Source organism: Osmerus mordax, chromosome 23 (genome assembly GCF_038355195.1).
Source record: "Osmerus mordax isolate fOsmMor3 chromosome 23, fOsmMor3.pri, whole genome shotgun sequence".
NCBI classification, from domain to species: Eukaryota; Metazoa; Chordata; class Actinopteri; order Osmeriformes; family Osmeridae; genus Osmerus; species Osmerus mordax.
Window position 1 is genome coordinate 8,616,790 of NC_090072.1, and position 140,836 is coordinate 8,757,625.

The 140,836-nt window shown below is 43.2% G+C and overlaps 12 protein-coding genes and 1 non-coding gene across 17 annotated transcripts in view; 10 read left to right on the forward strand and 3 right to left on the reverse strand.

Moving 5' to 3' along the window:
- Positions 1-2,062: 2,062 nt before the first annotated feature.
- On the forward strand, positions 2,063-2,136 carry trnar-ucu (transfer RNA arginine (anticodon UCU)). Its single transcript has one exon. It is a non-coding gene; the product is annotated as a tRNA-Arg (tRNA).
- Positions 2,137-3,522: 1,386 nt separating this feature from the next.
- kirrel1a (kirre like nephrin family adhesion molecule 1a) lies at positions 3,523-22,748 on the forward strand. The gene is made up of 15 exons (XM_067261489.1): positions 3,523-3,594; positions 12,598-12,747; positions 13,939-14,088; positions 14,395-14,552; positions 14,890-15,040; positions 15,497-15,602; positions 15,839-15,987; positions 16,174-16,301; positions 16,600-16,726; positions 16,970-17,070; positions 18,109-18,325; positions 18,709-18,816; positions 19,285-19,412; positions 19,811-19,888; positions 20,149-22,748. The coding sequence occupies exons 1-15, from the start codon at positions 3,549-3,551 to the stop codon at positions 20,806-20,808; spliced, it is 2,457 nt and encodes an 818-aa protein (XP_067117590.1). The 5' UTR covers positions 3,523-3,548; the 3' UTR covers positions 20,809-22,748.
- A 927-nt stretch (positions 22,749-23,675) lies between these two features.
- On the forward strand, positions 23,676-30,071 carry ndufs2 (NADH:ubiquinone oxidoreductase core subunit S2). Its single transcript, XM_067261364.1, has 13 exons — positions 23,676-23,792; positions 24,880-24,983; positions 25,176-25,366; positions 25,483-25,603; positions 26,082-26,269; positions 26,609-26,686; positions 26,796-26,881; positions 27,828-27,947; positions 28,520-28,649; positions 28,915-29,010; positions 29,136-29,219; positions 29,713-29,770; positions 29,856-30,071. Exons 1-13 carry the CDS (start codon positions 23,686-23,688, stop codon positions 29,891-29,893), a joined length of 1,401 nt encoding a protein of 466 aa, XP_067117465.1. The 5' UTR covers positions 23,676-23,685; the 3' UTR covers positions 29,894-30,071.
- A 509-nt stretch (positions 30,072-30,580) lies between these two features.
- LOC136967635 (high affinity immunoglobulin epsilon receptor subunit gamma-like) lies at positions 30,581-37,234 on the forward strand. The gene is made up of 5 exons (XM_067261490.1): positions 30,581-30,736; positions 34,874-34,965; positions 35,354-35,386; positions 35,719-35,739; positions 36,075-37,234. Exons 1-5 carry the CDS (start codon positions 30,676-30,678, stop codon positions 36,138-36,140), a joined length of 273 nt encoding a protein of 90 aa, XP_067117591.1. The 5' UTR covers positions 30,581-30,675; the 3' UTR covers positions 36,141-37,234.
- A 260-nt stretch (positions 37,235-37,494) lies between these two features.
- Positions 37,495-49,296, forward strand: nectin4a (nectin cell adhesion molecule 4a). 3 transcript variants are annotated; one of them, XM_067261859.1, is made up of 11 exons: positions 37,495-37,905; positions 41,202-41,399; positions 41,613-41,780; positions 42,001-42,279; positions 42,740-42,857; positions 44,944-45,095; positions 45,347-45,506; positions 45,623-45,704; positions 45,905-46,006; positions 46,647-46,844; positions 47,018-49,296. In XM_067261859.1, the coding sequence occupies exons 1-11, from the start codon at positions 37,806-37,808 to the stop codon at positions 47,423-47,425; spliced, it is 1,965 nt and encodes a 654-aa protein (XP_067117960.1). In that variant the 5' UTR covers positions 37,495-37,805; the 3' UTR covers positions 47,426-49,296. The 3 variants fall into 3 exon arrangements, with proteins under 3 accessions (XP_067117960.1, XP_067117961.1, XP_067117963.1); XM_067261860.1 differs by having other exon boundaries at positions 41,205-41,399; XM_067261862.1 differs by having other exon boundaries at positions 37,497-37,905; positions 45,944-46,006.
- A 3,681-nt stretch (positions 49,297-52,977) lies between these two features.
- On the forward strand, positions 52,978-66,919 carry LOC136967929 (equilibrative nucleoside transporter 2-like). Its single transcript, XM_067261930.1, has 13 exons — positions 52,978-53,105; positions 57,391-57,454; positions 57,776-57,857; positions 58,700-58,845; positions 58,998-59,137; positions 59,308-59,442; positions 59,653-59,750; positions 60,096-60,165; positions 61,146-61,318; positions 61,464-61,566; positions 62,240-62,325; positions 62,690-62,889; positions 63,208-66,919. Exons 2-13 carry the CDS (start codon positions 57,423-57,425, stop codon positions 63,317-63,319), a joined length of 1,377 nt encoding a protein of 458 aa, XP_067118031.1. The 5' UTR covers positions 52,978-53,105; positions 57,391-57,422; the 3' UTR covers positions 63,320-66,919.
- Positions 66,920-67,683: 764 nt separating this feature from the next.
- Positions 67,684-83,215, reverse strand: LOC136967930 (serine/threonine-protein phosphatase PP1-beta catalytic subunit). The gene is made up of 8 exons (XM_067261931.1): positions 83,084-83,215; positions 70,751-70,882; positions 70,289-70,519; positions 69,748-69,852; positions 69,523-69,594; positions 68,802-68,953; positions 68,528-68,662; positions 67,684-68,295 (listed from the first exon to the last, which is right to left on the reverse strand). Exons 1-8 carry the CDS (start codon positions 83,205-83,207, stop codon positions 68,191-68,193), a joined length of 1,056 nt encoding a protein of 351 aa, XP_067118032.1. The 5' UTR covers positions 83,208-83,215; the 3' UTR covers positions 67,684-68,190.
- Positions 83,216-84,675: 1,460 nt separating this feature from the next.
- Positions 84,676-93,972, forward strand: rela (v-rel avian reticuloendotheliosis viral oncogene homolog A). Of its 2 annotated transcripts, XM_067261863.1 has the most exons (12): positions 84,676-84,822; positions 86,151-86,186; positions 86,464-86,600; positions 87,317-87,462; positions 88,495-88,586; positions 88,830-88,964; positions 89,169-89,273; positions 89,866-90,081; positions 90,263-90,340; positions 90,444-90,530; positions 90,617-90,691; positions 91,744-93,972. In XM_067261863.1, exons 1-12 carry the CDS (start codon positions 84,816-84,818, stop codon positions 92,505-92,507), a joined length of 1,878 nt encoding a protein of 625 aa, XP_067117964.1. In that variant the 5' UTR covers positions 84,676-84,815; the 3' UTR covers positions 92,508-93,972. The 2 variants fall into 2 exon arrangements, with proteins under 2 accessions (XP_067117964.1, XP_067117965.1); XM_067261864.1 differs by lacking the exon at positions 86,151-86,186.
- A 12,052-nt stretch (positions 93,973-106,024) lies between these two features.
- Positions 106,025-107,390, reverse strand: LOC136967406 (uncharacterized). Its single transcript, XM_067261166.1, has 2 exons — positions 107,372-107,390; positions 106,025-106,722 (listed from the first exon to the last, which is right to left on the reverse strand). Exons 1-2 carry the CDS (start codon positions 107,388-107,390, stop codon positions 106,025-106,027), a joined length of 717 nt encoding a protein of 238 aa, XP_067117267.1.
- Positions 107,389-108,783, forward strand: LOC136967407 (zinc finger BED domain-containing protein 5). Its single transcript, XM_067261167.1, has one exon. The coding sequence runs from the start codon at positions 107,389-107,391 to the stop codon at positions 108,781-108,783; it is 1,395 nt and encodes a 464-aa protein (XP_067117268.1).
- A 7,801-nt stretch (positions 108,784-116,584) lies between these two features.
- On the reverse strand, positions 116,585-118,044 carry c23h11orf68 (chromosome 23 C11orf68 homolog). Of its 2 annotated transcripts, none has more exons than XM_067261683.1 (2): positions 117,958-118,044; positions 116,585-117,736 (listed from the first exon to the last, which is right to left on the reverse strand). In XM_067261683.1, exon 2 carries the CDS (start codon positions 117,660-117,662, stop codon positions 116,904-116,906), a length of 759 nt encoding a protein of 252 aa, XP_067117784.1. In that variant the 5' UTR covers positions 117,663-117,736; positions 117,958-118,044; the 3' UTR covers positions 116,585-116,903. The 2 variants fall into 2 exon arrangements, with proteins under 2 accessions (XP_067117784.1, XP_067117786.1); XM_067261685.1 differs by having other exon boundaries at positions 117,934-117,989.
- A 250-nt stretch (positions 118,045-118,294) lies between these two features.
- Positions 118,295-122,715, forward strand: drap1 (DR1-associated protein 1 (negative cofactor 2 alpha)). The gene is made up of 7 exons (XM_067261463.1): positions 118,295-118,434; positions 119,164-119,236; positions 119,372-119,465; positions 119,676-119,798; positions 119,923-120,013; positions 120,481-120,566; positions 120,929-122,715. Exons 1-7 carry the CDS (start codon positions 118,393-118,395, stop codon positions 121,104-121,106), a joined length of 687 nt encoding a protein of 228 aa, XP_067117564.1. The 5' UTR covers positions 118,295-118,392; the 3' UTR covers positions 121,107-122,715.
- A 1,469-nt stretch (positions 122,716-124,184) lies between these two features.
- LOC136967528 (mitogen-activated protein kinase kinase kinase 11) overlaps positions 124,185-140,836 on the forward strand; it is a 25,476-nt gene continuing 8,824 nt past the window's right edge. The window contains exons 1-6 of the mRNA XM_067261346.1: positions 124,185-125,961; positions 135,084-135,264; positions 136,680-136,828; positions 138,455-138,630; positions 138,878-139,118; positions 140,385-140,501. Coding sequence (XP_067117447.1) covers positions 125,202-125,961; positions 135,084-135,264; positions 136,680-136,828; positions 138,455-138,630; positions 138,878-139,118; positions 140,385-140,501 — 1,624 coding nt within the window. The 5' untranslated portion in view covers positions 124,185-125,201. The remainder of the gene's footprint in view (positions 125,962-135,083; positions 135,265-136,679; positions 136,829-138,454; positions 138,631-138,877; positions 139,119-140,384; positions 140,502-140,836) is intronic.

Sequence of the window (140,836 nt, forward strand, 5' to 3'; positions counted from 1 at the left end):
ATACTGTATTAATATGGGCATATTCTACTAAACATAATAGAAAAGGATGGACGATATTGTAGAAGCTTATGTTCCCCTACATCAAAAAAAGTTGTCTCATACAGACACTACAGACAAAATAATAACATATATTTCTATAGTTCCCAAAATTATTTGTAGTTTTGCCAGGTCCCCAATATGGAAATAAATCAATAATAATAAATCGGAGCAATTTGCAACTACAGCCACCTATGAGCAGTAAAGCCCCACACCATTTTAAGCTCTGCTCATGTTGTGCCTTTTGTTTATTTTAGTGTGCCATGTTGTGGTCAATCTGCTTCCCTGGGTCGTATATAGGCTATATCATTCTGACCAAACCTCTGTAGCATGTAATTATATTCTATTTTGTGGAAAGCATAAAATAAACAATAGAGTTATTTTCACTGTATGCACAATTTTATCTTTTAACCTTATCAAATAAACAGAAGCATAATTGCAGGGTCAATCCGGTTATTTAATAACAGACATCAGTGCCATACCAGGCAAGATCTCAAATTGTCGACAGAGAATGGTGCTGATGCTGCAGAGATGCTGGTGGTGTGGTCATTGAACTATATACCATCTTTAAAAAATATATATATATGGTTATTTCTTCCTGTCCATGTATCAATAAAAAAATATACTGTAGCATGATAGGTGGTGAAAGGTGAACATGTGCTGTACATGTCTTTCATGTATTAGATTTACTAGGAAGTGGATAACCTCTGTCACAATTAGTTGTTGTATATACCTATTGTTTATCCAGGAAACGATTAAGTTCACTGACTAAGAGCCAATAATAGAGTTGAGTTCCGTGCAGTTGAGAGAGGATGCTGATTTCCTAGTTTGACTTGCCACTTCACCAGGTTTCCCAGGAAATGGGAAGGGCAAGTAAAGTTTTACATTTTAAAGGTTGTATTATTGTTGCCTACTATGTCATGTTGGTTTATGAATTAAATAACTGAAGAAGTCTGCAAATATACAGTATGTAGACAAAGGAACAATCTTAGTAAATTATTGAATAATGTACAAAAAAACTAGATATTTCATTTCTGAGATAACTTCTCATGACTTTTCATCTTATCATGGAACTAACCAACATTTTTAAAAGAGACTTTGGTTACGTTTGTTTAATTGTTGTTTTTTCCTATATATTATTGAAATTCTTATTCATATACATACCTTCCATGGCACTAACCACTTTAATATAGTTTGAACTGTGCAGTACAAGTCATTGGTTACCTGCTGCATTAGGCTATTTGCAGGGATACTTTTTAAAGCAGTTTCTAAATTAATGGAAATATCAACTATCAGGAGATAATGCCATCTGCTGACTGGTAAAGCAATAACACTTTTGAAATATGGTTTTTACAGTCAAATTATTCACATTGTCCAAGTCTATTAATATTAACATATACATATGTACGCTATATCCGATAGGCTAGGGTAGGCTGCTTCAACCTACTGACGTTGGAGGCATCTGATGCAACCACAGTGCAACGCAGTGCGTTTCCATCGATACAGAGCACCTTGCTTATCTGGACCTATTAGGGTCATCGATAACAAAATATTCGGCAAATATTATGGGAATAACAGATTCTATAGCAGGAGGCTTTGTTGCCTTACCTCGAAACAGACTGCCTCGGAAAATATTGTAGCATGGCCTATCCTAAACATGCAGATTCTCATACACTATAGACAATATTTAGGCCTACTTAACAACACAACTTTCTGCGTCCTACTTTCCCCTGAATCATTACTTGTTTTGACAAGTCCCTTAAATTGAAATAATTCATAATAATCAAGATTCATCTACAGCAGCCGATTTGCAACCTATGTGCAGTGAGGGCACCACGACTCCATTTTGGCTCTGACGGAGCGCATTGCGTCCATTGGTCAACGCGCTAACAGCGCCATCTACTGGCGAACTTCTCAGAGCCAAAATGTCGACCAATGATGGTCCTGATGCTGCAGAGATGCAGAAAGCATCGCCACAGAGGAATGTAAGTATCTAAACCGTGTGAGAAATACACCGATTGGCGCAGTCTCTGTGGCGCAATGGAATAGCGCGCTGGACTTCTAATCCAGAGGCTCCGGGTTCGAGTCCCGGCAGAGATGGGCCACTGATGGAGCTGCATGCATTACATGTGGCCTTTTTTAATAAAGCTAATAAAATTAAGGACGTTCTCGTTTTTCTGCATTTTGGCACGTTGAAGTAGACCTACCAACACCTTCATTTCACTACTTTTTTTGCAACAAGGTCATTAAGAACATGTGTGCACATTTACACATGGTTTTGCACATTCAGTTATAATCAACATGTTTCATTCAAATGATGGACGAAAAATATTGAGACGATTTGACACAATCATGTGTATTCAACATGATTGTATCACCAAGTCTGCATAGACATTCGGGTGGAATCTAGAAAAACATTAACGCAGTGGTGGGCTGTTGAGGCCTATTCACATTATCATAAAAAGGAAATTTGTCACAAATAAGCCTATATGTAAATCTCCCAAGCTTGCTGATTAATAGCAATAATATTTTGTAAATAGGACTGTTTACAGACTTTCTGGCTTTAAAACCATAAAACAAATAACAAACTGTAGATAGGCTGTAACATGTCTCAAGCAAGCAAAATATTAACTTAAAAAATGTAAACCTTTAACTTTAATATAAGTCTATGTTTGGTTAAACCGAATTCAGCAAAGAGCTCAACATGAAAACATGAAGCACATAAATTGAGTCTGGACGTTCTAGTCGTTTTAGCAAACGGCTCTTCACGATCACTTGAGGGCGCTCTAAGTCTATCTGAGTAAAGCAGCCTCGTAGTTCATACATGTTGTCTAAAACTTAATGGTGGCGGTGAGATTGAACGATGAATTTTGCTAACATTGCGCATAAGAAATCCTCGGTTATGTTAACCGATAGCTTATTGAACTGATGGTAGGCCTACCTTTAACAACACCTTCAATCGCCTCTGGAAATGACACATTTCTAAAAGATTCGAGGTGAACTCGGATCGGTTCTGTCATTGGCTTAGTAAATCAAAGATCCGATGGTTTGATACTTGTTTTAAATGCACTAACGCTAGGCCTACGCCGTTATAAATAAATTACAATTATTGTCATATTCATCATTCACTCGTGTTGTGCTGTCGCCAGTAAAATGATCATTGTGAGTTTGTCCTGAACCGGAGTAGAGGGAGGAGAGATGGGCCGTGCTCTGTGCTGACGTGAGAGGAGAGAGTGAGAGAGGGAAAGAGAGGGAGGGAGGAATGCGCCGCTAATGAGAAAACGGACAGCAGCAGAGCACGCAAGATCGGACAGCGAAGGAGAGGGGGGAAAACGTGAAATGTCTAAATAGCAAGAAAAAGAAGCAAGGGGAGGTGGTGTGCGACTGAACAACCGTAAACATTCGTTTGGAGGATTATAATAACGTATTACCTGGTGACTCAAATTAAAGCAGGGTTTTTGATGCTGTCCACACGGAAAATTGAGCTAACGGACTAGCTGGTCTGGTAAACCATGCAGAGGTTTCTCCTCCTGAGTTTGGCGTTGAGTTTTCGCTATGGTAAGAGTTCTGTTTTCGTTTTTTAATCGATTGCACACTAATACTGTGTGAAACAAAACGTTTTATACTTGATGAGAGAAAGAAAAGTTAGGCTACTCCAGATTCGCTTCGGTTAGTTGGTGTGTGTGTGGGTGTGTTTGTGCGTGTGTGTATGTGTGCACGCGCGCACATATGTGCGAGCCACAGAGAGATGCTCTCTTTTCTGCGTTGCCTCCCAGGCCAGGAGTTATCATTATGCGCCGCAGTGTGAATGGATCTCCATAGGTGTGGGCTTGTCTGTGTGTGTATGTATGTGTGTGAGTGTGTGCATGTTTGCCATGATCATGGCCTGATTCACACAAGAACCTGTCCGACTAAACGACCTTAGTTATGGCTTGGTGTCTATTTCCGCAAAATTCAAATAGCATATATAGTCTATGGACGTGACTTGAATGACTGTGCTCTCCCGAACGTGATCCATAGGCTACATTCTAATTGGATCGGAATAGGCAAAGGTATATCGTTCGTGCCGTCAATTTGACATTTTGTAATCTTAATAGTGGAGCTTGAGGGATCTCTCTCACACACGCGCACATACAAGCACGCACGCACACACCAAGCTATTAAGGACAGTCTCTTGCCTGCCACGCGCAGCTGCCGCTCCTATGCATGCGTCCTGCTCTGGCGTGTGACACAAAGGTTGGACTAATTACCGTTTTTTTATATATAAAATGGCATGGACGTTAGTTTGAAATACAGACATAAGTGATGTGTCCCATGTGATGCATAGGCTTATTCCATATCTGTACGATGACAGCTGTGATTTTAGGTGTAATGGAGTTGCTAGGAAACAAGTGCTCGGGTAGCCTTGCCAAGAATGTGATTCCTTAAGCTACCTGTTTGATTACAACATCACTGCCTGTTGTGCTCGAGCATGTAGACAAACCTTTTCATTGTCTACTATAGATGTGACAAAAAAAGCGTGTGTGCGCAAACTGGCAAAGGCGCGCGCTTGTACAGTCTACTGTTCAGACCACTCGGCCACTTTATCATAGGTAGGGGGCGTGTTTGAAAGGTATGTAAAGGATGATGTCACCCATGGCTCTTTGTGTTTCTGTCCCTCGTGCACGCCACACGCACAGAGCCACACATAGATGTTTACTTATGTTATAGAAACCATCATCCTCATTGTCACATGGGAATGCTGATGTGTCCACCTTTCTCGCCCATAAAGCTCTAAGTTGGCCCCTAACATTTATTCATTTAACATGACCAATTCAAGATGTTAGATGCTTGATAGACATCTGCAGTGTCCCAATTCACAATCCCCTTTGTGTCTCATATTCATCCTGTCATCCTGAGTACATGTACCCACAGCACATTTCCAAGTACAGTTTAATATAGGACTATCTTCATACTAAGGCACTGCAGTCTACAGATTGTCTTTGGAAATGTAACATCAGTCCATGTAATGAGTAATGTAGCATTCATCTGCTGAATAGTCCATTGCAGAGACCGGCTTCTTGTGAAAAGCATTTTGAGTGGACAGCCTTGCAACAATGCATCTCGGTGTTGCTACTATACCTTAGACCGCCTGAAATGCTGACTCCAACAAAACATTCCATGCAGGTACAGCATTTGTCAGCCAGCCACAATGGACTGACCACATTCTAGACATTATGGCCAAAGACATTTCCCTAGATACATGCCTATTCAATCCTTGAGTCCAGGCCTGCAAATGTAGAATCATTCTTCTGTGAAAATGCTAACTGGTAGTTATATAGTTACTACTCTGTGTTGGTATGAAAATTGCACAAACAAATGCCTTTGTTTACATCTGTGTTCACCCTTTCCTTATCCGTTCGTGTGCTCCTTTCTCCAATCTATTCCAAGAATGTCTTGAATTTCTGCCATATTGTGGCTTGTTGTTTATACATGGAGTAAATAATAATAACTTCCTAATGTTCAACATATTAAAATACAAAAACAACTTACAAAATATTAACTAAATTAATGCCTTCTGTGTAGATAGTACGACAGCCTCCATAACAATTATTCTATGATAATACTTTTAGTATTTATTTAAGTTTTTTTAGTTCGTCTTTGTACTCCAAGTAAACAATATGACGTATTTTAAATAGCAAAATTAATATTATGGATAGGATTGTCATTGGTTTTAGTCAGGCCATACCACTGGAGGTTTACTAAATGTGTCCTTTTACATCCCATCTGACTGAATCTATTGGTCTTGTTTTCAAACTGTGGCTCCATTTTTTTTCCGAGAACCAATTTAGGATGGGGGAGGGGTGACCAAAAAGTTGTTTTGGGTGAAGGGGAGTTGGGGGGGTGGCACTCTTACAAGCAGGTGGGTGAAATGGGGGGGGGGGGGGGGCAGAGATTGAGAGCAACTACAGTTTTTTGAGGAGGGTGGTGGGGGTGGTAGCCGACTCGGGGGTTGGGAGATGAAAAGAATGAGAGCGAAAAAGCGGAGGAGAGAGAGAGGAGGGGTTGTGGTTAGGGGGCCGGGGGAGAGAAAGGGACGATTACTCAAGCCTGACTGGCTCCTCAGTAGGGACAGCAGAGCTGTTCATTCAGACAGAATATGGAAGATGGGGTTCAAAGGCTATATACTCAAATCAGACTGATTTAACCCACATCTAAGACAACCCCGCCAGCTCCAGGGTCCTGTAAGATGCCTTCTGCACATGCCCTGCCTTGGCATACCCTAGTAATTGGTATTAATGGCTGCTGAAAACTCATCTCTGTCTCATCATTTCTCTACATGTCCCTCTGTCTCTCCCACAATTTTTCTCTTCTCCGTGTCCTTATATATTTGTTGTCCTTCTTTCTGCTTGCTACGGTCAATTCCCCTACTCTCTCTCTCTCTCTCTCTCTCTCTCTCTCTCTCTTTCTCACTCTTTGTCCCCATACTGTACTTTTTTCCTCTTTAAATCCAACTTTTCTAGTCTTTTACCCCCTCACCCCCTTTCCATCCTCTCCCTTTTTTCTTTCTCTTGTTCTCTCTTTCTCTTTCTATCTTCATCCCCCTTTGACTTGTCCTCCTCTCATTGTCTCCATTTCTTTAACCCTCCCCTCTCTCTCTCTCTCTTTTCCTCTCTGTCATTCTCTCTCCTTCTCTCTTTCTCCCCCTTTTCTTTCTCCATCTCTAATAAGTTCCAGATGTGGTTCTTGCATTCCTCTAGTCAGTGGAGAGAGAGAGGGAGAGGGGGAGGGGGAGGGGGGGATCAGGAGGGAAAGCACATGAATTAAAACAGGGAGCACATGATGAGGAAGACGAGCCTGTAGACACTACCACACACACATACACACAAAAGCACTAACTGATGAGTTTCACTGCTGTTGGGGCAGGGGCTGATTTCTTTCACCCTCAAGTTTTGGTACATTCCCCCCTCCACTTTTGTCACCCACACCCCTCAGTACACACACACACACACACACGGCTTCCGAGCTGTACCCCCCTCCCCCTGTAGGAATGTGGCTGATGCTGATGATGTCATTTCATTTCTGGCTCTCCGAGTTTCTCTTTGAGAGGGAGAGAGGACAGAGATTTGGGTCTCTTCATCCGTCTCCTTCAACCATAACAACATTACTGTCCGACATCCAACTAATCAGCTTAAAGTTGCTCCCCCACAATGTTAGCCACCTAGTTATTTAGCCTGTAAAAGCAAACTGCAGAAACAGTTAAGAGCAGTCTGTATTTATTTAGTTATCATGGTAAAAACATGCATTAGCTGTTTTACTGAATTACCTCAACATTTTTAGCCACGGCATTTTTTTTTTACTTGCAATAAATTATGTTATTTCACTGTATGCATATGTTGGTGATATAGAGGTTTTGCATGAATATTACATTGACTGGAGGTCAAGGCCATGGTTTATATTGGGCAGTCTGTGACAGATGACATCGCAAGAGGCTACAGTACATACCAATACAATTCGATGGAGTTGAATTAAACTAGACCTTGGAGAATGATTTATGACGACATTTGAAAAATAACAACTTACGCATACCAAATCAGTGTTAACCCAAATGCTGGGTATAGACGCGTTGGTGGGTGAAGCTAAAGACTGGTATGTTTTCATGAGCCTGTTCTCTTAAACCTGTGGCTGAATGATAATTCAGTTCAATAAGGTTTAGTCGGGTCAGCACTCCAAATCAATTAGAGACCACTGTCATGAATTATTGATTTATGTCATGACATTGACTTTGCCAGCTAAAATCAGAAGAAATCAGAGTACAATAAATGTAGAACTGTAGATATTTGTAATATATAACCATTGTTCAGGATTCTGTATTACTGATGTTATTGTTAATCTTGGTCCAGTGGTCCCCCTTGGTTACTCCAGCGTATTCTCTGTGCCCCTTATTCACTTGCTTGTTCTTACAAAGGAGCAATGGATTATTTTGAAGGAAGGGCTTTAGAATCCATTGGCATATTCATGTTCCCATAATGTGGCAGGCGCTTCGACCATGAATTATCATATTACCCAGCTCTGATCCCAGAGGTTGCCATGGCCACTGTGTCTATCATTGTGTCAGTGGTCCTCATTGGCTGTAGCCATGGTAACAATGTATCTAACAGAGGTCCATACAAATAAAGCACTTCAGATGTGCAATACGTGTGTGAGAATAGCCCCAGAGAGTGCCAGAGAAAATGGCCAGACACACAAACACACACACGCGTAGACATTATTTTCCCTCCTTCCCTCCATTACCAAATAAATCTGTTTCTACAGCAGCCATTTTACCAGGGGTCTGCACGGGTAGAGGGAGTGAGAAATAAAAGGCAGGGGGAATAATAAACCTTGGAGAGAGGAATGGAAGAGGAGTAGAGAATATGGATAGAGATTGAGAGAGGGAAGGAGAGAGGGAGGGAGGGAGGACGACGATCATTTCAAAGTATGTTCTGGGCAGACAAAGGAGAGAAAGCATGAGACTGGGGGACCAGGCGACAAAGAGATCCAGAAAGCGAGGGGTCGAGGAATAGTAGTCAGGGGGAGGACACCCAGGTAAGATGACAGAGAAGCAGAAAGCGGGCCGACAATGCAGCAGACAAACAAAGGAGTCTCCCTCGTCCTCTTTCTCTTCATCTTCCCCTGTTTCCTTCGCCACCTCCAGAAGTCACCTTTGTGTTTGAGTGGCATGGTGTCAGCCAGCTCAGCATGTCCCCTCCTTTCACTCCCACCATTCTCTCCCTCCGCCGTATAGCCCGGCATTAGCATGGAGATACTGTTAGGGCCACTCTACTCAAGTCGCCATGATGTACACGGGACACAGGTGGTCTTATTCCCATAGACCGGGATCTATAGATACATACATACATGCTATATATACAGTACATACAGTACATACAGTACATACAGTACATACATACATACATACATACATACATACACACATTATACCCCGATCCATCACACCTCACTTTTCATCTGCCACCCTTTCTCTTTGTTCTCTCTCCCCTCACTTTTTCCTCTGGGCAGTCTATACTGTGAACGTCATCCATGCATTAAGAAGGGACGTCCGGGGACATACAGAATGAATATTAAAGAACAACTTTAGAGGAGGACACAAAGAGAGAGGAGGACACAGTTGGGTGACCGCCGGACAATTAATTGGAGAGGTGGAGGGAGGATTAGATCATGATGGATGTTTTGAAGAGAATGGGTGTACCAAACTCAAGGGAGGATTTCGTCAGACACACACACGCGTGCATACACACATACGGAAAACTTTTTTTTTATTTTTGGGGGGGGGGCAGTTACTTGGACGTCAGCTGTTGCTATGGTGACGCATGTCTATGATCCAAAGGAAGAGCGGGATTGGCCAGTGAGGAAAGAGGGAGAGAAAGGCAGAAGGACTTTGTAAAGAGGGCGATAGAGGAATATATGGAGCAATAGATAGATGAATAACTCGATGTATTGATTAAAAGCGAACAGACATTGCTTTATTGGCCCTTGTTTGTGGCCATGTGACTGATGCCATACATAACATTCACTAATCAATCATCGTCGAGCGCGCTAGGATTCCATGACATCATCTTTTTGTCACGCAATAAGCAAGGAAAACTTTGATTTCCAAGTTACGCAGCTATACATACAATATAGCTGTATATATAAATAATATTAATATATATTAATATATATTAAGGGAACATTTAAAACAAGCCCTTTTTAGTGATGCACTGTAGAATAGCTTTTTAGTTGTTGTTTTTTTGCAATCAATTGTTTTATTACTTTCACGTTTTACCATGTACCTGTACATGTACATGGTTTTACCTGTATGTGGGATACATGGATAATATGTTGTGGTAATGCAGGGCCTTGGCTATCTGGTCCTGTCTGCCTGCATCTCTGTGGCTATGTTGACAGGGATCGGTGTTGCTTTGTGTCTGTGTAGTCAGACTGTGTCACCTTGTCTCCAGAGAGCAGGTTTCCTGTATCTTAACACTAATCCTAGACTGGAAAGCCTCCTCGTTGGACATTCCTATTGACCGTGTGGTTTTGTCTAGAGCCTGATGCACTGTAATCTGTGTCCACAAAACCACCTCTTTGTGTCTATTATATGGTTGGGGTTGGATGTGTGTGTGTGTGTGTGTGTTGACAGCATATGGTGAGCCTAAGTGTTAAGGTTTTGGTGTCATGTGTTTATGTGTGTTTGTGTCTGCGCGTGTGTGGGATGGATCGCTTTGCTCTTGTAACTACATGTTTGTGCGGTCACGGTCACAGTTCTTTGTGACCATAGTCTTTGTACGGTCAGGGTGCTTCAAGTATCTCAATGGTATCTAGGGGATCATTGACTCAGGGAAATCAGGACACTCTAAATTTGTCACTGCAGCATAACCCACATAATGAAAGAATACAAGTACCCTCACTCTCACACACTGTCGCTCCTGTCGTTTCTCTTTCCATCTGCTCTCTATGTATAGCTTTGGATTTCTCTCCTTGTTACTGAATCACACTCATATACACACACATGATGAGTCTTCGGTAAGTTTAAGTTCATATAGAACAGTCTGTATTTTCAAATTCTCCCAACAGAGTCATGTATCAAGGTAGTCCACCTCAGGCGGTTGTGTGTTCTCACCTGGTCCAGATTGTGAAGTAACCCCCCTTCAGCAGTATGCATTTTAGACCCTGTTAATGGTTTCATAGAAGGCAGTGAAGGGAATACCCTGTTCAACACTGTTGAAGGTGGAGGGGAACGATTGGCTTTCCCTGGGGCTATGTTGTTGTTTGTTGTTGGAACATTGTGATACACACAGTGGTTAGAGGAGCTTCAAGGTTTGGAAATAATTTGAGTTAATTGAGAAACATGGAGAATATAGTAGCGTAAAGAGTTTTTGTATATTGCTAGTTTGTACAAATGTATCAAATCCCAATCTAAGCAGAATTTAAATAGGTGTCCCACCGGGTTTGGGTTTTGGGACCATTGCTTTTAATTCTGTTTTGTTACCCGAATGTAGTCCTTTACTACCGCAAAAGCATACATTATATTATTTTTTTTATCTTCAGAATATTTATATTTGACCCTGTTCCAATCGTTATTGCCAGTGAAAGAACCTCTATGCATGACTGAGTTTTTACATGTTATGGGGAATGTCAGACCTCAGCAAATCTCCCCAATTCTATGAAGACTGGGGGAAGAATGCATGCACACATACGTGAACGAGGGAGAAAACGAGAGCGAAAGGAAGGGAGTTTTGGAGAAAGAGAGTGACTCAGGGTCATGGGGGGATGCACAGGCATATGGCAGTTGTTAAGAAAGTGAGAGAGATGGGGACCTTCAGAGGAAGGCTGGAGGGCTTGGAGAGAGCGAGGGTGGAGGAGTTGGTGAGAAAGAGAGAGAGAAGGGGGAGAGAGGGGGAGAGGAGAGAAAGAGAAAGAGAACGGAGCGAAAGGGAGAGAGTGCTGGAGGGCTGATATTTAATGTGATAAATGAGTTGTGACAGTTCGCCTCCAACCCCCTACAACCAGAAACTGGGAGGAAGACCACAGAAATAGAAAGCAGCATGAGTAAAAGACATATACAACATTTTATATGTGTACAGAAGAAATAAGAAGCAAGAGAGAAAGAAAGGGCAAAAGAAAAGGGGAATACAGCGCCAAAGAACAACAAGCAAGGCAGAAATCCGACGGCGATTGTCATTCTTCTATTGTTTAGGTGTCATTTCACGAGGAACAGTTAATTATGATGTGTCATTGCACAGCGTCGTACAAAACCCCCTTTTCTTGTAGGACACTTGGTCGAAACACTTGAGACGCATGCCGTTTTATCTGGAAGAACAGTGGAGACGAATCTTTCCCTCTTTCTGTTTCTCACACACACACTCTTTCTCTCTCTCTCTCTCTCTCTCTCTCTCTCTCTTAACAAGCAGACGGGTAGACAATGACATCCACTGTAGTTGGTGGGGAGGGGAGGCCTGGGAAATGACTCATAGCCAGAATGGAATGAGGGGTAAGAGAGGAAAGGAGAAGGAGAGAAACAAAGATAGAAAGAAGGGAATGAAGAAATAAAGGCATTAGAGAGAGAGAGAAAGTAGGGTGAGACCCCTTGGGTCGCGAGTCTTCGCATCTGATCTCTTTCCGTCTTTCTTCTCTCACTCCTCCTGACTCAGCAGCTCGACTCCTTCAGTCTTCTCTCACCCACTTTTCTCAATCTGTCGTTCTTTTATCCCTTTCTCTTGAACTTACCTCAGTGTATTGTTCAACAGCAGCAGACATGCTATCATGTCCCTGTGGCTTGTCTACTCCGCTGTTGATGGGAAACCATTTTTAATCAATCGAGCCACAAAACACACAGAAATGTTTAGCTTTTGGTATGTGTACAATTACGCCTTGTCTTTTTATTTTTTTACAGTTGTAGCAAACGCTTTCATCCAAAGTGACGTACAAATAGTGTACAAAGAAAGTTTTCTCTCTCTTTATATCCAGCATATATATATATATATTATTTCTATATGTCTCTCCCTAACCCTTGTCTCTCCTTCCTTTCTCCTTTAGTGTGGACGGCGCGGTTCTCTCAGGAGCCAGCGGACCAGTCAGTGGTTAGGGGTCAGAGGGTGATACTGTCCTGTGTGGTCTTTAACTACTCAGGCATCGTGCAGTGGACCAAGGATGGCCTTGCCCTCGGCATAGGAGAAGATCTCCGGGGTGAGACTCCACACCCGTCCGCTGTCTTCCCTCCATCCTTGCTCTTTTCTTCCCTCCTGTTTCTTTTTTTTTCCCCTCAGTTCTTGTTGACGCCCCTCCTTTCCCCCCCCGTTTCTTTCTCTCGCTCTCTCCGCAGACTCCACTCTTTTCTTCCCTTCCTCGTTTGTCTTCCACCTCTCTCTCTCTCTCTCTTTGCCGCTGTTCACACTCAGCCCCTTCTCCTTCTTCATTCGCTCTCCCCCTTTTCCTTCCCTCCTCTGCTCGCTTCACACTCTCTCTGTTCCCCCCTCTCTCTCTCGGCCTCGACTCTCTCTCAACCCCGCTCTCATTCCTCTCTCCCCCTCCTTTTCTTTCTCTGCTGCTCTCTTACCTCGGCCACATCATCTGTCTTCTCACCCTTCCTCTCTCTCTCTCTCTCTCTCTCTCTCTCTCTCTCTCTCTCTCTCTCTCTCTCTCTCCCTCTTTCTCCTCTCTCTCTCTCTCTCTCTCTCTCCCTCTCTCTCTCTCTCTCTCTCCTTCTCTCTCTCCCCCCTCTTCTCCTTTTAATCATATTGTTACTGTAATGGTCCAGTGCTCCAAGCCAAAGCTTTTAAATAGAAACATGTGAATGAACACTGGGTGCCTCACACACGCACACACACATATAGACAGACACACACACGCACACACACACACACAGGCTTCATCTCTGTCTCTCTCCCTCCCCTCCCTCTCTCTGCCTTTCATACGCCTTGGCTCTTTCAACATTTCACATGCAAATACACGCGTAGAAAGCACACATGCAAACAGGCACAAGGACACACAAGGTTACCACAGCCAACACTGACATCTGAAGCCTGAATGGATTTCAGTAACGGTGAAAGGGTTTACTTGAGATATATGTATAGGTGAAGACATGGCATATGCATTAGACCTTCCAGCAACGTTGAAGAGCATTGTCATAACGCTTCCTTTCCCCCATGCCGGGGAAAGAGAACAAACGTGCCCCCTAATGGTGAAAGAGAAATACAGCAGCACAGCTGTGTGTGTGAGGGGGGATGGGGAAGCAATTGAGTGTGTGTCGTTTCGACACAAGTTTATGTACGAGCGTGTGTATGCATGTGTGTGTTCCCATTGCAGCCTCTGCTATTTTCTCTTTGGGTTGTGTGTGTGTGTGTGTGTGTGTGTCTGACTGTCTGGATGTCTCCACAGCTTGGCCTAGGTACCGTGTGATGCGTGTGTCTGACCTGGGTCAGTACAACCTGGAGATCCTCTCTGCTGACCTGTCTGACGACTCCCTCTACGAGTGCCAGGCCCCAGATGCTGCACTGCGCTCCAGAAGGGCCAAACTCACCGTACTCAGTAAGCCTGTGTGTGCGTGCGTGTTTGTGTGTGTGTGTATATTAGCAACCAAACATTGAGAGAGAGAGAGTAACATAGGGAGAGAGAAAGTGCGTACAGCACATTTATGTCCTGCGTTTGTTTGTGCATTGTTCGACAGCATGCTGTGTACATGTGGCCTGCACATGCACTTCTGTCTGCATGGAGTGGGCATTTATGTGCATACCACGTGCACACACGCGTGGAAACGTCGACGTCCATAACGCGTGGTTGCACGCACGCTCGCACGCGTAACTTGTGTGCGTCGGTTTGTTTGCTTTCGTCCAGTCCCCCCAGATGAGCCGGTGATAGATGGGGGTCCGGAGGTCCTGCTCAACGCCGGGGAGTCGTACAACCTGAGCTGTGTATCCCGGGGGGCCAAGCCCCCCTCCATGATCGAGTGGCTGAAGGACGGGCTGCCCGTGGAGGGGGCCGTCAGCAACACTGTGAGCTAGCGACACGCGTACACACACACACACACAGTGGGTGACAGATACAGACACGGACACACGCATAGACCTCAGCACATGTGGCGTACACGCTCGCACGCGCACGCACACACACACACCGATTCGTTAATGTTAATAGTGTCAGAAGCGCTCTTCCTTGTAAATGAACTGACCTTTCTGTTCTCTCTCTCTCTCTCTCTCTCTCTCTGCCCTCCTCTCCTTCTTTGTCTTCCTTCCTCCCTCCCTCCTTTCTCCCTCCTTCCATTCCCCTCCTACCTCTCTCTTCACCCCCCCCCCCCCCCCCCTCGCCTCCACACACACTCCCCTCCCCCAGGAGGTGTTGCCAGACAGGAAGAGGGTAACCACGCGTAGCTTCCTGCCGATCCACCCCATCGACACAGACACAGGGAGGAACTACAGCTGCGTGGCCACCAACCTGGCCGTGCCTACCGGCAAACGCACCACCGTCACCCTCAACGTTCACCGTGAGTAGGGGACAACCAGCGGTCAGGGCTTCAAGGTGGTGAGCGTTACGGTTAAGGTTGGGGTTAGCGTTAGGACTTTTCCAGGGTCACGGTTGGGGTTGTTTGAGGGAATTAGGGCAAGGTGTTTTGGCGTCAGCATTCTTTGTTGATGCTGCAACTAGCAGCTCTATAGCTCTCTGTTGGTTGTTTGGTCCACAAACATTTGATGTGCCTACTTGGTCATAGCTATTACGAATTTGTGCTTTTTGTGGTTGTGAAGTTTTGGTTTTTCACATTTTAGAATGAGGTTCACAATCCAAAAGTTTGGGCCTAGGGACAATTACAAAAGAAGTCTCAAGTATACCTTCAGTTGAGAGCTTGATTTTACCAGATATGGAGCTTATCTCACATTGCTCATAAACTGATACTGTTTCAATGTGAATGACCTTGGGTGACTGTGTGTGTTTTTGTCTTCAGACCCCCCCACAGTGACCCTCTCCATTGAGCCACGCTCAGTCCTGGAAGGGGACAGAGTCACCTTCACCTGCCAGGCCTCCGCTAACCCTCCAATAATGGGCTACAGGTCTGAATAACTCAGTCAAACTATTATTCCTAACCTTGACTAGGTTTATCACTACCAGTCACTGTGTAGCAGTGTATTTTCTTCCATTCAGGATGATTAGAGATAACATGATAAATACGATTTGTTTAATATGGTTGGTGTTCGTTTGCAAATTTCCACCGTAGGTGTGTCAACATATTCAGTAAGGATGTAGTGCTTATTTTTGTCTCAAACTTGCCGTCTTATTTATTTCTCAGCTGGGCGAAGGGGGGTGTCATTCTCCAGGGGGCGAGGGAGAGTGTGTTCACCACCAAGGCCGACCACTCCTTCTTCACAGAGCCGGTCTCCTGTCTGGTGTTCAACGCCGTGGGCAAAACCAACGTCAGCATCCTGGTCGACGTCCACTGTGAGTTGGAAGACAGCTTCAGGCAGTTTTTGTCTCTCTCCTGCGTTCTCTCTTTCTCTCTCTCCCTTTCTCACTCTCTTATATTGCCTGTTTTTTTAAAAGACAATATGCGCTTGTACACAGTGTACACATTCGTGCATGAGCCATATGTACACACTAATGAACCATACCGCTCTCTCTCCCCAGTCGGTCCTATCTTGATAGTTGAACCCAGGCCGGTAACTGTGGACATGGACTCTGATGTCACCCTCAACTGCAAGTGGGCCGGCAACCCTCCCCTCACCCTCACCTGGACTAAGAAGGGCTCCAACATGGTAGGAGTCATATACCTCTGCCCCTGCCACTCTCTGTTTGTTCACGACAAATATTATTTGAATAGCCCTTTTTTATAAGCAACGTCACAAAGGGCTTCGCCATGTGCCCGTAGAACTGCACCTACAGCAACCCTCTCCCCCCCCCCATGTGTCTCCGTATCTCCCTCCTTTTGCATTTCATTGCCTCCTTTCTGCGTCTTTCCTTCTGTTTGACTTTGTCTGTCTCATCCTTTTCTTCTCTATCTAAAACTCTTTCTCTTCCCCCCCCCATCTCTGTCTCTGTCTCTCGCTCTCCTAGGTGCTGAGTAACAACAACCAGTTGTATCTGAAGTCCGTGAGCCAGGCGGATGCGGGCCAGTACGTGTGTAAGGCCATTGTTCCCAGGATAGGAGTGGGAGAGACCGAGGTCACACTCACTGTCAACGGTCAGTAACGTGAAGCGTTATTATCTCAATTATATTACTATTGGTCAGTCGATGTCGTAGAATTTTCTAATGTGTGTTAGTGCCAGTGTTTAATTGTAGATTGCAGGTTCTCACTGTCAGAAAGAGTACAGGAAACGGCATATAACATAAAGGGACAGAGCAGACATGGTTTCAGTCCTGTTCATCCACACAGTGGTTAAGAGTAGTCTTTCTGTCTATTTCATGTTGTCTGTCTCTCTCCAGGCCCTCCTATCATATCCAGTGAGCCAGTCCAATACGCCGTGAGAGGGGAAAGAGGAGAGGTCAAATGCTACATCGCTAGCTCACCACCCCCGGACAAAATAGTGAGTGAGCTCTTCCAAACTTTTTGCGTACACAAACTGTACAACTGAATAAGAACAAAATGGATGTTTCTTTTTTTCTTGCCTTTGTAACTCCTTTTTGGTACAGCTTACTGAAGTATTTAATTTAATACTTGAGGAAACAATTGTAGGTGATCAACTGAGTTGAAATGCTTTGTTACATGCTTACCAATCTTTCACAAATTTTTCATGAATGCTTAACCAGCAGTACTCCAAGTAAAGTGTTGCCACCTGGAACATTACTCATGTCCTCAGTTGAATATACACTTTAGATTTGGTCCTCATACTTCTTCTCTAAGCTGTGACTCACCAAAGATCTTCTGGAATTTTCCAGTGACCCTTCAGATAAACAAACCAAACTCTAATGGCAACACTTAGTTCTAGTGTCCAGAATTTAGTTGACACTGTCTTGCCTTCTGTCAACTGTGGTCCAGATGAACTCAGTGTGTGCATGTTTTGTGTTTGTGTGCGTATGCATGTGTGTGATGTACATTTGTGTGTGTGTGGGGGACAGTACTTGCCTCTGCAGCTCTGTTCAGTGAGCTTGATTCAGCCTGACTCAGCGGACTGGCTCTAATGTGGAGACAGAAAAAGATTTATAAAATATGAAGGGTAGGAAGGGAACAGTTGTCCCGGTAAATGCCACAGCTAGAGTTTCTCTTTTTCGACAGTAAATGGGCATATTACCGGAACATATGGCCTTATGCATTTTTAACAGCCCTTGTACCTCATCCTGAATTATACAGCTGCTTTTAACAGCTTTAAAGTTAGGAATTGTGCGAGATCCTTACCAACTCCCCAAACCCGCACCCCAGAATAGCCATAGCCGCAAATCTGTTGCATGGTGTGTGAGATTCACACTTGGTGGGTTGTGAGCTGGTGTGAGCATAGTATTTTTTGTTAAGGGTAATAGGTTTCTTGACACTGTGTGTGGGGTGTGTCTGAAAGCAAGCCTGAGCCCCCTGTGAGTTTACGTCCAGCAGGCGGTTTGGGTGCATATAACTCCGGCATGTGTCTCAGGTGTGGGCGTGGAAAGAGAACGTGTGGGAGAAGGAGAAGGGGACCCTGCTGGAGAGGTACACCGTGGAGCAGAGCAAGCCTGTCTCCGAGGGCGGCGGCGTCCTCTCCACACTCACCATCAACAACGTCATGGAGTCTGACTTCCTGTCCACCTACAACTGTACCGCCTGGAACGCCTTTGGACCCGGAACGATGATCATCACCCTGGAGGAGACAGGTGTGGCCCAAATTACCCTGACCCCCCCTCTAACCCGACCCTTCCTCCTGACACTATGCACAGCCCTTCTACATTGAACTTGACCTAAATTGTACAGTAAGCTATTTACATATATTTTTCATGAATGTACTATAGATGAAGGATGAGGGTATATATGCATTGAAGAACACACATTAGTCTAATAGGGCAGATAGTTGCACCTATTTTATGGTGCCCATTACCTTTTTGCTATATTATTTGTTTTGTTAACCCTTTATTGCCCCTTCTCTCCGTTTGCCCCTTTTACCTCTCTCTCTCTCACACACACACACACACACACACATCTCACTTTCCTTCTCTCTCTACATATTCGTCTCTCCATGTCTCTGTTGTCTCTCTCTCAGAGGAGGTTCCAGTGGGGGTGATAGCAGGAGGGACAGTGGGCTGCACCATCCTCTTGTTCCTGTGTCTGCTGGTGCTGGTGCTCATCTTCTATCGGCAGCGCAAAGGCAGTGAGTTTGAGCCAACTCATACGGGGCAAAATGGGTCAAATCAGAACTGTAATACGCAGAAGAGGCAGGAGAGAATCTCAAAGGTTGAAGAATTCATCTAGGAGTCATTTAGGAGGTTTTTCTGCAGTTGTAGGAGTTTTCAGGGGTAAAATATAGATTTTAGGAGATCAGTATTATACTCCGTAATCATAAAATGAACGGTGTTACAATAAACTCTGCTGTGATTTGACCAATTTTGCTACATACTGACTAAATATAATAGAAAATAAAACTTCCTTTAATTCACATACACACAGTATGACTAACACCAAGTTACAGTACTCTTACCTTGAAAAGACGCAAGTCTGTGTTCCCCTTAAACCCCCTGGATCATGCCTTGAAAACACGTGCAGGGAACAGATTTGTATCTATAGAAACTCTCTGGGTGTTGTGTTATCTGTATTCAACGGGGTGGAATTTCTCTTCCAGGTCGTCGCGGGGTCACGCTGGGTAAACCTGACATCAAGGTCGAGACAATAAACAAGGAGACCCACAGTCTGGAGGAAGACTCCGCCAGCGTCTCCACGGCGTCACGCATGGTCAAGGCCATGTACTCGGTGAGTCGCCATGGTAACGCACCAGTGGGTTATGTTGTGTACATAGAAAGGGATATATATGAATCTCCGCTGGCTCCGAACGAAAGCATGTTTGTACAACCTCTATAACACCTTCTCTGAGAAACACTGAACGTCAAACCTAACCCAGCTCCGGCTTTTTCTTTTCCTTCACTTCGATTCTAATTGCTCTGACGTTTGAACACTTTTCTGGCGTTTTTCAACTTAAATCCGATCTGTCGCTTTCTTTTTTCTTCCTTTTTTTTTTTTTTTCCCCTTTTCTTCCTCCTCCCCCTCCCACCTTTGCTTTGCACTTCTCTCCCCCCCCACTTTTGTTGTTTTTTTTTCGTTGTTTGACGGTTTAGTTTCTTCCCTCTGTGTCCTTCTCTCCTTCCAATCAGCCTTTTAAAGATGATATAGAGCTTAAACAGGACCTGCGCAGTGAAACGCTGGACACACGCCAGGAGTATGACCTCAAGGTAAGACACACACACCAACATCTTACTTGTCTATTCAATTCAATACAAATTAAAATTCCATCCTCATAGGGGTAGAAATGTGTCTTTACACAGAGGCTCAAACAAACAATACAAAACAAACAATGGTGACCAACAGTAGTATGAGTAGGGACAAAAACACATAACTGTTGTAGGAGAACTATTAAATTGCATTACTGTCCAGCCACACAAACACACACATTCTATCTCACAAGACCTGACGTGTCTTCCTCTCTCTCCAGGACCCTACTAACGGCTACTACAACGTACGTGCCTCAACCCACGACGAGGGCCGACCTGCCTCTCGCTCCATGCACTACTCTGACTACCGGCCGTCCAACGCACCAGGGGGCGCCGCCTCCATCAGCAGCAGTGCCGGAGGCTCAGGGGCCACAGCCAGCGGTGGAGCCCCACCCGGGCCCCTGTCCACCCCCGGCCGGCCAGCCTGTTACGACCCCCGACCCCCGTCTAGACTCTCCCATAACAGCTACGCCCAGTTCAACACCTTCACCAGGGCCGGCCAGAGCCAGCAGCCCCCGCCTAACTCCGCTCCACAGACCCCTGACTTCCCCGGAGACTGCAGCCTATTGGACAGCACTCCGCAGCTGGCCTATGACAACTACGGCTACCCCTCCCACTATCCTTACCGCATGGGCTTCGCCCCGCCCAGCCTGGCTCCTCTGGAGGCCGGCCCGTCCTATGAGATGTACGGGGTGGGACAGGGGGTGGGGCCAGGAGTGGGGGTGGGGCCTGGAGTGGGGGTTGGGGTGGGGCCAGCGGCCCCGTCGGGCTCAGAGACTGGACTGGGGAAATACGGTAGCTCCACCCGCTTCTCCTACACCTCGCAGCATTCTGACTACTCCCACAGCCGACACACGCAGAGAATGCAGACCCACGTGTGAGGTGGACCTACACGTCATCCACACACACGCTTAAATAAAAGAGGGTGAGGTGCATCTTATACACTCTGTGCACACGCACACATTTACACGTTTGCAAGCACACACACATGCATGCATACATGTACACACACACACAGGCTCAGACACATCAACTACCATACACTTGTGCACATGCTCGCGCACAAATACACACAAAAACACACAAAAACATACCCAGGAGACAGGGAGGATGCGAGTACAAAAAAAGGAATCCAGTTTGTGAAAAAAGAGAGAAAGTATTCTGGTGAGACAGGGAAGGGAATTCCTGATAATCTGGAATTCTCTAACTCCCAATGTGTTTCTATCGGAGCTCTGAAAGAGCAGATAGCGAAAGTCACAATCAGGACTACGAAAAAGAGGATTAGGTAAAAACAAGAGATTTGATGTCTCATATCATGAAATGATTAGCATATGCTATGAATTTAGATTATAACGACAAGAGGGAGTGTTTTTTCGACAGTTTATTCCATTTTGTGATAAATGCTCAATATTAAAGCATATCACAGGAAATACTACGGTCAAATTTGGTATACTCTAATCAGTCGGAACCTCAGATGGTGGAGGGTCATTACTGTCCACCATTTTGTTATTTGTTTTTGTTTTATGACGTGACCTTAGAGCACATATATATCCCTGAGTGCCCCACTTCAGTATTTGCCATGGTGCTGGTTAAGTGGGCTCATCGTTTTGCACTGCATTACAGTATTCATGCTTATAGACATCCCTCATCTATATATCTGTATATGTCTCTTTCATTTTGCACACCAGACTAGAGCTTTGTATTCTATTTTTTAACGTTGCAGAATTATTTTTTTCATATTTGTCAAGGAAGTGTGTGGACCAAATGTTCAAACTTGAGAGTCTTAGTGTTTAGGGGGTGGGGGGGGATATTAAAATGCAAAGAAACATTAATGGAACTGAATTTTGACATGAAGGTGCCAACAGGATTCAGTAAAGGTATTTGGGGCGGTATTAAGAAAATCTTTGTGCCAAGTGTCCATGTTGTTCTTTATTTTAGACCTGGTGTCAGAAGCATTTATATGCAGTAGAGATCATGGAGGTCCTTCGAGGAGCAGGTGGTGGGATGGGACGACCAAGGTGTTGGGGCCTTGAGGCAGCTTGGGCAGATGGAGATGAGAGAAGCAGGCCTGGTGACCCCTGCTGATACACAGGGAGAGATGTGGTGTGTGTGTGTGTGTGTGTGTGTGTGTGTGTGTGTGTGTGTGTGTGTGTGTGTGTGGGCGGGCGGGGGGATTTAGAACAGAGGGGCCTTAGGGTAACGTGTCGCTACTCTTCATAATTTTGCCCTCGCACACTATCAGGCGACCGGCCAGAGAAGAATGTGTATGGAGAAGTTCAATTAAGGTTTGTCTTCAGTATTGACATAGTGGTGTGTGATTGTGTATCTGAGAGAAAGAGAGAGAAAGCGTGAGAAAAAGGGTTTGTGTGTGTATATGCTGGCACATCTATTTGTACAGGGTGCTTGTGTAGATGTGTGAGCAGACACGGTTATGTATGTAGAGCATATACATACATACAGTACTCTACCTGCGTGTGTGCGTTACTCTTGTATGCATGTCAGCGTGTACAGTATGTGTGTGCATGTCTGTATGTGTTCACGTGCGCGAGTGTGTTTCAGTATTACAGTATGTCGATATCATTTCTCTCACAATCCTGTTACAATACTTTTATACCTCTGGTAGGACTGTATCCTGTATTATTGTGTCTTTGAATTTAGAAATCCAATGTTAATCTTATTGTACTGTTCTTCGTAGCAGAGAAAACTTTTCAAAAGATGTACAACAAAAGTTATCAAAATTTCATTTTTTTATTTCATTATCTTCAATATTTTTTAAAAATGGTATGTAATTATTTTTCCACAGTATTACAGAAATAAAAAAGCACTGTTTTTTAGAAAAAATATATATATGCATTTTGCGTGTCATGATTTTAGTTGGATTTTGTCGTGTGAGCCTAATCAGAGAGGAATTGGTTCAAAAACACAAACATTACGCCACTAAAAACATGCATTTTAGTTTATACATTGTATTTTTGTAACTGAGTTTTTTTTATGATCTTGAAGGCTTGTACGTTGTAGGCTTGTAGGTTACATGTGCTGCAACTCGTAGGCCTACCTTGACGCAAAGACACGTCCAAGAGCAGGTGGAGTAGCAAACCGATTTCACTTTCCGAAGTCCGATAGGCTAGGATGTTTGTCAGGGCTACATGTTCTGGATCAGGGGGAACAGACGCTCGCCTGGAGGGCGAAAAAAGAACTAAGGAGGTCAAGTACGCTGTGCTTGGAAAGAGCATACATTTAAATCGTAAGACTTTTTATGTTTAATTTAACGGGCTAGAGTAAACAATGGAGGCACACAAACTTCACTAGACTCATGAAGGTTGTATCATGAATGCAGTTTCAGTATGTATCCCAATTCAATTATTCAAAATTAACGAATAGACGCCTAAGATTTAGGTCGAGTGTAGACCCGTGGGTCCACGGGTCTGCACTCCATTCACAAGCCATATACAACAGTGAACTCTAGCGGCTGCTGAGGTGACTGCACACATATGGTCGAAAACCCACAAAGAAGCGAGAACTGGTAAGGAGGTGGATAGGGCTCTATTTTCCTTCTTTAGGGAGACTGGTTTGAGGGTGAGGATTTTGGTGTTTTCTCGTTGTTTACATGGTTTTATTTGATTTATTTGAGATACTGTAGGCCGCCGGCCTCACACTCCCGAACAGTAGGCGGCGGTGATGCAACTCTGGTTGCAATCTACCATAACATCGAAGAAGAAGAAGACCTTACGTCATTGGACAGCTCTAGCCAAGCCAACATGGCGGGCACAATGTTGAGGTCGCTCACTAAACTAGGACGTCCTTCAACAAAATTGATATTAAATAGTAATTTGGTCAGCCCTGGTTGCACCGTCTTGCAGAACAGGTGAGATACTCTTATAACGAAATGGGACAACATGTTTCATCAGTCGTTGACATGGTCTACCCTCGGTTATACAATCTGTTGTCCAGCTCATATAACGAAGCTAGCTTTTTACTAGCAACTAGCACGGCATTAAACTAAAGCGGACCAAACCAGCTAACCTGTCCACCAACATGCTAAACCTAACTAGCGATCGATTTAAGCAAATATATTGAGAAAGTACTGAATATCAGAATTATGTTCCTGACTTGTCTATGTCCTTTCTTTTACATGGAGACATACTATTGTATCTGTTCTATTTTACGTTTTCTATTAGCTAGCTAGCTCTACCTGTATGTAGGATTACGTTACCGGTCATTTAAAAAGTGTTAGGCTACTTATAGCGTAACAATACTTGCTGCGGGGCAATATTTTGACAGCATATGAACCAGAAGCAGATTGCAGTCAGTTGATAAGTGGGACGGTGCTCTTAGGTTTTTTATGATGTATTGCTAGAACACATAGGCTACAAACGTTTGTATTCCAGCCAGGTAGCCAAGCTCGTAGATATTATGTCACTAAGTATACTAGTTAGCTAAAGTGCCCGACATGCAGTGAGTGTGAATGTATACACAACTTGACGCCAGTGCACTTGTCGGACGGGACATCTTGCATTGAGGTCAAAACCACTGTTAGCCTTTCAGCTAGAATATAATGACGTGCCCTTTAACTATGAAAGGAAGACATTTGTATGTGGTCCTGTAGCTAGAAAGCATCTACGGCATCAGTAGCTGTTATCCCTAAACTCTCGGCCATTTTTGGCTATAAAAAGAAACGTTTCAGGAACTCGACGTCCAAACGTCTGTGCTCGTCCCTTTTGTCGAGTAATGAGTGCATCTTATTATAGTAATATCCTTTACATAGTTCTTGGGCCATTTACATTTAGTCATTTTGGGCCAGTTTGTAATGCTGATCTGAAATTGCACCCTTCACCAGTTGTTTAGAAGAAAGCTCTTCCTGCCCTTGTCGTACTGTCCAACTGCTGCCTAGTCTTTCAAGAAACAGAATATTTTATTTTGTAACGTGGGTACTTCCTTGTCTTTTGTTTTAGGCAGAAGCAATGGCAGCCAGATGTAGAGTGGACAGAGCAGTATGCTGGAGCCGTCATGTACCCTTCTGCCATCACCGCAAAATGGACCCCCCCGCCATGGAATGGTATTACCCCATTCTTCCTGTGTAGTAGGCATTTCTGTATTTGGGACTGGTTTGGCAGAGTTAACATTCTTAGCTCAGCTTAACGTAGAATAGATACGTTCTATTCTCCCCATCTTAATGTCAAAATCAGCCAGTCTAATGTTGGGTTATCCACGACTCAGCGTCACTATACACGTCCTGCCTCATCCTTAGACATCGACCCCCCCATGGAGAAGGAGGTGTCCAACCTGACCATCAACTTCGGCCCCCAGCACCCCGCGGCCCACGGCGTGCTGCGTCTGGTGCTGGAGCTCAGTGGGGAGTCTGTGAAGAAGTGTGACCCCCATGTGGGCTTGCTGCACCGCGGCACCGAAAAGCTCATCGAGTACAAGACCTACCTGCAGGTAGGGATGGACTTGTCTGTCTTCAGCGGTTCTACGTAAAAAAAACAACAACAAAAAAAACACCTTTGAATCCCTTCAAACCTTGAAACCTGTGCTTTTGGTGTCGTTGGTTTTAGGCATTGCCGTATTTTGACCGGCTGGACTACGTGTCCATGATGTGTAACGAGCAGGCCTACTCCCTGGCCGTGGAGAAGCTGCTAAACATCCAGGCCCCGCTTCGAGCACAGTGGATCAGAGGTGAGGGTCGCCTCATGAGGCCGTACTGGGAAAGTTGTGCCACTCTAGCAGAAACACCTGTTGTTATAGCTCTAACATGATTTCAACATCAAAGAGCCTAGTCCAGGGGCGCCCTGTCCTGAGCCTAGTCCAGGTGGCTCACCGGACTAATGCGTGCACCATTTTAGGACAAGGCCTCGCGGCAGCCTGGGTTGGAATCCGGCACTTCACTGCATGTCATCCCCTCTCTCTGTCCTCACTTCCTGTTCTCTCCACAAACACACTGTCTCAGTCATAAATAATAATAAACAGGGTACTGCCATAAAAAAAAATATCTTGGAAAAAAATACGAAAAAAGGCTGTTTTTTTGCCAGGATAGAGGAAATGGTTTTACTTTGACCTACTCCTTCCCGGACACTAGAAGGCAGCAGATAGCCACAGTTGATATCGTGACATTTCCTACTGACGCGCTCACTGTCTTTCCCTGCGCGTCGCACAGTTCTGTTCGGGGAACTGACCCGAATCCTGAACCACATCATGGCCATAACCACACACGCACTGGACATCGGAGCCATGACGCCCTTCTTCTGGCTTTTCGAAGAGAGGGAGAAGATGTTTGAGTTCTACGAGCGCGTGTCGGGGGCCAGAATGCACGCAGCCTACGTCAGGCCAGGTGGAGTCCATCAGGTAGGCTGGAGGGACAAGATGCGTATTTACCCAGGGTCTCTTTGGAACTTCTAATCCAGTGGTGCTCAAACCTGGTCCTCAGGGACCCCCTGTCCTGCACGTTTTAGAGGTTTCCCTCTTCCAACACACCCGATTCAAATGAATGAATTCATTATCTAGCTCTGCAGAAGCCTGGTGACGACCTATTCATTTAAGTCAGGTGTGACTAAAACATGCAGGACAGGAGGTCCCTGAGGACCTGTGTTCAATAGGTATTTCAACTGCTAGGCTCATAAGCTCAGTTAGCGAAGCTGCCAAGATGGTGGCCGTCGAGCTAATGGAAATATCTCTGTCACCTAGGACATGCCTCTGGGTTTGATGGACGACATTTACGAGTGGTGCAAGAACTTTTCAATCCGGATCGACGAAGTGGAAGAGGTATTTAGTGCACGCACTCACAGCGTGCGTGCGATACTGTGACTTTGTGTTCGGATGAGAGCTGCGAGAACCTAGATGTGTAACGTTGTCCCATCGGTTTCCTGCGCAGATGCTGACAAACAACCGCATCTGGAAGAACCGTACTGTGGACATCGGGATTGTGACTGCAGAGGAGGCACTCAACTATGGCTTCAGGTAGAGGGGGTGAACCACACACACACCACACACGGTTGGTGTCTCTCTCCCTCTCTCCCACCTCTCTCTCTCTCGCTCTCTCCCGCTCTCTCTCATGCTCTCTATGCTAGCTGTATATATCATTTCACTGGGTCTTGCAGCTGTTTGATTTACTGAAATTATTATGAAATTTTATGTTCTACTAGCCATTTGCCTACTTTAGCAAGTCACTGTATTTCCAAGACCTGAGATGACACAGTAAATAATTCCTCTTTCAATTCCTCTTTCAATAAGCCCCCGTTCCAGTGTTGAGCATTAAATCAGCTGCATGGTCTGTAGAGATCTTGGGACAAAGCCACTTTTTTTAATCTAAAAATGGGCTATACGCCGCTTCGAAATATAAGCTGTACAACCACAAGAAAACTGTAAAATCGGGGTACAAGCCACGGTTTTATTTCTGAAAAATACGGTACTCACACACACTTACTCACACACACTTACTCACTCACTAAAAAAGTGAGTGAGTAAAAGGGAGAGCCGGTTTGGTGGGATAAATACACTAGATGTTGACCTCACACCTCTGATTCCAGAAACCCCCGCGTGCTATCTAAAATGACACACGGGGCGGCGTTAGATTAGCGATTTGTTGATTTGCGGGAAAAAGTCCTTCTCTGTCTATGCAGCTCTCTCGTTTTTTTCCTCTCTGTGTACGTGTAACGAGGGCGATCAGAAGCCATATCTCCCACGGGCGAACACTGTCAGCTAAAAGGGCAGCGTCGTTATGTCAGTGTGTAAGTTGTCGTCTGAAGGTCTCTGGGAGGCTGGCGCTACGACCCAGTCCTTCAACTGCCTGCCAACCCTTTGCTAGGCGACCATGCTCTTGTTTTTTCTCTTTTTATATCTCTGCCACACATCTTGTGTAGCTGGTTTTGAACCCCTCCCCCCCATCTCCCCATCTCTCTTACAGTGGCGTGATGCTGAGGGGTTCTGGTATCAAGTGGGACCTGAGGAAGTCCCAGCCCTACGACAAGTATGACGAAGTGGAGTTTGATGTCCCGATCGGCACCAATGGAGACTGCTACGACAGGTAAGGAGCGCACACACATGTGGCAAGGTTGCCATATACCCCTTTCCTGAACGCCCCCCTTTCCAGTTGTCCTGTTTTTTTGTTGTTGTTTTTTTCACCCCATTTTGATAAAGCTCCTTGGTCAAGGAGGACAACCTTCAGTTATCACAGTGTATGACCTCTCCCTCCCATCCCCTCTTCCACTTTCTCTCTCCCCTGTTCCTCCCTATTTCTTCTCTCTCTCTCGCTCTTTCTCCTCTCTCTCTCTCTTTCCCCTCTCAACCTACTTCCTCTCTCTCTACCTCCCTATTTCCCCTCTCGACCTATTTCCCCCCTCTCTCTCTACCTCCCTATTTCCCCTTTCTCTCTCTATCCCCTTTCTCTCTCTCTCTTTCCCCTTTATCTCTTTCCCCTTTCTCTCTCTCTTTCCCCTCTCTCTTTCCCCTCTCTCTCTCTCTCTCTCTCTCTCTCTTTCCCCTTTCTCTGTCTCTCTCCCCTTTCTCTCTCTCTCTATTTCCCCTTTCTCTCTCTCTCTATTTCCCCTTTCTCTTTCTCTCTTCCCCTTTTCCTCCCCATTTCCCCCTCTCCTCCAGGTACTTATGTCGGGTGGAGGAGATGAGACAGAGCCTGAGGATCATGCTGGAGGCTCTCAACAAGATGCCAGCCGGGGAGATCAAGGTGGACGACGCCAAGGTGGCTCCGCCCAAGAGGTCTGAGATGAAGGTGGGACTGCCAGGGCAAGGAGGCCTCCATTAAAGGAGCAGTTCACCCAATTTCTGTGTTGTAACTAACCTGTCGTTTTCTTTATAAAGTGTTATTGGAGTCTTTGCTGGAACTGTTTTTCCACTTCAAATAAAGTTTAATGTATATACAAATAGTATAAGAACAAATTGTGCAAAAAAAAATATATTATATAGTAAATCTTAAGGTGAATTGTTAATGTATGTCTACAGTGACTAATGTAACATTGTTTGTTTCATCTTTTCAGATGTCCATGGAGTCACTGATCCATCACTTCAAGCTGTACACAGAGGGCTACCAGGTACCGCCAGGGGCCACTTACACAGCTGTGGAAGCCCCCAAGGTGAGACACACACACACCTAAGATATTAAAGCCTATTCTTGAATAGGCTCAGATATTCTTGAAATTATCTAATATTTTTTAGCTGTACACAGTTGATCCAAAATGTGTGTGTATGTGTGTTCCAGGGAGAGTTTGGTGTGTATCTGGTATCAGACGGCTCCAGCCGACCTTACCGCTGCAAGATCAAAGCCCCAGGATTCGCCCACTTGGTATGGCAGTCACTGTGAATTATTCAATGCCCACCATGAATTATTCATGAACTTAAATACCTTTTCCTCAAGGCTACTTTGAGTTCATTAAGAACATTTGACTAAGTTGAATAAGTCCATTGGTAATTTTCACGAAACCTCCTTGTGTTAAAGGTGGAATGTAGTACTCTAATAATTGTTTTTGTAATTATTATTATTTTTAGCACATCACACTCGATATTTACATTACCTCAGTTATTTAGTTTCAATAGTTTCAGTGTAAAGACACTTCTGTCCTCCATCTTAGAACCATTTTGCTAAGAGTCTCACACTAGAATATGATGCACAAATGACCAGTAAGTCTGCTAGCAAATAACCACACTGTGCAGACAATTACACACAATGTTAAGACCTTGCAGCAAAGAATATGTGATGCACAACATAATGCACAACAACATTCCCAGAAAAACACAAAAAGAGAAGCCTCGAAATGAATGCTATTTTTGTTTTCTAGGCTGGTCTAGATAAAATGGCCAAAGGACACATGCTCGCTGATGTTGTGGCCATCATTGGTGAGAAAATGTTCAATCTATCATCACTTTAAAAAAAAAATTGCGGGTCAATGTGGGTTTGACGGTGGTATTTTCATCTTAACAGGCACGCAGGACATTGTGTTTGGAGAAGTCGACCGTTGAAACTTTGAAGAAGTCGGCTCCACAAATGTACATGGTGTCCCCTTCTTACTGTACCTTTCTGTCTCTGTATCAGGCTGTCATCCGCTCACTGCAGCATTAGTGATGCCCTGACAGACAACTCCACTCGTAACCACCGCTGTATAATGACTGATAACCTAATAAATATTTTATGACCGAATCACGACTACCTGGCCTCTGTTTTAGCATTGATGAAGATACTGTGGTATGAAGAGAGGTGAATGAGGGAAATGACGGCCTAGTTGAAAGAGTAGAGTAGTATTTGATTTGATTTGAACAAGCACAAGATAAACTATACAAAAATAACAAGACGCAATATAAATTTAACCGTATCCTTTGGCATGCCTAGTAGGTGTAAAACATGTCAAAGATGTATACCTGTCGCCGTCCATAAAGTGTCTGCAAAGAATGTGCACGTTAAAGTTAACCCCTTTGAAGGTTTTCCAGGAAAGGGACAACATTGTTCAAACAGTTGTCAAACTTAGAATGGCACAACGCGGTATTACGCAACCTCAACCCTTCTGAGTGTTAATCCTTCCTTCAATGCGCTGTGGCAAGAGGGAGTGGTCTGATCTAAGAAAATGGACTCATCTCGACCACAACTTCCCCCCTATGTCTGTGTATCTGTGTATGTGTTCACTTCTGTCATCAGTTTCCCAGCCATCGTACTCCGTCAGCCTCCTGGCTCACTGAGCTGTCAAACGTTTTGGTAAAAAGTTGACAGGTACGGTATTTCAGCAAAGTGATTCACTGCCACTGTATCAATGATGGGGAGAGCCTGGCTTATCTCAGCCTTTCCACTCTGGATGAATTTGGGCAGTGCTGGTGAGTAGACTATGAGCGTATGTTCATGGTTTTGGTTAGAATATGGTTATATTATAATGATTGATTTTTTTTGCAATGATTGGATCTTTGGAGGTAAATGATGTAGATGGTGATCATGAGAATGTTAATGTTTTTGTAGTTGGGTAAGGAATACGAAAGAATGTTCAATAAGTGGTGGGGTTTACGTCACAAACAATTTTAAGGAACTCCAATGCATCAAACTAAATTGTTTGTACTGTAACTACACAAAGTAGTTACTGTCTAATAATTGTCGTTTTTTCCATTTAATAATCTTAACTTCTGTGTTCTCAAATGTTTTGGGCATTTTATCCACATTCTCAGTCAGTGTTCATATAACAGTATTGCTTGTCATGTACCTCCTATTTCTCTTGAAATGGACACTTCCTGTTTCCTGTTCACACTAAACCATTCTCTTTCATAGTCTAGGTAAAGAGACCATATAGTTCAGCATATAGTTTGAAAATCTGCATCCATTGAAAATGTCCAAAATATCAGCATTTTACAGTTTTTCACAACTGCTAAGACACATTTCCTGAAACTTTCACCCAAAACTGCTCAAAATCAAACAACACTTTGAAACAGCCCATCAATAAAATAAACTTTGCAGAGCAGTCTTTAGACACTACATCAAATGTAATTATTTATAGTTGTTATATTTATATAATTATATATTTAATATAATAATATAAGATATAATTATATACAGTTAGGTCCATAAGTATTTGGACATTGACACAATTTTCATCATTTTGGCTCTGTATACCACCACAATGGATTTGAAATGAAACAATCAAGATGTGCTTTAAGTGCAGACTTTCAGCTTTAATTTCAGGGTATTTGCATCCAAATCAGGTGAACGGTGTAGGAATTACAATACATTTTATATGTGGCCCCCCCCTTTTTAAGGGACAAAAAGTAATTGGACAATTGGCTGCTCAGCTGTTCCATGGCCAGGTGTATGTTATTCTCTCATAAAGGGAGTTCGTTATTTCATTGACAAGGAGCAGATAAAAGGTCTAGATTTCATTTCAAGTATGGTATTTGTGTTTGGAATCTGTTGCTGTCAACTCTCAATATGAAGTCCAAAGAGCTGTCACCATCAGTGAAGCAAGCCATCGTTAGGCTGAAAAATCAAAACAAACCTATCAGAGAGATAGCAAAAACATTAGGTGTGGCCAAATCAACTGTTTGGTACATTCTTAAAAAGAAAGAACGCACTGGTGAGCTCAGCAACACCAAAAGACCCGGAAGACCACGGAAAACAACTGTGGTGGATGACAGAAGAATTCTTTCCCTGGTGAAGAAAAACCCCTTCAGAACAGTTGGCCAGATCAAGAACACTCTCCAGGAGGTAGGCGTATCTGTGTCAAAGTCAACAATTAAGAGAAGACTTCACCAGAGTAAATACAGAGGGTTCACCACAAGATGTAAACCATTGGTGAGTCTCAAAAACAGGAAGACCAGATTAGAGTTTGCCAAAAAACATCTAAAAGAGCCTGTACAGTTCTGGAACAACATCCTATGGACAGATGAGACCAAGATCAACTTGTACCAGAATGATGGGAAGAGAAGAGTATGGAGAAGGGAAGGAACTGCTCATGATCCAAAGCATACCACCTCATCAGTGAAGCATGGTGGAGTTAGTGTTATGGCGTGGGCATGTATGGCTGCCAATGGAACTGGTTCCCTTGTATTTATCGATGATGTGACTGCTGACAAAAGCAGTAGGATGAATTCTGAAGTGTTTCGGGCAATATTATCTGCTCGGATTCAGCCAAATGCTTCAGAACTCATAGGACGGCGCTTCACAGTGCAGATGGACAATGACCCGAAGCATACTGCGAAAGCAACCAAAGCGTTTTTTAAGGCAAAGAAGTGGAATGTTTTGCAATGGCCAAGTCAATCACCTGACCTAAATCCAATTGAGCATGCATTTCACTTGCTAAAGACAAAACTGAAGGGAAAATGCCCCAAGGACAAGCAGGAACTGAAGACAGTTGCAGTAATGGCCTGGCAGAGCATCACCAGAGACGAAACCCAGCGTCTGGTGATGTCTATGGGTTCCAGACTTCAGGCTGTCATTGACTGCAAAGGATTTGCAACCAAGTATTAAAAGTGACAATTAGATTTATGATTATGTTAGTTTGTCCAATTATTATTGGTCCCTTAAAAAGGGGGGGGCCACATATAAAATGTGTTGTAATTCCTACACCGTTCACCTGATTTGGATGTAAATACCCTGAAATTAAATCTGAAAGTCTGTACTTAAAGCACATCTTGATTGTTTCATTTCAAATCCATTGTGGTGGTATACAGAGCCAAAATGATCAATTGTGTCCAAATACTTATGGACCTAACTGTAGATAATTAGGTATGTATTTATAATATAAATACATTTAGTACACAGCGTCACGGGCATGTAGTTACAGATTCGTTTTTAGTTTTTTTTTATAGTAAATGCATTTTGCAACAAAAATATTGTTATCACAACTAACAGTGAATTGTAAAGACATTGTACACTGTAAGGACAGTGGTGAAAGTAATACCGTTTTGAATGTCTGTATATTCAGCGTTTGTAGTAAGTCATAAGAACAAAAATAATTGAAAAGCCCATTACAATACACCCAAACATATTGTGCAACTGCAAAATCAAAGTCAAGTGAGAAATCCATTCTGCCTCAGCATCAAGTCTTTGTGCTGGGTCTGGCCAGAGGACTTTGTCCACAGCACAGGCAATATTGTAAATGGGCAACTGAACCTTGCTTCATCTACAAAAAAATATTCATGGAGCATTCTCATGGAATCCAATTCAAACATTATCTATAAATAAAAAAATTATAAGTAGTTTAATAAGTAATACAGAAAGACAGACTTCTGTAGTGGTGTATTTGTATGCCCTCATGATGACATAAACTACAATTTAGTGGAGCTTACAGTAATAGTACAGGCTGTTAGCATTAAATTATACTGTAAGCATTAGAGCTAAAAGTGTACTGTTACAGTACTTAAACATACTGATATCGTAGATCTTTGACCCTTTCGGAGTTGTGCTCAAAGGGTACGTCATGTGTCCTCTCTTCTCTGTATCAACATTGTCAGCCTCAATACCAAGGCAGTCCTTCGAAATGTACACTGTGCTCGACAACTCTTAGTAGTAATAGTGACCACTGTGTTGTAGTGACTTTTGCTGGCCATGTTTACCTTTTTGCATCACAAGTGCATCACCGTGCAAACTTTGTTTTAGTGAGGGACAATGTTTTTTGTTTGTTGCTAAAATAGTAGATGTGATCTGCAAATGATGTTTAACTACATGAACTTGTGACAGAGTGATTCGACAAATGGGTTTAGACCATTGGATATTTGGTTCAGAGAATGGGGTTTAGTGTTTTTGCAATTGTATAAAACTGTAACAGTTCTAATGGAAATTTATGGACACGATTACAGTATAATAATCAGCATTCTATTTCAGTAATTTTTTTATTAAACCAAAGAATGATAAACTATGCCTACAAATTGACACGTTATATTTCTGAACATAAACTTGGGATATAATATGGTTTGAAGCTGTATTAATGATAAGTTTGTTATCAAAGAGTTTATTTTAGACTTTTTTCCCAAACACATATTTTTGCTAAAGAAGCAGAATCAGGATTACTAAGCAACACAGTGTGTGTGAAATGTAATTTGCAGAAATATGCTTCTCACTACATACAGACACGAGTTAGCAAGAGAAAGATTTCCTTTAATGATGCACAATACTGGCACACATGTACTGGATAGTTATGTACATCAAATGTACTGCCGTACGTATAATGTTAGAAGAACATCGGATGTCTGTAAGATAAATACAAAAATAGCTTTTTCTATTTAGCTCAGCACATACTCAACCAGAAAGAGGAAACCAGAAGACATGATAAACATTTTGTAGATAACAACCACATGACCAATATTCTCCGTCTTTTACGCAGGCGTGCAAACATCTTTGGTCCACATAACAGCCAGTAAACAGTAGAAAGTGGTCGTTATAAGTTGTTGATGATTTATAAAACATCTGAATGTGATATTAGCATTTGAGTGACCAAATAATAGAGACGTTTATTTTCCTTCGTTTTCCAGCCGCCCTCGTGGAACCTGAAATCTGTTACGTCCTGGATGGCATCCTGTTTCTGTACGGCATCATCCTCACGGCCCTCTACTGCAGACTCAGGGTAAGGCCTCTCATCCTCATCCATACGTCTCCTCCGTCTACTTCCCGCCAGTCTTTCAATGCTCCCCAGGTGTGGATGACACCAATATAGAGATATAACTCAGTTTATGCTGCCCCTTAAATAAACTTCAGTTATATGCTTGCGATGTGATTGACACCTATCAGAGTTTTGTGGCCCTGTGTCCCAAGTTGTGAGATTCCACCATCACACCTAAACAGACCCAACAACTCCTACACAGCTGTTAGCTTATGATCATATTCAACAGGGTAAAGCCAAGTCAAAATCATGTTAAATGAACATGTTAAATGTACACACTTGATGATTACATAGACGCTGAACAGCAACGTTGCGGTGGTCACTTTTTAAACACGTTCTTTCTTACCAACAGATGAATGCAATGAAGCAGCAGCCAACGGCACCGGTAAGAACACATTTTACACGTCACTATACATCATGCACGCACACATCCACAAAGTCACACTTCTATAGCTTATCTTTCTCACTCCGTTTTTCGGCAATGAAACTCAGAACCCAGAAAATAATATTTCCGTGTTGTCATCACAATGATGAATCTCATCTGAAGCAATAGTTCCATTGCGTTACCTATTTCTGCTGTATCTGACAGAAAAGAGGTAGTGTATCTGGTGCATGACAGAAGTGTATTGTATTGCTTATTTTATGAACGTGTTGAGCATTTAAAGTGTATGTTGAATGTGTTTGTCTGACCAAGAGTACTTTTGTCCCCCATCACAGAAACAAGAGAGCATCTACATTGTAAGTCCTTTATGGATGATGAGGAGGAGGACGTCGAAGAAGAAGAAAAAGTAGGGGAGGCAATGAGGAGGAGATCATCTAAATTTCTCTCACTGTCCCCTCCCTCGTCTCTCTCCCCCTCCCTCCTTGATCTCTTCTCCCCCTCACTCCTTTCTCTCCCCTCCCTCCTCTCTCTCTCTCTCTCTCTCTCTCTCTCTCTCCCTCTTCTCTCTCCCTCCCTCCTCTCTCCCTCATCATCGCTCCTCTCCCTCTCCCTTACTCCTCTCTCTCTCTCTTGCTCTCTTTCTCTCTCTCTCCCTCCCTCCGCACGATCTCTCTCTCTCTTCCTCTTTCAGGAATTAGACCCCCGTGCCCAGCAGGACACCTATGAGGAAATTGGTCAAAGGAAAGGACTGCATTAGTGGAGAAGGAACATGGATGAAAGGTGTTAATCTTGGATGTCTTTACGTCATTATTTACTACTTTTTTTGTTGTTGCATTTTTCTTCTTCTATTTGCCATGTCTTATGCTGTGAAGACTACATTTTGTAAACCAATTTGTATTTTTTTTACCCTTGTAAGCGATAGAGACAAAATGCTCATATTTGTTCAAATATATCATGACACAAGTGTGAAAAAGAGAAGTTGAGCAGAGTGGAAGTTTCAATGTTGTTTCCTTAGAGTATGATAAACTGATCTGCTTCCTTCTGCTCATTTTCAAAATGATTCTAACATACATATAAAACAATGAGGTAGCTGTCTGTGGTGTGTCCTCTCTTCACACAATTAGGTGCTTCCACTTATGAGGTTGACTTTTAGGTCCTGGTACCATGGCAATTAGCCCTAGCCTCCGACCAGCCTCTGTCCGACTCATTTCCTGTATGGAGCCACACAATTGTTTTTGTCTCTGTGTGTGTAGGCAATGTGTATTCTTTGTGTGTATGTGTGGTAATTTGTTCCTCTGTGTTTTTGGTGTGTCAGTCCCTCGTAAATTGGTTTGTGTGACTGCATATGTGTGAGGGTGATACATATATATATTTTTTTAAGGGATGATTATATAGATGACAGTAGCACCTGTAAGTGAAGAGTGGTAGTGTGAGAGAGAGTGGTAAATCCTACTATGTCCAATACTTTCCACAATTTGGTGAGCGGTAGCCTACAATTCTTCCTTAGTCGAGAAGTTGGGCTCTCACGCATAGACACATTAAGTACAATATAATAACATAATACAAAATGCGTACAGAAGTCCAGACCCAACTTAACAAAAATTATGAACGTAGCATTGTGTGTCAATGTAGCGCTGAGTTTTTAAATGTTGTAGGCTATAGCTACTCTGTAGCTACTCTGATTGGTCTCATCCACCTCTAACCAAATGTGCCTGGGGCTGTTGTAACTGTTTCATAAAATAAATGCTTTTTAACACGGCATAAAGTGATCCAGTGTTGTTCAAAACAAAATTGGCATGTCTCTATGGCTATTCCAAGTATCCTCAAATCAATTAAAACTTTCTGAAACTATCTTTTTAACTGTGTTTTATACTTTTTAGTTAGTTTTACTTTGTGATTCAATCGAACGCATGACGAGTTTCCACCTGCGACATTCCACCTCACATTTGACTGTAGAGCTGTGTTTTGTGCATGTAAGAACGAGAAAATAACTGTCGTGGTGTATTGGCCAAACTGGAATGGCGAGTAAGTAAGTGTGCGTGCGTGTGTGCGGATCTGCTAGTGAGAGAGGAAAAAAGGGAGAGAGAGGCGGGAAAGAGATCTTGCGACAGGTGTATCCGAAAAGACAGGTACACCCATCCTACGTCGTAGACAAACAGTTTTCGTGACGCCTCACTTCCATTTCGACATTCATGTCAACTTGGTTAAGAAATATGGATAACTTCGCGCACGGAGAGAACTGTTCTTAAGTATCTTCAATGACAGGGCGCTTGACAATTGGATCATTAAGGTAATCTGTTTAGTGGCATAAAGTGCCACCTACGCCAGATTATCCACGGGCGGACATGCAGTAAACATGATTGGGACCAATTTACCGATTTGTGTGGGATTCGTTCCAACTGGAGTTCTACACACCTGTTGAATGAAGCAGCTGGACTCGCGGTCTGTGACAGATAATCGATCAATAATGACGTCGCACCCGGGCGGGACGACACTGCGTCTGTGGTTACTTTTTACATTCAGTAAGTACTTTTATTGAGGCTATGTTAGGCTACTAGTCACGATAAACGACATAATGCAATACATTTTAAATTTGAGTTTTAAATGCTTTTGTATAGCAAGAAAAGGAAAATAAACCATGCCTATCTAATACAGCCCAGTGAATGTTTAATTTAATAAAGGAATATATGAATAGTGTTAGCTAATGTGGAAACTTGTCTGTAGCCGACACCTTTGGCTATTGTCCAACTTCCAAGGAGAGACTTGAAGCTGTAAGAGAGATGAGAAAAGTCTACGGTGGTGTGGGGGGGGAGTCTGGTATTTCTGGTTTAACAGGTTACTGTTGATCAGTGCCCCTCCTTCCTGTCTGTGATTCAGGTAGACTGGGGCCCTATCTTAGTGCCCTACACACTACAAACAGTACAAACATATTTTGTTTGTTGTAGGCTATGTGTCATAACAGATTTTCTAGTAAGTAAGTAAGTAAGTAAGACTTTATTTATATAGCACATTTCATACAAGAATTGTAGCTCAAGGTGCTTTACATAAAATCAATAAAAACAATAATACAAGTGATAAACAGTTCAAACAAAAATAAAAATCCCAATAAGATCTCTGTTCAAGAGAGAAAACAACTTTAAAAGTAGGAAAACTTTTTGAGATAAAATTTTTAGATAACATTACTTAAATGCTTCGGTAAAAAGGTAGGTTTTAAGCTGTCTTTTAAAAATGTCTAGAGTGTTTGCTTCCCTAATATTTATGGGTAATTTGTTCCATAGTTTTGGGGCGTAATTGACAAAGGCCGAATCACCAATCTTCTTATGACTGCTTCTGGTGACCTCTAATAGGCCTGCATTTGATGATCGCAGTGTTCTAGCTGGTGTGTAGTTTATAAAGGAGTTAGCAATGTAGCTAGGTCCTTGTCCGTGTAGAGCTTTGTATGTGAGGAAAAGGAACTTAAAGTCAATTCTGAAGGTAACAGGGAGCCAGTGTAAAGTAGCTAGGACAGGACTAATGTGTTCTCTCCTTTTAGTTTTGGTTAATAATCTAGCTGCAGAATTTTGAATGAGCTGTAGTCTTTCAGTGGTTTTCTTGGGAAGACCAGTGAAAAGTGCGTTACAGTAGTCCAGCCGGCTGGATATAAAAGCATGAATTAACTTCTCTGCATCATTTTGGTTTATGAATGGTCGTACCTTTGCTATATTCCTCAGGTGAAAGAAAGCTGTTTTGGTCACTTTATTAATGTGAGAGTTGAAATTCAAATCTGAGTCCAGGATTACGCCGAGACTCGTCACCTCTGGTTTAAGACAGGGGGTTAAGCCTCCAAGATTCTTAATAAGCATCTCTCTTTTGGATTTGGGGCCACATAGTAGGACTTCGGTTTTGTCTTCATTTAATTTAAGAAAGTTATCATTCATCCATTTGTTTATTGCCAACAGGCAGTTGAAACACTTTTGTGTGTGTGTGTGAGAGAGAGAGAGAGAGAGAGAGAGAGAGAGAGAGAGAGAGAGAGAGAGAGAGAGAGAGAGAGAGAGAGAGAGAGAGAGAGAGAGAGAGAAGGACACTGTGTGAGTGCACTCTTCACAGTCACGTGTGTTCATCCTTAGAGAGGATAACAGACAGACAGACTGACAGACTGACAGACAGACAGACAGACAGACAGACAGACAGTCAGTCAGTCAGTCAGTCAGTCAGTCCAAACACTGTCTCAAAGCTAGTGCTATGCCAGTAATGTTGTGAAGGCAGATTCCACTCTAAACCTCAAGGCCTTACCTTTATGTCCATAGACTCACCACAGACACACACACACACACACACACACACACAGTGTTAGTGTAGTTACACCAAGTGTGCCGGTAAATGTGAATCACCATCTTGTCTGCTGGCAGTACCTGAACTGCATGGGATACTAAAAAAAAGTTAAAGTATACTGTAAAACGCTAGACATGTAAACCTCTTTATATTGTATATTGATGAAGAAAGTGTTTTGTCTGTCACTTCATTAACAAAGTGACTAAGTAGGGGGTCAGATGGCTCAGTGGTTAGGGAATTGGGCTATTATCAGAAGGTTGCCGGCTCGATTCCTGGCTGTGCAGTATGATGTTGTGTCTTTGGGCAAGGCACTTCACCCTACTTGCCTCGGAGATAGTGTCCCTGTACTTACTGTAAGTCGCTCTGGATAAGAGCGTCTGCTAAATGACTAAATGTAAAATGTAAATGTGATGTAAGTTCAGTTGAGTTCTGGACTATTATCAATCTGCAGATGGGGAGAGAAAACCAGACCTCTGACAATAAATGACAACACAACACTGGGTCTCAATCATGTCTCTCAGCTCTGAAGGGCCCTCTTTTATAGGGCACAAGAAAGTAAACATAAATTGTGACAGTCAGGCAGTAATTGTTTTACAACAGTCACAGAGAAAGAGATTCACCGCTCCCAGCCCGTGACCACTCTCAGGGCAGAGGGGGAGATCATAGGTGGGGTTCTCCCTGTAGTTATCACAAGGGACATTTACTATATGGACGAATAGTGTGCATATATATAATATGTTCACAATCAAGTTAATTAGAACAAAAGAACAACAAACATAACAAACAACTGATGATAATCAGGGTCCCATTCTACATGGCCTGTCTGTGTGCGAGTGAGTGAAGATGACATTAGATGACTGTGTGAAGTTTGTTAGTGATGTCCACACCAAACAGGCCAGTGAGTTTAGAATGCAAACAGTGCATTGTGTGTGTATTGGAGAGAGAGAGAGAGACAGAGAGAAAGAGAGAGAGAGTGTTTGCTTTTTAGGGTCTCTCCGTTGAAGCAACATATCTTCCTTTCGTCATCTCCTTACCACCTACTGTGTTTCACACTATCTTCAAATCGGACCCTTCTAAATACCTCCAAACCTGCGCCTTCTTTTTGCATACCTGCTGTCCTTAATTCCCTCAAGTATACGGAAAGATTTAAAGAAAGTGTCAGACTTCAAGTTTGGCACACTACATAGATTAAAAGACAGTGGGTTATTACTTTTATAAAGTCTTGTATTACCTAAAAAGTATGTTTGTTAGATTAGTCCAACACTAACTAAATGCACTTTGTGTATGTTAGGTTGTGTAACCCTCTAATTTATATTTCCCTTATACGTATGTCCCTTCCCTTCTCCCGTTCCCTCTCTCTTTTCCCCTCCTCCATTTTGCCTCTCCTTTGCTTCCCTCATACCCCCTCCCCCTTCTGTCCCACTTCCCCCCTGTCTTCTCTCCCTCTCTCTCCCCCCTCTTACTCTCTCTACTTTCTCTCCTACCCTCCCTGTCTCCCTCCTCCCAGTAGCTGTGGCTCTGGGGGACTTTGTGGAGCCCAAGACCCCATTCACTCTGCGTTCCCTGGCCGAGATGGAGACACGTCTTCCCTGCCGTTTCCAGGTGGAGGAGGGCCAGGTTGTGGTTCAGGTCACTTGGACCAAAGATATGAGCGATGGCACCAAAGAGTCCATCATCACTGCTCACCGCACCGCTGGACAAACTGGTAGGCTGTCCTTTTGCTCTACCTCAACACAGTTTCAATATAGATGATCTACAGTGTAGTGCTTTTCCAACCAAGTACTGTGATGTTCAGTGATGTTAGTGGTCTTTCACTCTTCTCCTGACCGTGTCTTTTTTTCTTTTGTGTTCCCTCCCTCCCTCTCTATCTATCTTTCTCCTCCTCCTGTCTACCCTTCTTTCGGCCTGTTTCTTGCAGCGTTCGGTCTGTGGTCCAGTCGTGTGCGGTTCAGCAGCAGTGATCCCACGGTTGACTCCTCCATGATCATCATGGACACGGATCTGTCCGACGAGGGAAAATACTCCTGCAAAATCAGCACCTTTCCCTCTGGAAACTTTGACATCCAGCTCTCACTAACCGTGTGGAGTAAGTCTGTCATTTTCATGTCCTACCTGTTTTTTTTTTTTTTAGGGGGGGTCCAGCAGTTTTGCTCTACTCCAAATGTCCAAGCCAGTTTCTGCACCCTTTGACGTTTATGAATTCAATTATTATTCAATTATGAAACGATGCATTATTGCATTATTTTTGCAATGAGAACTTCCACAACCTTTCTCGATTCTCATCTCAACCTTTGACCCCCCCACAGGCGTGCCCATATCTTACCTGGACCCTGTAGTTCTGGAGGAGGGCCAGTCCTTCCGAGTAGCCGCCTCCTGTCGCGCCGTTGGCCGACCCCCGCCCACCCTCTCCTGGGACACGGACCTGACCGGCCAGTCGAGCAACCGGACATTAGAGGGGGGCCCCGTATCTTCCTATTTCTCGCTGCACCCCCTGCGGAATATGAACGGGAAGAAGCTGGACTGCCTGGTACACCACCCAGCACTGGATCGACCCCGCAGGATAAGCAACAACCTCGTCGTTCACTGTAAATACGCTAAACCACTGTGCTTCATGTGACAAATTAGGGGTGGCTCAAATCCTTCAAAGGCAGGAAATTCAAACATTGACTGTACGTGTAGTCACAGGGAAAAGTTGAGAAGGATCCAGTCTCACGCAAACTGTTTGCATAAACCAAATTGCAGTCCAGGACCTTTAAACACATCCTTTCCATGCACACCACCCAGTAGAGACACAATTAAGTTCGACAGATACATCTTTCTGGGATTTTATCCATTCAGCAAAAGGCCCAATCTTTTTGTATTCATTTAGTCAAGTTTGTGTTTCGTGTTTTAACTTGTTTACCTTGACCTTAGTTAGCGGGGATTAATAGGCCAAAGCGCTGCCATTCCAAATCTGATTGCTAATGTTTGTAGCATTATATGAAGTGTCTCCTGTAATCATATGGCTGGCTAATGGAACAATTGATGTGCTTGTGTGTCCTTCAGATCCCCCCCATGTGGATGTATCTGGGTTTGATAAGAACTGGTACGTGGGGCTGGAAGGAGCTATGCTCAGATGTGAGAGCGGAGGAAACCCCAGGTCTCACAGTTTTATCTGGACAAGGTACTGTGACACCCGGCTGACTGTACCTTGATGATTGATTTCCTGTCTGGCTGTTGTGGCTGACTCAGCTTTTCTGGTCTGTTTTTCTTGCTCCTCCGATGATGTTTCTTTTCCCAGAATTACTTTTTTACGAAACGTTTAAGGTATGACTTCAGGCTTGTTCTTTAATGTTTGAAGGCCACTAAGTTGAAAATACTCATCTGAAAGAACTGTAAGAGCAAGGGAACCAAAGTAACTAGACGTTCAAGTTTTTCCAAAATTCATATATTTGCATTACATTTACATTACATTATTTGATCTGTATGTTTGTGGTGAAAATGTTCTTGTTTTGTATATTTAGGTAACTATCCCTTACACTGCCACAAGTGGTGTCTGATTACACTGCATGTTTCTTCTCTGTAAAAGGATAAGGGCTACAGTACGATGAATTCTGTTTTTAAGAGCTGTAATCACATGTAAACCTGACATCGCGTGAAGAATGCTTGAGTCATTAAAGGGCGCTTCCTGAATGAGATTAATGCAGTCTCGGGGTGTGGTGTATGATGAGAAGAGATGGGTCACTGTAGAAAAAAACCTCCAGATAAAATTACTTTTTAAAAGCCACAGTTAGGCCTGGGATGGCGTGAATCAATTAGTTCTCGAAACTTAAGCACACTGTAAGTGTATTTGGAAATAAAGTTCAGCTAAAAGTCATGTGACTGAATGAATTAGTGTATGAAGTATGTGTGCGTTTGTGTTAGGTCTTAATAAAGCATGTGACACTTTTGTATTAAGCAAGTTAGTCACAGGAACACACCTAAAGGAACCAGGGTTACTAAGCCACAAGGCCTACGCACAAATACGTGTGCACACACTGATGGACACACAAACACACACACACTCATGCACAGCGGTTGCGGCAGCGGGCAAACCTGTTTTCTCTGTGTACTAGTCAAGTTAGTGAAGTAATTCTCAAGTCACGGTGTCAAGTTGCAGCTTGTGCAGAAAGCCGACAGAAGAAGTTTCACACGATAAAGGAAGGGAAAGGGGGGTGAGAAAAAGAGGAGTGGGCTCTGGAAAGCGGGGTGGAAGAGAGTGAAAGTGCAAGGATGAAAGGAGGTGTGGAGTTGGAGTAGGAAAAGAGGAAAAATATTTTTTTTCAGAGATTATCTTACACAGCATCAGTGACATATGTAAAACGGATTCTCTCTGACAATAGGCACACTGTTTATAGTTCCAAAACAAGTAACAATCTGGTCAGAGGTGATAGAATATGGAGTTCTTGTAACATTTTCTTTAGAGTACGTTGAACTACATACGTCTACAGCACTAAATGGTACACTCAACAAATATAAACTTAAGTTTCTAATACATATGTGTTACAGGTAGCAATATTGTATTACACTTTCTTCTTTATTGGGTCAAGAGCTCTGACTTAGAAACATATCTATCTGACACTGGTTTAACTCAGTTACTTTGCAGGAACTGAAAGTCCACTGTACTTGAGACCACCCTTGATCAGTTCTTACCTGGCTGCTTTCATAGCTATCTGGATACAATGTGTGATGCCTGTCTTTCTGACTGTGGGTTCAGGATAGGTATTGACAGTTGGGGTGTTTAACCCTTGTGTTATCTTCGGGTCATTCTGACCCATCAGTCATTGTGACCCACCGTCGTATTGCGACAAATTTACCTCATACAAAAACAAAGTGAAGCATTTTCTTTTAACTGTCGGGCTGTCTCAGACCCCCCACATTGGAATGGTTAAAAGAAAATTATTTGTATTTGTATTGGGTAAAATTGGGTAAACACAATGATGGTTCGTTATGAACCTTTGGGTCATGTGACCCGAAGGCAGCACGAGGGTTAACATTGGTTACAAACCTCAAGCACCCAAGTGATCCCCTGGTTGGTTACAGACCACACCTTGAAAAGAGTCTGTATGTGAAATTTTAAGCGGGTAGGTGGGTGCTATTTTGTCCCCATCATTTTGGATGAAGGTAAATAACTGTGTGACAGTTGTGTGATCCATTGTTCATTTCTCTGTTAAATGTACAGGAAGTGGAATGCTATGCCAACATGTTCTATATGTTCCTGCTGTTTGCAGAAAGGGCGGAGCCTTGCCAGAGGGTGTGATCCCGCAGAATGAATCCCTCCTGTTTGGCCGGCCCCTCAGCCTGACGGACGCTGGCACCTACCAATGTGTGGCCAAGAATGTTGTAGGGGTGGGGAAAGGAGATATGGAGGTCATCATATCAGGTAGGACTACTTTGTATCATTCATATCGTTGTTCATTCAAGCATGTATGATTCCACAAAAAAGGGCAAGGTGTCATTTTAAAAATGTCTAACCAGTGAAATTCACGATGACAGCCAAAAATGTGTTTGAAGATGTACAGCATGTGTAATTGCTAGTTTCGCACAACGTACCTACCGTGCTTTTAAAACAGTACATTTACTTGTTGATCAGCTTGTGACTGTCACTTCCTGTTTGTCTGCCCCCTCCACCAGACACACCCCAGAAGAAGACGATGTTTGACGATCTAATGCTCCCCATCGTGGGCGCAGCTGCAGGCGGCCTCCTGCTCATCATGCTCATCATTGTCATCAGTGTCACATGCCACCACAAACACAAAAGCAAGAAACTGAAGAAGGAGCTGACAGTAAAAAAGTGTGTTTCGGTGTCGCTTTATACTTTATCGACTTGACTTCTCTCTTAACTTATTTGTAGACCATGTTTTGGGATCTGTTTGTTTAAAAATGTTCTCACGCCTCTCTGTCTTGCAGGGAAGAAATTTGCAGTCTAACCCTGTCACGACAAGCCTCCTTCAGGAGAATGAACTCTGTCAGCACAGATGCCAGAGGACAGGTATATCTTGTTTCATAATATCTCTGCCTGTCCCCAATAATGGAAATGTATTAGCCACACAATGGGACCATACAGACATAGATCAATCCCTCTTTCATTGTAAAATCTTCATCAATGTGTTTTTTTGTCCACATCAAAGCATAATTATATGTCTATGTTTTCCCTCTCCATTTCTGGATCAACATTTCTCATTCTCCAAGAACTCAGTGATTATTATCACCCCTCGGTTTTTTTCACAGACGGAGGAGAATATCCCTCTGAGGGTGGAGGGGACCCTGCGGACTAGTCTTTCCTCCTTGGCGGTCAGTCTACAAATCAGTGTGTTTCTGCATGCGAAGCGGGGGACGGAGGCTTTAGTCTCCAGAAGCCTGGCGGCTAGGTTCTGAGGCAACACACCTCAACATGAACTCTTCCTATGTATACTTTCACAAACCTTTACATACTTTTATACAAGCATACAGCACGCACAGTCAAAATGAGACTAGTCCTGGGCTAAAAATACATGGTAACTTGGACATAGTTAATTAGTAAATTAGGGTATTGTTAGAGACGCATTTAAACACAAATCAATGAAACACGTTGTGATACAATGTCATTTTGCACGGCCAGGAATCGAACCGGCTACCTTCTGATTGGTAGCCCGATTCCCTAACTGCTCAGCTATCTGACGCCCATTTGACTCCCAGACGTTATACTATTGCTACTTGGCAACCATGCATTATGAGCAATTTGTGTCCCAATGCAAGAGAAAATGTATTGTTTGCCCAGTTTTATCACTGCTGTTGGGAAAATGAACCAGTATGAACTATCCATATGAACCATATGAACTATCATTCCAAATAAGTCATTCAGCCCTGTGTGGGTGACTTCCGGTTGTTGAGTTGTATCTTGTTTACCTACACCACTGTCTTCTACTACTTTCTCTGTTTCCTCTTCAAACAGGATCAGACTCGCTGCCGAGATAGTCGTTCTACTCTGTCTGGCGGACGGTACGGAGGGGGAGGGGGAGTGGTGCTGGACTACCTGGGCCGACCAGTTATCTACAACAACTCACGGAGGGGGAGAGAGAGAGCCCTGGAGAGGGACGAGGAGAACCGAATGAGAGTGGAGTCGTATGTGCAAAACAGCACTATGTCTATGGTAAGAGCGTGTAAGGGCTGTGTGTGTTTGTGTGTGTTTGTGTGTCTGTCTGCACACACATATCTATGCAGAGGTTCATCAATGCCTTTCTTTGTGCGGATCAAATGATATGCCAGCCAAAACACTCTAAAGCCAGCTCGTCACATCAATTGAGATATTGTCCCTCTCTCCAGGAGGAAAACCACCTTCACCCGCCTCTCCACCCCTCTTCCTTTTCGATGGAACAGTCCACCGAGCTTCACAGGTCCTTGAACGGCAGTGCCATGATCCCAGCAGAGGGAGGTTTGAGGCAGGGGACTGTCAGCAGGAACCAGCAACACTCTCCTCTGAGCCTCAGCTACCCCCCAGTGACGGACGATGAACAGGACGAGGACGAAGGTGTGGGCGAGGTCCGGGGAGGTCAGAGGAGCCCCATGGACGAGGGCAGGGGGGATGACCGCTACAGCGAGACCAACAGCTCCCAGATATCGGACGTTCCAAACCACCAGCACTACCAGCAGCAGCCCAACGGCACCCTGAGACCCAAAGCTAGCGGGATCAATCCCCACACATCCATCATACACAAGGCCCAGATCGTGTAGAGGATGAGGAACAGCCAGGCTGTGCGTGTTCGTGTGTGTGTTTTCACATTGTACTCGAACCAGTGGATGATATTTTGGGGACTTTACCTGGATTGGAACTGCACATGCTGACACTGAGGCTCTCGCAGTTACCCGCTCTTTTAGCCTAACGGAACCGATCAAACATTCTCGGGTGAATGTAATTGGTCGCTGTGACTGTGTTCAGTTGGGCTATGCAATATGGGATTTGTACAGTACCTGGTGGAATACCTCAGTCAATTTGCTGTCCCTCCTCACCACACCTGACTCGAGAACAGATCTCCTCCACCTTAGCCTCGAGCACTGAGACATTCTTGATGACTCCTTAATGAGCAGCCATGCATACTGTCAATATGAACTTAAATCTGAAGGTTGAGAGATCAGGTTTTTACATGGACTTCAGCCATTGTCGTTTGGGTAACTTATACCGGAACGTTTGCCTGGAAAAGAACCACTCTGAGCCTGACTGGTTCACAGGTTTCTTATGATCTTTTACATTACCCTCTACATTACCCCCTACATTATCTCCTATCCTTTGGATCAGACTATTTCCTGGATGGAGCACTCATTAATGCAGAGATTCTAAGTGGTTGGATTTGTGGCAAAGGGCAACTAAGGTAGACTGACACATGGATAGTTTTAGGACTTAACAGTTCTCAAACTGTGAACACTGTTACAGCATGCATTTTAATGGGTCAAAGTGTTTTTTTTTACATTTTATGTGAAAGTTCATCAAGCCTTAGTGTTGTGTTGTCGTATTAAAAAGCTCACAAAGAACTTGGAATGTGCCAAATCAAACATATGTTAAGACAAAGAACCTTGTTTTATGGGCCAATATGAAGTATTATTGTGTTTTAAACAAGCATGCATTGTAATGGATTATTGTCAATAGTGTATGCTGTAAATGGGTGCCTATTAACAATTGGGACAAGTTTGTGCTCTTTTATTCTTCCATAGATGTCTCTATTTAGTTTACTATCAATATGTTTAGAAATAAAGTCATTTTATAATATACTACAGCATTATAGCTTACATACTAAAATGTTAGTTTACACTGCCCCCTGCTGTGTACTGATTTTAAGTGCATGGAGCTTTTTTAGAAATAGCTTCCAACGACTATGCCTCTCTCCAAAATATTATACAAACAACAAAACAATCCAATCTATAAATGTAAAACTGGCTTTCTGTGCTTTGCTTAAACTTATCTTGTATTCATGTAAGCTCATCAGTAGACATAGAGTTTGTGTGAATTGCTTATTTCGAGAAGGTCCTCATTGTGAAATCGTTCTTGGGGTTTATGTCACTGTTTATGGACTGGGTGGACCTTTTTCATGTGTTTGGAGTAACATCATGTTCTGTGACCTGTTAAAAATCCAGTAAAAAAAATAGTTCTGTTGTGCTTTATGATAAACATGACTGTAAGAAAGCAAAGCAATGCACGCGATGGGATTTTGTCCAGAAAGTTTCTGGTTTGAGAAACGCCAAACTGCAGCGCTTTTTTGTATTTGGGTGGAATACAAATATTTCCTCTGACCATTTCCCTATGGGTAGCTACATTTATCTGAGATGGAAGCTTTTACCTAGCAGTCTTGCTTTAAAGTGTAACAAATGACTCCAATGTCAGCCTTAGCTAGCCCCTTCATATTTTCAAAAAGTGCTTTGTGGTGGGGGGAAAAGTTGTGGGTCAGGGATTAAGTCATGGCTTGTATTCAGACAATAGGTAACGAATTTTTCAGTAAAAAAAATTGGAACGTGTAAACTAATGAAGCCCTAGAGTTGTTTTGCAACACAGAGATCTCAGTGACAGAGGAATGTCTCCCCCCCCCAAAAAAATAAAATCGACCAGCAACATACTTCCCAAGTATATATGTTCCAGCAACTTCTGATCCATGAGTATATTTCGCTTCCTTCTGCGCAGTGATAGTCTACAATTGGCGGGTGTACAGTTCAGTAGAAAGTTTCTACATGAAACTCAGCACTCTCAAGTCTCACGCATTTAAACTATTTATCACGCACTCACGCAACACCTTGTATTTCTCACGCTGAGAAGGGATTAATTTGTCCCGCTATAGGCCTACACAATTAATGGAGGAGGCGCAGGCATAGAACGGAGGGCAGTTTTCTGCCGAGTTGAGAGCTGTCTCGCATTATACATAGTTAATAGTAGCGATGCCACCAGCCATCAGAAACACCAGTGTGCGAATTATACAATGACAATCTGGGGGGTCTACTCGGTTTAACCCTTGTGTTATCTTCGGGTCATTCTGACCCATCAGTCATTGTGACCCACCGTCGTATTGCGACAATTTTACCGCATACAAAAACAAAGTGAAGCATTTTCTTTTAACCGTTGGGCTGTCTCAGACCCCCCACATTGTGAAGGTTAAAATAAAATTATTTTTATTTGTTTTTGTATTGGGTAAAATTGGGTAAACACAACGATGGTTCGTTATGAACCTTTGGGTCATGTGACCCGAAGGCAGCACGAGGGTTAAGTTGGTGGTTAACCATGTTTCTATCATTAACATTGTTGTGAATATTCTACAGCTAATTGCCATTACAAATACATTTGTGCCAGGTTTTTGGGGGGTATTAGATAGCTAACTTGCCTTTCTTGCACTTTCTCACGACGCGGAACGCACCGCTACGTAGCTACACTGAGGTGATTCAACCGCTGGTCACTCGCGCGCAGTGTTTCTTGAGTTGTATTGGGCACTTGTCACTGTTTATTGAGTGAATTTTGACTAGGGCAGGCGTGTGATATTCCCTGCCATAAAGTCAACATTTCTGTGTATCGCCAAACTGTTATTGAATGAATATGGTAAATATATTGTAATATTTACGATTACAGGTAAGAACGATATATCGACCCCCCCGACCTGTGGTTTTTACCTCTTTTGGGGGGGTCCGAGCCTTAATCAGGTGGGTTAGATACCCCCGCCCCCCAAACCCCCCAGTAATTCGCACACTGAGAAACATCACTATTGATTAACTATACATCACAATATATTAACTATTTTTAGCATCAGACATGTCATGCATATATTTGGGTGTGCTCAAGCCTTCCGCGAGAGCTCAACCTTTGTTCTCTCACATATATATTTATTTATTTATTTTCGCCCCCCTAAGGATTAGTCAATATTTGGACTACATACACAACGGCGGTGTCAAAAGGTTCGTCTTGGTAGCGATTGCGTTGGTTGTATTTTTATTTACGTTCCGTTGCATGGTTTAAGTAGAAATTGCGTTTTTGTGGTGAAAAGTGAAGCTAACGGTGGCTAATTTGCTAGCCACAGTCACTGACGTTACTAACGTCACTACGTCACTAACGTCACGAAAACACGCGTGACTACCTGTAGCAGAACATTCGTTTCACATCTGTTAACTTGGGGGATAGCTAGGCTAACTATAGCTTTACTGCAAGGCAGCTGCAGGAACGCCACAAGCAAAGAGGCCAGGGTGATAACTATTTACTCATTTTACTTTGTGATGTGAAACACAATTATGAAATGTAATGTACAATATTAGCTGATATTATTGAGGAAGTAGGCCCACATCTACTTTTGGAAACGGTAGTCTACTATTTCACTGAAGCATTAGCATCATGACATTAGCCTCTGTTGCCCGGGCAACACATACTACAGTGGTCTATGATGCATCTGTTTTCAATCTTTAAAATAAACATTCCTCACAAATACATTTTCGTTGTAGGATTTATTATGACATTACATTACAAGTAAACGATTTGTGGGTGAAATTATCATTACCTGTGGTTTCAAACCAGTGTTGCTCACTGCAACGCTGTAGCCTACGCGAGACACTACAAAAACATGCACAGCTGTAGGAAGTCAAACGGCGACAGAACATGTTCGGCACTCCCCTTACTTAAATCAAAGTCTATCTAACTGCTAACCTTAACTTCATTGCCACAGCCTAAACTTTGTCAATCTGTTCATGAAAATAATTAATTTCAGCCTAAACCGTACTACGGAACGTTAAATCCAATTCAACCAACGCAATCGCTACCAAGACGAACACAGCAGTAGTCTACTGTACTGTAGTAGTACAATTTACCGGGGCAGGTCCACACAGGGCTATATCGCACTTTGCGTTGTTACTGACAATGATCGCTACCAGTGAGCTTTTTATGAAAGCGATTTTCCACTAAATAAATGTCAAGCTTATTTAAGTTTTTGGGGGCATATTTTCAGTTAGAAGATGGTACTGTTTGAATCGCGATTCAATCTTCTACTGCCAGTAACGTCGTAGAATAATCTTCAAAGGGGGTTCTTTATTCATGAATGAATGCAATATGAGTAGGCTAAATGCCTTAAAATATCACGAGAAGGGAAAACTTAAAAGGACGTTTTACGTCATAGAGATTAGGTCAATTTTTACACAGGTCTGCCAAATTTATTCGTTTTGATTCAAAGATGAGGATGCCTTTTGCAGGGGAAATGAGATCTATTTCATTCGACACTCGTATTTTCAGTTGTAAATGAGCAGCAAAAAAAAAATGCTTTTAAATCTATGTAATCTTTATAAATAATAAGTATGCATGTTTATATAAAATATACAGAAATATCAGTTTTAAAAATGTCATTCAAAAACGGACCCCTGTGCAACCGACGCAAGCAAGCACACCCCACAATTTCCCCAGAAATTGTACCCTCTCTAGTTTTATTAGCCATTTCACACAATTAAAAAAAACAAAAATTTGCAGGAACTTTAGGCCTATATTTATAATATTATGAATGAAATGTGCGTTATTTGGTAGAAAATCGAGGTGCAACTGACTTTAGCCCACTAATTTAGAATATTGCACTATACAGTGGATCCCCCCCCCCCCCCCCCCTTGTCCGTTCCATTTGGGAGACCCAGTCAGGTGAGCTGTCTGTCCCCCTCCCCTTTTTTCACACAGCTTCTGTGCACAGCACCTTCTCAGGGCGCCAATTTTCCAATTCCCCACACAGTGAAATGATAGAAAAGAGAAAAGCGCTTCGCAGCGCAGAGATTTTTATTTATTTATTTTATGCTCGTGCGCCCCCCACGTGACATGTAAAAAGGTCTGCCAAATTTATTCGTTTTGATTCAACGATGAGGCTGCCTCTTGCAGGGGAAATGAGAAGACATCTATTTCATTCTACACTTCACTCGTATTTTCAGTTGTAAATGAGCAGCAATTTTTTTTTCCTTTAAATCTATTTAATCTTTATAAATAATAAGTATGCATTTTCATATAAAATATACAGAAATCAGTTGTAAAAATGTCATTCAAGAACGGACCCCTGTGCAACCGACGCAAGCAAGCACACCATACAATTTCCCCAGAAATTGTACCCTCTCTAGTATGACATGATGTTCCCCTTTTAGCCTACTATCTAATAAAAGGGGAAAGGGGAGGGGCATCCTACTGTAGGTTTTTGTGCACCAGCAGCGCGCGAAGAGCAAGGACAAAGATGGATATTCACGATTACACGCTACGTAGTTTTACTAATCTTAATGTAGACATTCCGCACCACGTGGAGACATATTCTGATTACATTCTTATGATTGCCTCTATGCTGTCGATTTGAAAGTTAGTTTCGCTAATCCGGGCAAGAAAAATACAAAATGAACAGAGTGACGCGACAGTCGCCATAGATCAACCATACTAACCAAGGTGAGTTTGATCATGAACGTGTGACGAAAGGCAGTGAATGAACGGACAATTGATAGATTTTGGCAGTGATATTGTCAATGATTATGCATTTTGTAGATTGGTAGGCCTATTCCGTATTGTTTTCATTAAACGTAATATGTGACTGTCGTTAATATAACACACAAATAGCCTACACCAGTCAAATTACACGAGGCGCATCAAATAATACACTTGTGTAGCCTGTGTGAAAGAGGAATTCGCGAACTACGCATTTCACCATATTTACGGTGACATGTCTTTAGCATCTGATGTGGTATCGGTCTTCAATCTACACTACGATGTGCCATTACAAGGTTGCCTGCAGAGTGGCTACATCTAATGTTATTGAGGAAAGTATGGCTATCAGGTAGAGAGCAGGTCATATTGTCTACTAGGCCAGACCATAGCAGATCGGTGCCACATGGATAAACCGACGCAGTCAGGGATTACCGGCCGGTCCAATGAAGAGTGATTCCGTTTGTGTCATCCGTTATTGGTTATCATACGGGTGTCTGTAGCCCACTATCAGGTAAAACAATCAGCATGTGCGCTCAGCGTGTGTTACACATCTTAACGCACAAATACATGTGTGTATTAAGGGTGTTTAGGCTACTTGTCTTCAATTTGAATACAAAACAACTACGCTAAAACGAAAATGCTAAACCAAATCATTACTGAAATTGTTGATTTGACACTATAGTAAATGGTTGCATGCTCCGCTTGGATTGACAAATCATAGTTGAAGTAAACAGTTGTCATTTCAGGAAGTAGTAGGGCAGGTGGTGCTCAAAAGCTGATGAAATTGAGCAGCTGTCTCAAGGGTTGTGGTGGCACGGTGAGGTGTGCTTATGAAAGTCTTCTGTGCTTGTTATTTGTCAGAACTTTGTGTTTGAATTAGAAGAGCTGACTAATTTCACGTCTGATCTAAGGCAAGACAAAGCTTTTCCTTTATAGTCGGTCTAGCCTCCTACACACACACACACACACACACACACACACACACACACACACACACACACACACACACACACACAGTCTATTACTTATTCAGGAGACAAAGAATTCCCTGTTCACGGGAATCCGGAGCTTTAAGCTGGTCTGCAACCACCCAACAGAAGCACATATTTAACCCAGACATTGGCTTCTAGGTGTTACACCTACACAAACACTATCTCTTTCTCACTCACGGTCTCTGTAAACCTTAGACTCAAAGACTTTGGCCTGATCCAGCAGACTTACTGAATTTGTGAGTACTGATCTGCATTTGTGCATTTGTTTAGTAGAGGAGAGAATAATGTTTGTGTGTTTTGATCAGTGCATCTGCTTGGGAGTCTTCACATATTAAGCTGTCAGCAATGATGTGTTTCTAGAAAACCGTTGAATGAATAGACACAAAACGTTTTCATTGCATGTGAAACATGCTAAGAGTTTATTTGTCTTGCTTCCTGCGTCCTGTTCTCTCAGATTCTTGCGTTTCGCTCACGTTTCTGACACTTGTCTTTGTGACACTGCATTGAAAGGTCAGTAAATCTGCAGAAGGTCTTTGTTCAGCATATCCATTCTGAAACAAATGAGCTACTTATTCAGTGAATGCTATAAATATTATTTGAGAAAGTGGTGTTTCCCAGGAAGGGGGGGGGGGGGGGGGGGGGAGGCCAAAGCATTGTTTTCATGCTGGTGAAATTGCACTTTAAAAGATATATATTTTTGGGGGCATGTTCAGCTTTATTTGACAGTGACGGGTAGAAAGAGGCAGGGACAGAAAAGGCCTGGACTGTAATCTTACCTGCGGTAAGGCATCAGCCTTCATTGTTGTCATATTATAACATAGAACATATCAGATACTTTTATTTGAAATGTGAATGTTTAAATAGATTTTTGCTTGCTTAAAGATCCATAGGTCAACTATTCTTATTTAAAGTCGGGGGATGTCCAGCACACTTAAGAGGCGAAAATGTCGGAAATATATTGCAAAGCTTTCAGTCACACCGTCTTTTTCAGACCGAGACACAGACCATGTAGGGTCGACCAAACGTGACACACCAACCCTTTAGGCTACACATTCCTTAACTCTGTTGGCTTTTTAATCCTTTTAATCACCTGATTCCATCACCATATGCTTGGATGGAATTTAAATTAGTTTCCCCTGTCCATAAGCGATTTCTTTAAAACAGCTGAATTTTAAATGCAAATTAGAACAGGTGAATGCTTTAGTATTCGTCCATGGAATTTTCCAAGGTGTGCTGCCTTTGGGACCATGTGTTTGTTACATCACATGATTAGGTCCTCTGATATCAGCTACAGTCATTTACCTTAGTTGACCACTCACAAGGTCTCAACCTCTAAAAGACCTTGTGGTCAGCTGGAAACGCTTACCCGGGCCTCAGAAACAGCCTTGCCAGAGACTGTGTCACGACGACTTGCCTGCTAATAGTTCTCTCTATCCCTCCGATAGAAACCATGTTGAATTTGGTGCTAGTGAACCCCTTTGGACTCAATTCCAGCAACAAAGCCTCATCAGACCAAATTAACAGAAACCATCGAGTGCTTTGTAAACTGGGTTGGTTTGTTCTTTTCCAGAATATCAGTTGACTGGCTTTTCCACTGAAATGGAAGTTGCCATGGGGGGCTTTTAGTGTTAGCCTATGTGATGCATCTCATGACTTTTGTGTGTCCTTACACCTCTCTTACACACACACACACACACACACACACACACACACACACACACACACACACACACACACACACACACACATCAGTTCTGGCTCTCTGCTTAAAGCATGTTGCATAGTTAGGCTTTAAGGTTTTTGGGTTAAACATACACAGAACTGCTACTGTACATGTAAATTGTCTTCTGTTTTGCTTTACGAACCATTTTAGTGGATTTGATCTAATCTGCACAGGTTTTAGTTCACATTTTCTGGTGTGTTGTATCAAGTATTGAACTTATAACATATTCAAAACATGTTTGGCAAGTGGTTTGTACCAGCAAAAATATCTTGTCATGTACAGCAGGAATCCTTTTTCTCACTCCTCTACATTCCTCTATCAGTTGTTTGTCACAGATCATGTGTGTGTATGTATGAGTAGTTTTAGTGTGTTGTACCTGTGCGTCACTTGTAGTCACAAGTAAGTGGCGTTCAAAATGACTTAACGTAAAAAGGTTCTAGTTTAACTGGCCTCGCCCAGTGACAAAGTGCACATTTTCCAGAGGAGAGGGTATACCAGCACGCTGACCGTAAACACACAACACCATAAACCTCCACCAGAGCTGCCTGATACAAGGATGCTGTCTAAGCCAACCAGAAAGCAATTAACGTTGGCCTATATAGGTTATTTAGTCTGTTTATTGTCTTCATTCACGTCGTTACTCTTGGTTGAATAATTTTATATTGTGTACGTAATTCTTTATCTACAATTGTGTGTGTTCAGATTAAAAACTGTAATGTGGGGAAGGCAGTGTTAAAGTGAAATCCCTTATGGTTGGGTTTGGATTCAGGTGTGGTTGAAAATAACATTGCTCTGGCACACTTGTAAGTTTAAAAGATCCTTTCAGGGCGTGTAGAAACCTGCTCACACCTCTCCAAGCTCCCTTCCAGCTCCTGTCATGCACACTCACTCACAGAGCAAATCAAAACAAAACCGCTCGCCATGTCTCGTCTCCCAAAACCCAGCCTGGTGCTTTTGTGTTCCTCTGCGGACAGGATTGTCAGTCGGCTGTGACCTTGAACCACGGCCGTGTGAAACGATTTGGATTCATTTGCTCGTCTCGAATGCAACAACAGCACTGACGGGACTCGCATGGCGTTTGTCTGCATTGGTGAGGTCAGGAGGGTGTGCGTTTGTCCCCTGTGTCGACAAAGCCAAGTGTGTACACATGGGGTGGATTTCCAGATTCTTGCTCAGCGCACAGACAATGGGGTCAGAGGGGGAGGTTGGACCCAGGGGTCAGCTCCTATGCCAAGGGCTTTATGGAACTGACTATTCCTATTGAGGGCAATGGAGTGTGAACAAGAGATCCCCCCCCTCATCCCTTCTCTTGTTCTCTATCCGTCGCTCTCCCTTCCCAGCATCTACTAAAGAACGGCCTCTGTCAGCTATGTGTTAGAATGCAGACCTTTTTAGCACCTTTTAAATTGCCTAGAGAGTTTTCTACGTTGACCGAGCAAACAGCAAAAGGCTATTGGAGGAAAGTGAAATGTCAGCCCCTGTTCTGTAAGATGCCAAAGGACTTTCTTGTGTTTTGTTTTTTTTGTCGTTACAGCATCTAGTTTGAGCGGAACCTTCTAGAACGAGATGAAAGGCCGGACTGACGCCCCTCAGGACAGGTAAGGGTCTGAATCCGGCGAGCGTTTGTTCCTTAAATGGTTCATTCTTGTCCCACGAGCGAATAAAGCTATGAAGCATGTGCTTGACTTCTCACTCTGTCAGCTTGGTGGTATGAGTTGGCAAACTTCATGGAAGGATGAGTTTTCTGAAAGCAGAGGTTGGAAGAGAGTTGCTGCTGTGGTTAATACTTTTCTCCTCGTTAGCAGTTAAGAAGACACAATGATTCTCATAGAGACACGATATCGATAATGGTAAAAATACTGGAGCAAGTGTTTTTGCTGTGTTATGGTGTATTTGACTGATGTGGTCTCTGTTCCCAGGGGCTGGTTGGTGGGGATCATCTTCTTCATCCTGGGCCTAGGAACTCTGCTGCCATGGAATTTCTTCATGACAGCATCCATGGTAAACCTACCCACCAGCCCTGTCCTAATCCTGTCAGAAAATTTCCATTTTTTGCCTCCCCTGTGGGCAATATTTGATGTAACGCGATTACAATGGTCTAATCACGGCATGTCAGGTTTAGAAAAAAGGCTGCATGAGGCATACACTAATTTTGTAGTCATTATTTTGTGGTCAGTTAAGGGAGATAAAAAACAATAATCAAGAATTATATAGTTTAGTTATTTATTGGTCCACACAAAGAGTCCTTAAAGTCCAATGTTTTTGGGTGAGCATTCTATGAGGACTGTGTGTGATAGATTATCTATGTTGTTGGTATGTTGGGGTCAAGTATTAGAGGAGGGATTTAGGGATTGGGACCCCCTGATGTCTGGACTACAGGCAGGGAATTTCAGCGGAGGGGGTGAAGTATGTTGATGCTAACCACTCGTGGTTAGGGCTGGAGACCCTTTTTAATTAGCTCATACACCATAACATACTCTGTGTGTGTGTGTGTGCCATTGTACAGCAGTGCATCTATTTCCCAAGGGAAATATGTTTAAATGGGGTTCATGGAAGCCTAAATCATTGTAGGTTAAGTAGCAATGGTAAGGTTCAACATGCCTCATACTTCTCAATGTGTCTTGACGAGTTGAGTAGCATCTATTTAGAAAACCTTGAATCTGCAACTATAAACTGAAAAAATGATGGTGTTGGCAAACTGTCCAACATATCTTACATTATTTTCAGTGAACAGTTGACATTTCCCCTCAATGCCTATTTCCCACAGTCTTATGAGGTAAGAAATGGATAAACTATAGATAAGCACTTGGAACAAAGTTTATTTTCTGTGTGTCCGTTCTTAGTATTTCAACAACAGACTCAATGCCACAGAATGGCACAACGGAACGGTCACCGTTCGCAGAGAGTACTACTTCAACAACTGGATGACCCTGCTATCCCAGCTTCCCCTGCTGCTGTTCACACTCCTCAACTCCATCCTGTATCAACGGTGAGCCATTGAATTCATTGTCCAAATGAAAGTTGAACACAAAAGTGTTTAGCACAACAATTAAACACTTCAAGCTATTTCCTTGTGCTTTTCATTCAAAGACGTATGACGTAAAGTGATGCGAGTCAAAGAAACATGATTATTGTGTGCAGGGTATCGGAGAAGATGCGTATCGCCGGCAGCCTGGTCATCATCCTCATCCTCTTCATCTTCACGGCCATCCTGGTCAAGGTTCCCATGGAGGAGGACAGCTTTTTCTCCGTCACCATGGGAACCATCTGGTTCATCAACTGTGAGTCTCCCAACACTGTGTGTGTGTGTGTGTGTGTTTTACATCATGAATCTCGTGTAAGTGACATGACATGTCTGGTAGTGTGATAGTATTCCATGTCTTTCCTCTACACTGCAGGTAAGCCCGAGTGTTTGTGTGTGCTATTGTGAACTTCCTGTCATCTCTCCCAGCGTTTGGCGCCATTCTGCAGGGCAGTCTGTTTGGCCTGGTGGGTCAGCTGCCTCAGAAGTACAGCGCCGTCTTCATGAGTGGCCAGGGCCTGGCCGGAGCGTTCGCTGCTATCGCCATGCTGCTAGCCATAGCGAGTGAGTCCCACACAGTCTTATCTCTCTCTGTCGCTTTCACACACGCATGTATACACAAGCAACCGATCCCACCTCCTTTGTTGCCGAGTAACAATCAAATGATTCCAAACAACCCATGGAAGAATGGTGTTACCCGGAGAGGGTTTGGTGAATAATTTGATTGGATTTGAATGCTGCTGTTCTGACCTATTTTGTGTGCGTCATGCTCAGGTGATGCAGACTCTGAGTCGGCTGCTCTGGGCTACTTCATCACTCCCTGCGTGGGGACACTGGTGACACTACTGAGCTACCTGGCTCTGCCTCGCCTGGTAAGTCCCACTGCCGCACCCTGCCTCTCACCCCTGGCTCTAATAACACCCTGCCAGCTTACTCCTGCCCACACAGTAGAGTCGGGTAGCAAAGGCTCCAAGAGACAATCAAAAAGGATTTGAATATGCCTCAGGGTCCAGGTGGCAAACGGAGTTTCTTTGTTAGTCGGTTCATTCAATACATCACCAATGTTGCTTTCAGGGAATTGGACCTGTCTGTCAGGTCTGAAGAAGTTGATAATTGGTGTGCGTGCGTGTGGACAGGGGAGAGCCTGTGGAAGTTGGATGGTTTCCTCAATTGATAAACTTAAGACTAAGTGTTCTTTTTGCATGTTGGCACTGTAGGAGTTTGCCCAGTTCTACTTGGACAAAAGTAAGAGCTACGAGCTAGGGGCTACTGCCGGACTGCTTAGAGGTAAGGATGGGACTCGCGTGCACACACACACACACACACACACACACACACACACAGAAAAAACTAACAAACTAGGGGTGGGGGGAAAAATCTATTCACATGAATCGCGATTTAGTCTTCTAGCGATTCACATCGATTCACAAATTTTCAACAAAAACAAAAAAATCTTAGTAAAAGTTTTAACCCTATTTTTGTACGAACTATTTTTTCTATTTGTCTCAGGGCTGCATTGCTTATAATAACAGAAAACTGTCATATGTTGAATGGTTGCAGTCAGCTTAAATTCAATTGCATTAGTTTTATAACAATGAGTTTACTAAACTGCAAGAACAACTACACATTTCAAGGTTTTGATGCAGTGGGATTTTTTTCTTCAACACTTAACTGCCTATCACAGTCAAATAGAAACAAGTAACACTAAACATCAAACTGGAATCAAATGTAAGCATATATTGTATAAAAAAAAATAAAAAAACATTTGTGAATCGATTTTTAATCGAATCGTGACCCCAAGAATCGAATTGTGAGCTACCACAAGATTCCCACCCCTAAAACAAACACACCCTCTCTCTCAGTGGTTATGGAACTTTAGAGACATTTCTTGTCTCATGCATACTTGCATCAAATTGAACTTTTTAGTACTGTGTCAACACTGGGTGATCCCCCCCAACACACAAACACACACTCAATTGAATGGATTCATCAGTGCATTATCTCATTAGGTCAGTTTACCCAGTCTTATCCAATTACCCCGGTCACAGCCCCCATACAAAGACAGCCTGTGTGTAGTTCCTAGACACACAGATGGTCCACCACACTTGACAGCTGTCCTGTTGATGAGAAGAACGACAGCCACGCACTGAGTGACACACACGGCCATATTGCCTCGAAGCAGGGTCTAGTATATGCAATGTCATGCGCTTAAGTGGCAACACAGCCTTCACCATCCACCCCCCTTGCTCGTCCTTTTTTGCTGGCAGAGAGTGGCGCGGTAGAGAACGGCAAGCGGAATGGCCATGCCAGCAGCGCAACGGCTAACGGCGGCGTCGAGGCCGAGGGGGAGAGCGCGGCGGGGGACAGTGGAGGCAGGCAGGCCTTCCTGGACATGGAGATGGAGGACAGGAAGCTGTCCGTCATGGAGGTCTTCAAGCAGGTATGAGGCACCATTGGTGTGTGAATGGGTGAAGAAGAGGCAGACGCATTTAGTTAATTTGCTACTTTCGTCGTCGTCGTTTCTGTGCAGACCCTTGGTGTATGTTCTTATTGTATGCTTTCTTTTCTCTCTCTCTGTCCTTCAGATCTGGGTGATGGCGTTTTGTGTGGTGTTTGTCTTCATTGTCACCCTGTCCGTGTTTCCTGCAGTAACTGTGGATGTTAAGACCATCTTCCCTGGAAATTGGGGTACGTATCAAACTTCTGTCCTATCCTTACTAAGTTACTGCTATTTTTTATCTTTTTACTCAGATAAATTTGGCTTAAAGGGGTCATTGACTGGGTTTTAGGGTATTTCCCACTGTTCCTTAAGGTCTCCGAATAGGGTATGTAACATTGGTTGGGCAAAAAATGGCCCGGGTGCTGTTCTATACCCCCTGATGCTTCCTGTGAATTTGCTAGAAAATGCTAGCTTTTCTCCTTTTATGGTATGCTCATGAATATATAGATGAGCTGCGCACTGATTGGTTGGTTTACAAAGAGTGAAGCTGCGGAGCAAAGACGCAACACGGCCAACAGCACTCACTGAAACAACGAAGGTGGAGACTTGAAATAAAAACTTACAAATACAACTTACAAATGGCTTTTTCAAAACCTACCGTTTTACAGCTACATTTTTTTTTATTGTGAGATTTGCATAGGAAAGAGGTGTCAATGGACTTTGGGGTTCACTGTATGTCCATTTTACCCACTGAACTGTCGTTATTCAACTGTTCTGCAATCAATGACCCCCCGGTTCTGCAATCAATGACCCCCCGGTTCTGCAATCAATGACCCCTTTAAGATATAAAGAACCCAAGTAGTAGGTTTTAGTGTATGCTGTGGTTTAGGCTGTTGAACTGTACTATGCACTCTCTTCCAGAACGCTACTTCATTTCTGTGTGCTGCTTCCTCATGTTTAACGTCATGGACTGGATTGGACGCACTGTCACCACCCTGGTTCAATGGGTGAGTCCCAAGTTCCCTTGGTTACAGAAATATGCTTTGTCACTCACCTCACAACAACAGCCACAAGGCAGCTTGTCTTTTGAGGTTCTCTATTCAACATGTTTCCTTCATAGAGTAGACCAACAAATGACCAAACATATTTTAAAAGAAAATTACAAGACTAAAATACATACATACAAAATGTTATACTGCTGCACAAATACAGATCACACAATAAAATGTTGTATGTGCAAAGTCTTGGGTGCCCAGAGACTGCTGCACAGTACTGTAAATGATACATTACAATGTTTACGTGTAAAAAAAAAAAAAAAAAAAAAATAGGTCGGAGGAGGATGGGTGCCTAAAAGTGTTTATCTCCTTTCAGCCCCCGAAGGAGAGTCGTCTGTTCCCGGCGTTAGTGCTCTCCAGGGTGGTGTTTGTGCCCCTGCTGATGCTCTGCAACGTCCAGACGCGCTCCTATCTCCCCGTGTACTTCTCTCACGACGTGGCCTTCACCGCCATCATGATGCTGTTCTCCCTCTCCAGCGGCTACTGCGTCTGCCTCTCCATGTCCTACGCACCCCAGTGAGTGACCACAGTCTGTCTCTAGGCTTTCCCTTAGTCCTGGCTCTGTCTTTCTTCGTTTCGTGGACTCGCTCTTTCTGTACTTTTCTGCTCAACCGGCTATGTGTTCTCAAGAATCCCTCCACACTGGGTCTTTCTGTGTTTTCCATGTATTTGGGTCGAACACCCAGATACCCACGCTCATGTTTTCTAGTATTCAAATGTTTTCAGTTCGAAAGGCTTTACAAGCCTAATATCTCTCCCACGTTCTCTGATATACACGCACACACATGTCTTTTTCTCAAACACACGCTCATCTCTGTTTCCTTGTCCCGTCAGGCTGGTGAAGCCCAAAGATGCGGAGACGGCCGGAGCTCTGATGACCTTCTTCCTGGCCTTGGGGCTGTCCATAGGGGCCGCCCTGTCCTTCCCCCTGAGGGCTCTGGTGTAGGCGGGCTGGAGCCAGCCCATCTGTCTGACCATCTCCATCCCCTGCAGTGACAAGCCGTGGCCCAACACCAGGGGAAATCTGACCGCCACCATCTTTCCACCCAAGACAGACCCAGACCTAGATGGAACTAGTTTCTAGGTATAACGGGCAATTGAACAGTAAATCAAAACGACAAACTGTCCTACACGAGTGCCAATGAGAGGGCAGATAAGGGATTAGCTTGACAGGTTAGCTCGCTTCCACAGCACGTCGAAGCCAAAGCTAAGTGAGAGTGACTAAGAACAAAGATACTTTTTTTTATTTGTTATTTTGATCTGATCGTTTGTCTCAATGTTTTCTGTACACTTATTCGTGTGCCGTGTTTTGCTAGGTTTAGTTCTGTAGGTATTATTTGGTAGTGTATTCCATATGTCTCATCTTGCTGTACAAGCTTGGGGGAAAACAGTTATTTATTTTTTCACAATTGGAAATCAATATTACTCTTCTGAACTCTACCAGGGTGTTCTCCTTCATGAATGGAAGATTTTATTTGACTATGAGACTTCATTTCGATTTATGAATTTAGCAAACTGACATGCAGTAAGTGAATACAGATAAGACAACATCATATCTCGGGTACAACATTGTATCATTTCTCAAGATGGGAGTCTTTGCACCTTGTCGGAAGGTTGGCAGTCACTGGGAAGTGGGTGAGCAGGCATCTTCGTTGTGGGCTCAGGGCCTGAGGTGTCCCCACTCCACGTAGCGGAACACTAGTCAGGCGTAGGACCCAGGTGTCCTGGAAGGTGTGTGTGTGCCGTCCTGTTGGCCGCAGCTAAAGTAAGACTGGTTAAGGAAGGTTCCGCAGGAGCTATACCAGTAGAGCACTGTTCCAGGGATGGAGAGGAGATGACCCTGCCAGATGCTGCAGACAGCCCTAGGAAGATCAGGAGAGGTGTACCAAGTGTCTGCCTGGAGAGCCGTCTCTGAGTTTTTTTTTAAATGTATTTGTTCCTAATTAAAAAGGGAGTAAGCTTAACAACAGCCTGTGTCAGAGTTTGTATATAAATGAAAGATACCTGTCAGAAGTTGTTGACGGATGGGTCCAATGTTGGATAGCATTCCATGACGAGTTCTGACTATGCTACTCTAATGGCCTGTAATTAAAGGGCAATGTATAGGTACTTTTGTCTAATACGAGTACTGAGCAAATAATTACTGCTGAGAAACTTTACATAAGAGAGGACAACCTTTTGTTTGAGTACAATAAAGCAGTCTGCGTTCATATTTTTTAATCTGCCTTTAATTTCTCTAAAGACAAAGCAGACGAGCTCTAATCTGTACTCTGTTTTTTTTTCCCAGAACACCTGTCATGGAATACTTTCCAATCCAATGAGATGTCAACTTTTTTTTATCATAACAAAGTTGCTGTTACAGCACTCAGTATTGAAGTTTTATTTTGTGTATATATATTTTTTTACATTCTCTTTGTGTGTGGAATACAGATATATCCACAATGTTCTGAATGTTTGACATTCATTGAGCGCACCCCTAGCCGTACCTCTCATTGGAATTTACTGGTTAATCACCCAGTAGTATTATAATTGGAATTAAAGACAGGATGTAAAGGGTTGGCCGTTTTGACTCAACCTATCGTGAGCTATTTTGTTTTACTGTGGTTTCAGGCTAGTGAGCTTGACAGTATTCAAACCCACAGCTTCCTTCCTCTGTACACCTGGAACTCACACTTCAGGTTTGGAAAATGACTCCTTACAGGTGTTGGGTATGGCGATTGTTACAAAGAAATGAGTACTACTACATTTGGAACCGTAGCAATCTGTTCTAGTAGCATGTTACTTTTGACGCATGTTGGCACAATTCTTAAGCATCATGAATTGGTGTAGACGCTTGTGAGACTATAAAGCTGGAGGGAGTCAGATGGCTGAGTGGTTAAGGAATCGGGCTATTACTCCAGTTGCCGGTTCGATTCCTGGCCGTGAAAAATGACGTTGTGTCCTTGGGGAAGGCACTTCACCCTACTTGCCTCGGGGAGAATGTCCCTGTGCTTACTGTAAGTTGCTCTGGATAAGAGCGTCTGCTAAATGACTAAATGTAAATGTAAAGCTGGGTTTTTAGGAGATGTGTAAAAGTGTGCCATTTGAAGTTGTTTGCTTTGCTAAATTTCTAGGAAAGATGGGGGTTTCCTGCTTGATGTTTCGGTTCCAAGCAGTAGGGCCGCATTTTGCTTTTTAACTTGTAACTAGAAATGTTGCTCTCCAAAAAAGTGGCAGCTGTTTTGAAGTGCAGTTGGTGTGAATTTAGTTGGCGGCCAATATTGGTTTTCACCTGAAGGAATAATATTTTGTATTATTTGAGTTTTTCTCTGGGTTATGTATTTAAACCAGTGCTAAGTAGCAAAGGTTTTAATACAAAGCCCTGAACAGAAATCTCAAATAATAGTCTGACATCTGTAACTTTGTTTTGGGCCTTCCCTTTTTCCGCTTTCCAGTTTACATATTACCGAGACAACAGATGTCTCAGTCCAGTCTTTTCTGCCCCAATAAATGTAAATGGATTCCCATTGTTAGAAATATGAAAAGCTGCTAAAATTATTAATGCTCATGGACATACTCGTTTTTTTTGTAAAGCGATGCAGTTGTACATGTATTCATTATTTTAACCATACTGACACAAACTATACATATCGTTTATGATTATTTTATTTTTTTTCACAAATCTACCTAGTTTACTGACTTAGAATTATAAAAGTTTGCTTTTAGATTAGTTTAATCGATCAAATTGTGAGTTTTCTTGACTGTAGTGAATTGAAATGGTGTACTCTTGAGGGATGTACAGTAAAACGAGGTTGTGTGTGTGTGTGTGTGTGTGTTGTTGGCATTGAAAGTATGAACCTTAGGGTTTATAAGGGCTTGAACCTGTGCTGAGCCTTTTCAAGAAGCCAACCCCTCAAGAGGAAAGAAACAGGAAATATTGACAGTGGTCCAATCCTGAGACATCTACAACGGTGACTTGGCAGTTTAGCAGGGGTTGTTTCTGGCTTGTCTGTGTAGAATTAGGACTTCTGGTAGACCATTGAGTGACAGATCTACTTTTGAGATGCAGATTTACCATTGCCATGAGTATTGGATCGAATTGAAAAGATGCAGATTAAGATTTTTCAAGAACTAGGAAGCAGATAATTCAGATGCGGGTTGTAGCCTACTTTGTGTACAGGAAACTGTCTTTACTTGAGGAGCAAGTTGGACCAAATGACTCCTTTGTTTTTTGTTTTTACTACTCAGTTTTGAATCAGAATAACAGTACTTGAATTATTAGGTTTGTATAGTCAGCAATAGTATAGAGGTAACTTGATTGTAATTACGTCTGGAAATGGCTTTGATACCTGTTCACATTTCTTTTTTGTTCAACAATTATATGAAGCGTACAAAATGTTAATATAACATTTCCATACAATTGGATATACCATACTATAGAAGGGTGATATTAGAGCTCAGTTAAGTCTAAAATCACACAGCAAAGTTGCATAAAGAAATTCAATTCAAGACATAACATGCAATGTAGCTTTGTGTTCTTTTCAAATAAAGTTGCCAATGATCTTGATGTAATCTGTTTCGTATTGTTGTAATCTCCATGGATGCAACCATGGATCTGGACCTCTAGATGGATGATTGTACATCATGAACATTGATGGGTAATAAAATCATGGCTATGCATGTACTGTATGCGTCTTCATATTGTGTGACTGGATTTTAGAAATGGATTTGATATAAAATATACATGTGATGCGTCTTGTTTTTAAACGGTGATGAAATACTCTGTACTTTTATGTACAGTACAAACTCTGATATACTACTTCGTCGTGCCAGTGCTCTGCAAAGGATTGTGGGTCAGAATAGCCTGAAAAGCATGCAGTCTTGTGTACTGTGCAGTCCCAGCAGTGCGGCTATGACGATCCCCCCCCAAAAATCAAAGTGGCCAAATTCAGACACTCGTGTCTTGTTTGTGAGGGTTTCATTATATTCTATTGATCTGGAATGGATGAAACAATATATATTACTTAAACTGTTTATGGTCTCAACCTATTGGTGATCGGTACAGGATCGTTTCATCATCCTTTCCAGATACATTTAATCAAATGTTAGTCACTGAGTTAAAAACACATTATATACAGTAAAGATAACCAAAAGGCTTAGACCAAACAGTTTGTCATCTTATTCTATGTAGAAGAATACCAGCATTTAAAAGAATGTTTTATTAATCCAGGTTAATCAAATCTAATGATGAAATAATCCATTTGTAGTAGGTGGTCATTGAGCTGCATGTGAAAGGTCATCATTTGGGTTATAAAACAAATGATGAACAGACAAGGTTTATTCCCATTTTATTTAAAAAAAACCCAGCAGTCATGTCATTATCACCTGTTGTGGCTTTACAAGTAAAGGGGTGTCTATGGTTAACTGAGCTAGTAGTTGGCATTCTGTCATAAGATGAAAAAAGCAAGAATGGAAAAAAACAAACACTATTGTACAGACAGAATGCAAACATTGTGTGTGTGTGTGTCTCTCTCTTCCCCCCCCCCCCCGCCATCTTAAAAAAAACATTTGTGGTTACACGGGTGCAGAAAGTAAAGGTAGGAAGAAGATAGTTGGTGTTCAACAGTTCAAAGAACAGGGGTGGAGTACAAACAACACAGACGAAAACTGAAGAGGGGCATGTGATTGGGTGTCAATTCATTCCAATCTTGCTTCTAATTCTCTTTCCGGTTCTTCCTCCGTCAAGAAAAGTGGATGACGAGGGGACCTAAGACACTCGTCGGTCTGTCATCCCTCTCTCCCTCCCTCCCTCACTCCTCCGTGGTACCTCGTTCACCTTCATCGTTTCTTTGGGGGGGCGGCTGTGCGGGGCGGGGTGATGGGCCGGCCAGCGTTCATGCCTCCGTACTGGTATTTCGCCTTCTTCTCAGACGGCTTCAGGATCTGAGCGGAGCAGACACAGGATCAGTCACCTCTGTCCCTTCTGAGCCACGCAGTTCGCGAATGTCAACAACAAAGGGGGTTGATTTCATTTGGTTTGCCTTGAGCAATGAAACGAATTAATGAGTGCCAAAAGGGGCAAACTCAAAAGTTTCCATTTCGTTTCTGTGACGCAAGTACAATTACCGTTTGAGCGATACGTTTTGATGTCAGCCGACGGCTGAGTCATTGTTACCTGGAAGGAGCACATCAGCGTCTCGTCCACACTCATCATGCCTCCGGCATTGTCGAACTCGCCACAGTAGTTAGGGGCAGAGAACAGTGTCACGAGCTGGCGCTTGGCAAAGAACTCATAACCATCCTCCACCACCTGGAGGCGCCACAGACAACAGGAGAAAATAGGGAGGACCATCAAGAAAAATACAGTATCAACAAAGACAGAAGAAAAGAAAGATACTTGAGAGGGCCATCGTGAGTGTGTGTACGTGTGCGCGTGAGTGTGTGTTTACCTGGTGGGCTCTGCAGATGAGGTCCAGGTCGTGCCGGTTGAGGAACTTGCTGACCACATCAGCCCCGAACGTGAAGGAGACCCCGCGGTCGTTCTCCCCCCAGCCCTGGACATCCTTGTCTGGGTCCGACCACAGCAGGTCGCACAGCAACCCTGGAACACACACACACACAAGTACATACATAAAGTATACCCGCATTAAAACGAATCTAACACACAGACACACTCTCCCGCAGGAACACCCAAACAACCCATTTACAGGATCTGAGGAACGAGGACAAGCTGAATAGTCTGGTGGTTCACTGCCTTATAAGGACATGAGTTTCATGTCCGATGCACGGGGACTACATTTGGTCTGAACCTACCGTTCAGACCACACATGGATCCTTTTGGATTTAACAGGACCTCTGGCTTACCCAACCAGCATCAGAAACTATTTTAGCTGTGTAACGTGAGATAAGGGGAGCTATCTAAATGCTGTGTGCGGTTATTAAATAACGCCGGCGGCCAAGCACATTCTCTGCGTGTGGTGATGTTGGTTGTGGTTGCCGAACAGTAACCGTCAATGTCTAGAGGAAAGTTACAAAGATGTTGGCCGCCGAGAATCTTGTTTTATAGCCAAACCAAAATGAGTATGGCAATACTGCCCCCTTCTGGATGATTGAGTAAACTATAAAAAAAAATGTGAGGAGGGGTGAAATGTTTAGTGTGTGTGTGCTTACCCGTGTCAGGGACGTCTGTAGGTCTCATAATACGACGGATCTGTTCCATAGATTGCAGGTCTGGAGAGAGGCCTATGTACAGTACACACACATCCAGAAAAGAGTCCATAAATTCAACGTAGTTCTGAGAGAACGTTTGGTGGTTTGTGAGTTCTAATAGCAATCGACGTGCACAATTACAACCGAAAACATGACCATATTACACAATGTTTATCTTGTGGGTACCTCCGTGGCAACAGAATATCTTCTCATCGACTATGGCAGCGATGGGGAGGCAGTTGAAGCAGTCAGTGAATGTCTTCCATAGCTTGATGTTAAATCTGCGCTTACCTAGAACACAATGAAGGGAGTGTTATTTGAAAATGCAATACCGCATTTGACCTAGGCACTGCAGGAGAGGAATAGGTGCAGCATTTTGTTTATAATTTTTAGCATGTGTTGGCCAGATGAATTGACACATTGATTGCAAAATGTGTGTGTCTGCATAGACCACATAAGGCATATGATTGAATGAGTTCCTGTCGAATAGGCATACGTGTGCCGTATACTTCTCGACGTGTGTGTGTTTGTGCTCTCAGCCCCTGCATTCATCTATGGGTAAGTTTTTCTGGTGTGTTTGTAAGCGTGTGTAGGATTTGTAAAGTCGGTGGTTGTGTCTGTTTCTGTATCTGCAGTGTGTGTGTGTGCGCGCATTTCTCTTAACGCATCTGAGTAAACGTCAGTGCGCGCGCGTGTGTGTGTAGCCCTCTAGTACCCCTCCACTCACACTCGTCGTAGAAGCCGTAGATGCGGTTGATGGAGGCACACTCGTGGTTCCCCCTCAGCAGGAAGAAGTTCTCGGGGTATTTGATCTTGTAGGCCAGCAGGAGACAGATGGTCTCCAGGGACTGCTTCCCCCGGTCCACGTAGTCCCCCAGGAACAGGTAGTTAGCCTCCGGGGGGAAGCCTCCGTACTCAAACAGCCTCAGCAGGTCTGTGTACTGGCCGTGGATGTCACCTGGAGGAGAGACAGATGTGGGAGAGAGAGAGACACAGACAGGTTTTGGCATCTAGAAGCAGAAAACGTTTTGCTAATGCCAAAATCATATTTACTTCCCCCTTAAAGTGTTTTATATGTGCTGTAAAAAGATGCAGGGGCAAGTTCAGAGACACACATGATTTAGAAATGTGTAACTACATACAGTTGCTACAGGTTTGGTTATGCACGTTGATTGACAGTCCAACTGACCACAGATTTTGAGGGGAGCCTCCAGCTCCAAGAGGATTGGCTGGCTGAGGAAGATCTCCCGGGACTTGATGCAGAGCCCGCGCACCTCCGCCTCCGTCATCTGGACGATCTTCCCAGGACGACATCCTCGCACTGGGAGGGAGGGAGGGGGGCGGGGGAAGAGACAGAAGCGGAAGAGGAAGAGAGAGGAGGGAGAGACGGTTAGCGGTGGGGGTGAAAGGGAAAGTAAGAGGGAGAAAGAAAGGGTGAGAGAGAGAGGAACCCAAGAGAGAGGGACAAAAGGAGAACGACCACGTTAAACAAAGGCGGTCATTTGTGTAGGCTCTCACGTTACTCTGTGACGAGCTGGTCAAGTCTATAAAAGGCACTGGCGTGTGTTTGTGTGGGCCACAAAAGATATTACAAGCATCCTACCAAATGTCTATGCCTTAAGTGTGTGTTTAACCAGAATTTATTTCAGACGCCAAGTTCCATATAAAATAACAGACATAGAACTATAAAAAAGAGAGAAAAAGAAAACTATACAACATACATAGAACAGTGCATTAAAAAGTATGAAGACTTTTGTGCCAATGTCGTCTTAAGTTCGAAGTAAATCGATAGCAGCTCTTTAGAGGGTTGACCAGAGCCTCTACTATACAGTTCTCAGACTTGTCCAGTCGACACATGAAACCATACATCAATTGTCTCAAGAGCGCCTCACAGGTTGGTACGTGCTTAGACACATTTAACTGAATCTGAGCACATAGAAAACTTCCTTAGTAACATATTGGCCTGAGAATATATTTTACAGCGCTGTCGATATATATCGTAGTCATCTGTCCAATCATCAGAAATGACATGGCCCAGATATTTTATTTCCTCACAAACACCAAGGGGACTGCCATATAAATAAAAGGTAGGGAAGGTTAATTTCCTGTCCTGATTACTTCTGACTATCATTATGTGGCTTTTCTTTGCATTATATTTTATATCATGATCTATGCCATACTGAGAGCACACCCTCAGCATCTGTTGCAGCCCAGCACTATATGGGCTGAGTAAGACCAAATCATCTGCGTACATCAGATGATTGACAATAGATTCACCTACAAGACAGCCTGTATTTGTCTTATTCAGCTGGCTTGATAAGTCGTCCATATAAACATTAAACAAAAAGGGAGACAAAATTCCTCCTTGTCGAACTCCGTTACCAACATAGAAAGGAGCTGATACAACATTGTCCCATTTCACATGAAACACCAAAATCCTCACAAGAGGTTTAGGGACACCTCTCGCTAGCAGCTTCATAAACTGTTTTTCATGACAAATTCTATCGAAAGCTTTGGAAGCATCAATAAAGCATAACAATACAGATGAATTAAGACTTGTGTACCTAGAGACAATCTCCTTCAGAGCAGAGATACAGAGATCAGCACCATGTTTTCTTTTAAAACCAAACTGATTGTCAGAAGTCAGAACATACATTTTTTATTTCATTAATAGAATTCTCTCAAACACTTTAGACAAGATACTGGCTAATACAATGGGTCGATAGTTGTCTATGCTGTTCAGTTTACCAGCCTTATCTTTAAGAACAGGCACTAACAGCACTGACATAATAGAGTTTGGTAGAACACCATGAACCATAATTCCAGTAAGACACATGGCTAGTAATGGACTGAGTCTATAACTGGCATTTTTTAGATGCTCTGCAGAAATGCAATCCATACCACAAGCTTTGTTGTTGTCTAGCATGTGGATGGAATCATAAATATCTACTGATCTAACTATCGTGTCTGCAGAGAGACTTTTATATTCATTATCAATTCTAACGGTGTTACTTTTAACACAGGTAAATAGTTTACTGTAGTGCTCACGCCATAGATCAGCAATCTTCTCTGGACAACTAACCCCCTCGATATCAGAAGGGAGGGAAGTTCTGTCATTATTTATGATCTTGACCTCCTTCCAGAAGTCAGTAAGATTGTTATTCTGCATCTTTCTGGCCAGCGAGTCTGCCCCTCATTGTGTTTTAATTCTTCTTAATAAAACAAAGAGCATATTTAAATCTAGCATTTGTGAGTTTTTTTGTTATCAAGCAACACTTCCTGTCTGGGTCTGCCTGCCTCTGACCAGAGTCTAAAGGCCTCTCTAGCAGCAGCATGTTGCTCAGACACAAACTCATTCCAGCCAGGCCGTATATTAGGGACCTTACTCTTGTGATAAACAAAAGGTTCACTGGAAGCATAAAGACATTTGACAATATCATCATACATGGCACAGAGCTTTTCAGCGTGATGTTTATCCTTGCAGTTCATATCTGTGCCCATTAGGGCATCCCCAGGCAATTCAACATCACTGAGTAAGCTGTCAGTTAATAGAGAATATCTGTGCATATCCTCTTTGTGTGTGTGTGTGCGTGTGTGTGTGTAAGAGAGAGACGGGGGTAGTCCAGTCTTAGCCCCAATGTCTTAAAAAAAGCGGTCTTTCCCACTTCCACTGAAGAAAAGACAGGAAGACACCCCCCATCTCTTTGTTTGTCATCACAACAAAAGCACATGGAGGCTCTAGAGGCTGTACTTTTAACAAAGTAAATACAGGAGGTGGTTTTATTCAACACAGAAGGCTTGATAACAGCCCTGCACAGCCATCATTGTCTTGTGTGTGTCTGTGTAGTTCCACATCTGTTGGGATAACTGGGGCATGATTGTGTGTGTGGGCGCTACTTGTCACATACTCCTTCAGGGTGGAATTGCTTAACAGGCTATGGCTGATTTAAGCCACTTACTCCACATTAAATAATGGGGTCAAACTAAGCAAGTCTCCGTAATGTGGATGCAGGTGTCCCAAAAACATGCCTGGGGAGAAATAAAGCCATCTGTATATGCGTAACCATTCCTGGCATAAAGTGATCTGATATCTCATAGGAAACGTCAGTCATTTCAGCTCTGTCTCAACATTTGTTTACAAAGCCACACACAAAAGCTTAGAACCCCTTCTAAATCAACAGCCAGGTTAATGCAGGACTAAAAGTATGGATCTCATGGTAATAAAATATTTTCTTGTAATGTCCTTTTCAAAGTAGGCCTCCATGTTTCCAACATGAAGCAGCAAGGTTACCAGATTCAATAACCCAGTACAGCTGGGACTAATGCTGGGTCCTGCCAGATTGTAAACCAATGCCTGGCTGCCCCAATTCAGTTTAACTATCCTGCCCAACAACACAGGCACAGTCCAAACTAGGGCTGGGCGATATATCGAATATTAGCGATAATATCGCAATTATTTTGACGACGATGTACAATTTGGAAATATTGTGAATATCGAATATATAAAAAATAAAACCCTGGATCCTCTGTGCACACACACACACTCACACACACACACACACACACACAGAGCATGTGCACAAACTGAAAATTGCACACGCACCGGCACGGTATTTTTCTCTCTTTTTGTCCTGTCACATAAGGACCTCTGCATGAATTGTTCGGTCCATGTGAGGTCCATTTTGTCAAGTTGCAAGTACCATGTTATGGCAAAAGCTTACATTTGCACTACACATTTTGTACTTGTAACAATAGCTGTTCTATCTAAATTATTTTTGTTGTTTTCTAATGGGGGCAAAAGGAAATCTTAAGCATTTAAATATTATTTCAATGCAAATGTTAACATATCGAGATATATCGAATATCGTAAATCTTTTGACAATATCGAGATATAATTTTTTTTTATATATCGCCCAGCCCTAGTCCAAACACAGTCCTATCACCGGCAAACTATACGCCTAAAAATGGAACAACAAAAAAAAGTTAGATGTAAATGTCTGTAAATACTAATACTAATGTCTTATGAATTCATTCATTGTATGCAAAAGCGTATCCACCCCTCAGAGGTGATGCAACATGTCAAGATCTAGGTAGTTTTAATGGTAAACAGTCTGTTATCATGATCAAGGTGTTGGATGCAGGACAAATGGGCAGGATTTAAGAGCAGAGAGACTTTGACAAAGAACCAACTGCTCTAGCCAGGCGACTGGGTCAGAGTATCTCTGAAACGACAAGGCTTTTGGTCCGAGGAGTCCCGTTTCCTGTTCCATCCCGTGAACATGAGCTGTTTACCTGGGAGACGACAGCACCAGGATGCATTGTGGGAAGACGACAAGAGGGAGGGAGAGGGATGCTCTGGGCGATGTTCTGCTGGGAAACCCTGGGTTGGGCCATTCATGTGGAAGTCAACTGGACATGTGCCAGGTACAACTCTTAATGGCAGTGATATTCCTTGATAGCCATGGCCTCTTTCAGCAGGATAATGCTCCCTGCCACACTGCACAAACAGTTTGAGAATGGTTCGTTTGAGGAACATGATGAAGAGTTCAAGATGTTGCCCTGGTCTCCAAATTCTTCAGGTCTCAATCCGACTGAGCATCTGTGGGATAGTCCGATTCATCACGGCTCCACCTCGCAGATGACGAGGCTTGAAGGATCTTTTGCTGGTGTCTTGGTGCCAGATACCTCAGGTAACCTCCAGGGGTCAGAACACCTCCAGGGTTCATGGAGTCCATGCCTTGACGGTTCGCCGCTGTTTTGGCAGCACATGGAGGTCCAACATTACTGTTAATGTTTTGGGTCATCTGCCATTTCTTTTGTCACTTAATTGTATACTTGTTACTTAGTTACATATATCCAAAAATATCCCATTCAGTCATTTAGTATTATATCTAACAAAAAGGGTAAAGTTATTTCGACCACATTTTCATGGGAAAGGCAATGTATGTTTTTGCAGTCATATTACAGGACCAATCTCACACAAATGTTCTGTCTTGATTCAATCTCATCCTCCCTCCAGCTTTGGTCTCAGCTGGCGTTTTGACTGTAACACTGGCCTCAATGCGCTGACTCTTTCCAACGCGCCTACAACCCAGGAGTTTATACATTTTCAAAGTGATTTAAGCAAGGACTATAAACACTGGCAATCCCACAAACCAAACACATTGTGCTTTTAAACTGGTTCGTCTAGCCAGAGAGACCAGAGAGTCAGTCTAAGACCCATTAATAGTAGATGTGCGACCCACGTACTATCATTAAGACCTGTAGGAACAGCCACAAGTTGCAATTATGGTCATTTGTCACTGATGTTTATTGAAGGGGTCTTTTTAGTTTGGTAGGGGGGGGAATACAAATATTTATGTACGTAGATAATATACGGTCACAGCTACTGGCAATAAAAAAATTAAAGAAAGCTAGCACATTTGAGGTTGGCATGGAAATGTGTGCGAGCGTGCATCCTCTGTTTTTTTTTTATGTGCTTCCCGTGACTGCTTCCCGTGACTGCCCCCCCCCCCTCCCCTCCCCTCCACCACCTCACACACACTTCCCTCCCGCCACCCTTGACAGCTTCGTGTGACACATATGCGGGTCTGTGTTGGATCAGCTGACAGGCTGGGGGCCCAATATAGGAGAACACACACACACGCGCACGCTCACACAGACACATGCACACACACACATGCAGACACACACACACACATGCACACACACACACACACACACGCACACACACACACACACACGCACACACACGCACACACACACACACACACACACACACACACACACAACAGCGCAGGCCAGGGAGGATCTCCTTACACACGATATGGAAAAGCTAGATGACAGACAGCCATACAGTACACACACATAATCAAACGCACACGCACACACACTGCCTTTCTCAAACACATCAACACACACGGCTTGCTGCCAACAGATGATCCAGTGACCTTGACTCCATATCACACCAGTGGTGGTATCCCATCATCCCCTTCTCCTCCTCTGCACTGCAGCGGCGCTGAGCCGAGTGGGCTGGGCCCGACAGGCAATCGCCATGGCAACCGGGCAGGTCACCGCCTCGTGAGGTGTTGACGAGCGCTGCAAGCTAAACGGCGACAAAGATCAACGGCATCAGCCCAACATGGGAATACTAATGGAGGTTGGAACAGGAACTGATGGATGGAAAAGATTTGTGTGCGCAGACACACGCGTGTCAATCATGCGTAGACATACGCCCAGGTTGTTTACGAGCAAAAAATTTGATGGGGCCACAAAACGTTTTTAATTGGTTGGTCTAAGAAAAAGGTTCCATGGGATTACAGTCTACTGTGATATGTTCATTTTGGTTTGGAATCTGTTCCTTTCAGTGGGTACTTTTGTAAATTATAATTTGAATCCATACCTCGTATTTTGGTTGTGTTGTAAGAAAGAGACAGGGTGTGTGTGTGTGTTTGAGTTGGAGATGGGACACACTCGTACAAACTTTGTGACACTCTCTGACCCCCATAGAGTACAACTTGTGCCATCTTGCCCTGCCAAAGCAGATCACTGTGCTGCAATATGCCCTCTCTCCCTTCCCTGGTCTCATTCTCATCCACTATCCATGTCCAACTGGGCCTTTGTGGATATCTGTCAGAGTGTGTGTTTATGACACACGTACTGTGTGTGTGTGTGTGTGATTGTTGGTATTTCTGTGCTGATGTCACAGCGTAGCCCTGCCCTACAAGACTCACCGCATTCCACACGCCCCACAAACAGCCAGTCACCAGAGGCCTGCCTGCTTGCCTGTGTCTGCCTGCCTGCCTGCCTGCCTGCCTGCCTGTCTGTCTGTCTGCGCCACAGAAGTAGCTGAAGCACAAACACTCACTACACCTTGCGCATGTAAACCACTGAGAGCAAAGACAAATGACCTTCCCCAGATAGGACTTTGGGAAATACAGTACTATAACAAAGTATCTAAGCACAGGAAAACATTTACATTTACATTTACAAAAAGAGCTAGGCTATATCACATGAAGTGTGTTATTCCGAGTCTGATAACCTTTATTTTTAATCAACTTAACAATTTTGGCTGCACTTGTAAATAACGACCAATTGATCAACATCAGCCATGGCAACACGGCTGGGGAAAAAATTGAACACATTACATAACTAGTTTTATCCAAGTGTAAAAAGAATATAAATAAAAAAATACAATTGAAAAGTTGCTCTAGAATTCTCATGAAAGTTTATGTACTTAATGATTGTTTGGAACAGCAAGACAACACAATGACACAGTTGTACTAAAACAGGCAGGTTGGTATTCCAGTTGCCATCGTTTTGACTCACTCCGCTGCTTTTTATGTAGCAAAGGGTCAGGCAGGTCGGGAAGTTTCCGTTCATTTAACAGACCACGGTTGACTTAGTGGCATTGCGAGGGAGTGAGGGGGAGAGAGAACGACAGGAAGAAGAGAGAGAACGATAGGGAACGATAGAGAAAGAAAGAGAGAGAAAAATGAAATCACGGTCTGCTTCTCTGAGGCGTTACCATATATGGGCACCGTTGTGGTGGAGAGGAAGGAGGATGTAGTTAGGGCAAAGGCGGGAGCTCTCTAAGCCATGAACATCTGATACTGAGGCGACGCTAGCCAGGTCGGGACAACAGGGCGACGCAACATGACCCATGGATTGACTGAGATATATGGAATGGCTGACGACCCAATACAAGACTGTCATTTGCAGACAGCTATGCAAGCCCAAACATCAACAATCCTCTGATGTCAGAGTAGAGAAAGGGTTACTGTATAAGAAGCCATAGTCTCAGACAGGCTTGCTCCTTACCACAGCATTTTTGAACATATTTATGCTTTTGTGCCAAATTAGAAAATGATGCAATTCGGCCACATAGCTTAGAGTATCTTCATACAGAAGGTATGTCTATCTGGCATATCTGGTTACATAATGATGAAATACTGCACCAAATCCCCACCAACTGATCGTCAACGTTAACAAAAGTGTGTGCTTCACAAGAAGGGAAGGACTCAGTGGACCATGGTGTTGCTAACTAGCAACGCTGTAGAATTGTCTTCAATGACCTTTTGGAGTTCCCCGCCTCCATTCTACCCCCCTGAAATGGATCTCTCGTTTTCTTCCAGCAGGGTTCAGCTGCAATCCTCTGCTCCTACCATCCCTCCACCCCACCCCACCCCACCCCCACCCCCACTTCTCACACACAGGCAACAGAAAACAGCCCCATCGCTTAACAGAAGAACATGCAGTGACTTCGGCCCCCGAGTGGAAGGGAATCCCAATGTTTGTGCCATTTCTTGGAACTTCTAATCTTTCTCTAATGTGAACTTCTCTCTTATATTGCTACTGAGGACTTTTTGTTTCACATTATGTGGAGAGGGTCTGAAAGAGTGTCTTTGTCGAGCCAAAGAAAGAGTGAAAGCGAGAGAAAGCGAGAGAGGTGGGGGGGGGGGTGACGGACGGAGAAACAGTCTCCACAGTGTCTGCAGAGCGGCGAAATAGTACCAGGGAAGGAGAGAACCAGGAAAAAGACAGAAGGAGAGGTGGGGGGGGGGGGGGCAGAAGAGAGGGAGGGAGATAGAAGAGGGGAGAGATACAGAGGGGGCAGTCTATAGCAGAAGTCTGAGGGGCAGCAAAGCCCCCCCATGCCCTGTGACACAGCTGGTACCAGGGGGCGAGGTGGACCGCGCCACACAGCTACCACCATTGTTACGTACACGACACTGACATGCTGACGCCCTCAACCCCCCGGGGCCCAGGCGACACAACAACACTCTTCATTATCACCATCATCAACAACAACAACAACAACAACAACAACAATACCACCTCCAACTGGTGAAAACATTTATTGGCCAACAAGGTGACTTTATAAGCATCCTTTAGGTAACCTGATTTCTCAACATCTGGGAAGCACAACCAGTCAACATCTAGTTTCCACAGGAAATGAACTTGACTCCTGTTGGTCACAGTTAAAACCCCCCCCCCCCCCCCCCCCCCCATATAGCCACGAAAAAAAAAGCGAAAACAGCCTCCTGTGTTCCTTCGCCCCAACACACTCACACAAGGGTGCGATGGTGTTGATTGTGCCACATTACGAAGCCTATAGGAGAAAAGGACTGTGTGGCCACCTGTGATGGCATAAGAGACAGAGGGTCCCTTGTCCGCTGTTGTTGGTGTGCTAGGGCGTGTGGGCATAAAGTCTGGGGTGGGTGAGAGAGACAGAGCTCCAATAGGTCTACATTTTAAAGCTGGCTCACTCACATAATACTGTACACATAGCGCTAATAAAACTACCAAGAAGCAGCAAGAAGTGGAAACTGTAATCCCAAAATCCTTAATTTGAACTAATTAAAACTCAAAAGCACAACATAGTCTTTAATACTGCCCTGTAATAGTCTACATGACTCCATTTGTATTGTAACTAACCAGACACTAGGAAAGGTTCAAGGAACTCTTATATGCAAAACCTACCAAACCATTTGAGACTCTCCAATACAGCCTCTGACTCAAGACTTTATCTGTATAGTTGGTAAACAACAAGGTAATGCAGAATTATAGTAATTCACCTTCTTAATACATTTACATTTAGTCATTTAGCAGACGCTCTTATCCAGAGCGACTTACAGTAAGTACAGGGACATTCCCCCGAGGCAAGTAGGGTGAAGTGCCTTGCCCAAGGACACAACGTCATTTGGCACGGACGGGAATCGAACTGGGAACCTTCAGATTACTAGCCCGCTTCCCTAACCACTCAGCCACCTGACTCCCCTAATAACTGTCACCCCACCCACATACACACACCCATACAGCCCAGTATTGTACACCAAGATTGAGATTCAAACACTTGTCACTGGATCTGCGTTAGTTTGTCAGGTAAGCAGCTATCAGGATGATAGATGGGCTGGCTGGCTTTTTCTGCCATCTGACCACCACTTCAGTCAACAAACAGCAATGTGATATTGTGTGTGTATATGTGCATATTATATGAGTTAGGTGTGAAACAAGAGAGATAATGGGGGGGGTGAGTGGTGAGAGAAATAATTTGTGTGGGGAAAAAGGCATGTGGCATGTGTAAAGATGTGCGTGGCTGTGACAGTTAGAGACAGACCTATTACAGTCTACATATACTACAGTTTACATCTGTTCATTAACATGTGTGTGTGCGTGTGGCGTGTGTGTGTGTAGGGTGTGTACGTGTGTGTGTGAGTGACTGATAGGGTAGGTGGGTCATTACTACCAGGGACAGCTGCGTCTGTTGACATTTAATGAAGAGGATCAGAGAAGCCGAGAGGGAGGGGGGGCTGGGAGGTGAGGGAGAGGTTGACTGCTCTGCTAAGAAAGTGTCGGACCATCGGAGGAGTAGGTGAACACACAGACACAGGCGAACTATCCACAGACGCCAATTGAAACTAACACAAACAGATGGCGATGTGCTAGGACTGTGGTGGGACCTGAAGAGATGCTGATGTACAAAGTCAAATTACAGGCCAGACAGTTGCCTGACAAACAAGTTGGTGTTTACACCAGGGATCAACAGGGTGTGTGTGTGTGCGCTGTGCGCTTTGCAAGTGTGTGTGTGTGTTGTTGAGGGGGTCTAGGGCTCTGGACCCATCTCTCTGACTGCACCCACTTCTTTTAGAGGCTTGGTCGTTAGTGTTTTCCAGTTTTGAGAATACTCACGAAAGAGAAATTGGGCTAAAACTAGTTAGGGCAAAGAGAGATATGTTGGGATACAAAAAAACACATCTGGAAGCTTTTACAAGCATATTTCAGTCCAATTCCCCCCCTTCAAGTTTCCTTGGTAATGTAGAGCAGGCTGCCAAAAACGCAACTTGCCTGACTAAGGCTCTTTTTCCGGAGTTGTGCTTATAGCCAACTGTCTGCGGTATAACAGCATACAGCCACCAGCTCTGTAAGAGTTATGCAACAGAGTGTCAAATCCCACAGATACCTTTCATCTGCAAAGTGATCCACAGATTATTACATTGGCAATGGTTTTGTGGATGTTTGCATAACTGTTAGTTCTTAATAAAGTGTGTTGATAATTAATAACTTACAGTAGCCTGTGTTTTTTTGTTGTTGTGCTCATCACTCTGAGACAGAACACGGCTAGGTTTACTGAACACAGCGAAGAACAGCTTGTGTGCTGGACTTTTGTCAACACAGGAGGCCAGTTTCAGCTGTCATGTCTCCCTTACAGTATTTAGTCTTGCATGACTGCATCATCCCCAAACAGGTAGCATTGCTATGGATGTCAGCGTCTAGATGTCAATTGAAAAAGTTAATATTTCAAGTAATATATGATAGATGAACAGCTTCCACCATTATATACCTGTATAAATATAGCAACAAGTTAAATTATTTCCTGAGTTTAGTATTTTAGTCAAATGAGTGTCCTAAAGTAAAGAAATCAGAAGGAGTTTGGCTTGCCCTAACATTTTTAGGTTGGAACTTACTTTCCTAAAACAGAAACCCCCTTAAATTAGTTATGATCTGGGTAATAAAGTTAATTTCTAAATTTTTTGACTGTCCAGCCACTGACACAAACGCAGTAGAATCAGCAAGAGTAAGGTAGTGTATTATAGCAGCCTAATAAATTCACGCTTAGCCTACAATGTGTTTACATTTACATTTTAGTCATTTAGCAGACGCTCTTATCCAGAGCGACTTACAGTAAGTACAGGGACATTCCCCCGAGGCAAGTAAGGTGAAGTGCCTTGCCCAAGGACACAACGTCATTTTGCACGGCTGGGAATCGAATCAGCAACCTTCTGATTACTAGCCCGATTCCCTAACCGCTCGGCCACCTTACTCCCGTTTATTTAAAGGACGTGCAAAATTTGAAGATGTAAAGTTGGATATAATTTAGCAATTACAATTTACTCAATTTTGGACCCATGTTATTAACCCAATTATGAAATTAAACATATTCAACTGAATATTTTTTAGGCCAACTTACTCAACTTTTGAACTCTGTCAATGTGTACCAGTTTTTGATTTTAAGATTCCCATACACAAATTGTTATCAAAATCCACATTGCACATAAACTTACGACGAAGATAACAGAGAACATTGGCATAGCCACTATAAACCCTACTTAATTGTTTTAACAAAACATAACATAAGCAAAGGATCTTCTGCAACTTAGAAACCAGCTGCACATCAACACAATCCGAATTTAAAATTGATATTTATTTTTACAGGTAGGTAAAAATAAATATCAATTTTAAGTTCAAAGAGACAAGGGAATTCTTGACCACGGCGATGACCAGTTATAAAATGTAGTTTAATTTAAGAGAAAGGCTACCGATGAAGCTTAGGTGCGCCTGTGTTTGGAATTAGTGACAAATAGCAGCTATCTCAAATACCGGGCTCTAGTTCCTATCCTAAAACAAGCCTTCACCTGTGGATTTAAGTCCTAAAAAAGGCCAGTCACGGGCACCACAAAACCGTTCATGACCATACTTTAGTTTAAACTGCGATACATTATAAACTTTCCGATGAACTCACCTTCTAAAAGCCTGGAGATTAGCGAGTCGACATCCAACTCCCCTTCCGCCATTTCTGTAGTGGGTGCTGTCAATGCTGCGCTCGCCACAGTCGCTGCTGGCAGGCAGGCACCGCCTGACCGCATCACAACAACGGAATGCAAGCCGCTGGGTCTCACTGCCCGATTTTCAATGGGACATTCGCACATTCTTGTAGCCTACAGAACAGAATAGAAAATAGTCATATAATGCCTATTATAGGCTACGGCAACTATTTTCTTGTTGGTGGTTAGCAATTGGTGTGTTGTAACCACTGAAGAGATTTTATAAAGCATTCAGCGTAGTCTATATTGTCTTTGACAATGATAGGCCTTTATGTAGGCTAGGCTATATAGGGAATAAACGTATAAGATATTTGCCGAAGAAATGGTTGTCAGAGTCTATGTTTTTATGTTTTTAATTGTTATGGCAATAATTGAATTTAACTTCAAATAATGACATGACACATTCATTTTGTTCATTGTTGAAACTACACAATCCTGGAGCTGGTTTTTAATGATAATTTTGAAAAGTTGCAATATCATAGGCTATCACTATTAGATATCTTACACATTATAACGATGGATCGTAGCAATGATCGAGCAAAAAACGAAACCATCGATATTTCTTACGTGCGTTTCCCAAACATTCTCGTAAGGAGTAGGCTAATCTATGCACTTTCAAGAGTTACGTATTTTCAAGAGACACTTTAGCTATGTCTTTCGGAACGGCCCGTAAAACTAAGATTCGTCCTACTATGGATTCTATGATCAATTTAGCTTTACGACGCTTTCGGGAAACGCAGCCCTGTTCTGTTGTCAACTCTGTGTAAAGCAATGCTCTGCAAATCTCGAAATAAAATGAGATTATAGCGCCCTCCTCTGGCAATGTAGCCTAAACATGACCAACAGCTACAGATGATGCCTAGGTGTATGAAACAAAGGTGTCAGCCATGCATTAGTAAATGAAATACTCCCAGATTTGACAATTAAGTAATTTTCAGATAGGCTATAGGCCTTCCATTGGAATTTGAGAGGCTAAACTCTAAATATTCTTCTTGAATGACAGAAAAAACGAAACTAAACAAAAAACAAAATGCATTAGCAACTAAAAAGTTAGATACAAAGATATAGACCTAGGGACTTACAGTTTCTCGATACAGAATCCTTTCCAAAAGTCTGTCAGAGAAAGTTGAGGAACAGGGTGCTCAGACAGCTGTGGCTTTGGCCATATCATAAGGCAGTAGGCCTGTATCATAGGCTATGTGAATGTTGCATTGGAGATCAAATCACATTTATTTGTATAGCGCTTTTTATAAGCAATCTCAAGATGGAGATGGGATTTGACTCAAATTGTTAAATCGTTTGAGAAAGTCTAGAGAAAGTGTGTTATACCTTGACCTAAGTTGTTTCAAAAGTCAAATTCGCGTATGGCTTTTAACTGGTTTTAAAAGCTTTAGCCTACTTCTTTCCTTCGTGGGCTACGTCATTTGGGTATTTCCGCACCGTTTGAGGGGGCGGTGGCAAAGCAATAATAAAAAAAAAGAGGGGGCGGTGGCAAATTGCATCGGCGACTCGAAGGCGGAGGCGGCAGAGCATTCTGTCAAAAGCAGTTTACAAAGACACCTTATTCTATGTTAAGGATATCTCTTTAGAAACAACCCGTACCCCAAAAGGCTGACATAACAACACGAGTGTCTTAAACTGAAGTCTAAAATGGATGGTAAGTTTGTTCACCAACTGAGGGGTAAGCGATTGCATTTGTTTCTCATGTAGGAAGACCAGCAACTTGTTTGCGCACTGAGGGAAAGCCCCATACGCCATGGGTATTGCACTACAGCAGGAGGAGTCAGCACCAAATAATGGAGATCACTGTCTTCGAGTTAGCTTGACAGTAGGAAGTTCGGTCTACATCAACACCATTTAATCTTCCTATCAATAATGTGTCTGTCCCTAAAACTGTCGTCTTACAGAATCTGTCGTGTTCGGGTTACACTTGATCGTACGAAACAACCTTTAATGTTACGATTTATGCGTAGGCTATTTTTTAATCTAAATAGGCTGTCAAGAGGCCTAACCGATTATTTATTTTCAATCACAGAGTTGTCATATGTTGTCGATTTCCCGTCGGCGAGTTATTTAGAAGTTGACTACAATGTAGCCATTTGGGTGGATCACATACCAAATCAATTACTATAAATATAGCCAACTTTTTCTACGCAGACTGTACATTGGATACATAGTGGCTAAACGGTGTGTTACGAGAAGTTCTAAGAAATGAACACGAGGAACCACATTTAATAGGCGATTGATTCGTTTTTGAAGTAGGCTATTGTCAGCAAGTTGGCTGCAAAAGGCTGAAAGTAGGGCGCTGTCTTTTGGCACGTTTTGTTTTTGAGTCCAACAGAAAGACACGCAGAGAAAGTTTAGAAGTTTGTTGAAGTTGAACCCGAAATCGAGGATCTTACTATACGGCATTATACTTTGTTGTGCCTTCTGTTATACAAAGTGGATGTGCCAATTCATCTGATTGTATCATAAACACCTTTCATGTAGGCAGCAGTCGGATGTCTAATCTGTGGAACATAACTTCCTGTTGGGGGCTCTGTCTAATGTTACATTGTTCGGGCTTTTCAAAACAGCGATAAAAAAGGATAAATAAATAATTGGGAGGAAAAAAAGTATCGACAGCAAGCAACAAGTATCTCTTCTTTGTCTTTCACATATATCTGAGCTAGAAATGTAATTTCAGACAATAGAGGGTGGTTGAAAAAACATTAGCCTACCCCTAATACCTTTTATTGTGGTTAGTTTACTATCTACCAGGTGTGTTCTCTCTATCTGTATTCATCCATTATGAGACGAGGAACCAGACTCAAATTCTACTTTTAGTTATGTATTATATAAAGGAGTTGATGTTTTACTACTATTGCTTACCGAACACTCGATATATATATATATATATATATATATACAGTTTCTTTTGTAATCAAGCAAAAAAACCTGGGTGTTTATTTATGCTGAGTGGCTCTGTCCTGTCTGTTCCCATAGGAATGTATAGATGGGGGCAGGCCCCACTGAACCAAGGTAAGTCTAAGATCATTTAAGATATTGGGTAAATTTGGGTGCAACTTATCTATCAATTAGCCCTGTATCCTGCATATTCACATGTCTCTCAAGACTGCATGCTTTGAACTGATGTTACACAGTGACGTATTTTGACATCTGAGAGATACAAACTGCACAAAATGAACAGATTGGTCAGGGTGACACACACCCTGGTTTACCTCATTCACTGTCTTTCTGGCACTCACAAACCCTTTCCCTTCTCTCTCTTCCTCTCCCTCCCACTATCACTCCACAGGGAATCCCTTCATAGAGATCATAGAGCAGCCCAAACAGAGGGGGATGAGGTTTAGGTACAAGTGTGAGGGCCGCTCTGCCGGAAGCATCCCTGGAGAGAAGAGCAATGACACCACCAAGACACACCCCACTATCAAGGTGAGCAGCCTATCTGAGTTCACCTCACTCACCTCTCACTCTGTTGGTTTAGTTTACTGTACATGTTGGTTTGTACTTCCTTAGAATGCCACCTTTTTGATACAGGTCACTGTTTCTGGAAAAGTTGTACTGACCTTCAAATAGGACAAACAAAAGAAAAGTGAATCTTTCGATAGAATACCAGGATGTTGTCTGTGCACCTTTTCTAGAGTTAAATATCAATAACAAATACAACTGTCAAATACAGTCATTGTTTTTGGTTTGGGAGTTCCCTACATAATTCATTAGGGGACTACAGAAGTAGTCTGAAAGTTGTTAGAACTTGGTTACGAATGATACAGTAGGTCTCCTAAGTCCCTGTTGGCGACTCAGCCATAGGTGCTGATATCCAGACTTATTTTGGAGTGAGGGCTTAGTATGGGTTGTGATTGGGTTCTTCTCAGTTCAAGTGGGGTTACAACAAACCATGCCTTGCGTCAGACAGGAGGAGAACAAACATTTTGGGTGCAGTTCTCAAATGAATATATACTGTAGGTTTACGAATGCATTCCGGTTCTAGATGTTTTGGAGCACTTCGATTAGTGCTATCATGTCTTTATTTCTTACTTCCCTTCCTTTTGAGTTTTGTTTATGTTGAGAGGGAATTGTTGTTGTGAGTAGATTAATTTGGATTGTTGATCTTAATCGCTAACATGTTTTCCTTCCCTCCCTGGCAGGTGCATAACTACAGTGGTCCCCTGCGTGTACGCATCTCCTTGGTAACCAAGGACGTTCCGCACAAGCCCCACCCCCACGAGCTGGTTGGGAAAGACTGCAAACATGGCTACTATGAGGCTGACCTGCAGGAGAGACGAGTACACAGGTAGATACAGGAGCGCTTTGTTGGACTGCTCGATTATGGCAAAAATCAGATGGATGAATACTTTGATCAACATTGACATCACGGTTATTTAAAGCAATGACTTATTGACTTTGGAAACGTCATGCATTCATTGAAAACAATTAGTCTTTTTAACGGTGGATTTTCTTGAACTTTATAAAAATTCAACTGAAAAACAAACAACAACAATGTATAAGTTGGTCTCAAAAGTATCACCGGATGGGAAGCCTGATAAAGACAGAGGGATATAAAGGTTTTCAAGTCTCAGCTACAATGTACCAGGCAGGAGGTAGAAAAGGGGAGTTTTTGACAGCGAGCCACTCACTTTTGGGGGGAGGAGAGGGGGAGTCTGGGCTTTTAAGGAGGGGTGAAAACGCATAGCTGTAAAGGAAAGTGGTACACAAAGACAGAAGAAGAGCATCATTCTGAAACGGAATGCGGCACAGTAATCGTTATATCTTGATAATCTAGTTTTGATAATCATTTGAAGCCCAAATAGTCACTGAAAATAAAATCTTGATGAATTTCCCATCCCTACTGCTTTTTTTGTATGCTTGTGCACTTCTGTAAATATGTCAATATTTACTTCTGTAAATATGTGCCGAACACGGTTTGCAGATACATTTTTGTGTTTGATCCTGGGTTGAATGTGGGAATGGTGCTGGTGGTTTTGTGTGTGTGATGAAATGCAAACAAACACAATGTTCTGTGGACCTGCTAATGTCTTCATAAACAGTTAGTCATCCATCTGTGTTATTCCTGGGTGACCAGAGACACAAAAGTGGATCATTTTGTCCTTTTTATCATGGCAAGGTGCACCCTTTTTTGAAGTGAATCATTTTGACTTCAGCCGTGGAGTTTTGTCATGTGCATTCCCTCTGCACTGTCATTTCACATGTAAACACTGCTTTAAGTTCATGGAGAAAATGCAATAACTTCTAAACGGTTCATTGAATCTCAGTCATGCAGTAAGGGTCGTTCTCGTTCACAAGTTCTCTCTTGATCTGCTTTCAGTTTTCAAAACCTGGGCATTCAGTGTGTGAAGAAAAAGGATGTGACTGAAGCAATTACATGCAGACTTCAGACCCGTAACAACCCCTTCAATAGTAAGGCACACCAACCCAAACACAAACTCGCCAATGTTCAGCAGTTCTCTACCATAACACTAAGACTTCTCAGCCAGCACTGATTTGTGTTTTGTTGGGCTCGGTATTGCGTGAGTGTTTGCTATCCTTAAATGACCTCGCCTGGGGCAGGATGCAGTGTCTTGATACCAGATAAGTGTTTCTAGAATCACAACCACACCCTAACCCTGACCACCCTGTTCATGCACTGTGCTTTGGCTGCAGTTCCTGAGGCTAAGGTGTGGGAAGAGGAGTTTGACCTGAATGCGGCGAGGCTTTGTTTCCAGGCTTCCATAACTCTGGCCACTGGGGAGCTCCTAGCTCTGGAGCCTGTTGTGTCCCAGCCTATCTATGACAACAGTGAGTCTTACACACACATACACACCAAGCATGCGATAAGGCAGCAACACTCTCCAATGCACATGCACTCAAACACTAGACACACTCTCTCTCACACACACTCTCACACACACACGTGTCAAGCTTACAGGAAGTCAGGTACTCACTCTTGACTCTCCATAACACTTTTCTACCTTTCCTACTCCATTGTCTTGTGTTCAACAGGAGCACCCAACACTGCTGAGCTGAAGATTTGCAGAGTCAACCGCAACTCTGGCAGCTGCAGAGGGGGGGATGAAATCTTCCTGCTCTGTGACAAAGTACAAAAAGGTAGTTTCATCCACCCGGTCAAAGAAGTACTCCTTTTTGTCTATGGAATTGTCTGTCTGTTCCAAGATGTCTTTATCTTTATTTTACTATTTTGTGTTGTTAGTGATTTATGCTAACTAGCTAATAATAGTCCCAGACAGTGGCACTGTTCCTCTATTTGAATGAGCTTTTCTCTGAAGTTGCTCTTCTTGGAAAAAGAGCTGTTTGAAAGTGTGGTTTCTTCCTTCCTGATGTGTCCACTTAGTCACTGTGGTGGTTCCCCTAGTCGTGCTGTTTTTTGTGAATTACATTTAGTCATTTAGCAGACACTCTTATCCAGAGCAAATTGGGTTAAAGGTCATATAACAGGGACTTTTTTTCCCCTTTGGTCAGAAAAAGTGCTGGGATCCTATTTCTCATTGTGTGTGTTAGTAATGTTAAGCACTGTGGTGGAAGTGGTTTAGTCAGGGTGTAAAGGGGTGTGAGTGATGGGAGTGTGGACAGCAGGGAGGGTTGGAGGGTCGGAGAGAGTCACTGCAGTCTGGTAGCTTCCACAGAAGAAATGTCCTGTTCTCTCCACCTTCCTAACCCTGCCCCCCCCCCCTCCCATCAGAGGACATCGAGGTGCGTTTCTTCCAGGACACTTGGGAGGGGAAGGGAACGTTCTCGCAGGCCGATGTCCACAGACAGGTAGCCATCGTGTTCCGGACGCCACCCTACCATGACACCAACCTGACTGAGCCAGTCAGGGTCCAGATGCAGCTGCGCCGGCCGTCCGACCGCGAGGTCAGCGAGCCCATGGTGTTCCAGTTCCTGCCCTCAGAACAAGGTCAGCTCCTTGTTTGACTACCACGACAGCTTGTTAGGTTACTCTGACATGTGCTTCACATGTTTGAGATTGGTTTAATCCACATCTTTTAAGATGAAACATGACTAAATGAGTACAGGTCATTGGTATTACTGTAAGCTTTACATTATGTTTGACAGGATTGTTTTCTTTCACATTGTAGATGAGTACAGGCTGATACAAAAGAGAAAACGAACACAGGGATTATTTCAGAATATGAAACTGGTGCCCATGATACCTGGTAGGTTTCTAGAACCATCTCCTACTGTCTCTTTACCTTCAAACAATTGACCTCTGAGTAATGAATGTTTATATTGTTTGTAAAAGTGTGTTTATTATTTCAGCACCGATGCCAGCAGAGAGTCCCATGGCCCATGGAAAGCGAACACAGGGAATATTCCCGAATGTGAAACCAGGGGCCATGATGCCTGGTAAGTTTCATTCTACTTGTCTCTTTACCTTAAAACGAATTTATTATGAATGTTTGTAAGTGTGTGTGTGTGTTTTATGATTTCAGCGCCCATGCCAACAGAAAGTCCCATGGCCAGGAGACCAGTCACTGTAAAGCCTCCGGTCACAAGTGTTCAACCTGGTAAACCTTCTCTCCTAACCGTCGAAATGGTCATTTGTTTTCATCATCTGCTGGTCAAACTAGCAGATCCGAGTCACAAATCATCTTCTGACAGGGTTCACGTGTGATTCATGAAACGTTTGTATCTTGCCAATCCCAGTGCAAAAATTATTGGGCGGTGATAAATGTGGTGGCTGAAAACAATCGTCAATTAAATATCATGCCCCTATATATTCTCGGTTTAGAGGCAGGTTTAGAGGCACTGCCCCTAGAGTTTACAACATGGAGATGCGTAATATGTACTAGAAGAGAAACTGATCCAACCTCAAAATAGAAACACTTAGCAAGTCCAATTGAACCAACTGGGAATAGAAATCGACTTAATAGCGGAAGCTCTCGATAAAAGATACCTGCAGTGCTGTCCCAAAGAATCCTTTCCTGTTTTAGGGGCGGGTACAGGTCTTCTAACTTGTCAGATGCGGATCTGCCATTAGTGATATTTACTGAATGTCAAGGCTTTTGTTGTGACTGAATAACCATCTATACTTTCACATTGCATATCGGTTAGCTTACTCATTTATTTAATAGTTTAATTTGAATTACTTGTAATTATGTCACCAGTGCTTCAAATGAATCTTACACCACCAAGTATCAACCCTATGAATTGCAAACCATTTGAAAGTAGCTATTTATTTTAGGGATATATGACACATAATCGATTTAAACCTTAAAAAAACGTTTTGCTATAGGCCTACGCTAAATATTTTTAAGTGATGAATTTGTGGCTGCATATGCTTAGATGCCAGTATGAATACATTCCAACTGCACCAAAAGTTGCCGCTGACTGGAAGACTTGTGTCACCTACGCAAGTTGAGACTTGACAACACTCGCGTCTGATAAATGCCGAGCTCTGCGCAGAAATGACCAAATGTCCAGTTTTCTGTCGGAAATGAGGGCCATTGTGCTATAGTTGTTGTGTTTGTCAGTGTCAAAGAAGCTGAGTTTCATAGAGTTGGACGAAGGGGACAGAGATCAGGCTGTGAAAGTGAGGCCTTGTGTTTTTGCCTCTCAGGTGTGAACCCAGTGGTGTCTGGTGGTACCATCCCTTCAGCGAAGAACCTGTCCTGCTTCAACCTGCAGCCAGGCCACCTGTTCTCAAACCAGCCAGAGGTCGCACCTGCTACCACCAATCAGACATGGAATTTCCTTAGTAGCCTGACTCTAGACTCCCAGCCCAAAGCTACGCCGGTGTCCAGTTACTCCACCCAGGTCCGGGCGTCGGCTGCGGAGGCCTCCACAACCCAGGCCTACCCCACCGTCAATTTCCTGGATATCCCCGGGTTCTCCTTCTGCACCTTTCCCTCTGAGCCCCAGGTCAACATGCCCCAAAAAGGGCCCAGCGTGGGGGACAACCCCGAACTCAGGTTTGATGCTGAAGATCTGTGTGAGTTCCCCAGTTTTGACGTTGGTTCCCAGGGCAACCTGGAAAGCCTCAATATGGATGACGTCCGCGCTCTGCTGGAGGGCCAAGTGGAAGCGCAGGGCAATGCCTCCGCCTTCTCTCAGGCATCGTCCCAGCCAAGCTCCTCCGCCCTCCAGAACAGCAGCGTGCAGAACCCAGGCGATCCAGCGTCCAATACCGGTGGCTTCCCCTACATGACCTACCCCAACAGCATTGTCAGTCTGCTCCAAGACAATGGCATGATGGACACTTTCCCTGGCCCCGCCGTTCAGCCGGTCTCCTTGGAGGACCAAGACTGTTTCAGCTCCATTGACGAGGAGCGTCTTATGTCCATTTTCAGCGATCCGCATGCAGGTTTTGTGTCTGGAAACTAACCTACTTAAAGGTTGTCCTTTTCCCCCCTCACAGATTCATAAGTCTTCAAATGATTCAGGAACTTTGTCCCTTGAGACCCAATTCAGCTCCACTTTCTTTGTAATGTAAATAGAAACCAAGGAAAAACAATTGGTGGTTAACTTAGTGTGCCACTTTTATCTGACACAAATATTTTTTTGTTTTGATACCTGAAGTACCTTTCTGATACTAATTGGACAGTGGTGATAGTGGGACACAGCTTTATTTGTCAGTTTGCCATGGATGGTGAAACACAAGGATGAACTGCATGAACTGGAATGTCACCATCAAAACTGTCAAACCTTATAATGCCCCTAAACTGGGTTCTATTTGAACATTGCACAGTGGTGCCATGTGATGCATCTAATATTCAGGAGTGATATTCACTCTGGTCCTTGAAGACCCAGTGGTTAAAGTTTGCAATAGTGCCTTCCCAGTTTTGTACTTTACATTTATATTAAAACAACAGTAATAGTGATCGGATATACCAAAGCACCTTCTGTGTGTTTTGTTTGTCCACAAAGTAGATATTGTGGCCTTTCAAGACAAAGACTTTGAGACAAACAAGCTATCACAAAACTGAAACTGTTATATTGTCACAGGAAGCAATTAAAACATTTGCTTGTCAACAATTGCACTTCTTTGAAAGATCATCCATAAAACACCATACCAAACCACTGTCAGACAGGAAGCTCTTAGAAAATAATAATTTCCCAAATTTACTTTAAATTGTATGGTTAGAGTTATACTATCTGTATGATATTGTTAGATTGCTTTTTATGTACAAGTCGGAAAACGTATACTGTGCATTAGTTGGGTTAACTGTGCTACTGTGTTCGGAGGGCAGATTTGTAGACATTCTTCAGCTTTAGTGGTCCAAAAACATTGGAATGATTGTTTTAAAACCAATAATTTTTCAGATAGCATTTTTTTTTTTCAAGCACTAGAGATGGGGTGTATAGTTATGTCTTGGTATAAGAAAGCATTACCACCATTTTCTATCTTTTAAATCCGAGGACACTGAAGGTTGTATATAAATATCACCTTAAACTCATGGATGTTGTCTTTTCTGTTGTTGTACGTTGTAATATGTACACATACAAAGTACAGAACACAGATCGTCACCTAGGCTAAGTAAAGAAATTCTAACTAAAAACATCTAGCACAATTCACATTTCAGTACACATATAAAAACAGACTTTCTGTAAATGTAAAATGATCTACAAATGTAGTAAATGCACTGACTTACTATAAAGACTCAATCTAGATTGTGTTTCAATTTTTTTTATATGCTCATATTGTTCAATTAATCACTCTCCTATAAAGTGTTTCTGTTCAAGGTCAGTTTTTAATCCAAAACATATTTAGCCAGTGAAGCTTCCTTATCATTAATTGATGAAAGTGTAAGACCCTGTATGTGACAAATAAAATTATAACAATCTAAAAGCTGGCATTGGTTATGATTTACTACATCCCTATAGAGGTTGGTAATAAGACAGATCAACTTCAAAAGTCAACATTATTTGGCACTTAAGTAAATTCGTAAAAAGGTCAAACTTTACATTATTTAGAAATAACTCAAACGAGCATTCAAATCCATCAACATATTAAAAGCATAATTGATTGTAAAACAAAGGTAAATGTGTTGAAATCCCCTCACAACACTTGGACCAGATACCAGAATATTGGCTATGGTACCTATCCAAACACAGAAACAAGATTTTTTTTTCTTTGTTCTTGACACCCATTATATTGAGGAAATGAAGCAGATGTGGACTTCCCTCACAATCAGATACTCTTAGATTGAGTAAATGTGTTTGCAAGTGTAAGCTATCCACAAAATCACACTCGCTGTGGGGCAATTAACGGAACCCAACAATTTACGGAACCCAACAAAACAATTACAAAACATTTTGTAAGTAAGGGTGCCATGACTGAAAAAAAAGTTGGGAAACGCTGCCTGAAATGACTTATTTTGTGATCTGGCGCTATATAAAAAAATAATAATTAACTTGACCTTCCAGTGGGGGGGGGCGGGGCACCCCCCTAATATAATGGTAGGGGAAACACTGAACGAGGCATACGGGCTACTACGGTCAGTAGCTGCCAGTCACAAACGCAGAAGCCGGATCGTGTAAAACTTGTGTTACTCCAACAAACAAATGCTTCGTAACAAAAAAGTTTTGATTTTTTATTTACAAAATTGACAACATATGTCTTTACTCAAAATATTGCCTCAGTTTTCCATTTGAAGCAGCTCATCTAACACTGTAGGATATCTCCCATGCCATGGTATGCTCTCTGACTGCTTCGGCAAAAGATGGATAACGATACATTTATTAATTCACGCCCATTAACCCCTTAACTAAATGAGATTTGCTTTTAGCTTCTGGTGTCACGAGTATCTGGCAGTTTTCAGAAGTAAAATTGGTGATTGGACGGCGAAGATATTAAGGCAGGAGCCATGGGAATTTAAGTTCCCATATTTGGACTGGCCGGCTGGAAAGGGTGTGTACCTGCAAAGATGGCGGCGACGTCAAAACATGCAACACGGCATGACATAACTTCGCATTCTCTGGTATGCAAGCTCTACAGAACAAAGCTAATCTAACTGCATGCACCAAAGGTCAAGATTCAACTATTAAAAAATGAAATACCTGCCAACAACGAAGCAAACGTAGGGTGAATTGGGGTAATCTGGGAAGTTTTTTGCATTTTTGACTTCTGCGACAAATAAACCTAAATAACTGTGTATTCATACATTATTATTTGAGGTTTATACTTCTAATGCCAGTAAACAATGTTCTGTACACACACACAAAGAGGAAGTCCCTAAATGCATATTTTCCTTACTTGAAGAACTTAAATGACTGTCCCATATTACCCAAATGATGCCGTCCCACATAACCAATCTTGTTTGATAAAGTGAGACAGCTAAGAAATTGTTAAAAAAAATAAAAAAAATGTTTTCCTCAATTTTAGGCATATTTTGTTGCTTGAATAGATCACAAACATAATTTGATAACAATTAATAACATTTTTTTTTTTTTTTTGATTTTTATCCATAACATTAATCTTGTCTGAATGTTATGTCACTGACCTGATTATGCAAATCTCATGGGACATGCGTCCTGATTGACAAGTGTCCTGTCCCTTTCTGTGACATCACACCAATCAAGTTTTGTGATTTTAGTCACATGTCATCCATGCTAAACCGAGATGGAGTGGTGTGAATCCAATAAAATCGATTAAAAAGACTCACGCACGTACACATCAAATGCATAATTTTACAGTTGGCTACTGAAGCTGGACAGGCCCGTAACGGAAACACATGAGGCCCCCCCGCAGAATAAGTCTGAAAGCCCCCCCCCCCCCCTCCCCCCACATATAGGGATAATGTAATACAAATACCGACGGGCCGAACAGGACCCAGACGCGATCAACTGAACTTTTTGGAACATTCTGAGAGCCTTATAATAAATGCACGATATCAAAACTCAAGCTTGTCTTGTGAGGGAAATTTATTCAATCAGAAAAAAACGCTCAAACAGAGCATATGTTACAACAACATAACAAATATGACTACATATAGTCGATACACTTTCTACAGGTTTGCAGGTTTATACACATGTGCGCGTCTTTTAACAAATCTGTGTGCAAAGTCTTTTACCACACTCTTTACGTCTAAACTGCGCGCACGTTCATTTTCTATGCTAAGGATGGCCAGACCTGACAGCCTCTCGTGTGACATGGTGCTTCTGAGATACGTTTTTATCAGTTTCAGCTTCGAAAAAGACCTTTCGGCGCTTGCAACAGTCACGGGTATTGTCAAAAATAATGTGATGGCCGTGGCTACATCAGGCACACTTGATAATATAGAGTTGTGTTTTATTATTAGCGTGTTCGCCAAATCATAAATTGAGCCATTTTTTATTTCCCTGATGGCGAACTCTAACGCTTGTCTTAAGGCGAGCACCTGGTCTGGGAAGTCCGCGGATAAGTCGTCAGAGTATTGCTCAGCAAGGGCACTCGCTGACTGGTACATATCATTGTCTGACTTTGACAGGAGTTCTCGTGGGCGTAGGAACCCAAACCTCCTTGCCACCTCTTGCATTCCACTGAACCTACGGGTGACCTGTGTAATGGCTATGTCTACAGTCTGGTAAAACACTGACACTTTAAAGTGCTCCTCGGGATCCAACAGCCTCTCATCCTCGCATAACTCATCGAAATACCTCTTGGTGCGCCTCCCAGTGGGCAATTGATGTTGAAAATACATAAAATTTACATCAAACATTGGCGTAAAAAAAATGGTCAAATATGCAAATCAAGTTGATGTCAAAAACTTGATGTCCATTTTACATTCAAACACTGATGTTGAAAATACATTAAATTTAGATCCAACATTGACATCAAACAATAGGTCAAATATGCAAATCAAACTGATGTCAAAAACATGATGTCCATTTGACATCCACACACCTATTCTCGACAACCAAAAAATAACTCAAACTTAATCAAATTTAAGAAAAGTTTTATTCATCAGCTTCAAATTTAAAAGTACAAATGTAGGCTGGATTTTGTCAAATACTCATTCTGATCCTGAACAAAGATCGACTGCTGTCTGGCCCTTTTGGCGTCCCATACCCCCATATCTGTCGGGAGCAGACCGGAGATAGTTCTTCATATGATTTTTTATATCCACCTCTGACGATGCTGGTTTTGACTGCTGTACAGCACCTGAATGAAGATGGAGCAACATTTATTAGAATTTTAGGACATTAGAATGTAAAGAATACATTTTCAGAAACCATCACTGGTACATACACTCAAGCTGAGCATCTCAGAGGTTGGACAGAATGGATCCAGATAAAACCATACTCGAAGTGATGAAGTATTACACAATTACCTATTATAACTTGGCAAAGCCTTGTTTTGCCAAAGGCTTTCTTTGGCCCTGTGCCATCCATGTTCATCATAGCCATCAACTTGTTTGTAAGAACTCTGTAAAAGGAAAAACAACAATCAACTGAAATCAGAAACCAATATTGGTTAAGCTGAATGAACAATACAATTAAGTGACCGGAGCGGCGGAGCCTTCAAGCAGAGGACGACTGTCTTAGTTTCTTCACTTTGGTGCATTTCTCAAATTATCATTAACGTTTGCACAACAGTAAAGGCCTTTGCACACTGAGTCCGAAATTTTCGTGTTTCGTGTTTATGAATTTTGGACTCTGTGTCCAATGGCCTTCCTTGTATTCTCTTAGGGTCATTCTGACCCATCAGTCATTCTGACCCACCATCGTATTGCGACAACTTTACCGCATACAAAAACAAAGTGAAGCATTTTCTTTTAACCGTTGGGCTGTCTCAGACCCCCCACATTGCGAAGGTTAAAAGAAAATTATTTTTATTTGTTTTTGTATTGGGTAAAATTGGGTAAACACAACGGATGGTTCATTATGAGCCTTTGGGTCATGTGACCCGAAGGCAGCACAAGGGTTAAGTACATTGCTCGATCCAATCAGTACAAACTGCCCCACACAATGCTTTGTAAAATGCTTACTTTATGTCTCAAAAGCAAGTACTTATGCCAATCAACAAGTCAGTGCCATTTGAATGAACAGTTGATTTTACAGTTAAGTTTGTACTGCAGTTTGTCGGCAGATCATGTAATTAATTGTCATACAAGAAGAGTATACTGATTTACAAAACAGCAATTCATTAATGTGTAATAGAAATTGAAAAATTATTAAAGACAAACTGCATATGACAACTTATTCAATACTTCATATAATGACTCAGGCAATGACTTAATACCTAAATGTGACTATTCAACAGAGCTTTTATGATGTGACTAGATGTGAAGTTTTGACATTTTAAATTCTGATATGAGAAAGGCACCAAAGTGACTGAGAGAAACTATATTATGGATTAATTTACCTTTTCATCATATTCTTCACACAGTCCTCAAGATCTGCACCCCCAATCTTGACCAACTGAGACATCTGATAATAAAAAATACCTATCAGGAACACAGAAAACACTGAATATGATAGGAACAGTATTACTATTGGCCTGGCATAGTTAAACTGACCATGAGATTTTTCTTTCCTTTATCAGCCAGTTGCCCTTCCAGATTCTTGAGCTCACGCCTGCTGTTCATCTTCACCAGGTGGAACTGAGAGTCTGGGGGCTCACAGTTTTGGCCCACCTGGGACAGCTTTTCACAAATATCGGCCAGCAGATAGAGGACCCGTCTTTGGAACTCTGAAAGGCAAATCGGAATGAAAATGAACATAAGTCCCATTTGCAAAAACACCACTGTTAGTAAAATAAGGAGGTATACTAACTTCCATTATCTAATGGGAATGGTTCACCACCCTCTTTGTGCTGGTTTCCCCTATGTGGAGTGTGGGACCACTGATGAGTAGACTGGGAGTGCTGGTGTGTAGAGCTGTGGTGAGGAGAGCGGGATCTCTGGCGCGGTGTGTGAGATCTCTGGCGCGGTGTGTGGGATCTCTGGCGCGGTGTGTGGGATCTCTGGCGCGGTGTGTGGGATCTCTGGCGCGGTGTGTGGGATCTCTGGCGCGGTGTGTGAGATCTCTGGCGCGGTGTGTAGGATATCTGGCGCGGTGTGTGAGATCTCTGGCGCGGTGTGTTGGATCTCTGGCGCGGTGTGTGGGATCTCTGGCGCGGTGTGTGGGATCTCTGGCGCGGTGTGTGGGACCTCTGGCGCGGTGTGTGGGATCTCTGGCGCGGTGTGTGGGATCTCTGGCGCGGTGTGTGGGATCTCTGGCGCGGTGTGTGGGACCTCTGGCGCGGTGTGTGGGATCTCTGGCGCGGTGTGTGGGATCTCTGGCGCGGTGTGTGGGATCTCTGGCGCGGTGTGTTGGATCTCTGGCGCGGTGTGTGGGATCTCTGGCGCGGTGTGTGGGATCTCTGGCGCGGTGTGTGGGACCTCTGGCGCGGTGTGTGGGACCTCTGGCACGGTGTGTGGGATCTCTGGCGCGGTGTGTGGCATCTCTGGCGCGGTGTGTGGGATCTCTGGCGCGGAGTGCTGTGGAATGGAGAGCTGGAACTTTTGTGCTGAGTGTGTGATCTTTTCGGTGTAGTTTGAGGGATGTGTAGGAGACTGTGGGACTTAGATCTAAGTCTCTTTTGTTGAACCCTTGGTGGTTTTGGCAAGGATGGATCGCATTAAGCACTTTCAGATAAAATATATATATAAAAGTTATGATACTTAACAGTTTGCTTACTGTGTTGTGACTGTGCTTCCACACATGGTTTCTGCACATTGCCACATCCGGTTCCAGCACCATCTGAGCTGCTTTCATCCTCATCTGTGTAAGAAGAGAAACAACAGTATTACCACAATGCATAGTGTCACAACATATACTTTTATCCAGCACCAGAAACTATGGGCCTGCCACAATGTGCAGTTATTGTATACCTAAGATAAACCCTGGGTATTTTTTCTTCTTCACCCTCCTAACAGGAGTGCATTCTTCCTCACTTAGCTCTGCAGTTGTTGTTTGGTCGAATGCTTCACACTCTTCTCGCTTCTCTGAAGTAAATGGAACAAGCAGGCTTATAATAACTAACTTGATTTGAGTAGTAGAAAAACCCAGATTTAGCTTAAATTATTTATGTAAAACTTACTTGAGTTGATTTTGATTTTCAGCAGTGGAAACTTTTGCCAGCTGCTTGCTGGTTGTCGCATTTCTTCGGCTGCTTTGGTTACATTAGCTCCTGTTGGCCAGTAAACCATGTTATCCTTCACCCAAACCTCCGGGATGACTCCCTCTTCTTCTCCCTTTGGCTCTGTCCAAACTGCCCTGACCCACATCATGAGACCTGAACAACAACCAGAACAAAATATGCAGAGATTCAGGCAACTACAACAACTAACTTTAGGCAACTGTTGCTCTCAATCCACATAACGGTAGCATTTTCCCCTCCACACTCAATAATTGTATACAACCTGCACACCCTGACAATGATAGTTATTGGAAAAGCCCTGAGGAACATTAATTTTAGTAACATACTTACAATTCAGTTACTTGCGTTCTATATGATGCAGCATGGGGAACAAAATATACCCTGTGTCAGCTTCACCAGGGTTGGCTTGCAGACAGACAACTTTACGATGCAACTGTTGTTTGCTGATCAGTCGACGTCTAGTTCTGCTCATGTCACTAACACGGACGATGTTGAGCAGTTTAGAATCACAAGGATCATTGAAGAAACTCTCTGTATGGTATTGGCGTAGGACATCACAAACCAAGGTGCCTTCTTCGCGTATTTCCTTCACAAATACAAAGTCCTTGTTCTGAAGGATGAAACAACAATCTCGTGGTCTTGTGGAGATGCGAGTAAAGCTCTCTTTGGTAAAAGGCCTACATTTTGTAGAATGTTCTAGTTCTGCTAGACGTTTGGCAACCTGGGCTATAGGATTGCGAGATTGTCTGACCATTTTCTTTAGAGTCTGCAGGTAGTTCTCAAATGGAAAGCATTAAACATCATTCAGTGAACATCTGAAGTGTTCTACATCATCTGCTAAGTGAGTTAGTGAGTGCACATTGTACACAGTGAAGGTGTTTCCATATATATCCTCACACTTCCTCACATAGTACATGAGTACCTCTCTGACATAGTCCAAGTGTTCCTCACGCTCTGCATCATCAGAATTCAACAGTATTGACACCGCAACCCATCAAGGAAAGAAAGTGATTGTATACAGCACGTGAAACCACTCTTCTCAGAACCACTGGTCCAGTATAAAGCAGAAACTGTCTGAGTTCTGTAGCCTTCCACCTGTCCAATTCCAGTAAACTCCTAGGCTGCCGGGCAAACTCACTAGGAAGTTCTCCATTCCATGCCATGAGTTTATCCGAAATCTCACTCCTTTTCTGAAAAGATAGTCTGCATGTGTTGGGTCCTCCCTTCATGTAGTGAAGCATTCTCCTAACTACACCCAAACACACCAAGTGCATGTAGTCCAATGCAAATGGTCGAATGCATGGAATCCCAGCTAGGGTCAGTGGGGATTTTTCAATTTGGTGGTCTTTGTAGTCTACCAAATTCTGCTTCAGACCTTGCAACAACACCAGGTGCTGTAGCACCGAGAACAACTCGTCCCACATATGTGCCTCTAACTGTGCAGCGCTCACAAGCGAAGTAGCTATTGTGATTCTTTATACACTTCAGGAATGATCTGGCTGGTGCATCACAAATGAAGGCTTTTACAGTCACTTGAAGTCACTTTTCACTTGAGTCACTTGAGTCACTTGAAGTCACTTTTCTCTCCATGGACTATGCCATCTTGCTTAAGTTGCTGCAACTCCTGAAGAAAATCAGACAGGTAATCTTGAACTGGGCTGGGTTTTGCCTTTCCACAATAGAGTGCCACAATAAAGGGTGCAAAAGCATGGAAATTGCACAGGATTGGCCACGTCTGCATATTTGATGATTTAAACAGTGGAATACCATCAATGTTGATGCACATGTCTATGCGATCTTCATGGAAATCAGGGCACTGGGCTAAAACTTTCAAAATGCCAGATGTAATACCAAAAAAAGCATATTGGGGAGTCAGGTGGCTGAGCGGTGAGGGAGTCGGACTAGTAATCCGAAGGTTGCCAGTTCGATTCCCGGTCATGCCAACTGACGTTGTGTCCTTGGGCAAGGCACTTCACCCTACTTGCCTCGGGGGAATGTCCCTGTACTTACTGTAAGTCGCTCTGGATAAGAGCGTCTGCTAAAATGACTAAATGTAAAAAATATTGTCCACCACACATTTCAACTGTTGCCACTCTTTTAGGGGTCTTCAGCAGTGTTCTGGCATCCTTGGGGAGGCGATGTCCTTGGCGCCTTAGAATTTCTAATAGTTCATTTAGTGCAGACTGCTTGCATTTGTTGGTAACTGCCCAAGATGCAACTTCATCAACCAGATCAGGAGCAGTTTCCTCTGCAGAATCCTCAGACAGATTGTCAGCAACCTCAGTCAGTTTCAGAAGACAGCACTAATACATCAGAGTCGTAATACGAGATGTTGGCATCAGCTGAAGGTGACAAACACACAGTTTCATCCTCACTGGACTGAGCCCTCAGCAACACATCTGCATCACTGCTATTTGAATCATCAGCTGCAAGAGCCAGCACTTCAGCATGACGTTTCCGCCAGTTTCGGTGGTATGCCATCACACAAAGTATAGCTGCCAAAAAGCAAACTTGTTTTTAAAGCTCAGTTTATTATTAATCTACTAATATTTCATTTTATGGAATATTTTTTCTTATATAACTAATTTATTTTTATTTCCAAATATTTGTTAATAATTTGTATTATTTAAATTCATTTATTTCATTTATTAAACTATTTGTTGATTTACGTCATGAAAAACGTATAACAGTCTGTCAAGTGCTGTAATTTTGAATTCAGGATCAAGCTGATACATAACGACTGGCCAGTTAAGACAGCGTTGCTTGAAACTGAAAATTATCTAAAATGGCGGAGATCTTTCCGCCATTTTAGATTATTTTGAGTGCTACAATGCATTCTGCATGCTTATGTGTAAAGTACCGTAAAATCATGGGACCTGCCTATTTATAAGTTATTAGTTCAACGAACGTAAAATTAACATTTACCTCTTTGACATTTAAAAACCATACACTTAACCCATTCTAGACTGAGTTTCAAATATTTCCAAAAGTCTCCACAGTGCAAGTTATTTTTCCAAAACTGTAGGCTAGCTAGCTAGCTTAGCTAACGCTAAGTGACCTAGCATTATACTCATAGCAATACTACCATGCTAATGTTACTGGCTACTACTAAAGCGTTTGTAGCGTAGTTTTTGTCTATTCAATTGCACTTTTTCCGAATTACATCGACATTACTGTGGCAAACGGACATATGACGCTACTCCTTTTTACACAGCTTCAACTGGCCTACTAGTAGCATTATTCAGGCTACATTAGCTTTCACTGGCGGGAGATTAGAGCTATAGCATACACAAAAAGTACCAGAAATAGTAGCTAAATGTTTCATTAAAACACACGTTCTTCGAAGTTTAACTAATGTTTTACATTTCATGAGATGTCAGCACATTTAACCACCTGATTAAAAGATGATGAGCTGAACACAGTTCACGATGTGAAAATATTTTCCGTTGACGTTGGGTCGTTCCTTTGGGTCCGTGGATTCTCGCGGCTCACACTTTACCTTGTCATAACCAGAAGCTACTAACACAGCGCCATCTACAGGTGTGGTTTTAAACAGCAGAGAAATCCTCATTAAATGGGCATTGTGTCTAGATCTGTTGAACTGCCAAAAGGAAATCATTAGTAGTAAAAAAAAAATTGTAGTTTTTGTTTTTCAGACATCAAATATCAATGTTTTTTCACTGTGAAACATTAGACCGACTATAAATTTAACACTAATTAACACTTTCCAGCTTCACATTTGGGAACAATTGTGGTAGCCTACATTGCCGTCCAATCACCGATGTATTTCTGAAAACTGCCAGATACTCATGACAATAAGCTATAAAAAATGCTATTTCAACTTCATTAAGCTGACGATTAATATAAATGTATAAATATAATAGTATTATATTATATAATCCTAAGTAAACATACTCATCATTGATGTCAATGTGATGTCTGTATTACATCAATTTCTACGTCTAAAATAACAAGATGAATTTATGTCAATCGGACTTCAAACATATTGGCCTACATATACATGCAACCAATTTCTGTGTGGGATTAGTTTCCTATTTTCACCCACCTACCATTGGAATAAATTGCCATACAAATTTAATTTTAAATTATGTTATACAGCATCTTGATCAAGTCTTGACTAATATTGGACCTCAAATTGATATCAAGGTGCCCGCTGGGCTGGCGCGTTTTTGAAGAAATGTGGGAGAAATGCCCCAGGACTGGGCAAGATCTTGGGCACTTTCTTTAAGGCTTTGAAACTCCCCTCTGAGTGCAGCAAGGCTCTCCGATACACCGGCTAGATATTCGCTTGCCTGCAAAATATCCACATTCTGTTTCTGGAGGCTCTGTGAAACAACATTTACAGTTTCGAGAAGTTTACCCTGTATAACTGTTTGGAGGACAAACTCGAAATTCTCCATGCTGTGTTTGAGTCCCTCGGCCTCAGCACACTCTTCCTTTTTTTGGGACAATAGACATATTTTCGTCAGTGCTTTCATCACGTCTTTAAAGCGAAAGCGGAGAGAGCGCACAGCATCATGCCGGGATGCCCAACGCGTTGGGCATAGCCGTTTAAGTGTAGGCCCTGCTTTGAACTCTGTCTCCAGGAGTTCCCATCTTTTGATGCTACCACTGAAAAAAACATAGTTTTTGTAAAGTATCATAGAAATCTTTTACCTTCGTTACATTTTGGCATGCATCGTTCAGGACAAGGTTTAAATTGTGAGAAGCGCAGTGAATATAGATGGCGTTACGTTCTCTGTCTGAGATGCGTTTTTGTAGCCCGGAGTACGCCCCACTCATTGTGGCTGCACCATCATATCCCTGTCCTCGGCATTTATTGACAGATATACCCTTCTCCTCTAAAAGGCCAACTATGTCTTTCTCCAAACCAGATGCGCTTTGATCGTGCACTGCATGGAAACCCATAAAGCTTTCATGTATTTTGACCTCTAACGGAGTGTCATTTTCATCTTTTGAAATTGTTACGTAGCGCAGCACCTGGCTGAGTTGATCTACTTTGGAAATGTCTTGAGTTGTGTCCATTATTGCCGAATACAATTCTGCGTCGTGGACCTCTTCCACTATCTCGTTTTGAACCTTCTGTGCCATAATATAAATCATTTCATTTTGAATGTTTGGGCTTAAGTATTTCGTTTTACTTTCGCTGGAAATTAACCTCTGTAATATAGGGTCATACCTGCCGAGAAGTTCTATAACAGATAAAAAGTTTCCGTTATTGATTTCTCCTAGTTTCTCACGATCAGTATGAAATGCAACGTTGCATGATGCAAGTGTCAACGTAACATCAACAATTCTTGTTAATACCTCTGACCAAAACGCGACTTCTTTTTTATATTCAGCGGAAATCTGCTCATACTTTGATGTCCTTGCCATGTGTCATACACTATACAAGCTGCCATATGTGAGCGAGTGTGTTCGTGCTCTTTTATTTTTCTAGAAAGTCCTTGCCAATCATTTATTCCCGTAGCCCAGGCACTGTTATGGCATGCAGATCTTCTCTCACCAAAAAGCCAACAGGGCTCACAATATACTCTGTCAATTTTTGGGGAGTAACACAGCCATTTGCGTTGTATCTTGGTTCCTTTTTTTGACACTATAATAAAAATCTTTAGAAAAACATCTCCCCTTTTTATCTTTAGGATACGGACCTTCAAATTTACATGGTCCCTGCCTTAAAATGAACTTTTTCATGTCAGCATCAGTAATATCCACCGGGAAATGTGCCTGGTCACCAGGGTAAAGTGTAGTATTATCATCTGACTCTGGTGCGGCTACCCGAGGCCTCCTCACTGCTGCCTGCCACCGCACTGCTGCCTGCCACCGCACTGCTGCCTGCCACCGCACTGCTGCCTGCCACCTCACTTCTGCCTGCCACCTCACTGCTGCCTGGCTCCTCACTGCTGCCTGCCACCTCACTGCTGCCTGCCACCTCACTGCTGCCTGCCACCTCACAGCTGCCTGGCTCCTCACTGCTGCCTGCCACCTCACTGCTGCCTGCCACCTCACTGCTGCCTGGCTCCTCACTGCTGCCTGCCACCTCACTGCTGCCTGCCACCTCACTGCTGCCTGCCACCTCACAGCTGCCTGGCTCCTCACTGCTGCCTGCCACCGCACTGCTGCCTGGCTCCTCACTGCTGCCTGGCTCCTCACTGCTGCCTGCCACCTCACTGCTGCCTGCCACCTCACAGCTGCCTGGCTCCTCACTGCTGCCTGCCACCTCACTGCTGCCTGCCACCTCACTGCTGCCTGCCACCTCACAGCTGCCTGGCTCCTCACTGCTGCCTGCCACCGCACTGCTGCCTGGCTCCTCACTGCTGCCTGGCTCCTCACTGCTGCCTGCCACCTCACTGCTGCCTGCCACCTCACTGCTGCCTGCCTCCTCACTGCTGCCTGGCTCCTCACTGCTGCCTGCCACCTCACTGCTGCCTAACTTCGCAGGACTTGCAGAACCTTGTTGGAGATTTAGAGTGGACAATAATGGGGCCGCTCACTCTAATAATGTCAGTTATGTAATATTTTATAGGCTAATTAAGCACTTTTTCTACTTTCTCTTTTTTGTAGTTTCACTCCATTTCAATGTTGTCAGCTTGATAGCAAGTCAATAAAGGAGCAAGAAGGCTAATTTTCCTGGCTCCATCCGCGTCATTCATCATTCGATAAGCATAAGCATAACATTAGCATAACATGGACAAGTTTTTGACAGGGTTTAAACGAAAAGCAGAGGATGAAGCATCACCAAATGTGCTTCCAAAGCAAAAGGCAAAGATTAGAAAATATGACGAGACATATCTTGTCTTTGGCTTCACCTGTACAACGGTGGGTAATGAGGAGAGACCGCAGTGTGTTGTCTGTCTCAAAGTGCTAGCTTGTGACAGCTTGAAGCCGAACAAGCTAAGACGCCACTTGGAGACAAAACATCCAGAGCACAAAGACAAACCAGTTGAGTTTTTCAGACAAAAACTCGTAAACTGCCGTGCACAACAGTCTCGCTTTACTAAAGCTGCATCTGTGCCGGCAAATGCTCAACTCGCCTCATACAAAGTTGCCTACCGAGTGGCACAGTGTAAAAAGCCGCACACAATAGCGGAGGAATTAATACTTCCCTGTGCTATGGACATGGTTTCAACAATTCTTGATGACACTGCAGCCAGCAAACTAAGGGCTATTCCTCTGTCCAACAACACCATCGGCAGGCGCATTTATGACATGTCAAAGGACATAGAGGAGCAGCTTAATGATAAAGTGCGTGACAGCCGCTTTTCTCTGCAGATGGATGAAGCCACTGACAGTAACAAAGACTGTTTGTTGATAACTTACGTCAGATTCATAGATGGAGATGACATGAGGGAATTGCTTTTCTGCAAACAAATCACTGGCAGAGCCACAGCAGAAGAACTGTATAAAATCATTGACTCTTACTTGAAAGAGGCCAATCTGAAATGGGAGGACTGTGTGGGGATCTGCACAGACGGGGTGCAGGCAATGGCTGGGAAACGGGGAGGGCTGCAAGCGCTCATCAAGCGCGTCAACCCCAATGTGCAGTGGACGCACTGCATGATACACCGCGAAGCACTGGCGTCTAAACAGCGTCCTGAGCTGAACGATGTAATGACCGACGTCATTGCTACCGTCAACTACATCAAAACACGACCTGTCAAAGCCAGGATTTTTTCGGAACTGTGCGAGGAAATGGGCTCCGACCATACAGCTGTTCTGTTTCACAGCGAGTCCCGATGGCCGTCACGTGGGAAGGTGCTGTCCAGGGTCTTTGAACTGCGAGATGAAATCGGCATCTTTTTGAAAGAAGAGGGCAATGATCTTGCCCACAAATTTTACTGTAATAAGTTCCTCATGAAACTTGCATACCTCAGTGACATGTTTCTGAAACTCAATGAAGTGAATTTGCAGTTGCAGGGCGCAAATACACACATCCCACATCTGGCAGATAAAATCACATCATTCACCAGAAAACTTGAGATGTGGCTGCATCGAGTGAAAGATGGAAATGTGGACTCATTTGAGAACCTGAAATCATTCATTGAAGAGAACAAACTGCAGAACACAGTGATCCCATGCATGGAAGCACACATCTCTGCCCTTCAGAAACATTTCCAGAAATATTTCCTGATGCAGGAATCCAAAGAATATGACTGGATCCGTGACCCCTTCAGTGCAACACCACCTGCCGACTTCAGCACATCGGAGGAGGAACAGTTCATTGATGTCATCTCTGATTCAACAATGAGGCTGCCGTTTCAGTCAAAGACACTGGCTGCATTTTGGATTGGAGTGGAGAAAGTTTACCCACTGCTAGGTAAGAGAGCCCTGGCCATACTTCTTCCTTTTGCCACATCCTACCTATGTGAGATAGGTTTTCCTGCTGTGGCCTCAATCAAGACAAAATACAGATCAAAGCTGGACATTGAAAATGAACTCAGAGTGGCAATCTCAAACCTGCAACCCAGATTTGAGAAGATCTGCAGCATGAAGCAGGCCCACACCAGTCACTGAAAAGATGTGAGGATTAAAGGTGTAAGTTCTGCACAACAAACCTTTAAGTTTTAGTTTTTTTCTTCTCAGGGAGTTGGTCATGTTTTAAAACCCATTTTTGCAGAGACAATTTTTGAAAAATGCATTGATAGCAATGTTGAATATTAAAAAAAGAAACCTGTTACACTGAACATAATTACACAGTTAAGATGCTTGAAAACAGTTACAATTAAGATAATTACATCGGTTTTTGCAACCTGTGGCTTATGGCAGTTTACATTTATTTGTTCAAAAAAGGTTGAGGTTTGTATTAATTACAATGTGCAAATATAAATAATAAACTGCAATGGAGTCTGAAAACAAAATATGTGTATGTGTGTCCAGTTTTTTTTTTTTGGGGGGGGGGGGGGGGGGGGGGGGGGCGCGCGAAAAAAAGATTTATGTACCAAAGGGGGGCCCAGCAGAAAAAGTTTGGGAACCACTGCAGTAATGTTAGCTATAGCAAACAGTACAATACCTGTCTCTTCTGTGCACCCTCCTTCACCGGCTGGTCGAAAAAGACTAGTAATTTTTGTAAGTTTGGCATTTAATTCAGATATTTTTTTTTGGGAATGCCGCTTTTGGGCACCGCTTTCAAATGTGCGTTTAATTTTTCCTACAGTTAGAGCTAGCTACCTATTTGCAGCGGGCTCGCAGTCGCCAGTCTGTGTGACCACCTGACCTGCTTCGTCACGTCACTTACCTAGCTAACAGAGAAAGCACAATTAAATATACTTTTCTTCATTTTCATATCACCTCTGGAAACACAGACAAGACAATAAGACCATAGTGTGCATCCCATGTAATTCAAATTGGATTAAAAAAAAACTAAAAAAAACGGGAGACCTCCCACGAGGCCCTGCGAGGCCCCCCCGCTGTGCGGGGGCTGCGGGGGTATTCTTTACGGGCTTGGGTTTGAGGCCAAACACCGCTTTTTCAAAAGAGTAGTGCATGACACTCAAAACAAGACAATGGCAGTTAGACACCAACACATGATGGCATATCATCTTGCTGCACCATCATTTTTCAAGCCAAGAACACAAGCATCCAGAGTTGACTCTGTTCTGGTTTCAGCTCTACCAGAAGTAGCTATGGCACACATTAAAACACAAACAACTAGTGACACAATCTACCAAACATCAAAGGTGACCGTTGATGGCACAGACTATGTCTGTGGGATGTTTCTGTTGGAGTCAGTAGTGGACTATCCAAATTAAGCAAAATAGAACAGATCTACCTTGTGAATCACAATGTTTCTTTTCTTTGTTCTGATTATGAGTCCTGGTATGTAGAACATCTTAGGTCCTATGAGCTGTCAGCCACTCGTACAAGACTGTCAATCCATCTTCAATCTGATCGCAATGATACTTTTCCACTCTCAGGATATAAGATAGATGGCTTGCTGCTGTTGACTCCCAAGCGCTTCATACAAGTGAAAGAGAACTCAGACTAGCCAATGGTGAGTAGTTCTTTTTTATTAAATCATTGTATCTTTATTTATTACTCTAATCGAGCAATTCATTATCATATCTTAATTGTCTTGTTTTGATAGCACAATGGCAGATGCGTCCCCACAACCCATGGTCCTTCGGGTTGTCCAGCCAGATCAAGCAAGAAAGATTAAACTGAGTACACGACCAGCCTCTGTTGATGCATTGATAAGGATTATAAAAGAACAGTTGCAAATAGACTTAGACTTTAGTTTACAATATGAAGATCCAGACTTTGATGGAAAACTTACATCCCTCTCCGATATCGAAGAGTTGCCACTAAAGGCTGTTGTGCATATCTCTGTTGATGAAGATACCAGCTCTCTTGCATCCACTGAAATACTTTCAAGTCTGTCATCTCCAGAACGTCTTAGCAGATGGCCTTCAGGTCCTTTTCCAATTCCCCTATTTTCATTTGACGTCGAGCTTAAACTTAGAGAAGGATATAACGAATTTGAGAAAAACAACAAACACCTGAAGTTGACTAGAGACTTAAAGCATGATATATTGGAAAAGCTTGCAGCTTCCATGTATGGCTTCAAGGCTTATCCAAGTGATAGAGACATCACAATGGCAGCTGAGGCTCTTGTGGCCAAGCATCCTTGCCTTCAGGAAGTAGGATCGGAAACTGGATGCAATGGATGGAAGAACAGCATCAAGTTTAAAATGGGCAACTACAGGACCAAGATGAGACGGGCTGGATGTCAGGAGGTCACTGTAAATGCTGGAAAAAGAAGTAGACGAAATCCTGGCAAAGAACCTCCACACTCCAACATAAAAAGACCCAAACGAGCAGAGGTCAACTTTCTACCCAACTTTCCGCAAGGTGAAGATCCCTCAAGTCTTGAGCACTTGAGGCAGAAAATTGATGACGAAGTAAAGAAGACTGAGAAGAACCTACCCCTCATTAGAAAGATGATGCAGACCACGTTTGCCCTGCGGCGACAGAACATAGTGAATACAGGCCCACCAGTAAATGAGCTCATGGACCTTTGGCCTGCTCTCAAAATGGAGTCTGAGGTAATATGGATTACTCCTCTTTTTCCAGTTTTTCATTTGATGATAAAGTATGGCATATTCTGTGTAGTTTAAAGTTATAGTTGTGGTTCTTTCATATTGTGGCTATTAATGGACTCATCAGCTCCTTATGGAATGTATGGAGGAGCAAATAACAATTTGTGGGGAAGAAACTCACTTGAGTAATTTTGAACTGACTAATTGATATAGCTGTATTGTCCTTTTGCTCTGTTTTTAAATGTAGGTGTATGCAGAATTCCAACGGATTACAAATCAGAACCTGCCCAACACATTCTACACTGAGCTTGATCGCCATCTTCCTCGACTGATGACCTTATTCATTTAATCATTTAGCAGACGCTCTTATCCAGAGCGACTTATTCAGACAGAAGGCATCCAAGACTGGGAAGACGGCAGATGCTTTGGCTGAAATGTTCAAAGTCCATGATTCCCAGGTGAAGAGATTATACATTTCATAGATTGAAGCTCTAATGTTGTACATTTTAAATTATTCAAATTAGCTTTTCAGTTCTACAATTGGTCTACAGTCAATTAGCACTCATAATTCACATTGTTTTAGCTATTTGTGTGATTGCATTAAAGATGTGAACATGTGATGTGAATATTGTGGACATGTTCTGATTGGACGGTTTAAAAGCAGGTCAACATCTTCAACTTCTATTTTTATTGTTAAAGGAATTGCATGACATCCACACCACGCGTACCACTGTTCTCCATGCCCTCCCTGTGTATCTGCGTGAGGAAGTCTCTGGATTTTTCAGAACCTGCACAGTGAGTCTCTGAATAATTAACAGTAGCACTTATATGGTGAACATTCATCAAAATACAAATGTTTTTGCACTTTCTGTTAATATGACTACATAACAGTATAATATTGGCTTTGTAGAACATTGAATCTAGTTCATGACTAGCATACTTTAGTGCAGGAGATAATTTGTCAACCAAAAAAAAGAATGGATTAGTTTATAATGTATCTCTCATTCATACAGAAGAGTCCGTTGAGCCAGAGTTTGGAGGTGTTGCGTTGGCCCTCCTTACAGTCATCAGTGACAATGACACAAGCCCAGTTCACTACCAGCCTGTGAAAATATCTGTCGTCATTGAAAATGACATTGTGGTCAGCCTCCCCAGACTTGCTGATGCCTTCCTGGTAATGTTTGGACTGATATATGCACTACACAAAGCTTTTAAGTTTGAGTTTCATCTTTTTGAGTTTACTAAGTCAAAGTGTTTGACTTTTGTGTACAAAAAAAAATGCTATGAAAATAAATAAAAATTGAGTCAAGTTTACATAACAGAGTGAATTTGTGTACTTATTTTTTCTAAGTTCTGTTAACTAATCCCTTTGGAGAGGTGAATGAAAACTTTGTGTCACAAGAACAGATATATTTGAGTTGACTAAATAAACACTTTAATTTAACTGTAATCAAAAGGTACATGTAGCATCAAATCCAAATATTTAAACTCAGAAAACATAACATTTAAGTTTATTAACTTAAAAAATGTAAGGCAATCAGTTGCCTTAGTTTTTTGAGTTCTGCTAACTTATTTGGGTTTACAGTGTGGTGGTTCCCCTACCCGTGCTGTTTTTTGTGAATTACATTTAGTCATTTAGCAGACGGTCTTATCCAGAGCGAATTGCGTTAAAGGTCATATATGTCATATAACAGGGACTTTTTTCCCTTTGGTCAGAAAAGTGCTGGGATCCTATTTCTCATTGTGTGTGTTAGTAATGTTAAGCACTGTGGTGGAAGTGGTTTAGTCAGGGTGTAAAGGGGTGTGAGTGATGGGAGTGTGGACAGCAGGGAGGGTTGGAGGGTCGGAGAGAGTCACTGCAGTCTGGTAGCTTCCACAGAAGAAATGTCCTGTTCTCTCCACCTTCCTAACCCTGCCCCCCCCCCTCCCATCAGAGGACATCGAGGTGCGTTTCTTCCAGGATACTTGGGAGGGGAAGGGAACGTTCTCGCAGGCCGATGTCCACAGACAGGTGGCCATCGTGTTCCGGACGCCACCCTACCATGACACCAACCTGACTGAGCCAGTCATGGTCCAGATGCAGCTGCGCCGGCCGTCCGACCGCGAGGTCAGCGAGCCCATGGTGTTCCAGTTCCTTCTCCTACCTCAAAATAGAAACACTTAGCAAGTCCAATTGAACCAACTGGGAATAGAAACCGACTTAATTTTAATAGTTTCATTTTAATTACTTGTAATTATGTCACCAGTGCTTCAAATGAATCTTACACCACCAAGTATCAACCCTATAAATTGCAAATCATTTAAAAGTAGCAATTTATTTTAGGGATATATGACACAGTCGATATAAACCTTAAAAAAATAGAAAGTTTTGCTATAGGCCTACGCTACATATTTTTAACCCTTGTGCTGCCTTCGGGTCACATGACCCAAAGGTTCATAACGAACCATCGTTGTGTTTACCCAATTTTACCCAATACAAAAACAAATAAAATAATTTTCTTTTAACCTTCGCAATGTGAGGGGTCTGAGACAGCCCAACGGTTAAAAGAAAATGATTCACTTTGTTTTTGTATGCGGTAAAGTTGTCGCAATACGACGGTGGGTCACAATGACTGATGGGTCAGAATGACCCTAAGATAACACAAGGGTTAAGTGATGAATTTGTGGCTGCGTATGCTTAGATGCCAGTGAGAATAAATTCCAACTGCCAAAAGTTGCCGCTGACTGGAAGACTTGTGTCAGCTACGCAAGTTGAGACTTGACAACACTCGCGTCTGATAAATGCCGAGCTCTGCACAGAAATGACCAAATGTCCAGTTTTCTGTCGGAAATGAGGGCCATTATGCTATAGTTGTTGTGTTTATCAGTGTCAAAGAAGCTGAGGTTCCTGGAGTTGGACGGAGGGGGCAGAAATCAGGCTGTGAAAAGTAGAATTGAAGCCTTGTGTTTTTGCCTCTCAGGTGTGAACCCAGTGGTGTCCGGTTGTACCACCCCTTCAGCGAAGAACCTGTCCTGTTTCAACCTGCAGCCAGGCCACCTGTTCTCAAACCAGCCAGAGGTCGCACCTGCTACCACCAATCAGACATGGAATTTCCTAAGTAGCCTCACTCTAGACTCCCAGCCCAAAGCTACGCCGGTGTCCAGTTACTCCACCCAGGTCCAGGCGTCGGCTGCGGAGGCCTCCACAACCCAGGCCTACCCCACCGTCAATTTCCTGGATATCCCCGGGTTCTCCTTCTGCACCTTTCCCTCTGAGCCCCAGGTCAACACGCCCCAAAAAGGGCCCAGTGTGGCGGAGAACCTGGAACTCAGGTTTGATGCTGAAGATCTGTGTGAGTTTCCCAGTTTTGACGTTAGTTCCCAGGGCAACCTGGAAAGCCTCAATATGGATGACGTCCGCACTCTGCTGGAGGGCCAAGTGGAAGCGCAGGGAAATGCCTCAGCCTTCTCTCAGGCATTGTCCCAGCCAAGCTCCTCCGCCCTCCAGAACAGCAGCGTGCAGAACCCAGGCGATCCAGCGTCCAATACCGGTGGCTTCCCCTACATGAACTACCCCAGTGTTCATGTACCAAGTTTGCAATCGTGCCTTCCCAGTTTTGTACTTTACATTTATATTAAAACAACAGTAATAGTGATCGGATATACCAAAGCACCTTCTGTGTGTTTTGTTTGTCCACAAAGTAGATATTGTGGCCTTTTACGACAAAGACTTTGAGACAAACAAGCTATCACAAAACGTAAACTGTTATATTGTCACAGGAAGCAATTAAAACATTTGCTTGTCAACAATTGCACTATTCTTTGAAAGATCATTTATAAAACACCATACCAAACCACTGTCAGACAGCAAGCTCTTAGAAAATAAATTTCAAAAAATGTACTTTATATACTATCTGTATATCTTTAGATTGTGCTTTTTATGTACAAGTCAGAAAACATATAGTGTGCATTTGAGTTGCATCAGTTGGGTTAACTGTGCCACTGTGTTTGGAGAGGGCAGATTTGTAGACATTCTTCAGCTTTAGTGGTCCAAAAACATTGAAAAGATTGTTTTTAAACCAAATATTTTTCAAGCTCTAGAGATGGGGTGTATAAGAAATAAGAAAGCATTACCACCACTTTTCTTTCAAAACCGAAGATACTGAAGGTTGTATATAAATATCACCTTAAATTCATGGATGTTGTCTTTTCGGTTGTTGTATGTTGTATTATGTACACATACAAAGTACAGAACACAGATCGTCACCTAGGCTAAGTAAAGAAATTCTAACTAAAAACATCTAGCACAATTCACATTTCAGTACTTTCTGTAAATGTAAAATGATCTACAAATGTAGTAAATGCACTGACTTACTATAAAGAGTCAATATAGATTGTTTTTCAATTTTTTTGATATGCTCATATTGTTCAATTAATCATAGATGCTCCTATCAAGTGTTTCTGTTCAAGGTCAGTTTTTAATCCAAAACATATTTAGCTAGTGAAGCTTCCTTATCATTAATTGATGAAAGTGTAAAACCCTGTATGTGACAAATACAATTATAACAATCTAAAAGCTGGCATTGGTTATGATTTACATCCCTATAGAGGTTGGTAATAAGACAGATCAACTTCAAAAGTCAACTTTATTTGGCACTTAAGTAAATTCGTAAAAAGGTCAAACTTTACATTATTTAGAAAGAACTCAAACAAGAGCATTCAAAGCCATCAACATTAAAAGCATAATTGAGTTAACGCAAAGTAAAACTAATTGTAAAACATAAAGGTAAATTTGTTGAAATCCCCTCACAACACTTGGACCAGATACCAGAATATTGGCAATGGTACCTACAGTTAGGTCCATAAGTATTTGGACATTGACACAATTTTCATAATTTTGGCTCTGTATACCACCACAATGGATTTGAAATGAAACAATCAAGATGTGCTTTAAGTGCAGACTTTCAGCTTTAATTTCAGGGTATTTACATCCAAATCAGGTGAACGGTGTAGGAATTACAATACATTTTATATGTGGCCCCCCCCTTTTTAAGGGACCAAAAGTAATTGGACAATTGGCTGCTCAGCTGTTCCATGGCCAGGTGTATGTTATTCCCTCATAAAGGGAGTTTGTTATTTCATTGACAAGGAGCAGATAAAAGGTCTAGAGTTCATTTCAAGTATGGTATTTGTGTTTGGAATCTGTTGCTGTCAACTCTCAATATGAAGTCCAAAGAGCTGTCACCATCAGTGAAGCAAGCCATCGTTAGGCTGAAAAATCAAAACAAACCTATCAGAGAGATAGCAAAAACATTAGGTGTGGCCAAATCAACTGTTTGTGTGGACTTTGTTCCACACAATCAGATACTCTTCAGAATGAGTAAATGTGTTTGTAAGTCTAAGCTATTATTCACAGGAAGTAGCCTAGCCTACGGTGTGCTGCCTTCGGGTCATTGTGACCCACTTTTTGCACCACGACGGTGGGTCACATTGACCCGAAGGCAGCACAAAATCCCACTCTCTGGGGAGCAATTAACTGAAACCAAACATTTCAGTCAGTACAGCACCACTACCAATGAAACGTGCCTGTTGTAGAACTGCTTATTCCTCCTAGCAGGCCTAAGTGACCTCCAGGTTGGTAACTTTGTTGACAACTTTGTTGACAACGTGAGAGCGCCTGGGCACACACTCAAGGTCGAACTTGCTTTCGAATATGGTAGGACTAAGCTTCCAGCGGTTATTGCGGTATATGCCCAGGTACGTGTACACATCTGGCTTATAGGACATAAAACACTTCACCCCTGTGGCCCTAATGACAGTGTCTAGCCTCATCACCTGGTTCTCGTCTGTAAAGTTGTTGTTGTAGACACAGATGACGTGTCTTGGGTTCTTTTGGTCCTGAGTGCTTACTTTAGCACTGTCGATCTTCCCTTCTAGTGCTGCTCGAGTTATGCCCTCCCATGCATGGTCCACCTTGAATCCAGATTCCAAGTATATTAGCCATTTTCCTTCGAGCACATTGTGGTTCAGTGCCAGCTCTTTCACGGTCTGAAAGTTGACCGGCCTGCCGCTCTCAAGCAAACAATCCCAACTCTCCAGAAGGCTGTCAACATCTCCAGAGCTTGTATAATAGTCTGGTCCTCTTACACAGATCCACCCCACAGGGCCTCTACCACCGTCTTCATCCCCATAACGGGACACTTGTGAAGGCTTGTTAGTTTCCAGCCAGCTCTCAAACTCTGCTCTGGGGGTTTTGCGAGCGTCAAATGTAATCCAAGGGTCCATGTCAGCAGCCAGAGCCTCTGCTGCGTAGATCTCGGCAGTGAAGGTTTCACACTTCTCCACCTGATCCCCGGCAGAAACATCTTCGTCTTCCATAACGTTGTCAATAATGCAGTGGTTTTCACGGTGGACTACTGATAGGTTATGGTTCTTCTAGGTCCAACGTGTTACTGTTGATAAGCAAACATTAGGTGTGGCATATAGGCTCATAAAAAAACATGCTACATGCTATGTGTTTACTATGTTACCTACTAGAAGACTAGCCAAGTAATTGGTTGTGTTGCCTTGGTATGCAAGCACTACAGAACAAAGCTAATCTAATTGCATGCACCAAAGGTCCAGATTCGATTATTAAAAAATGAAATACCTGCCAACAACGAAGCAAACTTACATATAGATGTTATTCAGTGTTTGTAGTTGTTTTGAATTAGCTAGTCATCAGATAATTTCATCTCATGCCGCCATGATTGATTCTATTTCAGTGAATAAACTTTATTGTACAACCCCAGAATGACACATAACAGAATGCAAAACCATTAAAAGGTAACTTAATTAGAATGTTATTAAACATTTATTTACATTTTATATGAACATTAAGACTCAAAAACAGTCCTAAAAATAAAAACATTTAGTTTGTTTTTGTCAAGTCGAGAGCTCATTTCACCCCGAATTTTACGGCACTTGAGACCCAGCGGAAACAAGCTTTCGGTATACGGGCTATGTGCTAACCAGCTAGCTAGCTACAGGGCTGTAAAGTAGAGGTGGAGATTGTGTCAAAACGGAATATATAGGTATATTTTTTATTATCTAGCCAGATTATTCTATAATGCCCAGTAAAAAGAAGAAATATAACGCTCGATTCCCTCCGGTAAGTCGACTGGTTGCTGATCTGATAACTGACGTGGAAAGTACGGTATATGGACTTGCTAATGCCTTGATGGTTGTCGGTTGTTTGTTGTAGCTAGAGGCTAGCTAGCTCTCCCGCTAGGTTGGCATATTAGCAGTTATCTTGTAGTGCTAGCAGCTAACGCAGAGCACCAAGCTGCACCATGAACTGGGATTTGGCCTTCATCGCTAGCCAGCATGTTAGCGAGCTATGCGAGTTAGCTTGCTACGTGAAGTTGTTCTGCCATCTGGCTTTCCGGGTATATTATGTTTAAACACAAGGCGTGAACAAACAACTTGATTAGTAATTATTACGCTAGTTAATGATGCTGGAGTGGAATTCGAACACCCTTTCAAAGTGTCTGCTTAGACAACTTTTTCATTGTTATTATTAGCATTTACTAGTAAGCCAGTTATGTGCTAAGATGGCTGAGATAGACTGAGGATCCCACGTTCACACGGGTTATGTTTTAATCAGCTAACTTGTTGACTTTCAACAAGGTCATCGTTGTAGTCATGATCAGGTTGAATAATGGCCATACGTTGCCATGCCTAGACACAAGCGAATGGCAGAAAGAGCTTAGCTTGCATTGCAAGTCTATGCCTTTGACATCTTCGTCCAATGATAGACAAGATACCCATTTGCTTTTACCATCAGCCTGACCAAAACGAAGTGTAAGTGATCCAACTCACTGATCTCCTCCTATTCCAGGCAAGGATTAAGAAGATTATGCAGACTGATGAGGAAATAGGCAAAGTGGCTGCAGCAGTTCCTGTCATCATATGTATCCTTTGCAGCGTTTGTGAGGTCTTTTGATTATTGTTGTCAAAGCTCATTCACGTGTCATTGGTGTGCACCTGGAAACGACTGGGTCAAAGTAAGATCATATATCTCCCCTTTTCCTTAATGTAAACATCAGCACGAGCCCTTGAGCTTTTCTTGGAATCACTCCTTACAAAAGCCTGTCAAGTCACCCAGTCGCGGAATGCTAAAACAATGACCACGTCACACCTGTAAGACCTGCAACCTGTCTGTTTTTGTTGTGCCAGAAACTAGTCCTATTAATATCCTATTTATCATTGATTATTTTTTACTCAGTAGATGAGTTGTATGTACCTTATTTGGAGGTTGGGAACCCTAATCGATTCTTCAGTGACACTTTGTGAAACTGTTAGTCTCCAGGCTTGACCATGGTGTCCTAACCAGGCTTTGCATGTGCACAGAAAACAGTGCATTGAGCTGGAACAGCAGTTTGACTTCTTGAAGGACCTGGTTGCAGCCGTGCCAGACATGCAAGGCGAGGGAGAGGACAACCATGCGGAGGGAGGGGACAAGGTGGCCCGCAGGTATGGATAGTTTCACATGCCTGTCTCGGGAAATGGCCACCAGTTCCTGGGACGAAGCAAGCCTCGATATCAGACTTGCTGTTGTTGTTTTTACACACAAGAATTGTTTATCTCCGTCGCCCAGAGGTCGGAAACCAGGGTCAAGTCGCAAGAATGGTGGAGCAGGCTCCAAGGGGAAGGACAAGAAGCTGTCGGGCACAGAGTCTGAACAAGAGGTCGATATCATTCATAACATTGTTACAATGCAATAATCAGAAAACAAGTTAGTAGCCTAGAGCAGTGGATCTCAACCCTGGTCCTCAGGGACCTCCTGTCCTGCATGTTTTAGATGTTCCCCTCTTCCAACACACCCGATTCAAATGAATGGTCGTTACCCGGCTTCTGCAGAGCTAGATAACAACCATACATTTGAATCAGGTGTGTTGGAGCACGGAAACATCTAAAACCTGCAGGATAGGGGGTTCCTGAGGACCAGGGTTGAAGACCACTGGCCTTGATTGACACAGGGCTACACTGGGCTTAAGAAGTACACAGAGCAACAACAAAGCATAGCCTAACGTTTTCATCAGTATTTTTGTTTTTAAACCTTGCTTGTTGTAGTTGTTGTGAGGTCTGCTTTGAGTGGAGACTAGGGGTGAGGTGTGAGGAACGCTCACTCTTGTTTCTGTTGCTATGGGAACAGGATGACTCAGAGGACAGCGAGACGGAGGAAGAGGAGGATGGGTCTCAGTCAAGCACAAACCTACAGCCAGCTTCACGCTTCCACAGGTACAACACACGTGTTATGTCACGTAACATACAAAGGAACATTTTTGGCATGTTTAGAATGCTGAGAAGACATGGGATGGGACTTAAAAGGGCCAAAGGTGAGAGTGTGTTTGAATGTGTGAGAGTGAGTCCTCTATTCCGAAACACATTTCCATGTTGAAAACACCAACAATAGTCAAAGTTGCTGGGAAACCTTGCACTCAGTCGAGACCAAGTTGTTAGGGGGGAACTGGATAGGTTAAAGTTGAAAGGATCGCTCACTCAAAGTTGCTGCTTGCAGTGCTTTGTGTGAGTAGAACAAGTGTCATATAACTAACGTCGACATCATTAATCATTTTCACTTTCCGCCTGTGCCAACACAGCCCCGACATGCCACCTCAGTACCTCCACGTCGGCAGCGCACAGGGTGCCCAGCCTATGCCCATGCCCCTGGGCTCCTTCGCCCCTCACCCTTCGCTGATGGGCACAGCGCCCCCACCTCCAGCCCCCATGCCGCACAAAGAGGAGGAGGATGACGACGACGAAGATTATGACTCTTAGCTCCCCCCCCCCCCCCCCCCAACTCTTTTACATTTTATTTCGTCCTACGTTGTTCTTATCGAGGCTGCACTGAGGAGGGGCGGGGTGGGGGGGCGGGAGGGGGGGGGTTGAAACTGAGGTATCGCAGCCCCGTTGCAAGGAGAAAAGCCCACAACAGCTGGCAGACACAGGCGTGTAGCCTAGTCAAGACAAAGACCCTGCAGAAGACGAGTCATCAGTTGTGTATTAAGTGTTTTAATTTTCTTTATCTTTTATTTTTATTTTATCAATTCTTGTTTTATTGTGGAAAGAAAAAAAACAATGAACCCGTTTTTTTTTTTTTTAAGACGTGTCGGTTGTTCTATTCTGACTTAAAAATGTATGTTTTGATAGACCCACTTTGATAGACCCACCCCCTCACCTCTCATTCAGACAGGACAAGTTATGAGTCCCTCATGTAGTTTGCACTTTGGTTTTTCTCTCGTCTCGCTCCAGTTTCCAGTATCAGACTTTAGTGGTGTTCAAAGAACATATCACTAGCTCCTTGTGAATGTCAGTATTGGCCTCAGGTTGGTAGCAAGACAAGCATTAACCTTACAGCTTTAAATATATACTATACATGCAAAAACATCTACTCTAGATTAGTTCAGGAGAAACCGTTAAATGTATTTGAAAGTGATCAGCACTTGAATAAGGGAAGGCGATGTCCTAAGATTGTCTAAGGAATCATTTCATCACTGGGATATGGGATACGAATCTGGATTTTATGGATACTGATTAAGTTGGTTTAGATTTAAGGTACTTGAACAATGGAGGAACTTCACTACCAGGTTTAAATCAAGACTAGGCTAAATGTTTGCCATAGACACCAGTCCATAAGGTGTAGGCCTTGCTTTCAAGCTTAAATAGATCACCTATAGGTAGTCCATTTGTTAGTTTAAGGCCCTAGGACCCTAGAAGCAATAAAGCAATGAGATGTATTTTACTCTGGGTTGTGTAACTTCAACATTATTCACATTAGTTTCCCTTTTAAGACACAGTTTTTATGAAGTTCCATGGGTCCTAGTGAATACATCAACCTCACCTCAAATGTCAACCATATCCATAATATCATATAACAGCAAACTTGGTAATCTATTTAACTTTTTGGGTTTCTGTTTATTTTTATGATGACGAAAATGCTTCTAAAATTATGAATGATATTCCTTTGTGTCCCCAAGCCCCAATCAGCCACAACTCTTTACATTGAAGACAAAAGGTATCTGTGTTGTGCTGGCTGTGATGTCAAAAGATGAGACGGATTCTGTGATTCTCCCTTTAGATTCTAACTTTGTTTTTAAAGTTACCCCCCCACCCCTTCCCCTCCTTCACCTATTATTTGCCAAGTTTTGGACCGTTATGCCCCCTTTCTGAATCAAATTTTCCTCTGTATTTCATGTTTATTTTTCTCTCTTTTAGATTGTTTTAATGTACGCATTTAAAACAGAAGAAGGATAGGGCCTGCTACTCTGTCGTTCTTGATATTAATTAGTTTCAAGGTAGGCAGTCAGAATTGATGCTGTATGTAAAACTTTTAACATTCTTTTTATTTTGTATGAGTGAAATAAAGTTCGAATTTCAATAAAACACAGGTCAACTTGTTTTGGTTTATTTTCATGAGATGTTTCCCACCAAGCATATCAATGACATGAATCACAGTGGAATGTGTGATGATTGTGCCGGCTCATTTGGCACCTAAGTGAAACATTGCACCAGATTTCACCTTAAAGTTTCACAGTAGTGGAACACAGTCTTTGTTTTCAGCCACACTGCGGCCCACAGTCCTTACAGGCCTCTCTGACTGTGGAATGGAAAAGCTTGTTTATCAATGAATCTGGCTTTACTGTAGGACTGTGGCATTATTCCTACCCTATTGTTACTTGTAAAGGATGCGATACACGAGAGGTGTGTCGAGATTTCAAAAACAAATCATACAGTATTTTCAAGCATAGCTTAAGTGTAATGAGAGTTTTGTCGTGAATTTACTATTAGCTATTGCTGTAGCATGCTCTCCCCTATTCAAGCCCTGGCACTTATTTCTGAGTGGGGTATTATGATTTGACAGCGCACTACCCCCACCTCCACACAAAGACACACTGACACACCTACCCTCCTCATAGCACCCAGACTCCTTCTGCCTCAGAGTTTGGTTTAACAGAGTAAATGTAGCAGTCCCATCTCCTCTCAGTCACCGGGCTGCAAAAACAACTGCATCCTTCCTGCACAAGCGATGAGTCAGCAGCACTGGGGAGGGGGCTAGAGGGACGAAGGGGATGAGGGGACAGTTTGTGTGGATGTGTGTGGGGTGGGGTGGGGGGGGTTGACTTGACTTTAGGAGGTGGCAGACCAACAAACGCCCACCGTTGGGGCAGGGGAGCCATCAAAAGACCAACTGAAGGAAGCGCAGTTTCCACACAGCAGCCAGGGCAAAGGTGACCGCCCAATAACTGGCCAACAGGAACCAATGAGGATCGGGGGGACTTTGGTTTGCAAATGTATGAAAATTTTAGATACATCGCATTATATTATTTAACATTATATATATATATACACACACACCTTAATGAGTACTTTGCTCAATATTATCAATATTTAGGACTAATTTGAGTAACATCACAGCTGAACAATGGCTAGGAAACTAAGAACATATCCCTTATAGCCATTTCACTGTGATAATTAAAACGTTTCTAAAATGTGTTATTGCTGTGATACATATTGATGTGAATCACGTTAAAGCATAAAATAAACTAATATCAAAGAACTGTGGATATCATGATATTTTACTGTTGTGTCGTGACCAGTTTGCAAAGGACCTTTAACTAACCGATTTGTTCTCTGCATTTTCGTAGATAAAACAAGATCAGACTGTCCGTCAAGCCGTAGCCTACCTACTTCCATCTCTCCACCAGAGCGAGAGTTGGGTTGTTACTGTCATTTGATTCTTTTCCTGTTGGAAAAAAAAGTTACTAAACCCCACCCTCTTCTCTGACTGTGTGCACAGACGTAGAGTAGTTCGAGATTTGGATGAGGGAACACAGCTAACAAACAGGGACATAACTGATTACAATGGAGATATCATTGCGCTTTTTGGATATCGGATATCACTACGAGCTTTTCCAAGCTCTGCACTGAAATCCGGTTACGGATTATGAATGGCACTATCTTAAGTGCGTTTCTCCTAAAAAGTAGCCTAAGTAGGTTCGTTTAGCCCTTCCTGTTAGTAACTCGTCGGATAAGAAATTATTGTTGGCTAATAGACAACCTACAGAAGATATAGTGTATTACAGAACGACAGAGCAAATATGGATACAGTTGCGCAAACGGATGTAGGATTTATTGACATACCGCAAAAACGTTTCGGACAAGACACCGTTATTCGAGTAGGCTAGTGGATTTTGGGCGAGTTGGTCAGCTTTGGAACTTGCCGTAAAGCACGGGTTAGCAGGACTGAATGCTCCTTTCCTGCTATTCTTCTCCACTCCTCAGCGCTTCCTGCTTACGGTGGCCACTGCACTTAATGGCTAAAAATACAAAGAAACTCAAAATGGACAACGAAATGGACATGGGACCTTGCATTGGAGCTGTAATTCCCCAAAGTTCTGGGTAGGCTATTGTATAGCACCTGTTGATAATTGCATGACACATCCACACAGGCGACAGTCAGCTTTGTCCTTTGAGAATATCAGTAGGCTATAAAGTCTCAGTCAATCACGTGAAATGTATTTCTGTGAGTTGTAGTCCTAAATAAATGTAATATATGGTCAAACGTGCGTGTAAACTACACACCATACCAGTTGGAAAACAACAGCAATTTAACTTTTGGACACACTGCAGACTAGGTCACATTCGTATCTTTTTATCTATCCATGTCGATACGAAAGAAAGACCATTTTTATTCTGCAATCTTTGACTATATGTTTGTAGCCTCATTGTTGGCGCGGCCTTTGGACAAATTTCACTGGTACCCGATGAACCAACTGGAAAGACAGAACAGGGAGAGAGGCGCAGTCCAGTACTTTATTTTCAAATCTCTAGACTACCGAATCAGACGTTGTCTAAACATCTGCTTGAGGCTCCATGGAGCCGCTGAAGAACATTTTTAGCCGTGGCCCACTGTCAAACTGGAAAAATTTGGAACAATCACAAAAAGGGAACTTCACCAATCCGGTGTGGACAGCGCTATTCGATTATGAAGCGGCCGGGAAAGATGAGCTCACCTTGCGCAAAGGTGACCTCGTAGAGGTTCTGTCGCTGGACTCTGAAATCTCTGGAGATGAGGGCTGGTGGGCGGGGAAGGTAAATAACAAAGTAGGAATATTTCCCTCGAACTACGTTTCTTTCAAGCCAAGTGGATATGGGAAACTACAAAGCGGTGCGGTGGTCGGGGAGCTGGGCCCAGCAGTGGGAGTGAGAGAGTTTGATCCAGAGGCCGTCGATTTTAGGGAACTAAGCCTTGAGGAGGTCATAGGAGTCGGTGGGTTTGGCAAGGTGTATCGCGGTACATGGAGAGGTGGTTTAGTGGCAGTGAAAGCGGCCCGACAAGACCCAGACGAAGACATAAGCGTGACAGCCCAGAACGTGCGTCAGGAGGCCCGATTGTTTGCTATGCTCACTCACCCAAACATCATCGCTCTCAAAGGAGTCTGTCTGCAGGAACCAAACCTATGTCTCATTATGGAATACGCATCCGGTGGGCCACTCAGCCGGGCCCTGGCAGGCCGCCGCATCCCGCCGCACGTCTTGGTGAACTGGGCCGTACAAATAGCGAGGGGCATGCTCTACCTGCACACCGAGGCCATAGTCCCAGTCATCCACAGGGACCTCAAATCGAACAACAGTAAGTCCACCTATCAATAGTTAATTTTAACAAGCTTTCTATGTGTATGATGTGTTTATAAACTGTTCCTTGGAGCCTGGCGAAGGCTTTAATAAACCTGTAATAAGGGCTGGTATCACTCTCCAGGTAACTCAGAATTCCCTACAAATTCCCTAAATATAGTTGTGACTTGGATTGAATCATAATTCTTTGCTGGAGGCTGAGGTGAGTGATGCCAGGCCATAGATTATTCTCTCTTTATATATATATATATATATATATATATATATTTTTTTTTTTACAAAAGTTACTTGACCATCCAGGGGGGGCGTCTTCCTCTGTTTTGGCTTCCATTGCATCATACCATAACGGTATCATGTGATGTAGGGTGAGTTTGGAGACGTTGCACTGGACACACAGTCAGTGCACTTTAGGAAGTTGTGAAAGCCTGGCGAGGGTTTCTTCTTTATTAAACATAGCCTGGTTTATAAATCTTGCCTGGTAATCAAAGGTCAAGTAATCTAGTGGATGTATATCTTATCATCCCAACATCATCTCACACAACTCACATTTTGGACAACTTTGTATACACAGAAGTAAAAAATAATAATACAACTGGACATGTGTACAATTTTGGGTTGTAATCCTAGGCACATTGACACAAAAAGACACAAACAACGTCTTTCGACCACATCTGGCAGATACTATAAAATAATCTATAGAACCTTTAGGTCTTGCACCATGACAAATCCCACTACAGCAACCAAACCCCAAACCCTCTCAAATTCACAAGAGGCAAACCCCTTATTATTATATTACTATGACAAGGCAAAATCACCGAAAAATGTAAACTCAAATCGTTAAAGGATTGTTGTTTTGATTCCTTCAATGTGATCAAGATCACCAAGTACGAACATTTTCATCTTGGCTAATCCTGTACTTTATGCTAAACAATCCACTTCCGTGCACACACACACACACACACACACACACACACACACACACACACACACACACACACACACACACACACACACTAAAGGGAATTTAGACCCTAATGGAGGTTGTGAACTTCTCCAGGTATGTAGGTTGCCAAGTACACACACAGCCATAAGTAGGTCATTCTCCTCACAGCTTCACTTTTAGTTTTCGAGTCTATCCTAATGGTCAGGACCTTGCAGAGATAGACAGAACAGGCATATCTATTGGGTTCACTCCTCCTTCTCCAAAGTCCACTCAGAAGATGGGGGATGCTCTTCCTTGTAAAGTATTCACAACTCCTTAACAGCTGGTGCCACTACATCTTTCTATAATGGTTCTTTCTCTTAAACATCCCTCCCTCACCCACCCCAAGTTTCTTACACATAAACACTCACACACACATCTAGGGTTCAGTATCATTTCGGTTTTTACGGTACCGGGGCCAAATCGATACTTTTAAAATGAATCCAGTGTCTGAACCGATACAAAAAACAAAAAATAAAGAGCCACAAAACAATGGTAGATCACATTTAAAAACAGCTTTTTTATTGAAGAAAAAAAATCACTGTTGTCTGCCGTCTTCTTCGACTTTCCATATTGTTGTTCCGACTTGCATTCACATTAATTTTCACAGTTGGAAAATAATCTTTCCGATTAGGCAATTGGGCTATTAATCAGAAGGTTGCTGGTTCGAGCTAAATGACGTTGTGTCCTTCACAAGGCACTTCACCCTACTTGCCTCGGGTGAATGTCCCTGTACTTACTGTAAGTCGCTCTGGATAAGAGCGTCTGCTAAATGACTAAATGGAAATGTATTCTGATACCACATGAATGCAGTATAATTTACCTAGCGATCATGTGCACTGGTGATGCTTCTACGAGCACCAGAGGGCAAATATTTTAATCGATAGCTCAGGCATTTAGCCTAAGTGGCACCAAAATGAGGCACCGAAATCTGCGTTCTGATTCGGTCCGGTACATACCGGTTATATAGGTACCCAAGGATTTCGGTACCCAACCCCACACACACCCTTGTGGTGGATTCATTCCTCATAGTTCTTCGAGCCGACCCAGAGTGGCCAGTGGGGCGGAAAAGAAAAACCTGTTGTACAAAGAAAAACCTTTTTATTTATTTATTTAATATAGGGTTTGGATACAGAACGGGGCAACCAAACACAATCCTTCTCTCTGTTACTGCGAGATAATATCTCTCCTCCTCCTCCTACCTCTTGTTTTCTAATTCTTTTCCAAATCTTTGTCCCAGGCCTGCCACTGCACGTATCTGGGAGCTTTGTTGTGCCAGTGAGCAATATCCTCTCTCTCGCTCGCTCTCTCTCTCTCTCTCTCTCTCTCTCTCTCTCTCTCTCTCTCTCTCTCTCTCTCTCATGCTTTTAAAGAGGGAGGTTCATCTCATCCATAGAAAAGACAGTCTGTGTTGTTCTCACGAAGAACAAAGTCTTCTTCAGCTTTAGGCACTAGCAGCTGTTCAGTTAGATTGGAGGCACCCCTCCAGGAGGTCAGTGGAAGGTAGAAAGGGGGCACAAGGTATTTGGGAAGACGGCCATGTTATACTTGCTGAATGAATGAATGGATACACAAGGCGATCTATGAAAGGCACTTTTCTCTTCAGCCACAGGCTCTAGCTTGTATAAGATGTGAGACATAAAGGTATTGCATAAAATGGATTTCACAGACGAGTCCACTTAATGATTTTAAGTATGACCTCCACAGCCTGTGCAGACACCTTGGTGAAGCGTGTCAGAGTAACGTGTCTGAAGATTGGGGAGTGAAAGTGCGAGGAGAAAGATGTATACTACATTCGCATGAAATAATATTTTCAATTTTAGTGGAGACTAACATCAGAGGGGGTTGTAATATAAAATCAGTATTTCTGGTGAACGTCTACTCCTTTATGATCTCGTAAGGAAAGCTACCTAACTTTGTTGTAGTTACAAGTCAGTGGAGAGTACTGGCTCAGTGGCCTGTTTGGAAGATGCTGATTAAACAGGATCATTGAAGAAAGTGCACACAGAGAGCAAGGCCTTGGGTACAAGCCAGAGACCATAACTGGAATTCCACCTAAAGCAAATACAGAGCAGGGGTAAAAAAGAGAGGAGCCTATTTCTTTAACATTCCTAGTGCATGCACACATACACGCACACGCACAGACGCCATCAAACTCATTAGCACACACAAAGAAAGTTAGTGTTTTCACACATTAGAGCTGATATTGATGTCATGCACATCTACACCCATTCCTATTAGTGCATAGGGAGACTCAAATGAGCTGACAAATTAATGCTGTTTCCTCATCAACAAACACCGCATTTTCACGCCGCCACCACCAACTCACAGCACACATGCTATAGTTAGAAGCCATATATATAGGAGTACAGTTAAAAGTGCCAAGCTAAGCATTGGTGAAGTCAAACTGGCACGTCTTTTTAGAGGGACACCCCAGTTAGATTTTGGATCAACAAGTTATGTATTTTTTTTTCTTCCAAGACTGGACAACCATCTGATACACTCCTTCCACCAGCATGTTTTCATTCAGTGCCCCCGGCACCCCACTAGAAGCCAACTCAAAACATCCCCTGTGCGAAGCTCCACTCAGCTCGCTGCTCTCACACACACTCTTGTTCTCACACACATCAACATTCCCAAGTTCAGTGACGGGAATTATGAGGGCAGTTTAGACATTGGGCCCACAGGGTTGGCATGTGAGGTATTTAGTTAAGGAAATAAGGGCATTTTAAGCTTGATAAGGTCTCAGTGTTAGATTTCCTATTCTGTAACAAGGTTGTAATAGTTAAGCATTAGTGGAAAACAGTATGATGATAAAGATTTTATGAGCTAGTCATAACTTCTCACACGGAAGCATGGATACTCAAGGAATCTTAAATACATTCAAATGTTGTTGTTAGAGATAAACAATGAAGGTTGTCATTATAGTTTGTCAGTATCTTTCTGGTGTTAGTAAAGTAAATGGGTCAAGTAATTGTTCAGATGACTAATAAACTGAAATGTGCTAATTTATCAGACATAAAACATATTACACAAAGGCCTTGTGATTAGAAAAATGCAAATCTCGTAAAATATAATTGTAGGGCTTGTATAATCGTAATGCCACAGCTTTTTTATTCCAACAATGGATTAATTTAATGATGACAAATTGTCTTTCACACTCTGTCCAACGTAAGGGCAAGAACTCCTCCATACTTTCCCTGCCCTGTCCTCAAACCTGAGTGAACCCAAGTATGTGCTCCCAGTGTCAGTGGGTCTCTCTGGCAGTGTGTGATAAGGTTTAGGGATGCAGCAGGGCTCCCTGTTGTGCCCTTTCTCGTTGTTTTGGAAATTGCAGACAGATGCCACCCGGAGATCCCAGGTTTAGATTGGAAAGAAAGATTAGGTGGGACTGATCACGGCCATGGGATTCCCACACACTCCCTGCACTTCGCTAGAGAATGGGCAGTTCGAAGACACACAAAATGAAACGGACAGACTTAACTTGAACGCTTGCCTACGTGGCCTTGTTCGTGGTTGCACACACACACACACACACACACACACACACACACACACACACACACACACACACACACACACACACACACACACACACACACACACACACACACACACACACACAGAGCTTAGAAGAACTGTAGCTGCAGAATGTGCAGTGTGTGGAGCAGATCAGGCTGGGGTGGAACAAAGGAACTCCAGGGGATGTGGAGAGAGGGAAAAACAAGACACTGTAAGGTCAACCCTCACAGGAAGTGGAGGTTTCTAGAATCCACGGATAAATCTGTTCCAGTGAGGCTTGGCCCTGGTCTGCACACTCAAAAGGCGTTTCTCAATGCAAACTCTCAACAAAAGTTTGTATGAATAAAAGGGGGATTGGCTGATTGTTTCACTACAGTTCCAGTACAGAGTGCATTGGGTTTGTTTGCTTGTGTTTCAGATGTGTGTGCCCTGTTATGTTAAATCGGAAAGTTGCGGACAGTTGAGTCCAGGTTGTGACCGGTTTCACAGGATTGTGAATGCCCCTGACCAGTCATGGTACTCGTGTGGTCAGTCCTGTATTTTTGACAGTAATTCATTGTAGATCTATTTTCTACTCTGAAACAGATCCTAAACTCGCAGATTGATAAATATGGATGAAATATGGCACCAGCACATGTTCACAGCACTGGGTAAAGTTTTATTGTAATACCCGTACATGTTTAGCCACCCAGCATCCATCGTTGTCCTGTAAATCCCTATGGGTTCACCTCTGTGGAACCTCAGAACTGTGTTTCCCAGCATAACGAGCTAATGGAGGTTAAACTTCAACCGTTGATGGTCAGAGCAAGGCAGTTTTGGATGGGAGTCCTGGTTAATAGGTGACTGGTCTCAGTCGTGTCCTGTGTTTTACCTGGTGATAACCACTTAGCTGAAGGGAATCATTAATGTTGTTCCCCAGCAGGTAGAAAGAGAGAGACCACGAGTTACACCGAGCCTGTCCCCTGCAGTGCTTGGACAATGCTGTGCTAGACTGTAGGCACATCAAATGGAATCCATTGTGCCCAGTTTCAGCTATAAAGGAGCCTTCACAATAGTTACAACAGAAGCTTTAAACAAGATGTGTGAGGCAGTGTATGGCTGCAGTAAGGCTTACTCTTGTGATAACTGTTATTTCTCCGCCATGTTACTCTCTGCTGCTCTTCTCACTGTTACTCTCGTTACTATCGTTTTTTCGCTCTGTCAGTCTCTCTTCATTTCTCTCTCCCTCCCTCCCTCTCTGTCTCCTACTCTGTCTCTTTCCCTGTCAGAGCCAGAGGTTGCCAGACTGTCTGTCAGCCTCTGGCCTCGTCCCCCAGGGGACAAAGCTCCCGTTCTTCCCGGGGAAAGCCCCCACCCTTGCCGGAATTCTCCCCTCGCCTACGGGCCCATAGAAGGACCGGCCCATACACAAACAGGAGGGGAAGGGGAGAAGAGAAGAGAATGGAGGTGGAGAGAGAGAGGGAGCGAGAGAGAGAGGGAGAGGGGGAGAGGGAGGGAGGGAGGGAGGGAGGGAGGGAGGGAGGGAGGGAGGGAGGGAGGGAGGGAGGGAGGGAGGGAGGGAGGGAGGGAGGGAGAGGGAGAGGGAGAGGGAGAGGGAGATAGTCAGATGCAGGTAGAGTTATATAGATAAAGGGGGGTCAAGTTGGTGGGTAGGGAGAGAGAGAGAGGGTTAGGTTTCAATAAAAAGTTTAATCTCACTACAATCATATTTAGTTTCAATACCTTATGTCTGTTGGTTAGCAAAGCACATTCACAAGCAGATTCTGTGGAACCGCTCGACTTCCTTGTATCGTCCTATTGACAAATGCGAAGCTGTATATTTTCCCAGCGCATTTCCCAACATCAAGTTTTGAAAGTGAAGCACACAAAGGTATTCATGCACGGTGAGCGCCTGTAGATGAAGCAGTACCATACCCACACATGCACAAAAACACACCAGCTCAGACTGAGCTTCTTGCTTGTCAGCTAGCATAGACAGGGCCGGGCCCCACAGCAAATACATATCTAGGTCGCTCCTGTGAGACTAATTTCTGTAACTGACACACTTTTGTTTGTGAACAACAAACAATACCAAACAGAGTCCCGTTGCCATGGAGACCGGGTGGTCTGTTTCTTTCGCTGGCATTGTTTGTTTGCCCCGTGTCAGGAAGGCTGTCTGGGCTCAACCAGCTACAACCTGGTAGCGCCACACTCTTACATCACAAGGGTATTGGTTCTGTACAGATTGAGGTAGAACCCCACTGTTGTCTAGCTGACATTCTCACATTATGGAAATAACTCACTTTTTCCTGCATATTAGTTTTGATTGAGTAAAAGTTCTTCCAGTTGTTTATGTTGTGACTAGTAAATTCTAAGAGATTAGATGCCCTTTTGTAATCAATTCCATTAAAAAAACGAGAATAAGTTGTTTAGCAATTCTGAAATTGTTGAGATAGAGTTTCTGATTGGCCTGGACAAAATGATCTCAACTGGATGTGGCATATAAAACGTACGTAGTCACTGCGTAAAAGTCTTCTCCAAAAATAGTAGTGAGAAACGGATAGGTGGCAAAGGGACGGGGAGGAAGAAAAGGAGGGTTCAAAAAAGTCGGAACGAAGAATGCACTCTGCTTCAGCACCAGAAGTGGAAGAAAAGTGTTGCGTGTGTGCTGAGACTCAAACCCTTTGTCTGTGTGCGTCTCAGAAAACACTACCTGTGTGAGCTGTAGCATACACAACTTATTGCAAGTCATCCGAGCAACCTCACACGCACATCTGACACTATACCTATTGGGTCATCAGATGGTTAACAATCGCCAATTCTTTCACTGGGGGGCACTGATTGGCTCATCCATCCACCCATATCCCACAATTCTCTCTGGGCGACCCTATCAGCAGCCAAGAGCGTGACCCCCTTTGATCCTTGTTTCCTAAAAATAGAAATCTGCTTAGTGTGCACAATGTGCAATGGTTCAACCGCACTTTCTCTGTTTTGAGGAAGGACTGGAGCCGACAGGCGTCACTTCCTGGTTGTGAGGTCACAGAAGAGCAGTGCAACAGGAAATGGGGCTTATTGCCTGATCTTGTTTTTAATGGCCCTTGAAAGAGGCTTGACCAGCAAACCAGCCAAATACTGTAAATGGGATTATATGTTGCGGTTCTTATCCCCTTAAGGCCGTTTTTACGGAAAACAAAGGTTAAAGGTCGGAATTTTGAAATGAGCTGTCGACATTCAGGCCATCTCCCTGTGTGGTTGTCTATGGCCACTGCAGCAGTGTGCATGCTTGTGTGTGTGTGTGTGTGTGTGTGTGAGAGCAAGTCTGTATTTTAGTCCATATACTGTAGGTGTGTGCATGTTTGCATGCGTGTGTGTGTGTGTGTGTAAATGTGTGGAGTCCTATGGAAGAACTGCAGAAAGTGTGGAGGACTATGAGGTTTTTTTCCCAGTGCCCCACACATACCCTTTCAAGCCAGACAACACAACCTATTGTGGTGCATTCCTTTTTGGGATGTCAAGGAGGGACAACTGATAGCAACAGACTACAGTATGTGTGCTCTAACAGACGGGGGAGGGGTCTGGGGTGGGGTTGTGGGGGTGTGGGGTCTTTGAAGGAAAAGACAGTGGGAGAAACGGAATGAGAGAGTTGGACTGCGTGGGTTTGTGTGTGTCTGTGTCTGTGTGTGTGTGTGTGTGTGTGAGAGAGAGAGAGAGAGAGAGAGAGAGAGAACATCTGAGTATATGAGTGTGACAGAGCTAGACGACAAGACAACAGTGGCCAAGAGTGATAAAAGAGACAACATGAAAGTGAAGGAAACAGCCGAAGACTTCCCTATAATAACTCACATTCCAGCCATCTGCATACATTTGGTGCCAGTTTGAGCCCCATGGTTATAGTATGCGGTGCAGAATGACTCCATTCTGCCTGCTCATTGACTTGTGTTACAGTTATTCTTTTAGCAGATGCTGTGTATTTAAGGGGCTTACAAAGGGGGATTTGAACCTGCAACCTCCAGCTCTGCTGTCAGTCTAGTCTTCCTCTTTTAACAACCACATATTAATGCCGGTTTCATAATTACTGTTGGTCAACGTTTTGTTGCCATTTCCTTATTGAAGTGTTTGATATGTCTAGAGAACTAGCTCTTCTTACACGCATTTTGGGGTGGTAGCCAATGGGGTGAGTTCATCCTTCACTCCGATAACTGTGACTTGAGGCTGACATGTTGAACATGCGTGGCATCAGAAAGCCCGCATGGCGACCTGCAGGCATGATGCATGGAAGAGATGGACTCCAGGAAACACACAAACTGTTCAGTCGTCTTTCCTGTGAATGTGTCTTGCAGGTTTCTTTCAGGATTGGTGTGAATCTAACCAGTCTAAATAAGAAAAGGAGAAGAGGATGTGAAAGGCTTTGTTTGTGTGTTGTGTGTGTGTGTGTGTGTCTGCAGGGGTAAAAAAAGGGAGATTTTCACGAAATACTTCTGCAACAGTGTGTTTAATTGCATTTTAGTCACACCATACATACAGTGTAAAATTTGACTTGTATAAATAAATAAATGAATAGAATTGTCTTTCTTTCTTTCGTCTTTTCTTTCCTTCTCTCTCTCTCTGTCTGTCACACTCTTTCTCTCTCTGTCTAGTTCTGCTGGCCCAGCCCATAGAGAACGAGAGCATGGAGGGCAAGACGCTGAAGATCACCGACTTTGGCTTGGCCAGAGAGTGGCACAAGACCACCAAGATGAGCACGGCTGGAACCTACGCCTGGATGGCCCCCGAGGTCATCAAGTCTTCCACCTTCTCCAAGGGCAGCGATGTCTGGAGGTGAGCGTGCGGGGACGCGGGCCACGCGAACGGCAATCCTTTCTCTCGTTTACATGTGTACGCGGGCGCGTTCCTTGCCTGGCAAATGCTATCGGGAAAAGCATACGGATGGGCAGAGAGCGAGGGATGGAGTGAGAATAGAGAGACGGAGCGGTGAACTTCAGGAGAGGCAGAACCACGTGACGAAGGGCTTCAAAGGGGCTGCTCTGTGCTTTGTGTCCGACATGTGTGCTGCACACTGTCCTATTGTTTGACAGTATGGAGAGAGCGAGGGAGGCCACACACCAGACCCAACCGCAGCTCTTTATCTGGCTGGGGTGTGTGTGCGCGAAGCCAAAATAGGGCCCTGCGGATTCATGACACAACAGAACACTCATTTGTCTCTCTCTCTCTTTCTCTCTTCCTCTCATAATCCTTCCATACCTAATAATAGTGATATTATTATTATTTTTATTTTTTTTGCTCAAGTAATCCTCATCAGTGTGCTACATGTAAACGAGGAAGCGGTTTAACTGTTTTGAAAGAAGGCTAATTGTGTTCTTCAAAGTATCTTACTTCAATTCATCATGAAGCTAAGATTAAGTGGTGTCCGTGTGCGTATGCGTGTGTATATGTATATGTGATTGTGTATGTGTGTGTGAGTGTGTGTGTGTAATGGTGTATGTGTCCTTGTGTGTGTGTACGTGAGTGTGCATGTCATTGTGAATGTGTCCTTTGTGTGTGTGTGTGTATGTGTACTGTAATTAGAGGTCTATATAAAAATGCTGTGGGCAGCAGGCCTCTCCACTATCCGACAGGACGTTTAGTCAGGCATGCTTGGAGGTAATTGACAGTGTGGGACATCCAGAGCCACACTTTTAAGGATGCACAACGGTTCCGACCTCCTCAGTGTGTGTGAATGTGTGTGTGTGTGTGTTTACAATTATGTGTCCATGTCTGCGACATTCTATGTCATTGCTTAATTAGAGTAAAATATAGTTTTTCCTATGTGTTTGTGCATGTGTCTGAATGGATGTGTGAACTGTATGTGTGGGAGTATATTTGTCGTAATGTTGTGTGATATGTAACAAATGTTTTTCGACAGAATTAATTAGTCATCGTTGACTTATAACTGCACGTAAAGCTGTAGATACACATAATGCACTTCCAGTGTGTCTGTATTCTTCTCCAAATACCTTCAAATGACATACAGTATAACCATGACAAAAATAATTCCCCTCATAAGTCATATGAAGTTGTTAGGATAGGACAGAACATGTTAAGATATCCTTATTGTTTACTCATTATTATGCAAACATCACACCGTATCACACTGTAAATCATCGCACAGTCGTCATACACACAGTATCACGCACATTCATGTTCTACAGAGTTGTGTTAACACGTGTCTGCTGTTTGTCCTTTCTCCACCCCAGCTATGGTGTCCTGCTGTGGGAGCTGCTCACTGGAGAGGTACCCTACAGGGGGATCGATGGACTAGCTGTGGCCTACGGAGTAGCTGTCAACAAACTCACCCTGCCCATTCCCTCCACCTGCCCAGAACCCTTCGCCCAGCTCATGGCAGGTAAGACCACCTGTGTGCGAGTGTGGGTGTGTGTGTGTGTGTGTGTGTGTGTGTGTGTGAATGAATGGTTCTTTTTGATGACACCATTTTGTTTTCTTGCAATTTCTGCAAACTTTGTTTCAGTTGTGTCACATATGGAAGGGAAGTGGAGTCTTACGAGTTTGCAAACTTTTTAAATGTTACATATTTGTTACTCATTTGATATTGACGCTGAATTAATAAGCACAACGCATTTTGGCACATCAATTCAGATCCTAAATACCACAGACCACAGATAGCATATTTCAAATCTGTGAAATATTTAGGCTACTAAATGCTAAATATGAATAAATTTCATACTTGATTTGATTGTTTTTGCACATAACTACTTATTTTAAACAGACTCAGACATCAAATGAATAACTATGGGTGTATATTGTTACTATGGTATGCTGTAACTGTATGTAAATAACAAACCAACACAACTTACATTTGAATACAAGGTAAATATTACAGTTTGACTAAAACCATCATACTATTGGTAGCCGGATTGTGAATGTACCCCTTTCAACAAAGACTCGAAAATTACAATGAAACTTGGGAAAGGTCTAACTCTGGAGTCAATTTCAACCTTAGCTCACCCTGATAGTTTCAAAACATTGTGGGTAGGGGTTTTCCTGGAACATTCATTTTGGGTCTTCCTTTAATGATACACACACATGGCCAGTTATCACACACAACCCTCCCTATGATATGTCCGAGTTCCTTGAAAACACACGTCACAAATTACTTTCTTTTACCCACATGGGGCAAACTCTGCTGGGATTTACTGTCAAATGATAAAAATAACACGTTTGCAATGATTTGTCAGAATCAACACCAAGACTTTGGCAGTGCTTGAATAGGCCAACTAATGTAGGGGTATGACTCAAAAAGATGTTTCAGTTTTTAGTTACTTTTTAATGAATGAAATATAACTCAAATGTGAATTTCATGCGCTAGGCTACATGATCATTTAAATCAGAAAAACTGCTGTGAGCTGGTGTAATAATTGTGACTAGTGAGTGTTTCTTTTGAAGCTTTTAACCAAGCTTTACTCACATGAAGTTTTTGCCTTTCATGTATTTCTTTCTGTTTTTCATTTTTGGTTGGTGATGACACCAATGAGCTTGACAATAAAAACTGCATTGGCTTCTCTGGAGTCGTTTTGGGAGGTAGTTAGATCCATGGCTAAACAAAGTGATGCAGCAAAAGCCTTCTTTGGGATGAATATAAACTCCCACAGGTGCAGTTGCACTTTCTGTAATAACCATAATTATGCTTACATAAGTAGCTGATTGGACAACAGCTTTGGGCAATGCTAATGTTATACACCACCAAAATGCAAGAATGACCTGATGTCAGAATAGAGAAAGTTTCTCTGCTGCTTTTTGGAAGAATCAAAGAAAATTTTTGAGCATTACACCTAATAATATGTAATTACAGTAAACATAATCAATGAAAACAAAAGCCTACAATTCCAGACTTTCAAAAGTGGAGTATGTGGTGAAATAGTAAGGATCTAAAGTTTTTTATTAAAATGTTTTTATTTGTGTGTGTCGTACATAGAGTGTGTGTTGCACATAAAGTGTGTGTGTCTTCCTGCAGAGTGCTGGGACCAGGACCCCCATCGGCGGCCTGACTTTGCCTCCATCCTGTTCCAGCTGACGGCCCTGGAGCAGCAGGTGATGGAGGACATGCCCCAGGACTCCTTCCACTCCCTCCAGGAGGACTGGAAGCTGGAGATCCAGGACATGTTCGATGAGCTCCGGGCCAAGGAGAAGGTGTGTACGCGTGCGTGTGGTCGTGTGTGTTTCTCCACACGCACAGGCGAGTGTGGGTGCTTGCCTCTGTACGTGTGTTGGGGGTGGGGCACCCAGGTTGGGGCACCCAGTTATTCATTTGTCCGTCCATCCATCCAGCCATTAATCCATCCATCGAACAAAATCCTAAAGGATCAATCGCAGAAGTCATCAGTGACACACAGCATGAAGGTGAATCCCATAATATGAACCCCCCCCCCCCCCCCAGGAGCTGCGTTGTCGGGAGGAGGAGCTGAAGCGGGCCGCGCTGGAGCAGAAGTCCCACGAGGAGGTCCTGCGGCAGCGCGAGCAGCAGCTGGCCCAGTGGGAGCAGGACGTGTTCGAGCGCGAGCTCAGCCTGCTCATCCTCCACATGAACCAGGAGAAGCCCAACGTCAAGAAGCGCAAGGGCACCTTCAAGAAGCACAAGCTCAAGGGCAAGAACGGCGAGAAGATCAGCATGCCGCAAGGTGGGGGAGCGCGGTGCAGCGGGCAGTTTGCCGTTTCTGGACGTGCCCCGTACAATGGGTCGGGCGTTTCTGACCTGTTTAAAATTCCTGTTTGAGAATTATAAAAGTTACGGAGAAGTCACTCGGGGAGGGATGACAATACACTTTAAAAAGTAACTTGCACGTCAGCAACTGCGCTGTGTTGCAATATGCTTTCCCAAACTGTACACTCACCATTCCACATGAGGCATTTCACCACTGCAGACAGATATACTTTATCCAGGAGCATGCACAAGTACTCCTTGTGTGTGTATGTTTGTGTGTGTGTGTCTGGGTTTGTGTATGTGTCTGTCTGTTAGTCTGTGTGTGTATAGCTGTGTGTGTGTGTGGTGGTGTGGTCAGGCGTTTCCCAGCAGCAGGGTTGTGATTTGGTGGGGGGTTGATGAGAGGGAGATGGAGACGACCACGCCTGTGTGGGCTTCCTGTCTCTCCTGGCTGCTGGCTGGCGTGACCTATCCCTCCCTCCACTTCCATCTCTCCCTCTCTCTCCCATTCTCTTTCATTCTCGCTCTCCCTTTCTCTTTCCTTCTCTCTCTCCCTTTCCCTCCCTCCCTCTCTCTCTCTTGCCTTTCTCTTTCCATTTCTCTCTCTCCCTTCCCTTCCACCTCTCTTTCTCTCTCTCCTTCTTTCTCTCCACCTCTCTCCCTTTCTCTCCCTCTCTCTTTCCATCTTTCTCTCCACCTCTCCCTCCCCTTCCATCCCTCTCTTCCTCTTTCCCTTTCGCTCTCTTTTTCCATCTCTCTCTATCTCTCTCTCTCTCCCTCCCTCTCTCTCCCTCTCTTTCCTTCTCTCTCCCTCTCTTTCCTTCTCTTTCCCTCTCTTTCCATTTCTCCATGTCTCTCTCTCTCTGTCTCTCACTCTCATCCTCAGACACGCAGGCACACTTTTTTGCTCACTCTCTCCTTTGCTTTCTTTCTCTGCCTATTTTACTTTGCTCTTGTCCTGTTTTTCCATCCCATCTCAGCTCAGGCTATAGCTCAGGGCTGGGCCTTTCCTAGTTCCTAGCACAGCATCTACTGAAGCTGTGCTTCATGCCAACACTTATATTCTAGTGGCATCCTAGAAGGAAGAAGCCCAAACCACATGAAAGATAGTTTCTTTTCAAGGGAGACACTCCCAGATAATCCCAAGCATATGTTGAATTTGAATCCTTTGCTCATGTGATTGTGATTTTTGTCCACAAGATACCTCTGCCATCTAGTGTGTGTGTGTGTGTGTGTCCTACAGACTTTATTCACAAGATCACAGTGCAGGCGTCTCCTGGCCTGGAGAAAAGAAGGAATTCTCCAGATCTGGGTTCCGGCACCTCCCCTTCCATTGGCCCACGCTTCCGAGCAATCCAACGTAAGTGTAGGCTTCTGTCTTCACACAAGCACACACACGCACACACACATACAATTGAAATAGTATCCATGGTAACATGCACAAACTCATGAACATTCAATGCACACACACACACACATACTCCCCCCCCCCCACACACACACATACTCCCCCCCCCCCCACACACACACATACTCTCTCTTTTCACCCCCTTTCGTCCACCCACTCTTAAACTCTCCCATCACACTTTGATTTTCGCACACACCCTTTTGCGACGATAGTTTCTTTCAGACTTCAGGCTTCCTTTTGTTATAACAGATCTGCCATTTATTTTTGTTCGCCATGCACCTGTAGTT

Coding starts and splice junctions, on each gene's coding strand:
- rela (XM_067261863.1), top strand. Junction 88,587..88,829: donor CCGTAACAACCCCTTCAATA/GTAAGGCACACC, acceptor CTTTGGCTGCAG/TTCCTGAGGCTAAGGTGTGG. Junction 88,965..89,168: donor CCAGCCTATCTATGACAACA/GTGAGTCTTACA, acceptor TGTGTTCAACAG/GAGCACCCAACACTGCTGAG.
- LOC136967929 (XM_067261930.1), top strand. CDS start 57,423: ATGAAAGGCCGGACTGACGCCCCTCAGGACAG. Junction 61,567..62,239: donor CATCTTCCCTGGAAATTGGG/GTACGTATCAAA, acceptor ACTCTCTTCCAG/AACGCTACTTCATTTCTGTG. Junction 62,326..62,689: donor TCACCACCCTGGTTCAATGG/GTGAGTCCCAAG, acceptor ATCTCCTTTCAG/CCCCCGAAGGAGAGTCGTCT.
- LOC136967635 (XM_067261490.1), top strand. CDS start 30,676: ATGATGGGGAGAGCCTGGCTTATCTCAGCCTTTCCACTCTGGATGAAT. Junction 30,737..34,873: donor GATGAATTTGGGCAGTGCTG/GTGAGTAGACTA, acceptor TTCGTTTTCCAG/CCGCCCTCGTGGAACCTGAA. Junction 35,740..36,074: donor AACAAGAGAGCATCTACATT/GTAAGTCCTTTA, acceptor TTCCTCTTTCAG/GAATTAGACCCCCGTGCCCA.
- drap1 (XM_067261463.1), top strand. CDS start 118,393: ATGCCCAGTAAAAAGAAGAAATATAACGCTCGATTCCCTCCG. Junction 119,799..119,922: donor GGGGACAAGGTGGCCCGCAG/GTATGGATAGTT, acceptor TCCGTCGCCCAG/AGGTCGGAAACCAGGGTCAA. Junction 120,567..120,928: donor CCAGCTTCACGCTTCCACAG/GTACAACACACG, acceptor GTGCCAACACAG/CCCCGACATGCCACCTCAGT.
- c23h11orf68 (XM_067261683.1), bottom strand. CDS start 117,662: ATGGAAGACGAAGATGTTTCTGCCGGGGATCAGGTGGAGAAGTGTGAA.
- LOC136967407 (XM_067261167.1), top strand. CDS start 107,389: ATGGTTTCAACAATTCTTGATGACACTGCAGCCAGCAAACTAAGGGCT.
- ndufs2 (XM_067261364.1), top strand. CDS start 23,686: ATGGCGGGCACAATGTTGAGGTCGCTCACTAAACTAGGACGTCCTTCA. Junction 23,793..24,879: donor TGCACCGTCTTGCAGAACAG/GTGAGATACTCT, acceptor CTTTTGTTTTAG/GCAGAAGCAATGGCAGCCAG. Junction 26,882..27,827: donor GCACTCAACTATGGCTTCAG/GTAGAGGGGGTG, acceptor TCTCTCTTACAG/TGGCGTGATGCTGAGGGGTT.
- kirrel1a (XM_067261489.1), top strand. CDS start 3,549: ATGCAGAGGTTTCTCCTCCTGAGTTTGGCGTTGAGTTTTCGCTATG. Junction 14,089..14,394: donor GGCCAAACTCACCGTACTCA/GTAAGCCTGTGT, acceptor GCTTTCGTCCAG/TCCCCCCAGATGAGCCGGTG. Junction 18,817..19,284: donor CTATCGGCAGCGCAAAGGCA/GTGAGTTTGAGC, acceptor TTTCTCTTCCAG/GTCGTCGCGGGGTCACGCTG.
- nectin4a (XM_067261859.1), top strand. CDS start 37,806: ATGAAGCAGCTGGACTCGCGGTCTGTGACAGATAATCGATCAATAATG. Junction 42,280..42,739: donor CAACAACCTCGTCGTTCACT/GTAAATACGCTA, acceptor TGTGTCCTTCAG/ATCCCCCCCATGTGGATGTA. Junction 45,705..45,904: donor GCACAGATGCCAGAGGACAG/GTATATCTTGTT, acceptor TCATTCTCCAAG/AACTCAGTGATTATTATCAC.
- LOC136967930 (XM_067261931.1), bottom strand. CDS start 83,207: ATGCGGTCAGGCGGTGCCTGCCTGCCAGCAGCGACTGTGGCGAGCGCA. Junction 68,663..68,801: donor TCATCTGCAGAGCCCACCAG/GTAAACACACAC, acceptor TGGCGCCTCCAG/GTGGTGGAGGATGGTTATGA. Junction 68,296..68,527: donor CGCTGATGTGCTCCTTCCAG/GTAACAATGACT, acceptor TGCTCCGCTCAG/ATCCTGAAGCCGTCTGAGAA.